The sequence below is a fragment of the Musca vetustissima genome, unplaced genomic scaffold (assembly GCF_032173495.1).
Source record: "Musca vetustissima isolate MV318-11 ecotype Yass unplaced genomic scaffold, APGP_CSIRO_Mvet_v1 utg9424, whole genome shotgun sequence".
Classification (NCBI taxonomy): Eukaryota; Metazoa; Arthropoda; class Insecta; order Diptera; family Muscidae; genus Musca; species Musca vetustissima.
The window spans coordinates 1-114,311 of NW_026887200.1; the positions used below are offsets into that span (position 1 = coordinate 1).

The 114,311-nt window shown below is 35.5% G+C and overlaps 2 protein-coding genes across 2 annotated transcripts; one reads left to right on the forward strand and one right to left on the reverse strand.

Moving 5' to 3' along the window:
- The first annotated feature begins 31,342 nt into the window (after positions 1-31,342).
- Positions 31,343-108,529, forward strand: LOC133334798 (octopamine receptor beta-1R). Its single transcript, XM_061543116.1, has 6 exons — positions 31,343-31,510; positions 52,352-52,549; positions 52,665-52,836; positions 103,934-104,070; positions 107,887-108,069; positions 108,346-108,529. The coding sequence occupies exons 1-6, from the start codon at positions 31,470-31,472 to the stop codon at positions 108,527-108,529; spliced, it is 915 nt and encodes a 304-aa protein (XP_061399100.1). The 5' UTR covers positions 31,343-31,469.
- Positions 86,757-92,231, reverse strand: LOC133334799 (peptide methionine sulfoxide reductase-like). The gene is made up of 4 exons (XM_061543117.1): positions 92,177-92,231; positions 87,484-87,680; positions 87,055-87,318; positions 86,757-86,992 (listed from the first exon to the last, which is right to left on the reverse strand). Exons 1-4 carry the CDS (start codon positions 92,228-92,230, stop codon positions 86,758-86,760), a joined length of 750 nt encoding a protein of 249 aa, XP_061399101.1. The 5' UTR covers position 92,231; the 3' UTR covers position 86,757.
- Positions 108,530-114,311: the final 5,782 nt, after the last annotated feature.

Genomic DNA, 114,311 nt, shown 5'->3' on the forward strand with positions numbered 1-114,311 from the left:
CGATGCTTGGTATATATCATCCCCTAAGTCTGATAAAAAAAATACGCGTCAATTTATGATTTTTCAAAAAGTTCTCTTTACAATTTTCACCATTAAATAAAATACTGATATGCCAGAATTTTTTTTTTTTTTTTTGCAATCTTTGAAGCACTTGTACACTTTGTTATATATCAAATAGCTCCAGTTTTTATATTCCATATCCTCAATCGTAGCAAAACTGTTTTCTTTCATCGGTACCTTCAAAGGAAACAGTCAGTCCTCTTAATATGCTGATTTTGGTGCTAAATCCATGATTGGCTTTTTAATTAAAAAACATTTTTGTATGTAAGTGTGGTGCTAACGAAAAAACATAAATTCTGCATAAATATAAATCCTTTGTCCTAATTCTTCGAAGCCATTTAAATAATTATATTTTTTGACAACACAGTCAATTTCGTCAGGATAATAAGAAATTCAAATAATCCCAAAATAAGTACAACATATTAATTTATTTCTTCGTTTTTTGCTTGCCAGACAAAATTATTCTTAATGAACTGTAAGGATTCAAATTTTTATTAAAATTCTTGCCTTTTGTTTGAAATATAAATCAAGCGCAAAATGTATTTATGCATCTACAATAACAACGTCTATACTACAACAAACCGATTACAGGCTTATGTTGTACATTTGTGTTTTAAAGAGAACAGAAAAAGTAAAGAAAAAGAACTGTGTCTTAAGGACACAACACAAACAATGAATATTTTATATTTACAGTAAACATTTGGAGAAAAAAATGTGCAGGACAACAATTTACATTAATATCATTTTACAATTGTGGTAAAGTTAAAAAGGAAAATAGTGAAGAAGACGTAAATTTCGGCCGAGTCGAATATCTTATACCCTCCACCGTGAGATGGACATTCAAAATGCATAAATTAAGTACGATTTATTTCTAGGAGGATAATGCGAAACTATACAAATATTTTTTTCCGGGCTATCATGAGGCGTGGATTTTTAAAAGAATATTTTTTAGAGGGTCTGCCAAAGGCGAGGCGTGGATTTTTTAAAAGAATATTTTTGAGAGGGTCTACCAAAGGCGAGGCGTGGATTTTTTAAAAGAATATTTTTGAGAGGGTCTACCAAAGGCGAGGCGTGGATTTTTTAAAAGAATATTTTTGAGGGGATCTACCAAAGGCGAGGCGTGGATTTTTTAAAAGAATATTTTTGAGGGGGTCTACCAAAGGCGAGGCGTGGATTTTTTAAAAGAATATTTTTAAGAAGGTTTACCAAAGGCGAGGAGTGGATTTTTCATGAGGCGTGGGCTATCCCAAGGCGTGGATTTTTTCTTTCAGGGCTATCATGAGGCGTGGGCTATCCCAAGGCGTGGATTTTTTCTTTCAGGGCTATCATGAGGCGTTGGCTATCCCAAGGCGTGGATTTTTTCTTTCAGGGCTATCATGAGGCGTGGGCTATCCCAAGGCGTGGATTTTTTCTTTCAGGGCTATCATGAGGCGTGGGTTTTTTCTTTCAGGGCTATCATAAGGCGTGGATTTTTTCTTTCAGGGCTATCATGAGGCGTGGGCTATCCCAAGGCGTGGATTTTTTCTTTCAGGGCTATCATGAGGCGTGGGCTATCCCAAGGCGTGGATTTTTTCTTTCAGGGCTATGTGAAATCAAGAGAGCTTCCGTCCGCTTGCTTTTGTCAATAGGGGTTGGGGCATATGACACAGAGGAAGAAAAGTTGTAAAGGACATCTACGAAGAGCACGGAGTCTTGTGACTACTGCCGATTGGCTTCTAATATTCCAGTTGTTCACAGTTTTATAAAAATATTCAACAAATGTAAAATTGTACATCTTTTTCAATTTTATTTCGGTTACTTGGACAATTGAAAAGGGCTTGTCAGAGCTACAATGTAAACGCACCAGCCAACGAACCAAAACAACAACAAATTGTATAAATTAAAATAATGGAAAACCACTGCAATCCACAAAATGTGTATGCCACCAACCACAAAACTGAAGCCAAGCAGACATCCAGCCATACACACAATCAAATCAAAGCAGATCCGACCAAGTAAAGTCAAACAATCCATCCATCCGACCGACGGACGGACGACCGACCATTCACTTAATAAAACATTCAAATGTAATTCAATTTTTATTTGGGGGTTTTCAAATTTTTTGTTCCTTTACATATTTTCAATGGAGTCCTTTCGTGGTCGGCCATCATTGGAAGAACGCACAACGTCATCCCAAAAACAAAAAAAACGACACACGACCTTTAAGAATTTCTATTTCCTTAGGACGGACGTCGTCGTACTTACGTACGTACGTTGGATACTTGGCTTGGTTAGATGACTGGCTGGCTGGTTACTTGGTATTGGTCTTTCAAAACAAAACCACAGAAGACCAGTCCACAATGTTCGTTATTAGAGGTCTAGGTCAAAACTTGTTTGCAGTTTTAGTTAGTGGTGAAGGTGGCAAGCGCTGGCTGGCTGACATACTTACAAGTCCGTTTTTTGTGACGTTGACAGAACAAAGCCAAGGACCACCCGACCAGCCAATTGAAGTATTACAAAATGACCTTGTAAATTTTTGTTCGCATTTGGTTAGACAAAACGAATAAACGAAAGAAAATCATTGTTAGAAACACACATTTCAAATACAGGAAGGACAGAAAATATGAACACTTGTAGTTAAGAATTAGGATAATAGTACTGTTGTTAACTGCAAAGAGATCTGTGGGATTTTGTAATATTTAAGTTGTGGATATTTAAAAATGAACTATTTAGAAAGTCTATGATATATGTAGAATACCAGATCAAAAGTTTAGAATCCAACACATGTTTAATAAAAATGTTTGGAAGTGAAATGTTTAGATGTAATCGGACATTCCGCTGACATATTATAGATTCGCATTATCCTTTCATAGGAGAGGTCCTAGAGAGGTCTTCCAACATGACTCGAGTATGGAAGAAATATTACGATGTAAGTCAAAAATGCATAACCAAGTTTTAACATATTTCTCTGTGATTCTATCCTGTTGACCTAAGATAAATCCAATCTTAACCTAGATCTTCCTTATTTTCAACTTAATTTGTGATAAAAATAGGCGATTTTCAAAAAATCTAATATTTGGCATTTTGTTTATTTTTGTGCGAAGTCAATGATCCTAGTTCATACGAGAGCCAAACTACATATTATAAGTAATTTTTCTTCTCTTTTAAATCTTGAAATATGTGTATAAAAGCTGTCGTTCTTGTACATTCATAACTATTTTTTACTCCTGATTTATAGCCAAACTAATGCAAGAGTTTTCAAAAAAAAGGTTCCCACACACCATAGGGCATGCATCACAGCATTTGAAGTTGTATTAGTAATTTTATATCAGTTTGAGAATGTATGTGTGAGAATTTCATTCTGTACGAAAAATGAAATAAATGAAAATGAACACCTTCATTCAGATGAATTTCGAAAATTTTCAAAATTGTCAGAAACAAATTTGGAATAGAAAAACAAATAGTTGTGATGGAATGAAATAGAATCAATTTTAATTCGAAAATAAAATTTTATGAAGGAAAAAATAATGTTTTTTTTAATTTTGATTGAAGAGTCGCCTACACACTCTTCAATCACACATGTATACAGGGGTTCACCGGCAGTAGCAGTACGTCAATATAGTGTGTGGGGCCATTAGAGTTTATTATGAAACGAATTAGTTTGACAACACAAACATGAAAAAGAATGATAATTTGGGATTTTTGATTTTTTTTCTTATGCTGACGAAATTGACTGTGTTGTCAAAAAATAATTATTTAAATGACTTCACAGAATTAGGACAAAGGATTTGTGTTTATTATTTTTGTTTCAGAAAATGTGAAGTGCAAAGGACGGAACTGACAGAAAATCTTTAAAAAAAAAAAAAAAAAAAAAAAAATAAAATAACAATTTTTTTCAAAAAAAAAAAATACGGCTCCTATAGTGCTGTTAAACTATGAAAACATTTCGAGCAATGATCAATTTTTATAGAATTTATAAAGTTTTTTGCTTCTCCTGTCAAATTAGTAAAAGTGTACTTACGTCCGTTTTCATTTATGATGACGATATAATCTATACTGGCTTTCAAAACTCTGAAAAGAGTAAGGCCCCTTTATTTCATGAAATCTATACCAGCTTTGACGAAAATGATAACAGCTTTTAAATGAAATTGGGGACTTATTTAAATTTATACTAATTTTGAAATTTACAGAGGATATTTCAGGCCGAAAATGTAGCTATTTAAGTTTCTGCTTTTTTTAGAAAATTCGTTTTAAGTTTTGGATTTACTCACACCTTCGATTTACTTACACCTTTTGAAATATAAATAATTGTACATACAGGTGGATTTCGGCATTTACAGTGCTCTATAATTTTGTTGAGGGAACCCCATTTCGGTTTCCAAAAATTAGACCAGTATACCAATCGTCACATATCGACTAGCTGAGTCCATCCAAAGTCCATCGTGTTCCAATTCAGCCGTCTGTCCATTATAATAAAAGTACAGGTCACAGTTTCGGACCAATCGGTTTGGGCCAAAGACACAAACCCCTATTGTTTTTGGTAATAATCCGTTAATATTTTGGGGATCAAATGGACAAAAAACTTTATTTTTGTATGTTTTTTTCTTGTGGCTATCCGGAAGGAGTGTCGGTCCTCTAAGATGATGGGATTTCTTACTTTTGTAAAAAACTTAGGATGTATAAATGCTGGATCAAATTCGTTTCACAAAATATTAAACAGCTTTGGTAAACACTTTTATTGTGCCAAGTTTGGACCAAATCATATACTTCGATCCCATCATAGAATGTATATTGACAGAATTGGGTGAAATTTGATACCAAATCTGCCTACAATATTGGTCCATATTTTGGGGTAGTCATCATATAAAGGCAGTATCAGTATTTTAGGGAAAACGGTTGTAATGTGGAATTTTGTATTCTCATTTGGTAGGAAATCTCTACTAACATTACCAAAATCGTGCCATATTTTCGCTCTAAAATATACCTATTGTTTTTGGTATAGATCCGTTATTATTTAGGTGATCAAAAACTGAATTTTGTCTACTTTTCTGTTCGCTCTAAAGGCTACAATTATGACCAGAATATCTGGAAATTTTACACGAAGAATGGGATATAACAATTGAACAAGCATTGCTACGTTCGTAGTAATCGGTTTATATTTAGAGGGTCAAATGAACCACGACTTTGGTGTGTAATGTAAGATAATTTGAAAGTAATGATTCGGAAAAGGTACCAGGGTTAGATGCTATCGAGCTCTAATTGGCCAAGAGGGAATATATATACATATATCCGGAAAAATTTACAACTGCTTGCTGGTTTTAAAATGAGCCAGCTTAATGCAATCGTATTGACTGTATTTCGACGTAGAGTAAAGAAGTTTTGTGGAAAATATTGATATTAAGATAAGTATTTTGAAAGTCATATCTTTGTTTTCCAAACGAAGTGAATGTTGCTTAGCGTTTCGTGTTCTCAGTGTGTAGAAAATTTCTTTTATATTTCAATTATGGCCCAAATAAAGATCGGACAATATTTAGCGGGTCTAATGACTTTTATGTGAAAAATTACAAAAATTGTATTCTATAGCGTATATATTCACTCCTGAAGGACATAGAGGCGAGAAGTTGATAGTATAACGAAGAGGGGTGGTTGGTTGATACCAATTATATTGTCGTATGTACTCGGATGTGGGAGTTACATGTAAATATTTGCAGGTGCTTAGATACTGAGATATTATTTTGTACCATTACCACACTGGAAAACGGAAATATATCGCGAATCGCTTTGAAATGTTTCATGAGGTTCCAGTTATGGTCAGGGACAACGCCTATAATTTTCAGTGATGATCAAATAATAATTTTAGGATGCAGTGGACCGAAAACTTATTTTTGTGTTTTTTTTTTCGATTCCATCTATAGGCTACAATTATAAGCCGAACATCACAACACAACCCACGGTGAAGGGAGTATGGACAAGTAATTAGAAGGGATGTACTGAATACCGATTATACTCGGAAAATATTTCAGTGTAAGGAAGAGGTGTTGCTGAGCTCTAATCGGGCAACAGGGTGCAACTATCACGAAGTATTACCCAGGCTCGGAATAAAAATCCGCAGAAAGATAGAGTTATGTGGTAGTTGTGTAGGGTATCGTATGGTCGGCCCCGTCCGACTATACTGCTCCGCTCACTGGTTTTCATATTGTATTATGTAAGAAATTACCACGTATTCTCTAAACAATTATTTAAAGTGTATCAAAGTTCTTAAGAAAATTTTGAGTTCCTTGTAAATGAATACGATTTATTAATGAGCTAATGTGTATTCTACAAATATATTCCCTTATCATCTTCCACAGAATAAAGGTTAGCTTTGTGCAAAATATACTTTAAAATATTCAAAGAATTCATATGACAAATTGAATTCAGTTCCTGGAATTGTATTCGACTTAATTCATCCTAAAAGGGTAAATATCACTCCTACACAATACATGAACAAATATTTAATTTAAAACTTCAACGGATGTTTAAAACAGTGTTATGACAAAATATAGTAACATCAAAACAATACTTTTTACCATAAAATAAATTTATAAGAAACTTAGGAGGTGTCTTGGCAATTCTAAAATTTTTGAAAACATGTATTTAAAACCCTCTTCATTTTAACACAATGCTTTAAAGTATACATACATATACATTGACTTTATGATGTGCTATATTTATAGAGTCAAACGATATGATATTCCAAATTTCCATGAATTTTGATATAATTTTGTATGTGTAAAATTCGGAGAAATTGCTTAAATATGCTTTGTTAACAAACTGTTGCCACAAAAATAGCCTGCAATTCTTTGGCATTGAATGATAGCAGTAGCTGCCTTGTGTAGAATCACCTAAAAAAATATACCGGGAATCAAAAGACATGCATTTATTTCCTTGAATTCTATTTTATAGATTTGAAAGGGATTTTTTATAGAATATTCCTTAAAGGGCAAATATAAATAGATTTTAATATCCACAAAATAAATTTTTGTATGATCAAGGACCATTACAAGGCGTGGATTTTTCAAAAGAATATTTTTAAGGACCAACACAAGGGGTGGAGTTTTAACAGAATATTTTTCAGGACCATTACAGGGTGTGGATTTTTAAAAGAATAGTTTAAAGGACCAACTCAGGACGTGGATTTTTAAGATAATATGTTTTCAAGGACCAACAAAATTTTCAAGGTCTATAAAGGCGTGGATTTCTTAAAGAATATTTTTTGAAGGTCTATAAAGGCGTGGATTTTAAAAAAATATTTTTTGAAGATCTATAAAGGCGTGCATTGTTAAAAGAATATTTTCTCGAGGTCTATAAAAAGCGAGCATTTTTAAAAGAATATTTTTCAAGGTCTATAAAAGGCATGGATTTTTAAAATGATATTTTTTCGTGGATTTCTAAAAGAATATTTTTTGAGTATAGCTTTGATGGTAGCATTGGTATGATGTGGCGTATTTGTTGAATCTAATTAGTTCAGCAAACTGAAGAGTCAATAATTCAATGTGTTACAACTTGTTATGCCAACACACAGAAATCATCTTATCCAAACCATAATGATGATAATAACGAAAGCTATCAGGTAGCCAAGATAATCAATTACAGAAAAAAGTTAATGCCAATAACTTCATCGACGATATGAAGATAAATGGCGGTGAAATGTTTCGTCGATGTAATAATTAATTAACAACATTTTAATGAAATCATCACAACAACTGTTGAACTTTTTTATTGGCACACCATCACCATCACCACCAACACACATACACAAATATCATATAACACTCATTTATTATATAAAATATAGATATACATCATATAGCTCTTCATTACAACTGTTCTTGATAATTATAAAATATTTCCAGGTTATGTTGGCGGTGAAAAATGAAACCGAGAATAAAAGGAATTGTAAAATATGATATGATATATATGATATAATTACAATTTCCATGAAATTTTGTTTTCTTTTTTTACAACTCTCAGCGAATGACCCATTTTGATAAGCTGTTATTTACTGGGAGATTTGTGGCAATTTACAGATAATACTTACACCATTTGCCACCATTTTTTTCTTCTGTTCGATTATCCCTTAATTTTTGGTGACATTTGACATTAACGATAGACTGAAATTGAGCAACAATGTGACAACATAAAGACCCATCACCTAATCCAAACAGCCATTCAACCAATTACTCTCCTCAGTACATCTGTGTGTTTTTGTATTTGTCCTATAAAACCCGATTATTGCCGATTGTTTGATTTTGCTGACACTTTTTTCATTTCAAAATCATTCAGTGATTCAATATCTAGCAGTTATCACCAATTTCTGTTACACTTGCGAACACTCATATCGCCTCGTACAGTTCTTATGACACCATTCATTATAGCTCGGCAATATGCACTCCTACTCCAACTCGGGGTACAATTTCACTTAAGCTGATTTCAAGTGGATTACTCGGGATTTGTGTTAAACAAAAAAAAAATCTACAAAAAGAATATTTCGTTTTGAGTAAAGGTTATATGTGAGCTTGTGAAGTACTTTTGCCATCTGTTAGAAGTGCACTCAGGTTTTGCCAATGATGTCGACTCAGTCAGTTCAGTGTTCATTGGAATTGTAAATTATTTGCCAACGCTGCCAGAATTTGTCAGAAAGTCAGTCGAACCAAGGTAGGAAGGATATACATAAAAAGGGTATAATTTACAAAATGGAAAATATCAGTGAATGATGTAGCACTTCTGTTATTGATTTTAGCATTGATTTCATTTGCATAAGACAATATGGAATAGTTTGTCACGAATTTCCTAAGTAAAAGAAGTAGAACGATAATGGCAAATGTGTGCAAAAATGAATTTACTTTCTTATTTTTTTTTTTTTGTAAATCCACGCCTTTCATAGACCTTGAAAAAATATTCTTTAAAAAATCCACGCGTTTCATAGACCTTGAAAAAATATTCTTTAAAAAATCCGCGCCTTTCATAGACCTTGAAAAAATATTCTTTAAAAAATCCACGCCTTTCATAGACCTTGAAAAAATATTCTTTAAAAAATCCGCGCCTTTCATAGACCTTGAAAAAATATTCTTTAAAAAATCCACGCCTTTCATAGACCTTGAAAAAATATTCTTTTAAAAATCCACGCCTTTCATAGACCTTGAGAAAATATTCTTTAAAAAATCCACGCCTTTCATGGACCTTGAAAAAATATTCTTTAAAAAATCCACGCCTTTCATGGACCTTGAAAAAATATTCTTTAAAAAATCCACGCCTTTCATAGACCTTAAAAAAATATTTTTTAAAGAATCCACGCCTTTCATAGACCTTGAAAAAATATTCTTTAAAATATCCACGCCTTTCATAGACCTTGAAAAAATATTCTTTAAAAAATCCACGCCTTTCGTAGACCTTGAAAAAATATTCTTTAAAATATCCACGCCTTTCATAGACCTTGAAAAAATATTCTTTAAAAAATCCACGCCGTTCATAGACCTTGAAAAAATATTCTTTAAAAAATCCACGCCTTTCGTAGACCTTGAAAAAATATTCTTTAAAAAAATCCATGCCCTTGGAAAAAATTATTTAAAAATCCACGCCCTTAAAAAACATTCTTTAAAAATATCCACACCCTTGAAAGAGATTTTTAAAAAAATCCACGCCCTTGAAAAACATTCTTTAAAAAATCCATGCCTTTGATAAACATTCTTTAAAAAATCCACGCCCTTTAAAACCATTCTTTAAAAATCCACGCCCTTAAAAAACATTCTTTAAAAATATCCACACCCTTGAAAGAGATTTTTAAAAAAATTCACGCTCTTGAAAAACACTCTTTAAAAAATCCACGCCCTTAAAAACATTCTTTAAAAAATCCACGCCTTTAAAAACATTCTTTAGAAAATCCACGCCCTTGAAAAACATTCTTTAAAAATCCACGCTCTTGGAAACATTCTTTAAAAAATCCACGCCCTTGAAAAACATTTTTTAAAAAATCCACGGCCTTGAAAACATTCTTTAAAAAATCCACGCCTTCTAATAATCCTTGAAAGACGTTCCTTAAAAAATTCACGCCTTTTATAGACCTTGAAAAATATTCTTTTCTCATTCTCGGTTTCAAACAATTTAATTTTGTATTTTGATTTAAATCGAATCTGCACTGATTCGAGAATGTCCAACAATTTTTGAAGATATAGCCAAGTTATTGCGTTAGCATCAAGTGACAGCAAGAGCGCTTCTCACTTTAAACGCGTTTTTCTCCAAACATCTTTTTGCTAATGGCGGGCACGATAACTCAAGAAATAATAACCCAATCGATTTCAAATTTTGTGACGTTTCTCTGTGAGTGTATAGCTATCGCATGAACTAGGATAAACTCAATGGTGAAGATCTTCCTTATTTTTTAACTTTTAACTCCACGCCTAGTTTCGATCCTTTTAAAAAAAATATATTGGAATTACATGCATATAATTAAATTTTATATATTTGGAAACTTAATTATTTTTTTACTTTACTTTCAGGTATGTATAACGGATTTTTGATATATATTTTGTAAGTATATTTTTCATATTAGAAATTTTTATTATTATATTTTTTTGCATATTTTTCTTTTTTGTATTTCTTCTATTTTGATTTATTTTTATGGTGTGCTATGAAGGTCCCATGCTGTAATGTATTAATTAAATATTTTAAATTCATGAACTTCATGTTGTCCCGTCCATATGATTAGGGTGGTGAGTCTTCATCTCGTTTTGTAATAATCGAAACGAAAATTGTTTGCATTCCTTGCGATATTAAATATTCCACGATTTTTTTTCATTTATTAATGTTCTCAGCAAATCAACAACAACCACCACATAACAACATGTTGTATGGAAGCTAATTGATGAGACCTTAACAATTTTTGGGTCAAATATTTTTTTCTTTATTAAATATTTATAAGAAAAAAATATCTTCAATATTTAATGAAATTCTTTGTAAAATGTATATGTTCAAAATTTAAAATCTAAACAATGTATAGCTATTTATATTATTGTTCCATTACAACAACAAACAATACAATAGAAAAACATCACTCACTGTGCTGGGAAATTACAATGATTGTCGCGCAAATGGTTCGCTCGTTCCTCTATGCCCTTGAGAAATTATGCTTAGAATTTTGAGGGATAAAAGGAACAACAGCACCGACATCCATATGTGAAAATAATACCCCCTGGGATATGTGTAGGGAGAGGAAGCCACACATTCCGCAGATACCGTCAATTTATACAATAGTTTTCAATTTTCGGTTATTCTCGACAATACATCCATCAGCCAGCAGATCTACATCTACAAAAAATAACACATTTCGTATAACATTTTATTGCATTTGTGTGTTATTGTTGGTGTAGTTGTTGCTATTCGGATGGGATATGCCTCTGTGTTATCCACATGAATCGATGCATGAGCAGTTGAATGCCAGCGTGGATGGATGGCTGACTCTTTGAATAGCATCATCAGAAGCATTGTATTTTTTTCTTTTTTTTCGATGCATGAATGAATGATGAAGCCAACCGAACGCTACAGGAGAATACGAAGTGGGTGGATGGAGGTATAGGAGGGCAGGAAAAAAGCTCTGTATACACGTCATACTGTGATTGTTTAGTAGCATCACAAAAATTGGAACTAACCCAGAGAACATATGGTCAACACCCAGCAAAAGGTGAATTTTTAAAGAAAAATGTTTAAAGACCAACACAAGGCGTGGATTTTTTAAAGAATATTTTTTCAATTGCTATAAGAGGAGTGGATTTAAAGCATATCTTTTTAAGGGCTATAAGAGGCGTGGATTTTTTAAAGCATATCTTTTCAAGGGCTATAAGGGGCGTGGATTTTTTAAAGCATATCTTTTCAAGGGCTATAAGAGGCGTGGATTTTTTAAAGCATGTCTTTTCAAGGGCTATAAGGGGCGTGGATTTTTTAAAGCATATATTTTCAAGATATCCTATAAGAGGGTAGGATATGTTTCTTGGGTTATTAACATATTTCAACCTTGCATATGTTTTTTACCTTATATGTATGAGTGTATAATAATAATAAAAAGAGAATAAAAACATAACAAACACATCCACACACTCACTCCCCTGCCATTCAGTCAAATGAATTCATGTTTTTGTTGTTGTAATTCCAGTTACCACCACAATCAGCAAAAGCAACAAGACAAGAACACAACAATTACAACAGCAACATCCAAAAAGAACACACACACGCACACATCAAGCCATGCCAATCCGAGCCAAGCCAAAGCAATGACAATGGCACAACATGGCTTGGAGTGATTTTCTTTCACATGGAAGTACCATTGTGGGATTTCTTAAAAAGGTTTTCATTGTATAAAATAAAAGAAATGAGAATGTTTCATTCCATTTGTATATATGTGTGAGTGCTTATACGGTTTCGGAATTAATATAAAGACATTCATCGTGGGTCCGGTGAGGGAACTTTGATAGTCCCAAATTTTTAAAAATCTGAATATTTTCAAATACATGGGATAGAACAGAATCATTATATGGAGGCTATACAAGAAGGGGAACAGATATACAATTTCAAATTGTAGCTGGATGTAGATGGGTCATTGCGTTATGTTTGTGTTTGTTCCTTCACCAAGGAACCAAAAAATCCAAATACTGTGTTTTCAGTTTTTACCGAAATGAAAATAAATTATATTCCTTGAGCGAGATGCGTGGCGTATACGTTATATTCACTTAACAATTTTATGGTTAGTTAAGTATACGCCGTAGTTCCCCGATGTACAAATGGTGAAGTGAAGAGGCACAGCTCGGCAGTTGAATAGGTGTAACGTTTTGTGTGGTCCTAGTCCACATGGTGGCCATTTGTTAGGTATTTGGCAGTCACTTTGTGCCCAGTATAAGTTAAGGCGTTTGTACCATTCTGGTCTTAACTTTGCTAAGTCTACTCGTGTCTGTCGAGACACATGCTTCTCTTCTGTTATTATGGTTAGTATCCCATAAAGCATATGTATTGTTCTACTGCTTATACGACTGTATCTGTATGCATGCTATTCATGCTGTTGACCTAGAGTTTCATGCTTGTACCTTTGGGCCTCTCTCTAGATCATGAAGATCTCTCTTGACATGCTTGTGCTTAAGGAGGAATCCTGTACATAAAGCTACGACAGTGGTGTATCCGCCGATAATACTAAGGCAGGTACTGCATCGACAACATTTACTTTTCCGAAGAACGGGTACAATTTTCATCTTATCTTGAAGATAACACTAGTGTCTACACTGGCATCGCCTCTGTGAAACTTCCTGTTTCACTCTACGAGTCTCGACTTACTGCTTTTGACTGAAATCCACAACGTTTCGAACACGATGTACTCGAACAATTTGGCATGGTTGCCCATATCGAAGGACTTTGATAGGCCCAGAGCCACCATTACTGTTCGGTTGCACGTTCTGTTCTGGTTCAGTCCTCTACTAATATGTGTGTTGGTGTTCAGCTACTGAAAAAATTGCTTTTAATGTCTTCGCTACTCGCGGCAGATATGAAATCGTAGAGGCGGATTTCAGTTCTGTCATTTCACCACTGCTAGCATCATTTTTAGGCTTCAGGAACTAAGGAGGTGGCTATGGACTGATTTAGCGTTCTTGATGAAATCTGCAACATCTTCCTTCGAAACTTCTATTGTTACCTCATCGACTGGGAGCGCTTTTATCCGATATATCATCATTTCCCTTGTCGCTCCCGAGGTGCTTAATAAAAATAACATCCGCATTTCATCCAGTCTTTCACACTGACGTCGTTTAATGTGACAACCCAACTGTCGTCCTTCCAGGATTCGAGAGTGACTTAACGGCTGGTCTTACTTCGGATATTCATCCCTCAGGTATATAGCGTGCGACAGTAGTAGTGACGATTTTCCTAAAATTCCTCTCAGCTAACCTAGGATCTGAGAAGAATTTTCTTTGCCAGCGCTGTACCCCTGGCCCTGTTTGTAGTTCTACTGGTAATAGATTCGGTTATGAACCTGACCGAAGTGTCAAGGGCAGACCTGTGGTGGATGTGGTTTTGAAACCCACACCACAGAACCATGAAAGTCGTCGAAATTGTTTGATATGGTATTATATTGTCGACACACTTTAGATCTTTCCTCGATAGCTTTCCTTGTTCTTTAAATATTATTTACAAGTACACAAAAGTAGGGATCCTTTCGATCCGCTAAATATACGCTATGTCAAATTTCGTAACGATTGGTCCATAACTAATAGACAGACTTATGAGCAGACGGACGGACACACATGGCTAGATCGACTCAGCTAGTCGAGATATGACGATTGGTATACGTAAAGGTTAGGTCTAGGACCAATATTTTGCGTTACAAACTCTTGGTACCTCACAAAGTAATAATACCCTGACAGCATAGTTGTGTAGGGTATAATAAAAATTTTACTTTTTTCAAACCCTAAATTGCAATGCAATTCACTTTACCATAAAACCATGTTTTATTTCAAAGTAATTAAAAAACAGAAATCTCAAAACTTTTACATTCACCTACGGATAATTAGTACCTTACGTACGCACACAAGCCAGCCAACAAGCTATTATTACCGGCAACATGATTCCATGAAGATCCATCCTAAGTAGCAGCAGCATTGTAGTTCTCTCTCTCAACAACTTTGTATTGTTTGTAGTGGTCTCGAATAATCACTGAGGATGGATGTCTCAGGGTTGTGAGGCGTCCTTTGTTCGCCATGACAACTAAACTAGTATTTATGTGCGTTTTTGTTTTAAATGCCAACAAAAAACACAAACAAACCAAAGAAAAATAAATCCTTTAAAGGTAAAGATTTAAAGTTAACATTTAAAGATAAGTATTCAATGTTGTTGTTTTTGTTGGTTTTAGTTGTTGTAACAACACATCTTCCGCTACGTTGCGTTTCAAATGTAAATATTGATTTTGTGGTTTCAGAGGAGAGGACCAGGACCATCAGGAGCAGCATCATCATCAACACCCAAGACATTGTCATTCAAAATGTCAAGATTGGTTGGCAATTGGCGAAGAAGAAGAGCCACCAAGAAAATAAATGAAATGGAAATGAAAGGAAAAAACAACTTTGGATATCGAGCAGCTATCTATCTATCTTTTGTTGGAAGTTTGATATTTCCACTTGTGTGTGTGTTAGTTACCCAACACTACAAATATACACACAAAAATACACTTCGTATCCCTTAGCTGAAACCCAAGGAATGGTGTTAAATAACATTAAGTCAATGAAGGATATCATCTTCATTTGAGTTGTGTTTCATCTTCAAGTCTCTACTTTTGGGTTTCCTTTTCTTTTCCTTATTTTCGCTTTTTTCAAAAATCATTCGAAAATGTTGATTGTGTGGCAGGGCGGCTGCCTTTAACCGACAATGATAATGACAATGAAAGGTTATGGCAAAGGTAGGGAAGAGTGATGAAACCCGTAGGACGAAGACAAGTTGATGAGTTTCACAGGTGTTTGACAATGTTGTATTATAGTATACATATTAATGTATATTTGTGTGTGGTTGATGTTTGGTGAAGAAATAAATAAAAGAAAAAATCGAACCGAAATCACTTTACAAAGGTAAATAATTTATTTTATTTGCTGTGATTTCTGTGAATTGTGTTCTTACACTGACTTGACTCCTGTGTAATTTGTATCCATGTCCTGAAATAATTTTGCATGGAATGCAAAAGAAAATTGTGGTTATATAAACAAATTGTGTGTCAATCCATAAAAACGTATTAATCTCCAGAAAACGTGTACCGTATATATTCTGCAGAAGCAATTGATAGAATACATTAATTTTATTCGCCAAAAGGAGTTTACGAAGACGACCTTAAATCGCCCATAAAATGCTTGTATGCTAAGGTGAAATGGACACTAAAAAATACAGAGGAAAAAACACGAATTATAATTAAGGGGACCCCCCCCCCCATTCTCGGGGTCAAAAATTTTTTTGATTTAATTCGAATATACACTAATTCAAGAATGTCCCTACAAAATTTCAAGTGAAAATCTCAAGAACTCTTGAAGATATAGCCGATTTATTGTGTCAACATCAAGTGACGACTAAAGGGCTTCTCAAACTTTAAACGCGTTTTTCTCTTTAGCGAATGGCGGGCACGATAACTCAAAAACTAATAACCCAATCGATTTAAAATTTTGACACGTTTCTCTGTGAGTGTATCGCTATCGTATGAACTAGGATAAAGCCAATCGGTGAAGATCTTCCTTATTTTTTACCTTGGTTTTTGGTCAAAAATCGGCGATTTTCCAAAAATATTTTTTCAAAGGTCCGCCATTTTGTTAATTTTAGAGCGAAGTCTATAATCCTAGTTCATACGAGAGCCAGACATGTACTCTTTGTAATACCGTTGGAATTTTCGGATTCCGATGTTCCAGTGAGGAGTTATCATGCCCGCCATCAAAAATAAGGACTTTTCTTTAATCACAAAAAACAACAACAAGACAACAACAAAAATTTTTTGTAAATTATTTTTCTTCCTCTTTAAATCTTCAAATATATATGTGCAAAGTTACAAACCTTAACAAGCATTGGTATTCATGTACCAGCCCATTTAAAATCTTAAAAATAAAAAATTGAGAATGGGGGGGTTCCCTTAAATGAAATATAGTAAGAACTGTTAAGGTGTCTACTATTCCTGTATCATATTTTATTAAAATGTACCTAAGATTAGATAAAATCTAAAGATAAGTCGATATAGAACCTCAGGAACAAATCATTTGACGTGATAGAAGGGCGCGAACGTTTGCAGATGTTTGGTATATTCTTGAACTCTACCAAAGGGTCTCACTCCTCTCAATTAGAAGGCAGAATGCACGAGTAAGTTTGGAGAGAAATCTCATGTCATCTCCTCCACCCACCTGATCCCAAATATAATTTTTACCATACCCAAGAGGTAGTTAACGGAAAAATATAGGTTTGTATATAAAGGGGTGGCTACCATAATAGAACCCAAAGGAGATTTGTACATAAATGTTTAAGATTTGTTTGTTCCTTACGGTAATCATAAACCTTTTGTATCTTTTTTTAATTGTGAAAATCGTAAAAAGAGTCAGCGCTTCCCTTACAAAGAAATAAGCTCAATTCAAAACAAGTTAAAATGTCTTTAAGTTCGGCCGGCCCTCCAGCAAGTGATGTGGGTTCAAAATTTCTTAAATAGGTCCGGAACTTCATATGGCGACGGTGGCATTGAAAATTGTCTGCTAGGTCGGAAAACTTGATCTTTTAGGAGCCAAACACAGACCTATGTAGAAAATTTTCTGCATTCATGTGTTGTCAAGTGGATAATGCGTTTGAAACATTTAAATAACTTCGAAAACTTTGGCCGATAAACCCGAAATTACAGATACTTTTTTTTTGGAAATTTGGTTGAAACCGGATATGGTGTGGTGCCGTTATATGGGTAACCAAAGTGCGAACCCGTGATAACTCAAAATTTAAAATTAAAGACAATTAAAAGGTGAAAAACTTCCCAAAGTTCCCAAAACAATGTTCGAAATTGCCCGGAAACATGAACCAATTATGATAATTATTGGTAGGGTGATGTGTTCTACCTAATGAGAACCCAAAATTCACACATCCTGAAAACACCGAATATTGGAAGAAACTGTTATATTTGGGATTTTCTACCCATTTTCTTCCGTTCCTTCCTTCCAAACATCCTATAAGTACTAGAAATGTATGTGCATGTGGTAACGTCTATCAGAAGAATACGAAATAACAAACCACTGGTAATTTGGTTAGACAATTTGACTAGGACCTTGATAGGTCCCGAAATGCTAATTAACAGTCACTTCGTAATGCTAATATCTAATATATTCACTTGAACGGTGCTGACTTCATAAATTTTATCCAACTCGATTGAAAAACAAGTCTGAAAACGTTTGTTCAGATGTGGCACATAATCCAAAAAATACAAAAAAATTGTGGTACCTTACTATGAGGGACCTTTACCACAGTATGATATTCATATTTTTTCATATTTTTGGTATATGAATATTTTGGTATATGTTTTGAATAATATTAAAAATGTATTTTGGAGGCTTAAACACTGTCTATCAGTGTATTGGAAGGAATTTTTAATTTTTTTTCAATACTTCATTTTGTTTTCTGCCTTTAAATTATGTTTGCATTTGCTCCTCCTGTTCGCTAGCTCGCCTTGCAAATTTTCAACAAAAGGTAGTAAGACGTTTGCCCTGCCCATTCAAGAGCAGCATAATAAACACTTTTAATTGAAATTTTGATTTACAAGAAAAGTAAGATAATTAACAACGATTTGTTATGCAAAAATTTGAAGGTTACCAATTAATTATCCGAATTAGCGAGATTTTAATGTATATGTTTTTATCTAAGAGTGTATCATCTGTGATGATTTCCGTTAAGAAGTGACCCTGTAGACCCCTCAATTTTCAAAAGCCATCGTTTTACCAACAATGACCTAATACCAATTTTCAATATTTTTGCTTTATTTAATTCACCCAATTCTGAGACACCACATTTAGTACTTTTTAGTACTTCAGTACGATTTTTTTCAAAACTGTCTTTTTAATTTAAATATACACGGAAATACTGAATCAAACCAGAAATATCATTTGTACTAAATTTAGTACAATTTAGAGCTTCGTTCACAAATATTTACTATTTCCTAAACCTGCTCTTTAAACTCTCTCCTTCAAAAGATACTTTTAGCTTACAGAACTAATTTACAAATTCAACTCTTAACCTCAACCCTCCAACTCTATTTGATCACTCATTACAAACTAACATATTAATTTGAGCACAGTTTAGTACTTTTCGAACACAAAAACCGCCTCATTTTCGTAATACTAAACAGCAACAACGTTCTTGCAAGATTCTAGATTTATTCGTTCGTTTGGTAGAAATTTGGTACACTTTTAGTACGAGTTTCCAAAAACACTTTAGTACATCACAGTACTATACGCTCCATTTAGAAATCACACTCAAAATTTAAAAGTTATAAACCTATCCGTTCACTTAATAATTATCAGTGCTACCATTTTTAGTACTTTCAGTACTATTTTCATACAGTTGTAGTACGAATATGTACAAACCAAGCTTTATCACACACATTTGAACCTATGACAATACCCACATACAAAATGTCAAGATTCTAGCTTCAATCGTTTCTTCTTGGCGTTGATTATCGGAAGTAGTCCTATTTTAGAACCTATCTAATTTCAAAAAACTCGGGCTTATAACACACCTATGTGCCAATACTGTCTCTCGCACAAAATTTCAGGATTCTGGCTTCAGTCGTTTCGCCAGGGTGTTGATAGTTAGTACCTTTTAGTACTTTTCGTACCCTTATAGCGCGAATTTCCCCAAATCCAGCTTTAATGTCCATCTACGCACCAATACTGACCTAATAGATTCCAGCTTCTGCCGTTTCCTCTGGGCCTTGTTTATAGGCCCTAAAAATTTCGTAAGTTACTTCTTATATAACATATAAGTCCAACATAGTCCCCATACAAATGTCCACATAATTTTCGGTACATTAACGTTGTAGCCCAATTTGTCAACATCAGTGGCTGTGCTTGGGTATTTTTTGAATGAAATTTTCAATGGAATATGCCACAAGTTTAGCTCTTAAACTTTAGGTGCGCAAAAAGTCGCTCGCGAATGAATTAAATACATTCTTTGCGTTTTGTGCGCATTTTACGAATGAATTTATGGCGATCAATTCAATACCAAACGAGCATTCGCCAAAGAATGTTCGGACAACCATTACAAACGAGTGAGAGCACACAAAAACGATCGTTCGTTTGATGGTTGAAATTCTTTCTAACATTCTCTCACGAATGACGAATTCCCGAATTCTCGCGAATGCTCAAAACAGCAACATGAACACCAACAACAAACGTTTGTGAACTCAGTAGTTGTTGGACATGTGTTTTGTTATTCCAAAACACGCACGGGCTCGGGAGCGTAAAAAATCGGTTCTCACGTATTTGTCTTAGTGTATGTCAGGGATGCACGGCCTTGCACTCTAGCGGTCAGCTCAACTCACACGGATTCTTACGCTCATTTATTTAGTCGTCGTTGAGACTTCAACGAGTCAACATGTCTATGGTGGTGTGAATCATTTTACGACTACGCTTAAGCGGCCCACACACGTCAAACATGTACGCATGATTGATGTGAAGATCCTGGGCCAGAAACGAATCAAAAAAACTTCATTTCAAATTTAGTTTTTAAAGATTGAAGTTGGAAAGCGATAGTGACAACGTAAAAAAGACCGGACTTTGTTATTTAATTAAATTCTTTTAATTTCATTCTCACCGATGGATCGCACATGTTTGACGTGTGTGGGCCGCTTTAGCTTTGTGTACTAGTCTCACACATACATATACAAATTGCCATCCTCTCACCGTGTGCATCACTGGTGTATGTGTCAATGGTTTTTCAGTTGGTTCAGTTTAATGTGTGTGAGAGAATAGTGATATTTGCTCTCGAGAGAGAGCACACGTGCGGAGGTTCGCCGATACTTTTCATTCGTTGTGTGTTTTTACTTTTTTATTATATTTTGAGTTTGTTTTTTGAGTTTTTCAAAAGAATGTTCTTCAGCAACAAATGATCGGGAAAGAATGAATTGACGACGCTTGCAGTGAAGTTTTGGTAATTCATTGTAACTTTATCATTCGCTATAAATGGAAAATGTCGATTTCTCGCGCGTGAACATTCGTGAGAAAGAGCGTATTTTAATCATTCTTCGCACCCTGCTTTAGAGTAGTATAACTCAAAAACTTGACCTATGACAAATACTCGCCAAGGACTTTTATCGTCATATGGAATTTTACATCTCCCCCAGACCGTGTGCGCGATTTTTTCGATAGTATTATATTTTTGATGTCCACTTTATGTGGGAGGGTTTAAAAATGTCGTTTCACTAGTTTTAAATTAAAGAACTCAACATTACATTATTGAACATCGTCTCCGTTACTATCAAAAAGTTCTATAGTCTCAGTAGCATATTTTTAATTTTTTATAATTTATTAAAAACCTCATCATTATTGCAAAATATAAAATTATATTGAATGAAATCATGAACAATAAGCGTTTATTAAGTTTTAATTAAATTTTTCCTTTTTTGACGTACGTACGTACCAACAAAATAGCGAAACAATTGTCCGATCGAATTAATCCACAAAGAATCCTTTTTTTCACATTCAATTGACTTCCATGGCAACAATCGGCAAAGGATGAATGGATGGTAGGATAATGCATTTAATTCAACTGATGAAGGGTAAAAAACACACAAACAGCTCTTATTTGGGTCATTTATTTTTGAATGTTTATTTGGAGCCGGCTATAAATATGCCATCGTCGAGGAAGAAGAGGAAATACAAATAAAAATACGAAATAGTGAATAGCCAATATACGTACATACGTCACAATGGGAAGTCCTGGCGGCAGAAACGGCCTAATAAACATTGAAGTTTTATTCTTCTTCGGGTTTTTTGTTATGGTAGGTTGTTGCTGACTGCCCGCCTGTTTGAGATTAAATTTAATCAAATTTCTTCTTCAAAACGTGTTTGGAATTTATTCCGGTTTTTTTGGAGACCTTTTTTCTTCTCCGGCAAGAGTTCCTTTTTTGGTTTGTTGTCAAAGTTTTTTTTCGTTAATGGTTTGTTTGTGTTGGTCGGTTAGTTCTTTCAGATGCTATTGAATTAAGTTACCTCATCTTTGGTATTTGATTCCTCTGTTGTTTTTTGTTTTTTCTTCTACCTAATGTAAAAGTTAATAAAAACAAAATTTTTCAGCAGGGTTTCTGAAAATATAAATTTACAAATTTTCTTTTCATATTATTATTTTTGTTGTTGTTGCTATAGAGAGCTTTAAAGGCATTTCCTTCCTTTTACTTAATATTCATCTTAATGAAGAATAATCATAATACGTTCTGTCCGCAATTGGAAGATTCAAACAAAAAGGAAGTTAATTTCCAAAAACTAGTGCCAAATTGAAATCTGTTAGCCATGTTATTCTATCTCCCTCACACACCCTGTATTCCTCCAATTGACAAAAGCAAAAATTTATCACTGCATTCGCATTCGAGGTAAGGCATGGTACCATTCGCCTGGCAAGGCATGGTAAACCAATTTTTAAAAACAACTCAAGTAGATTGAAATTTGCCATGCAACATTTACGAGAAAATGCCACAGAATTCAAAAAGGTCATAGCTAAAAATTTTCATTTTCTTCTCTTTTTGATTTATAATACTTTTCCTAGAATGAATTTCGGGGCGGCACAGTGGGGGCCATTTAAATAATTGCAAATAAAAAATTAATAAAATTTATTTGCTCTGCAATTTCTTATAAATAAATCGAATTTCCACATTTCGATTTCCAAATTAAATTTACAATTAAATGAAAGTCAATACAAAATTACAATTTGGCCTTGTATTTTTTCTATAACTCAGGGGCTGTTACCTGCATTGAAGCGAAATGTTGAAAATGTATTAAAATTGGGTTCTTATGTTCTGTTGTTGTGGGTGGTATTTTGTTGCACTGGAAATCTTTTGGCAAAATGCCTGCCAAACAAATTAGCAACAACTGGCTTGAAATTCAAGCCGATCAATATACTTATGTACACGGTTTCAACACAAATGCCAAAAATACTGCATAATGTGCATTAAGAAGGGCAAATTTATGAATGAATTGAATTGCTTTGTTGTATTTAATAATAAAATTACAATTTCAATGCAGAGTTGCTAAGTGGAAGTATTTTTGCAAGTCTTCTATTCTAGAGGCCTGTGTTACTGCTGAAGATATATGAGAATGTAATGAATTCGAAATATAACTTTAAAGACGATTTATGCATGTCCCTCCATTCATGTATTATTTTAAACAAGTTACATCCCACCATTATGATCCGAACGGGATGAAATTTGCAAAAAATCCATCCAATTGGGATGAAATTTTATTTGCACATAGACGAGTCCTATTGACATTGGTCAAAATCGGTTCAGATTTATATATAGATCCCATATATGTTTCTTTATTTACACTTTATTTTGCATTAAGTATTGATTAGATTCTAGAATGATGTATCCTCTTCTTGTCCGGTCATGTTTTTTTTTTAATTTCTAAAAAAATGTTCAAACGCTTCAGTCGTCAACAAAAATTATGACGAAAAAATCTTCGACATCGTCGTCGTCATCCATTGTTACGGAATACCAAAAATGTTTCAATAGTTATCGATAAATGTCGACAACGACATAGGGAATACCAATTTGCAAAAGACGACTCTCTTCGACGTCGTTTCGTGTCGACGACGACATACGGAATATGGGTGATTAGTTCTTTAGTCCACTTCGCCTATAGTCCATTTTCGTTTAAAGTCCAAATTTTCTGTGCATGCAAAACTAACATTTCACATATAGTAAAATCGGCCGAAACTGTATATAGGAGCTATATTATTGTCTGATGGCTCCAGAGGACGCAATCATGACCCGACCATCAATAAATTTTACGCAGGAAAGGGGATCTGTCCAAAGAATGAGCATGACTGTTTTGATAAAGATCAGTCAATATTTAGCGGGTCAAATGAGCTCAGACTTTTGTGTTAAAAATTACAAAATGTGTATTCTATGGCATATATATATATATATATATATTTGCTCCTGAATGACATAGATCATAGAAGTTGACTATATATACAAGAAACGTGGATGATCTTTAAATTGATACCAATTATATGTATGTTGTATGTTCTCGAATTTGGAAGTTATAACTAAATATTTACAGGGAACTACATATTCTGATATTGCTTGTATTAATATTATCACAGTAGAGGGCGTATATTTCGCGCCGATCGCTATGAAACTTAACCTTAACCAGGGATGGTCCATGTGAGGAATTTTTAGGTTTTCGACTGTCAAAAAGGTGTAAACGTCGAAAACGTCATATACCTGTATAAAATGTAATAAATGTAGTAAACGTCATTTATTTCAATATTATCAGCATATACAGTTTTTTCAAAAATATATATTTTATTTTTACATATATCTGACTATTCCATACTAGAACTGATACAAATTTCTAAATTTTTTTTGAAAAGAAAATTTTGAAATTTTATACTAATTTGAGTAAAGCATGCGTAATTTCCAAATTGATTAAGGGACCCCCCATTCTCGGGGTCAAAATTTTTGTTGATTTAATTCCAATCTACACTAATTCAAGAATGTCCCTGCAAAATTTCAAGTAAAAATCTCAAGAACTCTTGAAGATATAGCCGATTTATTGTGTCAGCATCAAGTGACGACTGAAGGGTTTCCTAAACTTTAAACGCGTTTTTCTCTAAACATTTTTATGCGAATGGAGGGCACGATAACTCATAAACTAATAACCCAATCGATTTCAAATTGTTACACGTTTCTCTGTGAGTGTATAGCTATCGTATGAACTAGGATAAAGCCAATCGGTGAAGATCTTCCTTATTTTTTAACTTGGTTTTTGGTAAAAAATCGGCGATTTTCCAAAAATATTTTTTCAAAGGTCCGCCATTTTGTTAATTTTAGAGAGAAAGTCAATAAAATAATAATTTTCGGATTCCGATGTTCCAGTGAGGAGTTATCATGCCCGCCATCAAAAATAAGGACTTTTCTTTGATCACAAAAACAACAACAAAACAACAACAACAGGGTTTAAAATGCAGCATCAAAAAATATTAGCATTAGTCTTACAGAGCTACTGCTAAAAAATATTGACATTATGACTAAATCAGCAAACGGCTAGCTTTTTTAGTTCGTAGCATCCGTGCTAAGCACGTATTGCACATGCGAGCTTTTTTTGTTATGACTAATCGGCAGTACGACTACATATTCATATTTCGCTGCCGACGAATAATCAGCCGAGGGTTGTTTTTATGTTTGTGTGTTGCCAACGCAGAATTAGAAAAACGGCATTTCATTTTGTGCGTTTTTATTTAACCCTGCTACTACGTTGGGGTCTTTTGATGACCCAAATCGTATTAATCATCATGTTACTTCATACTGGTGGATTATAATTAAAAGTTCTTACTACTCAGTGCATGAATTGTCGAGATGCACTTAATTCGTTTATTTTTATTAACATTTTATGTTTAGAAGACTTTTTATTGCAAGTAGCTACACATAACATGTTGGGGTCATTTTATGACCCCGTATATAAAATTATGCGTAAGTAATAAAATATGTTCAAAAAATTTGTTTTTTTTTGCGTTTGCCTTACACTATTTTCGTTATTTACATGATAGCGAAACAAACCAAAAGACGATTGGCAATTACAGTTATATTTATGACATTCAATAATGACAAATCAGTCGTGTTGAAGTTATTTTTTAGTTCTATGCTAAATTTTATAGTGATCAGTTACATTTGTAAGTCTAATATTGAAAAATCATTGGGGTAAAACATGGAGTCTAGTCATACCGTAAGTATATTATACATTTTCCAAATTCATAATTTATGTACGACAATTTTTATTTCGTGAATATAATGCCAGAGAGAACAAATGAGTGAGCATGAAATGGAAGAACTCTTGAGTGGCATTGAAGATGAAGCAAGTGATGACTTCGATCCTAACTATGTAATTGAGGAAGAGGAATGTTTATCTTCAGAGCAATCAATTTCGAGTGATATAGGATCCAGCAGTTCATCAGCCGTAAATAATGGCACTGAATTTTTTGACAAGGATAGGAAGATAAAGTGGAGTACAGTTCCTCCATCACAACGTCTAAGTCGTGCACCCAGTGAAAATATTCTTCACACAAAACCTGGAGTGACTGCTTATGCTATTCATCGAATTTCTAAAATTCGTGATGCCTTTGATTTATGTCTAACCGAAGCTATGAAAAGGGAAATAATTCACTATAGTAACTTGGAAGGAAATTCTATTTTCGAACATTTTGAAGATATAGATGATTTTGAGTTCGATGCTTACTTGGGACTTCTTATACTCATTGGTATTTGTGTTCAATTTGTGTTGTCTATTATAATTGTATAATGGATATATTATTCTTTTAGGAGTCTACAGGTCATACGGAGAAAGTTTGAACTCTCTGTGGGATGAATTTCATGGGCGCCCTTTTTTGAGAGCAATCATGTCTTTGGAACGATTTAGCAATATTTCACGCGTTCTTGCATTTGACGATAGACAAAGAAGAAGATCAGCACAAAGAGGAGATAAACTTGCGCCTATTCGAAACTTTTATGAACAATGGACTCAAAACTTGCAACTGCTTTACGTTCCAAACGCTAATATAACGGTTGATGAACAGCTTATTCCTTTCAGAGGTAGATGCCCATTCAATGTATATATTCCAAGTAAGCCCGGGAAATATGGCATGAAAGCCTGGATAGCAGCCGATTCTGATACTGCATTTTGCTTACAATTCCAAATTTACTTGGGCAAATTGGGAGACAATGCTGAAAGGAATCAAGGAGAACGCGTTGTTCTAGACTTGGTTACCCAATATCGTGGACGCAATGTGACAACCGACAATTTTTTTACAAGTCATAAACTTGCAATAGAACTGCTAAAGCATAAAATTACTATTGTTGGCACAGTCAGAAAAAATAAACGCTTTTTACCGGATCATGCTACAACACAACAATTGCGTAAGCTTCCAGTACATTCAAGTAAATTTTTTTTCCATGAAAAAGAAACGATTGTTTTGTATATACCTAAAAAATACAAAATGGTTTATTTGCTTAGCACTCTTCACCATAACAGCAAAATTTTGGAAAATCATCCAAAAAAAAAAATACCGGAAATAATTGAATATTACAACTCGACAAAAGGAGGAGTCGACACTTTGGACCAAATGGTTCGTACATACTCATGCAAAAGAAAAACCAATCGGTGGCCAGTTGCTCTGTTCTCTAATTTAGTAGATATTTCTGCTCTCAACGCATTTATAATGTGGACCGAAATAAATCCTGAATGGCAAAGAAATAAATTGCACAAAAGGCGCCTATTTTTAGAGCAACTTGGTGAAGCTTTAGCTCATGACCACATCAAAAGACGTTGTCGACTTCCCCGCGCAGAAGCCTCTGCAACTATAGTACAAAGAATTCGAGAAGAATCACCATCTACGAGTTCGCCTTCTCCAGAACGACAACGCCTTAGTAACCGGAAAAGGTGTAAATTTTGTCCATCGAGGAAGGAACGAAAAACGTTCACTGAGTGCATAACTTGCAAAAAACCAGTATGTCCGTCTCACCGACAAACAATTACTGCAACAAAGACATATTGCAAAAATCACAAGCCTTAAAAAAACTTTTTTAAATTAACATATTTAAATTTTATCAATAAAAAAGTGGGGGTCAAAATATGACCCCAACGCAAACTGTCAATAATAGTACTAAAAACTAAATAATATATTAAATTAAACTCTTTAGCAAGTATTACTAATTGTCTTTGTTCGAAAAAATGAAATTATCATAATCGCCATTTTTAATTATCTCATTTAATTTATAAAATTTCAATGGGCAACACTGAACTCGAAAAATGCTCGGGTTTTGTTTGCTAAAAATCTTGCTAAGCAGCCACAGTCAAGGTGCTTAGTCTTCATTGTAAGCTTTGGTTGTTAGTCGCGTTGACAATTATGTTGTAGTTGTTCATTGCTATTTTGTAGCTGCTGACAAGATCAAGAAGCTTTAGTTTTGCTTGCTAAAATTATTCGTAATGTATTGCTATTTGTTGCAGTTGTGCTTGGCTGTGCTGCATAGTTTGAGGATGAATTTAGTTAGCAGTGCGCCAATTTTCTGTGTTTTTGCTATTTTGGCGTTAGCATTTTAAACCCTGAACAACAATAATTTTTTGTAAATTATTTTTCTTCCTTTTTAAATCTTCAAATATATATGAGCAAAGTTACAAACCTTAACAAGCATTGGTATTCATTTACCAGCCCATTTAAAATCTTAAAAATAAAAAATCGAGAATGGGGTGTTCCCTTAATGGAAATAGCTATTTTGTCAAAACCCGAATGGATTTGGGTAGGTTTCCGACGTATGTATTATACGTCGGAAATGTATGTCATTTACGTCACTGTTTCTGACAGGCCATCTCTGACCTTAACCTGTTAAATACCAAAATTATAAACCGAACATCACACATTTTGTACGGGAAAAGGGATCTGGCGAATTAAATAGAATTACTGTTTTGATAATGAACGTTATTTTCCAGGTTTGCCAAAGCGACTATTTTCTGTTATTAGATCTCAAAAGAATATTCTTTGGAAAATTTTTCGATTTTCAGTTTCAAACAAATTAATTTTGTTTTTACTGGAATTTGGTGGTTTGGGTTCTTATTGGGTAACAAATCTACCAATTACAAACTATAAATATAGCACCACTTTTTCTTGTAGCCCCACAAAACGGTTTCAGTATTTTAGGGATTCTGAGAGCATTTTCGACCGAATTATGTGTTGTTATTTATAAATGAATAAATGAACCTATACATTTTGTCGGGTAACCCCTATTGGTACCCCCATTTTGGGGTTTTTGAGAGCGTTTCCCAACCCAATTTCCTGTTATTTGTAGCATTGGGTTCTTCCACTAAGAATTATAAATATAGGTCCACTTTTTTCGGTAGCCCTCACATAAAGGTACCCCAAAATGTCGGTATTTTGAGCGCGTTGTTAACCGAATTCGCTGTCATTTGGTGAAGAAAAATATTGAGATATAAAACTATATTTTAATATAAGGTTTGAAATTAAGCTATATCGGTCTTTAATTATGCAAATCCTCTCATGTAATGAAAACATCAAATATTCGCTAATTTCTACACAATGTAATCAATATTAATCCCGCTTTAGGTATAGCCTCAAGTAACATTGCCCTCTACCACCACCACCCACCCTACTATGCGTTATCAATATCGGTCCAAGTTTTTGGGTTTGGGGATTTTTTGAAAATCCCCATTAAAATTGCTGAAATATGTATTAGTGTACATTATGGTTTACAATAATCGATTGGTACAATTGTCGATAAAAGTCCACTTTTTGGTATGTTCCCTATATTTACATTTCAAGTAACTGTCAGTATTCCTATTTTGGAGGGTATCCAAAATTCGGCCCGGTCGCACTCAACGCTTTTTCACTTTTTTACAAAATGTTCCTCTAACTTTTTTATTTCTGCAAAGTGCATATTGAGGAATATATTCCAGACTGGTTTCCTCTTTTTATATTTAGGAGGATCGGGTACACAAATGGACTGATATTTTTAATTATTCGATTTTATTATAATTTTAACTCTATTTTTTATTTTTAAGATTTTAAATGAGCTGGTAAATAAATACCAATGCATGTTAAGGTTTTTAACTTTGCACATATATTTCCAGGTTTAAAAAGGAAGAAAAACAATTTACAAAAAATGTTTGTTGTTGTTTTTTGTTATCAAAGAAATGTCCTTATTTTTGATGGCGGGCATGATAACACCTCACTGGAACATCGGAATCCGAAAATTCCAACGGCGTTAGAAAGAGTGCATGTCTGGCTCTCGTATGAACTAGGATTATTGACTTCGTTCTAAAATTAACGGAAAATTAATGGCGGATCAAAATAAAAAATTAATTTTTTTGAAACCGAGAATGGGTGGGGTCCCCTTAAACAATCGTATATTTTTAAATTAAATCTAACAAAAATATAATTTCCTTATCGAATTGTTAAACTTAATTAATTTTATTATAAGGTATTCATGTTCTCACCAAACACACAAATTAATTCCAATTCTTCATCTTTTTTCCTATTTTCATGTCATTCACTCAGCCATGTGGCAATCAATGGAAATCCACTTGCCATGTTGTCGACGCCGTTTTCCCAAACAGCTCAAATCTAATGGTACAAAACAACGACACCACGGTGTAAATAACAAGGATAACAACAACCACATCAGTGATTTAAAAAATCATCAGGCAAAACATTATCACCACAATCGATGCCAAATTTCGAATTACTGTTCTGCTGATTATCATTTAAAATGTGGTTTCTGTTGTCGTCGTCCTTGTATCATTAAGTGTTTAAAATCTCAAACGTCAATACCGCAGACGAAGCTCCCATTAGACGTTTTCGAGCAACAGCTAATGCCCAGGTGGCATATTGGTGGTGGCCACCACAAATCCCTTATGAGCAGCATCGAGGGTAGTGATAGCGTGGATAATAGCATAAACACCGCCACAGCTGCCAATAACAGAATCAGCATTGATAAGAAGTACAAGAACAAGCGCCAATTTTGGCTCCCGCTGGCACCCGAAATAAGCTCGCCTTCGAATAATTCGCAAAACACCACAACAACCACCATAGCAGCTTGCTAAACAGCAGTATCAATTAGGACATTAGCCTTGATAGCGTATTTTTAATGAATTCTGGTGTTTAGTTTGTGAGAAAAAAATAAATCTGCAGGATAAGAGAAAAAGAGACTTCCAAAAAATCCCATAAAACCAGAGGGGAGATACAAACAAGCTCCCTTGGTTGGAAAACAAGTCACAAAATATTTTGTTTGTGAATGATTAAACAGTTTTTTTTAACTCAAATCGACAAATCGTTTGGAATAACTCAATTTGTGTTGGAAAACCACTGAGTTTCCCCGCAAAAAAAAAAAAAACAACAACAACCAAAATCCAACCCTACCCCCCACATCTAAGAGACTGAGGGTGTTGTTGAGTTTTTGTTCGACCACCGAAATGATGACACCCACAACACCACCTCCATCGTCGTTGATGACAACAACCCTGGCAACAGCCAGCAACACTTTGTTAACATCCTTAATAAACATGGCAAATATAACAAGTTCCTCCTCACCCGATTCCGCCGCCATGCAGACTGGCCTCAATTCCAGTGGCAGTAATGTCGTCTTCAGTAGTGGTGGCAGTAGCGCCAGCATCCTTCGACGCCATAGTGGGAGCGGGAGTTACCACCATCAGCAGCAGCAACAGCATCACAAACATCTGCCGCCACATCAGTCTTCGTCGCCCCACCACAATCTCATACACATTGCCGAGGATACCAATTCGAAATATTTAAATTTTGTGGCCAATGGTCTGTTGGATAGCAGAGGTGTTGTTCCGGCTGCTGCCGCCATCGGTGGCGGCTCTGGCAGTGCCCTGGAAATTGGCCACATGGACGACCCATTTAGTATAAGTAATTTTGGCAATATCGGTGGTCCGAGCGATGGCGGCGGTGTCGTTAGTCCAGTTTTTGTGGCCAGCCTTGGCACCGACATCACCGGCAGCGGTAGTGGCGGTGGCAGCAGTTCAGTAGTTCCTATCGATGCCCTCAGCGAGTCGCATTTAACATTTGTCATCGTCAAATGTTTTATTATCGGTTTCATCATACTCGCTGCCATACTTGGCAACATGCTGGTTATTGTATCCGTCATGCGACACAGGAAATTGCGGTAAGTTGTCATGGTGCACCAGCACCACTACAGTTTCGCTTGTTACCAAAAAATATATATTTGTATCTTTATGTAGTTTCTTTTTTTATTTTCTTGTTTATGATTCCATTTCATTGTTTGTGTCATACGTCTGTGTGTGTGTCTGCATGTGGCAATGAATGTTTTTAATGATATGTCAAGTTTTGTGGGAGAATTTTGTTTGTAACCACTGGAAACATTATTTCTGAAAAATAATAGAATTTTGAAGGGAAATTAAAAAAAACGGTAGATTTCGTTAGGAAATTATTTTTCTTACGAAAATATGATTATCTTGCTCTAAGGATATATCTACCACAGTAATCAGCTTACGATTTGTTTCCCTTGGGTTGTAGTTAGATGCACTATAGGTCGTATAAGTGTTCGCATTGAATAATTCTAATACGTATACGCAACATGTGCGAATTGAGTTATGAACAGAGTTCAGTTGTTTAGTCTTGTATGTGTGTATGTATTGCATGTATTATCTTCAGATTCGCTTCAGATTTAGGTATCGCTCGTCGTCCGTTTGACTTAAATGGTGCACAAAGCTTCAAAGGTTTGCTCAATAGAGACCACATTTTGCATATCGTAATGAACTGTATTTACACAAGTTTGGTTGAAATCGGTTCAGATTTAGATATAGCTCCTGCTAGTTTTAAATGACATCTCCAAATAAAGATATGTTTTCACCCAAAATTCCCAAAAACGTTTTTATCATCCCCAAGTAAGCCCCTATAATAACAAATACTGTTATATTAATTGTCTTTGAATTTTTTCCAAGAGTATTTTTTCATCTTACTCGGCCAGTTGCTGTTGCTTGTGCATCTTCCCGTGTGAGATTAGTGGTATGAGCATTCCATAAATTATATGGTCGTATTTCTTTTTTGAAAAAACAAAAAATTATCTTTTTTTTATGGTTTATTGTCAGTTACGTCTTTTTAACATAATTTTTTATACCCTTAGTTTTATGCCTCATCAAAGTATTTACAATAGACTCGATGTTTCTTTGGACCAAAAATGTCCGACGGTCTATCTGGTCGGCTGTGCGCACGATAACTCTCGAAGGGAGTATCCGATTTTACCCAAACTTTGCACATCGTAATATTTCTAACAAAACTTAGTTCTCCAAATGGTAAAAATTGTGCTAAAAACTAATTTTATAATATCATGCGAACGGACTATTCGAGTTGAACCAATTTTACCAAGACTACATCAAGTTCCAATATGATCCACTGCTTTTGATACCTCCCCCACAAAGTATAAAACTTTTCAATATATATAAATCCAATATCAGGCCAAAGGAATGTCCGATTTGAACCAAAATTTGCATAATCTATTTTTTACCAGGCTTAGGTCATATCCGAAGAAGGTCACAAATAAAATGGTCACAAATAAAAAAAAATAGCTGGCTTGTGACAGAACTTTCGTTCCATAAGCCGAGCTTAAAAAACGCTTTCAAGGCGCGTCGGTCTTTTGCGCAGTTTTTCCAATATTAAAGACCATATTCGCAATGTTGTCTTCCACATGGCTTTTCCATCTTATTCGTGGCTTTTCCCTTCTGCGTTAACCATCTGCTGGTTCGCTTTTATATGCCTTCTGGGCTGGGGCATCTTCATCCATTTTCACCTAGCCAACGTAGTCGCTGCAGCTCAATACGTCTAACAATGTCGATGTCCGAGAATAGCAGGAACAACTCATGGTACATTCGACGTCGATATTCACCGTCAACGCAGATCGGCCCATAGATCTTTCGGAGAATTTTTTCTCCAACACTCCAAGAGCTGCCTCACCTGCTTGCGTAAGTACCCATGCTTTAGATCCATATAACAGCACGGGTAGTATAAAGCGTTTTGTAGAGTGTGAGTTTGGTCTGGCGGGATGTGGCCTTGCTTTTCAGTAGCTTGCTCAGACCATAGTAACATCTATTGGCCAACACTATCCTTCTCTGAATTTCAAAACTGATGTCATTCGTTTTATTTATGGCGGTACCAAGGTATATAACATTTTTGACTACCTCGAAACTGTACTTCTCAAGTTCCACAGATCCACTTTGGCACACTGATTGTTCGAAAGCCTGTACTAGGCGATTAGAATGTCTTTACCAAGCCTAGATCAAGTCGGATGGTGGGACCGGTCGGTCCTCTTCTTTTGGAACCTACCCCACAAAGGGTAAATATTTTATAATTTTGTAAATTTTATTTGAAGCGAATTGAATAACCGATTTAATCGACATTAAATCCGAAACCTCTGTGATAAAAATGTATAAATGTGTAATAAAAGCTGTGTATAATTCCGAAGACCTCCGCAAGCCATATATAGGGTATATATCTGTCGGCAACACCGACTGACACTTTTTACTTGTTCTGAAACAAAAAGACGTAACTACAATACTTTTTGGACGCCAAAGTGCACCAGTAATTATCCGATTGAAACGAAATTTTGTGAAATTTTAATTCTGTAGGGATGATATGAACAACGCCGAAAGGTTTGTGTCAAGTTGTATTCAAATCGGTGCAAATTTATTTCTATATTTCTCATACATACTTTTTTTCGATTTCAGCTTCGGCGCTTTTTAGAGCTCTATATCTCAGTAGTTATTCAAGAGATACAAACATTTTCTGAGACTAAATTCATATTTTTCTGAGACTTTCACAGCCAAAGGCGTGGATGTTTTGAAATATTTTTCTGAGACTATCAGAGCCAAAGCCGTGGATGTTTTAAAATATTTTTATGAGACTATCTGAGCCAAAGGCGTGGATATTTTAAAATATTTTTATGAGACTATCAGATCCAAAAAATGTGTTTAGAGACAACAAAGCCTAATTTTTTAAGTAGCATTTAAATTTCATGACCTAATGTCTTGAAAACTTTAGCATCACTTTTCTATATACCGTTGGAAAGAGCATTGAATGGGCTTTCTGATGTATCAGTTTTGACCCTAAATATATTGAAAATATCAATATATGGTCCCTAACGACAGAACCTACTGTACGAAAACGGGTGGGAGTATGCCACATTTCATATACCGTTGGAAAGAGCATTGAAAGGGATTTCCAACGGTGTATGTACATTTAGGGCCATAACCGATATTCTTTATGGTACTCTTTGCGACTACCAAACATCGTTCCCCATTATTCTCTAAAAAATCCAAGTCCATTAAAGTTGGATTTTCCTTAGTTTTATGGGTCGATTACGGATGGTAACCATAGTTTAGTGGCGTTTCCAGTTGCCAAATTTGAATTATGAAGGGCAACTGTTGTCAACTTCAATTGCTTCAAATAGAATTTTTCGGCAACCATTTATTTCTGGTTGCTGTTTATAATAACTGAACTTTGTAGGCTTCCCATAATGACTAATATTACTACAAAAGAAAAATTTGAGGTCCTTATTGCCCGGATGGAAGCTCACCCAAATGTAGCACGCGGCGTGCGGACTTTTGCTCAAACCAAATCCACTATTGATGATGTGTGGAAGACCTTAACTACTATGGCCCACCAACGCGCATTCCAAATGAATGGCAGAAAGTGGCGAACATCTTCTTTTAGGTTCATGATATGTAGGTGTGTTCATCAATACATCCGACAACACCCTGGAACTTTGTTTTCGAATAAAAAAATTTATTCTTCCCTTTTTCCTCCTCCGTTAATTTGGATACAATCCAAATTTTACCAAATCCATGCCAAGGTTGAAGTCATTCCTATGGGACTTTTGAAAACTTCCCTCCACAAAAAGCATCAGAGCTGCACACATTGTTAAGAGTGGAGGAATTGCTGTTGACCGCCAGTCTTTTCGGAAATCAGGGTTTAAGGCTTCATCTATGTACACAACACATCTTTTGGTAGTCGAAAATACGCCTTGAAGCTATTATGAGCAGTTGATTGAACATTTCTCTAAACGTCAGCATCTACTCTCTCTTAAATGCCTTCTAATAAATTACACACCTTGAACATAATTTTCATCATCAAAAAATAGTTCCACTGAACTTATCATCACATATAATTAGTTTTTCTGAAATATTTTATTCATTTTTTTTTTTGTTTGTTTACAATATTTCTAGTTGTAGAAATGTCAAAACAGTATTATCGACAGCAACTGGGAAAAGTTGGTATTCATAATGTTAAGTTTTATTTCAATTGCGTTGCCAGTTAAACTCGCAACTGGAGTTTGGTTGCTTTCCATAATGGACCCATTAATGTTTTCAATGTATATAAATTCAATATCTTGCAAAACCTTTTATCTTTACCAAGTCTACATAAAGTCCGATGATGGGAGCCATCAGCCCTCTCCTTCTGGTACCTCCCTCACAAATGGTAAATATTTTATATACTTGTAAATTTAATTTGGAGCCAATTTTATAGCTGATTTGATAAACATTAAAACCGAAACCAAAACCAAGCAAAGACAACCTAATATGTTAACAAAACATGTATACAGAGTCGGATCATCGGTCCGCTCCTGTGTTATATATTTGTGACATATATTTTTTCTTAATTCAATATCAAAAAATTAAATGTCCGATTTGATTTAAGCTTTGTAAATCGTAATATTATCTACTACTTCTATTGGTCAATTTGGTGTGGTCTAAACATGGCAGACCTTAATATTTATCATAAATATAGATTACGTGTAATTATCGGATTTATAGGTTCATGATATGTGGTAACTCCCAAACAAACTACTACTACTTTTAAAGAATTATAAGTTTTACCACAAATTCTCCAACATGGCACTATTTTTTAATTCCCTAGATCCCTGCAAACCATGAGCTGAGGGTATATATTTGTTGACAACACCAAACAGTAAAATGGTGTGTGGGCATAATATGATGTCTTCTACCTCAAAAACACTAGTTTCAGTATAGCCCCATATAACGGTACTACCCAATACTCGAAATGAATTGACTGTAATTTGGTATTTTGGATTCTCATTGTGTGGTACGTCTCCTTCCAAAAAATGATTAATATTGACCCATGTTTCAGGGTGTCCCCCCATAAAACGGGATCTTCCAGTGTTGCATATTTTGGAGACAGAATATGAAACGTTTTCCAACCAATTTGGCTGTAATTTTGTATTTTGTGTTTTCATTGTATATCACATTTCCGTACTAAAAATTTTTAACATTGACCCATGTTTAAAGGTACCCCCTAATTTGGAGATTTTTATGACGTTTTTCAGTCAAATTGGCTCTGAATTATAATTTTGGATTATAATAGCGGTACCACCACATCTCCGCACTAATATTTGCTAATATTGACCCAAGTCGGTATTTAAAAAAAATTACACGTTTTTTAACCGAATTGGTTGTAATTTGGTATTTTTTATTCTCATTGGCTGTTAAATCTCAATAAAAATATCAATATTCATATCCGTTTTATTATAGCCCCATATAACGGTAGCTCCACCATTAGATATTTAGAGAATTTCAATTATCTTTTTCTTACGCATGTTTAGGTCCTATCATAACATGAATTTTTGCCTAGAAGCCCCCTTTTTTTGGGGGGAGGGGTGTGTTTTCACGTCACGCCCACATCTTCCAATATTTTTGTTGGTTAGTTGGATTTTGTTGGTTTCTTTTCATAGAAAATTTCCCAATTTCAGAATAAACTTACTAGAAAAGGTTGTTCTACATTATCTATGCAAACGCGGGTTCTTAGATGCAAAAAGGTTTTCTCGATGAAATATAAATCCATGTATTTATATAGTACACTCCCCACATTTTTAATCAATGTGACGATTTTTTTTTCCAATTTAAGGATGAAATACCTCTTGATAAAAGATATAAAGGTCCCATTCGATATTCAGTACATAGAAGCTCCTATCCTAATTTAATTTAAATATTTTATTACCAAAACTGGGCAAGCATTTCGCTAATAAACTTTGAAAACTAATTTCAATTACAAATTATTCTAAATTCATTTTCTTGCAATCAATTGAAACATTTGTTTGTCATGCCTTCCAAGGCTTCATTATCATTGAATTGGAAAAGTCGACTTTGTCAAATTTCAATTAAAAAACTTTGATATTACAATGAGAAAAATAAATTTCATTTTTGACATTGACAACAAGTTATTCATAATTGCTATACAAAATATTGTATGACATAAATTTAAAATATAGATAATTCGGAGGGAGGAAGCATTGAGTATTTTCTATTTTAAAAAAACAAATACCAAAATATGCAGCAATATCATTAATAACAATTCCAACAGGATTATATACTCGCAATTTAAATATTTTCGGAAATAAAATCCCTTGATAGTCGTTCATTATTTGAACGACCATAGGCAATTTTGTGTGAAAATTGAGGAGCATCAATTTGTATGTCTCCTATCGATTACATGCAAACCTTCATCACTTAACTACCTACCTGCCTGCCAGAAGTGATAAGTTGGTGATGTCCCAAAAAAAATGTTACATTATAGCACTTCAATGATGATGATGATGCCTTGGGTGGTTACACACGTTCAATTCTAATCAATCATTAGGTATTGCAATGTAGCAAAATGCCCTTCGGCCCTCTTGAATTATAATGACATTATTTTTGCGAAAATATTTTAAAATACCTTATTTTGAAAAATTACATAAAAAGAATTTAAAAAAGGACCACCATCATTTGATTGTAATAATGTGACAAGTGGGCACACAAGAATCGCTTTAATAAATTACTTTAATTTTTGCACCCAAAACCCAAAAAAGTATATATAAATATATATATAGCATGTCATTTTTATTCTAGTGATAAACATTTAACAAGGCATCGCCCAATTCCCCCTCCCTCTCATCAGATTTTGTGTTAGTGAAACTAAAACACAAAACAGCAACAAATCTCTTGAAGACAACTGAAATGGAATGAATTTGTCAAATGTTATTCATGTCGCAAAAAAGGTTCATTCGTTCGTTCGTTCAGTCAGTCAGTCTAACATGTAAACAAATAGTCAGACAGACAGAGAAACAGAAAAACAAACAACTAAATGAACAACCAAAATTAACATATCTATTTTTATTCGTGACATTTACGGACATAATTAATTGCTTAAATATACCTTAAGGGTACTTTGTTTGTTGTTGCCCCTGCTGCTTTGAGACCACTTGTGTATGGCCGTATTTTCACTTTAAATATTACTTCTTTAATGGAAATGCTTATCAAGTCCGTATTTTTGGGTTATTTAATGAGATTTTCACTACATTAAACTGATTAAATTTTGTAATCAATTATTTAACCTTTTAACGAGGACAAATGTGATATTTTATACATTTTATATTTTTAGTAGTTCGAGAAGCAGGATTCTATACGTGGTTCTATATAAATTTTGTTCTGCATAGAAGTTTTTATCCATGTAAGAACCCCTACATACTTCACTTAGCTGGCTTGTTACAGAACGGTTGTTCCATAAGAAGAGCTTAAAAAAAGATTTCCAAGCGCGTCGGTCTTGTGCGCATCTCCTCCAATTTGAAAGACCACGTTCCAAGATTTTTTTTTCTACTCGGCCTTTCCATTTGATTCGTGGCCTTCCCCTTCTACGGGAACCATCAGTAGACTCGCTTTTATATGCCTTTTGAGCTGGGGCATTATCATTCATTCGCTCAATATGGCCTAGCCATCGTAGTCGCTGCAGTTCAATACGTCTAACAATGTCGATGTGCGCAAATAAATTGTAAAGCTCGTGGTTCATTCGAAGCCGATATTCACCGTCGGCCCGTATATCTTTCGGAGTACTTTTCTTTCAAACACCCCAAAAGCTGTCTCATCTGCTTGCGCAAGTACCCATGCCTCAGATCCCTATAACAGCATGGGTAGTATCAGCGTCTTGTAAAGTGTGAGTTTGGTCTGGCGGGAGTTGGCCTTGTTTCTAAACAGCTTTCTTAGACCATAGTAGCATATGCAGGCCATCACAATCCTTCTCCGAATTTCAAAACTGATATCATTTTATTTTTGGTGTTTTACTCATTGGTAATATTTCCGGACTTCATTCTGACTCCTGTACATCTCGATTTGCTCACGCTCACTTTTTTCTTGTTCATTCTTCTTTTTTCTGAAAACACGTTTCTCCTCTCTCTCTCTCTCTCTCTCGTTTTCTCCCGATAATTCTCCATCACATTACGTGTTGCTACTGTCTGCAGGGTTGCCCTATACGCTGCGTTTTTCACATCAGTAGCATTACGACACTCCTGATCGTACCATGGGTTTCATGTAAGAACCCAGAATTCTAAAATACAGCCTCTTCGAAGGGAAAATGGGGTTAAAATCTTCAAAATGTCGTGAAAACCTGGAGCTATACCGAAATCGTCTAGAGAGTTGTTGTTGCTCATCTTCCCAAATCCCGAAATATTCACTTACCGATCTTTCAGTTGGAAAATGCAGCCGAAACGCATTGAAAATACGGAAAGTGGGCGGAACTTATATAGAGGCCATACTAAAACACGGTCCTATATTAATCATTTTCTGCATAGTTCCATGTCAGTCTTCAAAAACTCGAAATTTCAAATCGCAGACACTATGGCGAGAAAATGGAGAATGATTTTTTAATGGGGGCTATGTCAAAACATACACATATGTTGTTCACTTTCTGCTTAGATATATCCCAGTAATGTCAAATTAAAGATTTTCCATTGGATAAGTGGATCCGGTATAACCCATTTCCAATACCAAAAAAACCTAAATCGACGCAGATTTTTATTCAGCTTATTCATCATTTATAGATGTGGTCTCCGACATCTTCGAGTCGATTTTAAAATGTCGAAGGGAGTAACGGATTTGATTCGTAACATTTCTTCACAACAGTAATCACGTTAGATACCTCATTCTGGTATATCCCCCATTCGCTTCAATTTCTCTAAATTCCAAATGGGTTAATCAGACTACGACTACCCATTGCCGCAACTCTCTGCACCAAAACCAATGAGCGGAGCAGTATAGTCGGACGGGGCCGACCATATGATACCCTACACAACTTCCACGAAAATCTAATTTTCTATGGTTCGGTATTCTGAGCTTGGGCAATATTTAGCGATATTTGCACCCCTAGCTCTTCTAATTACTTGTCCAGACCCCCCTATAGTGGCCTATAGTATACAAGTAGCATTTTTTTTATTTGATGCTTTGGGATATGTTATTGCTAATGGTACTTATATATATTTATTTTAGTAACACCTATAATGTAAATAAAGGCTGGGAAGACAACTCAATTCAATTCGAATTAAGATTTTAGAATTAAAATTCAGGTTATGTTTTGCAATGTAATATATTATGTTTGGCCATGAAGGCTTTGTATTACAATATGAATAAATAAATAAATAAAATAAATAAATCGACTCATAAAAAGTTTCCGGGTCACTTCATCCCAATATCATTATCTGATCATCACCGAAAATTATATGCGTTGTCCATGACCATACCTGGATCCTCATGGAGAATTTCAAAGCGATCCGCGATATATTTCCGCCCTCTAGTGTGGTAATGGGTTACTAAATAATATATGAATACGTAAGGACCTGTAAATATTTAAGTGTAACTCCCACATCCGAGTACACACGACAATGCAATTGGTATCAATTTAATGTTAAACCACTCCTCTTGGATATACTATCAACTTCTCGGTTCTATGTCCCTCAGAAGTAAGTATATACGCCATAGAATACAAATTTTGTCATTTTCAACACAAAAGTCTGGGTCCATTTGACCCGTTAAATATTGACCAATCTTTATCAAAACAGGCATGCTTATTCTTTGGCCTGATCCCCTTCTCCATGCAAAAATTCGCGGTGTTTGGGCCATAATTGCGGCCTCTGGAGCAACCAGAAAAACCGACAAAAATAAAGTTTTTGGTCCATTTCATCACCAAAATATTAACCGATCTTTTCCAAAAACAATAGGGGTCTTCATTAGCCAGAACCCGTCCTACATGCAAATTTTCTATCAATTTTAAATCGGTTTGATAACAGAAATCCGGAAATAGGGTGTATTGTAGTGTTGTATCAGTGATTCAATATAGTAAATACACATAATTATTTACCCAATTACCCGAGTATTTACCCACTGTCCATCTCTAATCATGGCGCATAATTACTTTGCTCAAATGGCGCGTTACTTCATTATTGATTTCCCTTTTTAAGGACAATCCCACACGGCCGCCTGGCTTTCTCCCAATCAAAACAGGATAAATCTAATTGATTATGTGGTGATAGACGAAGGCATTCATCCAATGTTTTTGACGTTCGACCGATCCGAACAGCGAATATCGATTCGGATCATTACCTTGTAGCAGCTAAGGTTGGTACTAGTCTTAATGTAGCAGCAAGCGAAAAGATGTAAATTCAACAGTAGCAGAAACATAGTCCGCTCAACTTACCCACCTGTTTGAAGAAAACACTCCTTATTCCGATAATAACATAGAAAAACAATTGCACAGAATTGCTCAAAGCAACACTTGGTTACCAAAGACCACCATCAAAAAACCCATGGTACGATCGGGAGTGTCGTAATGGTACAGATGTGAAAACAGCAGGTCAATCCGTAGCAACATGCGATGAAGCTACCGGGAGAAAAAGAAGAGAGGAGAAACGTATTTTCAGAAAAAATAAGAAGAATGACGTGAGAACAAGATGAACTTAAACAAACATCAAACCGAAGGCACATCCTCCTGTGGAGATAAAGATGGAAACCTGGTGACCTGTATCTGTCACCAGAGAGTGTTGAAAACCTTTAATAAACATTTTGCAAAGCTTCTGGTATCAAATAGTAACGGTGAAGAAAATACCCCAGAACCAAAAAGGGATGACGGTATAGATTGCATACCACATAGTCAAGATGTAGTCAGAAGATGAGACTGAAGAGTAATAAAGCAGCAGGTGAACAGAAATGACACTCTGTACACCAAACAACACATGTTGCTCGCCTACGCTGATGGCATGGACATAATGGGTCGGACATTGCGAGCGGTAACAGCCACCTTTTAACAAATTGAGAAGGAGTCAGCCAAAGTGGGTCTGGCAGTAAACGGCGAGAGGACCTAGTATCAACGCGCAAGACGTCCAGTAGACTCGGACCAACTGTGTCACTTGAGAACTACAGCTTCGAGGTAGTTAACTATTTTATACACCTCGGTAGCGCTATAAATAAAACTAATAACATCAGCTTTGAAATCCTGAGAAAAATAGAGTTTCCCAACAGATCCTACTTTAGAAACAACGCCACCTACCGCTAGACCAAAAACACGCTCCACAAGACGCTGACACTACCCGTGCTGTTATGTGGACCTGAAGCATGGGTGCTTGCGCAAGTAGATGAGGCAGCTCTTGGAGTGTTCGAGAGAAAAGTTCGCCGAAACATCTATGGGCCGATCTGCGTTGACGGTGAATATCGCCGTCGAAGGAACAGGAATTGTACCATCTATTCTCGCACATCGACATTGTTAGACGTATTCTGCTGCAGGGACTACGTTGACTATGTCATGTTGTGACCACATGCCCCAGTGCAATAGGTATATAAAAGTGAATTCGATGGAAAGATCATGTGAAGGCAACATATCCGAACATGGCCCTTCAAAAGAGAAGAGTTGCGCAAAAGACCGACGCGTCTAGAAATATTTTTTTTTTTAAATTCGGCTTATGGAACAAATGTCACAAGCCAGCTAAGTAAAAAACATAATGTGCATCAAATTGTCCAAACGCTTCGAAGGCATTAAATCGCACGATCTAGGCAGTCAATTGACCGGGTCCCAACGTGATATCAAATATTGACCAAATTCGGCTCTCAATATGTCTATTATTAGAAGTACTGCGAGACAGGTGGCAACGTCTTGTTGAAAACGCATGTCATAGATGTTAAGCTCTTGCAGGTTGTATAAAAAATCTATCTGGTAAGTGCTACTACCATTCACAGTTAAGTTACGATTCGCTACTTATTTGAAGATGAATGGCGGCCTCGCACTTTGACTATTTCTGGATGCATTTGTAGCTTTTGCAATGCGTTTGGCTGATCTTTACTCCAAAATCGACATTTTTGCTTATTGAGTGAATTTTCTCCCATTCACAAGAAATTCTGCGTTGCGGTAGGTCGATTTCTGCTTCATTTATTGCACCAGCTGTATTTTTAAATGATTTCCACCTAAAAAAATGTCCACGTTTTTTAGTAACAGAGGGTCAATTACTGCGAACGGCGACGCCCAATTTTTGCGAAATGTATAGCCGCTTCGGTGGATGGATTTAAACTGCTAATGCCATAAAAAAATGAAAGCTGAAAGGCAAAAATTAATATATTAAGAAAAAAGGATACAAATCAAATTTTTGAATTTCTTGGAAAGTTTTTTCCCACAATTGAAAAAATAATTACAGCACTATTCGGGGTAACACAAATGTAGAGGGAATTTGACTTATATACTGCCTTTATGCACTGCAATGCTCCCAGAGACAACATTTTAGGAATCTAAGACCAATTACAGGCGATGCATTCTCTTCATGGGTTGGTATGAAATCTATAGCTTATCGGCTTTATATTGATCCTGGTACATTCGTCTGTATGTGTCAACCAGTGTTAAAACCAATATAATTAATTTTTGGTGGATATTTTCTGCCCAATATAAATTCAAAATATAAAATTTAAGCCACTTGGGCTGAAAACTTGCCTAATGTCACCAAAACAACGAGTAATGGAGGGATTACCTCGAAACATGGTCCCATATTCATAATTTTTGGTGGTAATTACAACGAATTCGGTTGTAAAACTTAATTGGACTTCCCTAAAAAGTTACCCAATATCGAAAATTTTTAGTAGGAAAAAGATTCAGGCAGAACCCAAAATACCAAATTTCAGTCAATAAGGTTCATAAACTTTCCCAAAGCCTCAAAATGTCATATATTGTGGGGTACCATTATATGGGCCCATCCTAAAAAGGATCAATATATCCCATTTCCTATACCGAAAAACTTAGCAATCTATGTGCAAAACTTCAAAGCTCTGTGTTCAATATTGCGAGCTGTATCGTTAATCAGGCTGACCTGACGGACATAGCTAAATCGACATAGAATTTTGTTCTGATAAATAACAATTGGAGTCTATAAAGCATTTTTAAGAAATACAGATTCTTTATTACCTATAATCAAAGTTATTTTTATACATTTATTAGCACTTTTAAACATGTTTAGCACTTTCTAGCATTTTTATCAACAACGTTTTCTTATATTTTTCACATTTTCACAGACATAATTTTCAAATATTATTTTCTCCTCAAATGTATAATTGTATGTATCCAATGAATTCCAAATACATTAACCAGCTCACAATTGTATAAAATCTTGAAAACAGCCTGCTGGAAATCTCTCTTCCACAAACAGAAAAACTTTAATTACTTTGTTTGGGTCATTAGCAGAGACAAAACCTTTAATGCCAATTTATGTTTCAGTCATAACTTGTTGTTTTTGCTAAGTATGTGGGCCTACCTTTTACCAAAATGAGATACATGACATATCATGCTGTGAATTTATATAATAATCGCAGCATGTCCATATGGTTGGTTTGTTATGTGGCTGTGTGTGTGACTGCCAACCTGCCTGTGGTAAAGGAAATATGTTTAGGTTAAAAGCTTTTGGTTTGGCCAAACAAAACTTTTTCCAAAAATCGGTTTATCACATGCTTGCTTGTGTGTGTTCGTAAATGTGTGTCTGTTGTTCGTATGTGTGAATAAGTACCATAATGAATATGCTTTAATAGACTTTATGGCTTTGCTTTGTTTCTGTGCTGTTGTTTTGGCTTTATTAATAATATTGTGGTTAATTTTGATTTATGGCCATTTTATGATAATTTAAATTCTGTTGTTGTCGTCGTTGTTGTTATCGTTCGGTTCGGTTCTGGTGGTTACTGTTATGTTTAGTGGTTGTCATCGTTGTTTTAGCTGGCCTTTTGTGTAGTGGTGCTTTTTGCAGGTTTGGTTGGTTATATTGCGGGTCTTTGAATAACTTTATTTGTTGTTATCACATGTTTGTTGGGTGTGCGTATGTGTGTTTTGGTATCTGGCTGATGATGTATTGATATTAAATTTTTACTGGACAGTTGTCTTTTTTTTTTTTTTTTTTGCTTTGGTCTTTGGCGCCTCTTTATCTACCAGCCATGCATGACAACATGTTTTTGGTTTTTCGTCCTTTACAAAAAGCCACGCAAGCAATTTCGTGTAGGACATTAATTAAAACTGTTGATTTTGTTGTGATTTATGTAAATTACTTCAAGAAAATGAATTGCCTACATTGAACTGAGGGGTAGTAGGTAGATGGCTTTAAGTTATTTTATGTGTTTATTTGTTGATGACACTTTGCTGATAGCTGCAAAAGACGACAATATTTATTTTCGAATGATTAATAATTTAATTTATAAATATTTTAGTTTTGTAGGGAAGTTAAAGACATTTTTATAGTTGATAAATTAATGCAGTCAATAAGACTAAGCCAAATGCACATTCAACACACAATGCGACGAAATACAATGTTTTTGTGTGAGAATTTTTGTTCCTGTTCTTCATACAGAAGCACTTAAATCATTTATCATAGAAGCACTTAAATCATTCTTATTTTTAAAAAATAAAAAATTTCCCAATTTAACATTCACAGCAAAACTAGTGATGCAACTATGATAGATATGCTAAAAATGTTGAAATATACCGATTTTTTCCAGACAAAGTCCTTAAAATACCTTAACTTGAACCAAAAATTCGAAAGGATAACTGTTCATAAATACCGAAAATATGGGGTAGCGTTTTGAATGTACATCTCATGAAGGAATTCAAAAGGTACCATGATATAGGAGATATATAAAAACTATACGATTACATGTACTTTTTATACCCTCAGCTTTATGGCTAATGAGGGTTATACACTTTGCTATGGTAAAAATATTGGATTTAGACTCCATGTTTCTTTGGACAAAATCATTATCGCACAGTTTACAGTCGTTTTACAAATGTCCGCCCGTCTCTCCAGCTGCCTGGTGCGCACAATAACTCTCAGAGGACATAACAGTTTTTATCCAAATTTGCACATTGTAATATTTCTTCCAAAATTTAATACAGTTAGAAGATAGGAAATATCAGTCCACTTCTTCTGGTACTTTTTCCATAAAATGGTCAAATTTTTTTTTTTTCAAATATCATGCGAACGGACTATCCAAACTTCACATAACCAATTATGTATAGAAAGCCTGGATCAAGTTTGAAAATTGTACCCATTTTTCCACAACTTCTGGTTGCCTTCAACAGAGGGGGTAAACATTTTCAATTATTATAAATCCAATATTATATATCGGACATCCCGATTTGATTCAAACTCTGCACATCGTAATATTTCTTTCAATCACAAATCAAGTTTGAAGTTGGGGATAATGTGTCTACTCCTCGTACCTCCCCACAAAAAAGGGCAACATTTTGCTGACAATTAATTTTATTAAATCATGCGAACAAAGAAATCGATTTAAACCAAACCTTGCACAGCATCGGAATATTTCTTTCAACCACAAATCAAGTTTGAAGTTGTTAATAATGTGTCTACTCCTCGTACCTTCCCCACAAAAAAGGGCCAAATTGTGCTGAAAATTAATTGTATTATATTATGCGAACAAAGAAATAGATTTAAACCAAACATTGCACAACCTAATACTTTAACCCAACATGTATTATTTTTGATGGGACTTATCGGTCCACTGTTTCTAGTAGCTCTCCTCAAAGGGTATACATTTTTAAAACTTACTAATTTTATATGAGTCTAGCAGAATATCCACAACTTTTCCCATTTTAATATGTTTACTTTACATAGATCAATTTCGGATCCCTCCTTCTGTTACCTCCCCATAAAGTGTCAAAATTTTCAAAATTTGTAAATTTAATTCGATTTAACCCATTGTTTGCACATCGTAGTAGTTTACCAAACCTACATTAAATCCGAAGATAGAGTCTATAGAACAACCTCTTCCACATAAGGTTAATTCTTTCATAAACACATTTGGGAAATTACAAAAATCTTTTAAATTCCTTGAAGCTGAGGTTTGCAAGGTTATAACTCGCGAAATATGAAGATATTGCATATAATTTAAATTAATTTCTATAAAATGAAGTGTTCTTGTCAAAATCTTAAAATATTGGTAAAAAATAATAAGTTTGGTGGAAGCTGTGATGGTGGTAATGTAAAAAAATGGGTGAAAATGTTTTGAAGCCAACGAGTTTTTTGTGTTCGTTCCTGATTTGTGGCTAAACTACACAACGCACGCACATGTGATCAGTGACTAAGTTGCAGAATATGGTTCTAATGTATGATTTTTCGATATAATCACTGCATTCAACCAAACAGGATGTTGACAATTTGAAGCCGGATTTTCGGTGTTTTTTGAATTTTTCTTATAATTAGGATGCGAATCCAGATAATGGACTAAACTAATTATAGGATTGTAGAACTCGTGATTTTGCTTCGTTTAGTGTATATCTAATGAATGTGCTTACTGTAGCATCTTTGGAATTGGGTTCCAAAGACGAAAAATTGGTGCGTAAATTTTTATAAAAAACATATTTTTTGAGTCTAAAATTAAGAAAGTCCATTCAAATTCCGTGGAACCACGCATTTTTTACGTGCCGGATCTAATGAGTCCATCCATGTTCAATTCCGCCCAATAAAACGGCGGATATAGGTATTTTGAATGTGGGAAAAACTGCAAAAACTTATTTTGACAAATTCGCGTAAATAATCGCGGTTTTCTTCGAATTAAGTTTACATGCATTTACGCTTGTATTGTCAAATTCGCGAATCTGTGTGGAAATAGGTCAAAAAAACCTTCGATACGCGAATAATATGCGCATTTTATCCAAAATTGATTGTGGAGGCACATCCGCGGTTCTTAACCGATCCTTTTAAAATAGGTGTCCTTTTGTGTATTTTCATAGGAGATTACTGAAATCGGATGCGCATAAAAATCGTATGCACGTTGCGTGGTTTTTAGACATTTTAGAGTTTTTGCATAGTAAAGTGCATCGAGCGGCACACTTTGACCGCTAAATTAAACATTGACAAATTAATAATTATTGAAAGACATTAATTCGGTTTATACGAAAACCGCATGCGCAACCACTGATTTCCACGAACACGCGAATTGCATGCTTTTCAATATTGATCATTTTTATGTATTGTAAGTGCAATATATTTAGCCATTAATGACGCTGAAACTCTTATCAGATGAATCTACCGATATTTAACAATCATCTAAAAGAATTTGCAGAAGAAAGCGTCGTATATTTTAGAAGATTAAGGCAAAAACGTATCCTCTTAACCATACTAAAAAATCGAAAATTCAAAAAAAAATTGTTTTATTAAATTCGCGAATTACAACGAATAGGAATCCATTTAATTTATATTTGAAATACAAGATTTAAAACCCCTATAACTTTTGTGCGCAGCATCCGAATTTGTGAACGCAGAACAGATTTCTAATCAGCATAATTTTCTTAACCTATATACCAAAAATCATAAATGTGCTCGCCAAAAAATTTTTCAAATTTTTTTTAATGAAATTTTAAAAGAATTTTGTAATTTCTCATATATTCTTGATCAGAATAAAATTCTATATCGATTTACGCAAGTCCGTCTGTCAATCCGTCTGTTTTGGATTCGTTTTTCAACCGAATTGTCTGTAATTTGGTATTTGGTTTTGGTATTTTTTGACACGCTTTTCAATACAATTGACTGTCCGCACTAAAACTTATTACCGACATCTAGTCCACTAACGCTAGTCCCACTATTAGATATTTTGAGAATTTCAATCGCCTTTTTCTCACGTATTTTTAGGTAAGTCCAAGGCTCTATCATAAACATGAGTTTTCTCCTAGGAACCCTCATTAATTTTGGATATTTTGATTGTCATCCTCATGGTGGAGGGTATAAAAAGTAATATCGTTTTTTATTTGTTATATTTATATTTCAATACGACAAAAATTCTGCTCGTCATAATATTGATTTTAGACCCCAAGTTTATTAGGACAAATCAATTTCAGACAATTTGGATGATAGTCTGTACGATCCGTTAAATGCAATATAACATTTTCACAAACCAGGATCGATATATAATATGGGACTCATCGGTCCACTCCTTCTGGTAACTTCCTAGCACAGGCTCAACGTTTTGAAAACTTAAATTTTACCTAAAGCGAATGGAGTATGCGATTTGATATTTGTTGTCTGAACCTATCAGACCTTAATATTTTCTAGCTTTTTGTGTAGTGCAATTATCGTAAATATATCCATCATATCTGGTATCTTCCCCACAAAAGTCGTTATTAGTATATAATACATACGATATCTCATAGGGTATATATGAGGGTATACCTTTACCACTTATTTCCTTGTTAGATATAAATTCCATTTAACGACACCGCTAATTTCTACCAGAATAGGTAAACAGTTTCCTGCCAAATGAGTAATTCCCCTCAGATATAACAATCGTATGTCAGCGTTATTCCAATCTTCGAAACAATTCCCAAAGACGGACTATTCGATTCGAACCAAACTTTGCCAAGCCTAGATCAAGTTCGAAGATGGGATATATTGGTCTCCACTCCTTCTGGTATCTTCCCCACAAATGATCATAATGTTCAATACTTATAAATCCAATATTATGCGATTTGAACCAAACATTGCACAAGCTATTATTACACCTAGATCAAGTTCGGAAATGGGATCCGTTGATACTCTCCTTCTAAGACCTCCCCCACAAATGGGGGAGATAAATTTAAATTTAATTTGAAGTCAATTGAATTGCTGATTTAACAACAATAAATCCGAAACCTCTTAGATAAAAACGTATACGTAACGTTGATACTCTCCTTCTAAGACCTCCCCCACAAATGGGGGAGATAAATTTAAATTTAATTTGAAGTCAATTGAATTGCTGATTTAACAACAATAAATCCGAAACCTCTTATATAAAAAGCGAATAATTAAAACGGTTTGAAGACCTCCGCAAACCATAGGCTGAAGGCAAACCGACAGACACTTGTTTTTAATTACATTGAATTTATATACAAGTTTTCTACTTAGAATTATATTGGGTTTTAGTAGTACTATTTATTGTCCTTGGGAGCTTTATATTTCAATCTTTACTGTAATACCTTCTTATTTGTGGTCGGCTGGTATGAAGGTAATGGGTTAGCTCGTTAGTATTTTGCTAGTCACTGTCGGTTCGAAAAAGGATCTGTATGGAAAAAGTGAAACATATATGCGAACCAATATGAAGTGAATGAGAATTATTGTGTACTTCAAGAAAGGTAGTTGCTTATAAATGCATTGACTTTGAAGAACACAAGTAATTATGCATGGCTTTAGGTCAACTATTAGTTTTCAATTGCTATTAAACGATGTTGCAGGTTGTCTTTAATTGGAGTAATGAAAAAATGTGAAACGGCAAGGTTACAATATTTTCGGCATACCAAACGTTTACACGATCTAAAATGGATTGTAATTGGTGTTTTCGAAATTTACAAACATAAAGAATCTTTAGAGCCAAATCATTGTAGTTTCACATAAACACATTTATTATTATTCCTCCTCGTAAAAAATATTGCTTTCAATGAAATGACAACTGAAATTTATATTTGGATTTGTATAAAATACTCGTTACATCGAGATTCTACTGCCTGCATAAATAACATTGTGCATGGAGGTGGACTTGTATATTTTGAACCCAGAGGAGCAAATTCGCCCAGTGTCTCTGATTTATGGCGAGATGCATTTTTTGTTATTCATGAAGAAAAATCTCCGGGCTATTGCAGTTAATTTTTGCGATGATATATCTTCAGTTAAATAAAATTAATACTGCTTCTATCTCTACTCTTTGTGCGTCATATTTGTCCTTATAAGATTTTAAAATTCGAATATAACAGATCGATGCTGGTATTTTTTCAGCGTCTTTGTCCAAATTTTCCAATTTTTGCTCAAAATTTTTCCAAACCTAATATATTTCGAATTAAATATTTTAATATTTATATAGGTATTTTAATGTAACTTCACATAAAAGTAATTATGCCCAAAATGAACCCATTGTAAGAATTATTTGTACGATTTAAAGAACTCTCGGATTATTCTGAAATATTTACCATAAACATATGTCATTATTTCAGACGCCTTAATACAATTTATGCCGAAATTAAATAAAAAAATCTGAACACAAATCTTAAAAGTTATTACTATTTTATGCATTATATGCAGTTCGAAGAGTTTTCTGTTCGACGTTGCGTATACGCGTTGCCTATATTCATGGGTAACACGTATACGACCTATACAAACTTAAGCTATTTTGAAAAATTAGGGGTATTCTATGTAATATGTAATATTAATTGCTAGTATTAATCGTTAGTAATTCATTCATACTTCATACTTAAAAGTCTTTAAGTATTTAAATTTCCTTTATCCTGTATTGAACATTTAAATTCTCTCTCATACTTTAAGAAATCAATTATCCATATGCCACACACAGTAATTTTTCCCCACTGCACACACACACTCACACAATACAACCTCCATTTACCTCATCGGAATACAACGATAATCCCCCTGACTTACACATACACAAAACAATTTGTCACTTGACTGTCGTTTTTTGTAATTTTCTGAGGCTTGCAAAAATCCCTTGTTACTTCTCCCTAGACCTCTCACTCTCTTACTCCCTACATCTCCTGCCTCATCACACCACCCACCACAATTCTGACTTTATGAACTTGCATGCCTCGCCAACATTTGCGTGTTTGCCAAACATTTTCGCCGACATTTTCACGTGACTTCTTCATATTTTTGACTATTTTACAGGATTATCACCAATTATTTTGTGGTCTCACTGGCGGTGGCGGATATGCTGGTGGCTTTGTGTGCCATGACCTTTAATGCTTCCGTTGAAATATCCGGTAAATGGATGTTCGGCTCAATCATGTGTGATATGTGGAACAGTTTCGATGTCTACTTTTCGACGGCGAGTATAATGCACCTGTGCTGCATATCGGTGGATAGGTAAGTTGAGTAGTGGACTTTAAACAAGATTACATGGCATTGGATTCTCGTTGCACCCGCCTTAACACTAACACTTCATCACTTTGGTTTGGTTTTTTCTCTCTCGCCCTCACAGATACTATGCCATTGTCCAGCCATTGGATTATCCTTTAATTATGACACACCGGCGAGTGTTCATCATGCTGGTGATTGTGTGGCTGGCGCCGGCTTTACTCTCATTTCTGCCCATTTGTTCCGGTTGGTATACGACCAGTGAAAATTGGCGTTACTTAAAGTCAAATCCTCATGTAAGTGTGATAACCTTGAATTTTGAACAGCCTTTAAAGTAGTCGTTGTAGTTGTTGTTGTTATTGATATAATGAAGAGTGTGAAGTTCGCTGCCTTATGGGTTATTTCGTATCGGTAAAGCAAATTATTTATAAATATGTTCGGGATTGGTTAAGCGATATGGTAAAGCCTTTAGTAGCATGTGGAAGATATGCACTCCACATGACCTTGTTATCAATTCACAGTGTAGTGCATCTGGTTGTGTAATATTTGAGATTTTCAATAGAATTTTTGGAATCCAAGCGAAGGACCTCGGTTAAAAAAAAAAATAAAATTGCGGATACAAAATATCCGTAGAAGTTTTCATTACATAAAATTCGATGTTCCCATTGAAAAGGGAGGACTGTATAAAACTTTTTAAAATAAATATATGTATGTTTCATGACACTGTGCAGTTAGTTTCGACTATGCCTCATCAGTGTAATGGCGAACCGTACTGAGTGGCGGTATTATTTACATGCCGGTGTGGTTTTACATGTAATTACTGAACTAATTTAATCAAGCCACAAGCATGAGAGGCTTGACGATGTCATCTCTCTCTGGTGGCAATTAACCAGGAATGGCCTACTTTTTAAAATTTGCATAATAACGCTTCAATTTAAAATCTGATTACAGGGATGATGATGGGTGATATTGGAGATACATGCACAGGGAGAAATATTATTTTCGTCGTTTCGTGGGTTCGATGTTCGTATTGTTTATAACCTTCAGCAAACTTTTTTATAAATTTCATCAATGGGTCCCATCTTCAGGAAGTATCTATGCTTGGTAAAGATAATAAGTTTCGCAAGGTTTGGTTGAAATCGGATAGCCCGTTGTCATGATTAATTAAATTTGAGCAACATTTTCATCATTTTTTAAGGAGGTATCAAGGAGAGGATCGATATTCTCCTTCTCCCCTTCTTTGAACTTAAACTATATTTGGGAGAAATGTTATGTAGTGCAAAGTTTGGTAGAAATCGGTTACTCCCAACGAATGTTATCATGCGCTTTAGCCAGACAGACGGACATCTGTAACTCTCCAAATTGCCAGAAACGGATTTGGTCCAAAGAAACATGGCGTCTAAAACAAATATTTCGATGACGTAAATTATTGCCATAGCAAAGTGTATATACCCACATTTTCCATAATGCTGAGGGTATACACATATTTTTCGACGCGTCGATATTTTTCATAGTTTTTTTTTTTTTTTTTGTTTCCAGTTTGAAAGCCCGTGTTCCCCTTTATCTTTCCATGGAATTCTTCTACTTTTGCGTGAGCCATCAATAGACTCCCTTTTATACGCCTTTTAAGATGGGGTATCCACATCAATTCGCACAAAATGACCTAGCCACCGATGCAGTTCCATGCGTCTAACTATAGGTCCATAGATTTTTCGGAGAATTTTTCTCTCAAACACTCCAAGAACTTCGTCATCTGTTTCATATACCAGCACGGGTAGTATCAGCATCTTGTAGAGTGCGACATTGGTCTGGGTAGTGTCCTTGTTTTTGAATTACTTACTCAGATCATAGTAGCATCGTTGGCCAACACTATCCTTCTCCGAACTGATAAAATCTCTAAAAACCTCAAAGCTGTAGTTCTCATTTTCCACAGTTGGTCCAAATCTACTGGACATTGGCAGATAGAAATGAGTCTGCACATTGGCAGACTCATTTCTATCTTGTCAAATGTGGCACGAACCGTTCGAAATGTTCGCTCCATTATGTCCATGTCATGGCTGCCATTTCTGTTTACCTTTGCCATCTCGTAAGACCTTTTCGAACAGGATGTTAAAAAAGTTACATGATAAACTGCCTCCTTGTTTAACCTCGTTTTGAAGAGCTTCAAGAGTTAAAGTTATTCTGCATAGCTGCATAATTTTCGCAGGAATGCCGAACGTAGACATGGCTTTAAGCACCGCTGAGCGAATTGGGCTGTCGAATGTGGTTTTGTAGTCGACGAATAAGTGGAATGTGTCGATGTATTTTTCGTGTGATTTTTCCAGGATTTGGCGCTGTGTGAAAATCTGGTAAATGATGGATTTGCCAGGTCTGAAGCCACATTAGTACGGTCCAATAATGTCATGGATCATCGGCTTTAGTCGCTCATACAGCACGCTGGTTAGCACTTTATATACGAATGAATGGCGAGTTATTTTTCTGTTGGCACATATCGTCTGATCTCCTTTTTTGTGCACTATTCTAGCCAGATTGTAATAATCACCTTTTGCCTATTACTGATCAGCATTCGTCCACCTGTCTTGAATAATTCGGCTGGTCAGCCTTCCGCACCTGCAGCTTTATTATTCTTCACCAGATGTATTGCTATTCTGACCCCTTCTTGGCTAGGTGGTATACAATGGATACCATCATCTTTTTGCAAAATCTCCTTCCAGATCCTCAACGCAGCTTTACATCTTCTATTCTAGAGGAGAATGTGCTTGCACAAAAGCCTTCGGTTTGGTGTTTTACTCGTTGGTAAAATGTACGGACTTCGTTCTGACTCCTGTACATCTCGATTTGCACCCGCTCACGGTTTTGTTATTATTTCTTTTTTTAATACAATTTTCCTCTTTCCGTTTCTCCCTCGTGTGTTCTTGCTACTGTTTGCAGGGTTACCCTATAAGCAGCTTTTTTTATCATAGTAGCATTACGACACCATGAGTTTCTTAATGGTGATTTTTGGTACTCAAATTTTGCTTTTGCTGTAGTTTGTAGGGAGTGGGCAATTCTTTGTCATTGTGCTTCTATAATATTACTATCGGAACAAGGACTGATTTCGACTAGCAAGTAGGTAAGTTGAGCGGATTAGTCTTCTCCATTGCTGCTACAAGGTAATGGTCCGAATCGATATTCGCTCCTCTGATCTATCGAACGCATAAAACACTGGATGAAAGCCTTACGTCTATCACAGGGAGCCTTGTGTATATCGAGATGCTTGATTCGGTGCCGCCGCGAAGTAAATAAACCTCAAACCGTGGTCTGATGTTTCTTCATGGAGGCTGACTTTTCCGACGGTGGGGTCAAACATATTTTCCCATTTCGATTTTTTGCATTAAAATCTCCTAGCATAATTTTAATGTTCATCAGTGTAATGGCGAACCGTACTGAGTGGTAGTATTATTTACATGCCGGTGTGGTTTTACATGTAATTACCGAACTAATTTAATCAAGCCACAAGCATGAGAAGCTTGACGATGTCATCTCTCTCGTGTGACAATTAACCAGGAATGGCCCATGACCAGGGCAGCGGTCTGCTCATCTCTGTCTTCCGTCGGAGCATGGAAACAAGTAAGACTGATGTAGAAGAACTTCGCTTTTATACGGATTATGTCAATTCACATCTACTGGAATGAATCTAGGGACGAGGTTTTATATTCTCCTGTTAACCATAAATCCGCAGCCTCGTTTTATAACAACTATAATACAGTACGTTATTTCCTGTTTTATTAACACCAATCCCTTTCCGTCGCATTTGCTGTAAGGCAATACTATCGGCTTTGTACTTCTTGAGTACATCCGCCAAAGCGAAAACTTCGTCTGTTCTATGCAACGTGCGCACATTCCAATTTCAGATTCGCAGATCATTTTGGGGATTTGGTTTTCTTTTTCGTTGCTTTTTCATAGTATGTGGTGTTTTCCGTGTGTGTGCAACCTATGGATGAACTCGCGGCTCATATCAGCTCAACTACGTCAACGGATGTCTGGACTTGACTTGGTAGTCGGAGACTTTACATGGTATCTACCATGCCCTACGGCACCCAAAACTAGATAACATAAATCTTTCCAAACTGAACAGAACTTATCAGATGTTACTGCAAGGTTCCATGGTTCCAAGAGTTCTTCATATATCGACTAGCTGAGTGGATCCGAAACTCATTAGTATGCATTATGAAGTTTTTTGAAAAAAATACGAATATCAATGTTTGTCTTGGAGGACACTATTTAAAATCGTATAAGCGATTGGACTTGTAATCCCAAAAACGAGCCACAAGCAAGGAACTATAGAGTCAACAAATTGACCAAGGGTTTTCATCTCCAAAAGGAAAAAATCTAGTGGCACAGCGTTTTCAAAACTTAAGTTTTCCTCATTCACTCATAACAAAGGTACCAAATTTAGTAACATTTATTACCTTTTTTATGCCTTCCCGAAAGCCCTACCAAATTTCGAGATACTAGAATCGTGCAAACACGATAGCACGAGTTGCAACAAACACATTAATATCTCAACTTTACGCTCCGTCAGGAATCTTCAGTCCACTTCGAAATTCAACGATTATCCAATATCAAAAATAATATTTGTACTACATTTTACTGGTACTATAGTTGTCTGTAGTGTATTCATATCTCGTATAGCATATCTCATAACAAGGAGAACACTCCGCCTAGTCATTATAGGTGCTCTTCATTTTAATTAAATTCCAAATCGATTAAGTATCAGTAAAGTCAAACACACTGCCTGCCGCATTGTCGTCTACAACTCTGTTCTACACTCAAGCACCTTCTCTTGACATTGAATTAATTCCATACATATTCTGACTTGACTACAGGTATGGTGTGGCAGGAAAAAGGCATCTGTGAATTGGAATTGGAACAGGAGTAGAACACATGATCATCTATAGCAGCAACAGCAGCTATAAATTACCATACAAATATTTGCGTAAAAATTGAACTCGGACACTTTGTCCATGTGTACATGGACTATGTGTGTGTGTACATTCAATTGAGAGAAAAAGAAAAAAATATTCTCACCACTTAATAAAAAGTAAAACAAAAAAAGAGTAAAACCATTATCACACAGCACACGCACACACACAAGAAAACAGCTCTACAGGTTGGCCATACCGGTTGGTCATTGAAGTCGTTTTGCATTCGTCGTTTATTAAATGTTTACTTCGAACAGTAATTGCTGCCGGTAGGTTGATGTTGTTGTTGCTCGTTGTTGTTAAAGTGGTTGTTTGGTTTCTTTGCAGCATTTTAATTTAATGTCCTTAACAAACAAATAAAATCACAACAACGGCGGCAGCAACAAAAACAAACCACAAAAAGCAGCACAATATCCACCACTACTCCTGCTACATGCCATGAAGCACCGCATATCCTTGCTGGCTATGAAATAAAGTGAACAACAATTACAATAACAACAACAGAAATAAGCACCACAACTACGTGGAAATAAGTAGGTACCCCCCAAACGACAAATGCTTGTAAGAAAATTCCAATGTAAACGACTACGCGACAACGACACTGCCAACAACTGTGACAACTGCCTCCTTTAAAAGGAAATTCTAATTTAGTTAAGCTTTATTGTTTTCCTTTTAGCTGCTTCTTTCGCTGGCTGGCTGGCTGCTAGCTTCCTCAACAGTTGTTTTACGGGACGACGACGGACATTTATGCTCAGAGCCATTTGAAATTCTTAAAGAGGGCGCGACGGGTTGGCATTCTGCCGTCTGTTTATGAGCATTTGTCGTTTTGTTCTTTAATATTTATAAGCAAATGTTGTCAAATTGCAGAAACATGTTGTTTTAATTGTTGTTGATACTTTAAAGTTAATTAATGTGTGTTGGTGTTTTTTTATTAACAAACAAAGCCTATTTGTTTTTTCTAATTAACTAGGAAATATGGGAGTTCTGTAAACTACTTAGAAACTGTATTAAACTTTGTTCTTAAATCTTAAGACTAATATTACAATGGGTCAGGGGGAATTTTTTGAAGGTAGATATCGAGTTGTGTCTTTGCTTTATTTCTCAACGTTTAATAAATTATTTATATGAATTCGAAGACGTTTAAGCTATCATTCTTAGCCTCTAAGAATTGATTTTTAAATTGTCATGACTAATCTTTCGATTCTTGAAAATTAATTTCACCTTTTTTAAGGATTGAATCCTTACCATTCTTGCTTTGCTGCAGTAGTTTGTAGGGAGTAGTGGCAATTCTTTTCCATTGTGCTTCTATATTATTATCTTGGCCAATAGTGCTTTCGCCACTTTGCTGATACATTAAGACGAGTGCGAACCTTGGCTACTTCAAGATAATGGAATAGATCGAACGTCTCAAACACTGGACGAATGCCTTCCGTCTATCACAACATTATCGATTTGTTTTGTCGTTGCTTGGTCTGGAGAAATCCAGGTGGCCGTGTGTATATCGAAATGCTTGAATCTGGTGCCTCGATGTCAATCGACCTCATGCCGTTGTCGGATGTTTCTTCATGGAGGCTGAATTTTCTGACTGTGGTATGTTTGTCTTTGACTTCCGTCGGAGCATGGGCGCAAATAAGACTGATGTAGAAGAACTTTACAGATTTACAGGGTTGCCCATATTCGACGGACCCATCTGGCAACGCTACAACTTTTGACAGAGATGTCACATCGCTTAATGACATACCGCGTTTGAAGCGTCAGTCCAAGCAGATTTTTACCATGGACCAATACACGCCACGCGAGCGCTCTGAAATAGTTGAAATTTACATTCAACAGAAGAAGTCAATTGTGAAAACTCAACGTGCTCTTAAAACATTAAAAAATGTGAGAAGCGTGCCTTCTAAGAACACCATTAAGCGTTTACACGAAAAATTTTCGACTGGTAAGACTCTTTCTAATCCGAAGAGGCCATATAAAAGTCGACCAAGGCGATCGGCCGAGAATATCGCTGCCGTACGAGCCAGTGTTGAGAGGTCCCCAAGAACATCCCAAAAACGCTCTCAGCAGTTGGGCATGGCTCGGTCCACTTTACAACGGATTATTCGCATTGATTTGCATTTGTTCCCGTACAAAATTAAATTGACGCTAAGAATGTTGCCTGCGGACAAGCCTCGTCGATTGGAATGGGCCCAAAGAGTCAACGAAATGGCCGAAGATGACGAGCAATTTTGGAACAAAATTATCATGACCGATGGAGCCCATTTCACATTGAATGGGACCGTAGTAAATAAGCAAAATTGCCGTTTTTACGCCACTGAAAATCCTCAGGAGATTGAAGAAGTGCCTCTTCATGACGAAAAAGTCACAGTTTGGTGCGGCGTTAGTGCGAAAACGGTCATTGAGACGTTTTTCTTCCAAAATGAAAATGGCCATGCTGTTACCATCAATCAGGAGCGTTATCGCGACATGATGACCGATTTTGTGATGCCAATTATTCGTCGAAAGCGTATGAGGCAGTTCTGGTTTCAACAAGACGGCGCTCCACCGCACACAAGTCGCATAACAATCGATTTTCTGAAGAATTTGTTTCTGGGCCGTTTGATGTCGAAAAGTGGTGATTTGGACTGGCCGATTTGACGCCGCCTGACTTCTTCTTGTGGGGATATTTGAAGTCAAATGTTTACGTAAACAAACCAAGGACCGTAGAAGAGCTCAAGGACAAGATTCGTGAAGAAATAGCCGCTATTCCGGCCGAAATGTTGGCAAAAACGATGGAAAATGCAGCAAAAAGGGGCCCAATACGTCATCAACGCCAGAGGCGGCCATTTGAGAGATATCATATTCAAAAATTGATGTACTTCATGAGTACATCTTCCGAAGCGAAGGCTGTGTCTGTTCTGTACAACGTGCGTGCCAAGTGCAAATTCGCAGATAGTGGTCCTTTATACGTTTGCGGGGCCGTCAAGATTATGACACCGCGGGGAAGTCAGTGTTCACAATTAAGATGAAATAGGGACAAAGATAAGCCTGTGATTTGCCATGTTGAAGCTAGTCAGTGCCGTTGCTTTACATTTGCTAAGTTAAAATTACTTTTCTACGTGGGAGTGCTACCAAGTTCCCAATTTTTTTTAAAATAAGAGTGGAAGTAAAAATGTTCGAAATAGAGTTCGGGTCCATTCTAGGAGTTAAACACTCAAAATGACTTAGTCAATTTAGTAGTAAATGCTCAAATTCGGTACCAGTTAGTACACATAAGTAGTAATTTATAAAATTTTCCGCATACCCCAATCGAATACTCCAATAGTAATCTTAAATCTAAATTTCAAGATTTCAGTTCTGTCGGTTTTCCTAAATCCAAATTGTATCAAACTTAGTACCATTTAGTAACCATACAAATTTCCAAAACTACATTCATAAACACATCCTACATTCCGACACTACTTTTAGTTTCAAATTTGATCAAATTTAGTACCATTTAGTACGCATACGCACATTTCCATTACTAGTAATTCAATAGTCAAGATTCCAGCACTATTGGTTTACCCTAAATCCAAGTTGTACCAAATTTAGTGCCATTTTGTACACATAAGTACGAATTTACAGAAATACCTTTATACGACAATTCCACACTCCAACAGTAATCTAAATTTCAAATTTTTAGTATTCCAGCTCTATTGGTCCGCCTTTAAACCAAATTTCATGTATAGTAATATTAGTACTCAAAAATACAAATTTTCAAACCTACATCCATACCCCAATTCTACGCTGTAACAGTCCTGCACTCTAACAGTGATGCTAACATCAAATTTTATCGGTGCACATTAAAATAAATTTCCAATACTTTCTACATAGCCCAATCTTGCACCCCAACAATGATCCTAACTCCAAATGATCGGTTCACCCATATATACATTTTTGTACCATTTTGTACACATTTGTACAAATTTCCAAAATTTTCTACATATCCCAATCCAAAACCCCAACAGTAACTCTAACTACCAATTTCAGAATTTCAGTTGTATTGGTTCGTCCAAAATTTAGTACACATTTGTACGAATTTCCAAAACATTCTACAAAGCGCAATCCTACACCCCAACATTGATCCTAACATCAAATTTTAAGATTCCAGCTCTATCGGTACACATTCGTAGGAATTTCCAATACATTCTACATAATCCAATCCTTCACCCCAACAATGATCCTAACTCCAAATTTCAGGATTTCAGCTCTATCGGTTCACCCAAATATACATTTTTGTACCATTTTATACACATTAGTACAAATTTCCAAAATTTTCTACATATCCCAATCCAACACCCCATCAGTAATTAACTACCAATTTAGGAATTTCAGCGGTATTGGTTCACCCAAAATTTAAATTGTACAAAATTTAGTACACATTTGTACGAGTTTCCAAAACTTTCTACAAAGCGCAATTCTAACATCAAATTTTAAGATTCCAGCTCTATCGGTACACATTCGTACGAATTTCCAATGCATTCTACATAGTCCAATCCTACACCCCAGCAATGATCCTAACTCCAAATTTCACGATTCCAGCTATATCTGTTCACCAAAATTTCAAATTGAACCAAAGTTAGTACCAATAAGTACGAACTTCCAAAACTACATCCATACCCTACTCCTGCACTCCAACAGTAATCTTATTTCTAAATTTCTGTGTTCCAGCTCTATCGGTTCATACAAATCCAAATTGTACCAAATATGGTAGCATTTAGTACTTTTCGTACTCATAAGTACACATTTCCAAAACTACCTACAAATCGCAATCCTACATTCTGACGGTAGAGTTAATTTTCCAGCTCCATCCCTTCCTCCAAATTCAAATTGTACAAATTATAGTACAGTTTTGAACTTTTCGAATACATGAGAAGACACTTTCAAAACGATCTCCTTACAACGACCCTACTTCTCACGACCCTTGATTCGCATTCCAAATTTCAAGTTTTTTTTTTTTTTTTTTGAAATTCTACCAAATGTAGTACATTTTAGTACTTTTCAGATACTTATAATTCGAATGTTCAAAAAGCCCTATGGCACATCTATTCTACATTCCATCAGTAACCCTCATTTCAAATTTAACAGTTCTCTCTCTCTACCAGTTCGCCAAATACAAATGGCACCACATTTAGTACTTTTTAGTATTTTTCGTGCCGTTCTAATACGAATTTCCAAAAACCCAGCCTTACCTGACACCTTTGGACCAAAAGTGACACTCATCCCGTAATTGAAGATCCTTCAGCTTCAGCCGTGTCGTCTGGGCGTTGATGAATCGTTAAGTCAATCAATCAGTCAGTCAATTACTATACTCTTTTATTAGTATAGACTTTGAGGCAAAGAATTTGTTCTTGAATAAATAGACTCTAGAAGCCATCTCTTGGCTTCTAGAGTTAGCAGTAAAACATTAATTAAACCATAATTCAAAAATTTGAGATCTGGTAAATTTATCCTTCATCAGGGTTCTTAATATACTATCGAAGAGCTTTCATCGCAAAAACGAATTTAGAACCCTATTGTTTGTGGTAAAGATCGGTTAATATTTGGGGGATGAAATGGACCAAATGTTTAATTTTTGTCGACTTTTCTGGTCGCTTCAGATGCTGCAGTTATGGTCCGAACATCGTGAAATTTTACATGGAGAAGAGGATCGGGTCTAAGAATAAGCATGCCAGTTTTTATAAAGATCGGTCAATATTTAGCGGGTAAATGGACCCTGACTTTTGTGTGAAAAATTACAAAAATTGTATTCTGTAGCGTACATATTTACTCATAGACCCGAGAAGTTGATAATGTATTCAAGAAGAGAGGTTGGCCTTTAAATTGACACCAATTATATTGTCGTATGTATTCGGATGTGGGCGTTACGCCATTACTATTTAGTAAACCATAACCACACTGGATGGCGGAAATATAGCGCTGATTGCTTTGAAATGTCCCTCTTATGGTCAAGGACAACGCCTATAACACTGTGCGACACGAACATTTTTCAGGGGTTCTAATGTACCAATTCTGTTTAGTTGGAGTCCCTGGACCACGAAAATACCTTTGGTTTTTCTGGGTCACTTCGAAAATTAATTTTATATTTATATAAAAGTAAATAAGTTATTCGAGTTTCAAATTGAAAATCCATGAAACCACGTTTTTCTCTATATTTACCGTTATAAAATTAATTTTCGAAGTGACCCAGAAAAACCAAAGGTATTTTCGTGGTCCAGAGACTCTAACCAAACAGAATTGGTACATTAGAACCCCTGAAAAAAAATGTTTTTATATTTTGTAGCACAGTGTAATTTTCGATCATGATCAGATAATAATTTTGGGATGAAGTGGACCGAAAACTTATTTTTATTTTGTGTTTTTTTCGAGTCGATCTATAGGCCACAATTATAAGACGAACATCACAACACAACCCACGGTGAAGGGGATATGGACAAGTAATTAGAGGGACTGCACAGAATATTAGTAATATTCGGAAAATATGTCAGTGTAAGGAAGAGGTGCTGTTGACCTCTAATCGGGCAAGAGGGTGCAACTATCACGAAATATTGCCCAGGCTCGAAAAAAAAATTCGAAGAATGTTCCGTGGTTTATCGTATGGTCGGCCCCGTCCGACTATACTGCTCCGCTCACGGTTTATTTAAACATCTATTAAATCTGGGAATCAAATGAGAAATTAACGATTTTTAAATTATTGTTTCTTAGTATATTCAATTTGTGGGGTTTTGGCCAACGAAATTGACTTCTACACCAATATGCGTCCTTAAACTCCAATTATAACCTTCGTGCACATTACCGATATTTTATTTTTTATAACGTGGAAACAAATTAAATTATCATACTAAATTCTTTCCAATACTGCACCTCTAATAAGATTATTTGTTTGAGAAATTTTATCAAGGATGTAAATATTAAAACTTTTACAAATGTCATTATGATGACGATGTGTTTTGTATGCAATATGATAATGAATCTGCGGTTTTTTATGATGCCTCTATGTATGCATGTGTGTGTGTGCATTATTGTTATGGCACCTCATCTTTTTATTGCAATTCTTTAGCCTTGATGTTTGGCGTATTTGTTCGTTGTGTGCAATGAAAGGTTTCGTGCCGTAGAATAAATTTTACGCAGATAATAGACTTATGGAAATACTAAAAATTCCTGAACACAACACACAGAATATTCGCACAAAGCCTCACTATATTCGTATGCCTCCCCCGAAGAGCCGGAGCGTATACAAAAGGTATGTTTTGCTGGTAAAAATTGATTTATACACTCTCACTTCCACTGCTCCGATGATAAAAGAAGAAAAATTGAAATATGTAAAATACGCACAAACACACACACGCACAAACACATACGCATAAATAAGTGCTGCTACTTCGTGTGTGTGTGAGTGTTTGAGCCTTTGAATCTTTAGTGTAATAGTTGTGCTGTTACTGCGTGTATATCATCCATTATCTATTTAGCTTTTCCGTTATTTATTCGCATAGCTCACAACAGCAGCAAACTGTCTGCCTGCTCCTCATTTTCTACGCCAGCTGTCGTGCCAACAACACGAAGAAATATAATTTACCCATATTCCAAGTAAATGAGATATAAACTTCCTTCCGTTCTTCTTTTTTGTGTGTTTGTGTGGTGATTTCCTCCTTTATACAGCTGCTCGTATACAGGCAACCAAGTGTTTGCCAAGGCATTTGTGCAAAAGTCAATCTATAAACGTTAAAATGTAATGTGGTAGGGATAGATAGGGATCTGCTCTTGGTTGGTTGGTACCTTATGTCGTCTCTATCGTTATTACGACATTAATGCTGCTACTGCTGATGTTGTTTATAATAATTATGTTGTGTTCTTGGAGTTGGTTTCTTTTTTCCTCCTTTTTTTCATTGCCAAGAATCAGCTGAAGCTAGGGGGGAATTTGTTTATTACATTGCAAAGCTTTCAATAGTTGAAGGAAAACATCTATAATGTGCTTTAAGGATATAATGGATTTTCATATATGTTTATGCAAATGTAGTTTGAGTATTTGTAGTTTTAAAAAGGTATAATGGTTGTCCATACTAGCACAGTAGTTTGGATTTTATTGTGAATATTTATATAACTCAATATTGGAAATTTCAAAATTCATCAGTGCACTTTGATTCCAAATACAGGTTTTTTGATTTGGAAATACAGGTTTTAAATTCCATATTTCTGGGACGAAATCAAGTTCACACAATTTGAAGACGATTTAGAAATGCTCATCTGCAAAGAAAGGCTATATGTACACCTCGTAAACTGATTCACTGACTGACTTAACGATTCATCAACGCTCAGACGAAACGGCTGAATCTAGAATCTTGAAGTTTGGGATGAGGGACAGTCTTGGTCCAAAGGTGTCATATATGGAAGTGTTTTTGATAATTCGTTCTAGAAGGGCACGAATTGTACTAATAACAAGTAACAAAATGTCAGTAGGTTTTGCAAACAGATATATACCCTCATCCTATAGTTTGCGGAGAAGGTCTTCGCAGTTACACACAGGTTTTATTATTCGTTTTATAGAACTAATATATTTTTATAAAAGATGTTTCAGATTTAATTTGATTAATTTCCAAGATTATATAATATTGACCCCTTTTGGAGGAGATACCAGAGGAGAGGGCAGAGCGCAGGCTTCCTAAAGGTAATAGGATGTGCAATGTTTAGTTCAAATCGGACATTCCATTCTCCTGATATTGGATTTATAAATACTGAAAATGTTTAACCCTTTGTGGTGGAGGTACCAGAAGGAGTGGACCAATGTGTCCCATCTTCCTACTTGATCTAGGGTTGTACAAAGTTTGGTTCAAATAATATAGTCCGGTCGCATGCTAGTATACAATTATTTGTAAATCGACTCCAAATTTTCTGAAACGCATTTGGTTCAAAGAAACATGGGGTCCATGGGGTATATACCCTCATTAGCCATAAGGCTGAGGGTAATTACTAAATATGGTACCATTTGTATTTGCCGAACCAGAAGATCTAGAACTCCTAAATTTGAAATGAGGGTTACTGATGGAGTGGAAATTCAAACTATAAGTATCCGCGAAGTACTAAAATGTACTAAATTGTGTACAATTTAGTAGCATGTGGGTGGATAGAGCTAAAAACTTAAAATTTGAAATGCGAATTAATGTTGAGAAATAGGGTCGATATAAGGAGGTAGTTTCGAAAGTGTGTAGTTATGTTTACGAAAAGTACTAAATTTGGTACAATTTGAATTTTGGGTGAACCGATAAAACTGGAATCCTGGAATTTGATGTTAGGTTCCCTGTTAAGGTGTAGGATTGGTGTATGTAGGACGTTTTGGAAATTCGTACTAATGTGTACTAAATAGTACCAAATGTGTATTTGGGTGAACTGATAGAGCTAGAACACTGAAATTTGGAAATAAGGTTACTGTTGGAGTGTAGGATTGGTATATGAATGTAGTTTTGGAAATGTATACTTATGGGTACTAAATGGTACTATGTTTTATACAATTTAAAATTTGGGTGAACCGATAGTGCTCAGATCATGAAATTTTGAGTTAGGATCATTGGGGTGTAGGATTGGGGTATGTAGGAAGTTTAGGAAATTTGGACTAATGTGTATTAATGTGAATTTAAGTGAACCGATAGTACTGGAACACTAAAACCTGGAAATAAGGTTACTGTTGGAGTGTAGGATTGGGGTATTGAGTTTTGGAAATTAATACTTATGGGTACTAAATTTGGTGCAATTTAAATTTAGGGTGAACCGATAGAGCTGGAAACCTAAAATTTGGAGTTAGGATCATTGTTAGGGTGTGTGTATGTTTTCGAATGTGGACTAATGTGTACTAAATGGTACCAAATGTGAATTTGGGTAAACCGATAGTACTGGAACACTGAAATTTGTTGGAGTGTAGGATTGGGGTATTGATGTAGTTTTGGAAATACACACTTATGTGTACTAAATGGTACTAAATTTGTACAATTTAAATTTTGGGCGAACCGATAGAGCTGGAATTTTGAAATTTGAAGTTAGGACCATTGTAGGGGTGCATGATTGGGCTATGCAGGAATTTTAGAAATTCACACTAATGTGTACTAAATGGTACCAAATGTGGATTTAGGAAGTTAGGATCACTGTTGGAGTGTATGATTGGACTATGTAAGAAGTTTTTGAAATTGATATTTATGTGTTTTAAATGGTACTAAATTTGGTATAATTTGTATTATGGATGAAGATATCGGGCTGGAATTCTGGAATTGGGAAATATGATTTCTATTGGATTTATATTAATGTGCTCTATTTTACCAAATTGAGACCATAACTTTGAGATTTGGGTGAACCTATAGGGCTCGAATCATTATATTAGGGAATATTTTTGGAAATAAGTTCTTCAAGATTACAAAAAGTTGTAAATTGTAAAATGGCTATATTTGTGTGGAGATTTGGAGGTAATAGGTAATACAACAAATGAAACCAAATGGTACTACAATTTTAATTATGGTCAATATTGGTGTGTGTGTGTGTGTGTTGATTAGCTCTTCTGACATATACAGTTCTTTGTGCGAACAAAGTAAAATATTTAGACATGTTTAAATAATTCCTACATCCGCTAATAAAGTACCGTACATTTCATGAAAAGAATTTACAACGTAGATTCATGATTTGAAGGTAATGCATTTTACTATACGTCATTTTTGAAATTACACCCGAGATTTGGAGATGTATACCATAAGAAGAATGTCTTACCTCTAGTCATCTTCTTTTTATTGAGATAAATGATCGGATGTTTATTTAAAAATAAAGAGCAAGGACCATTGTTGTTGACCTGTTCTTGTTCTCTGTTATGAGTTCTGATCGCCACTTCAAGAAATAACACGGTACGATCACTTTTAGCGTAAAAGAGTAAATCGTTGTATTGTTGTCCTACTATAAAAATTATTATTCATATGCAAGGAACAAGGAATTTGCATTAATTTTGCAAGGACCCACGTTTTGATGATCGGACTGTTTGAGTTTTTCTATGAAATAACCAATATATATATATATATATATATAACATTCGCCCATGTGACATGTTCCGAGAGTTTTTGAATTCCCATACATACGAAATTGAGCACACCATTTTGTGAAAAATGGTGTGCTCAATTTCGATCGAAAGTGCGGCTCTAAACATTGGCTTTGTTCAATATGTTACAAACTGTGTTCACTAACTACCTCACAAAATTCTAGCAATCTTTACGTCGGCGGGGGTGGCGGCAGTATAATACGTATGAATAGCAATGCCTTTGGCAACAATCTGTTATCGAAATCTCCCCACTAAAATAACAGCCAGTACAGCATACATGACCATTTTGTCGGCCTCACCATCCAAGTCTGCTACGGGCTCATCGTCAAAGATAAAATCCACAACATCCTCATCGACGTTAGTATCTCCTCGTTAAATGCGACAGTGCCGAGAAATGAATGCCTATTTATTTTCTTTAATTTTACTAGAAAATCTAATTTGAAAACTAGTTTTTTTAATTAAATGTTGTAAAAACACGTTAAATATTAAATCTGAATTCTTTTTAAATTTGTATGTGTTCAGAAAAGCACATACAATCTCATTTCTTTTTCGATTCACAAGGCTACATGTGGTCGAATTATATTCCTAATATATATATATATATATTTTTTTTTTTTGGTATTCGGAATGGAGCACACCAAATGTGGGAAAATGTTTCACATTCGAGCAAACTCGAAATGCAGCACATGGGCGATTGTGATAGTCTCATCTACAGATATCCGAGAGATTTATCTAAAAATTAGAAGAATTCTAATGTGGTCAGTTGCGTTCTCCATTGTCTTGATTTTTTTCGAATGCATCAATAATTCTATGTAATAGTTGACATCCGCTTATCGCAACATCCAACTTTGTTTTCCCACACGTTCGATCAGCTTCAAGAAAAAGTGCTCTAATATGAATTTTATTCTCGCAACGACGTCTACCAGACTGGGAGGCTTTAGTTGACCTTTACGGAACAACTTGGACATTTAACAAACTACATATTTCATTATCTGTTGTCATATTGTAAAATATTTATTTTTCTTTTAACCCTTTCAGTGTCAAAAAAAACTGTTTGTCGTAATAAAAATCTAAAATTTTGTATTTAAGATCATATAAAGGCACAGAGTTTAGAAAAAAAAAACAATTTTTATTTTAACCCTCGGACAGTTTTGTCTGATTTTCAGCAAAAACAACAAACTGGGATTCAGCCTGACTATTTTGCTAAAACAAAAACATCAATTGCGACGGTACATAGGATAACCGAAAAACCACAAAGAAAGAGAGAAATTTTAAATGTCGAATATATTCGACAAAAACACTGAAAGGGTTAATATTTTGTTACACAATTTGTAAATATTAGTGTTTCATAAATTAGTTATTCATAAATAATCATTAAATATAAATGTTCATGAATTCTCTCTTATCTTCCAACAACAACTACATACATACAGTAAAATCACATTTGTCCTGTCATTCTGTCCGATTATTTTGTGTACAACTAATTAACGAAGTGTTGTACAAACAACAAAACCAACAGCAACTCATTCGCATACAACGAACAGCAAACACATGAAATAAACAAAAAAACAGCACTTGAATGGGAGGAATTAACCAGCATTTCACCTGGTTTTGATGTCTATCCACCACATCATAACAACTACACCATTCTCAATCTCCCCTCACCATTCCCATGGATTGTAAATTAGGTTTTTGTGTTAATTTATTTTTTATGGCATGTAAACGCAGCAACTTTTAATAACTTTAATTAGATTCTTTAAACAAAACAAATCTGTGTCTGCTCCCGTACCATCACCATCACACATATACATTATACAAAGATAAATATGTTTGAGATTTATGTGTGCCGTGTGCAGCGAAAGGATTTAAGTGGAATTTTTACACAGACAGCAGCAGACTAATTTCATGCGAGTAAAATTGATTGAAGATTAGTAGCATAGACATGTATATGCTTCTGTTTGATGGCGACTTACACAGATACATTCCACCTTGATGTTTGTTTGTTCGCTTGTGTGTGTAGCATATGTTTAAATAAATCATCAGAAATGTGAAAAAGTTTTAATGTGGTTTATTATGTTTTGCTTTGATGTTAAGCTATTTTTAATATGCAGTTAATGTGAGTCATTAGGAAAGGTGCCCATGAGATTTAGGGAAAGGGGTTGATATGACAGCCTTGGGAAAAATAGATTATAATAAATATTAATTAAAAATATTGTTGTAGCAACAAAAATTAAATTAATATTAGGTGTTCGGATTATGATAGCATTCGGCAATAATATTTTGGTAGCTGTAAGATTTTTCCATTTTGATGTGTTCGCCATAGGTCAAGTTTTTGAGTTGTGGCGTCTGCAGTTATTGCATTTAATTATACTCAACACAACTATGTTGTCAGGGTATTATAGCTTTGTGTAGCCCCAAGAGTTTGTAACGCCGCGAAATGTTGGTGCTAGACCCACCTTTAAGTATACCAATCGTGTGTGTCCGTCCGTCCGTCTGTCCATTATAATTTGTAAACACGATACAGGCCAGTTATGGACCAATCTTCACGAAATTTTGCATGTAGGATGGGTTCTGGCCAATGAAGACCCCTATTGTTTTTGGTAAAGATAGATTAATGTTTAGGGGATGAAATGGACCAAAAACTTTATTTTTGCCTGATTTTCTGGTCGCTCCAGAGGCCGCAATTATGCCCCAAACATCGCGAATTTCACATGGAGAAGGGATTCGGACCAAAGAATAAGCATGATAAAGATCGGTCAATATTTAGCGGGTGTGTGACTAAATTTGTATTCTATAGCGTATATATTTACCCCTAAAAGACATAGACCCGAAAAATTTATAGTATATCCAAGAGGAGTGGTTGACCTTTAAATTGATACCAATCATATTGTTGTATGTACTCGGATGTGGGAGTTACACGTAAATATTTAAGTATTGGTCCATGAAGTTCCAGTTTTTTTGTGTTTATTATTTTTATATTCTTTATTGATTTATAAAAAAATTACAATTCATGTGTCCTGCGAAGCTTTAGGCTTGTCTGTTGCCAAGGACCACGCCTATAATTTTCGGTGATGATCAGATCTGTATTGTGGGATACAGTAGGCCGAAAACTTAATTTTTTGTGTTTTTTCGAGTTGATCTATAGGCCACAATTAAAAACCGAACATCAAAACACAGCCCACGGTGAAGGTAATCTGGACAAGCTATTAAAAGGGCTGTACTGAGGGTTCAAATATCGCGAAATATTGTCCAAGCTCAGAATATAGAACCACAAAAAGATAAATTTTCGAGGAAGTTGTGTAGGGTATCATACGGTCGGCCCCTCCGACTATACTGCTCCGCTCACTGGTTTGTTGTTATTATTTTCTTAAACCAGTTTATTTTTATTACCTGAAAATTCGGTTCAAATATTTAGGTATCTCGATCTGTCTCCAGCGAAGAAATACTAATAATGTGAAGCACGTAATAAGATCCTATTTAGTGAATATTTCATACAAATCCGACACATATTCATAATCTACAACTTATAGATGGGAAAGGACGATGAAAACATAGGTATATCGATTTCTTGTCTTTGAGGAGCTTATCTAAAATCTTATGAGCGACATTTGTGTAGAGTATTTGGAGACAAAAAAATTACAACATGTGGTATTTAGTTTACGGTTCAGGAAAGAGATTCAATTTGACTGCATACATGTGTGAAAGCCAAAGAATTTTTCTACTCCCAGATTACGAACTCCCGATAAGAAGCACAATGGCAAATAATTGCCCACTCCGTAAAGACGGCAGAAAAAGAGCACTTGGGTAACAAAAACCACTATCCATGGTACAATTAGGAGTGTCGGAATGCTACTGATGTTAAAAACGTAGCGTATAGGGCAACCCTGCCGAGAGAGATTTATCTGGAGAAAATGAGATAGGAGGAATGTATTTTCAGAAACAAAGAAGAAAGAACAAGAACCACGTGAGCGGGATCACATCGAGATGTACAGGAGTCAGGTCGAAGTTCGGAAAATTGACTAACGAGTAAAACATCAAACCTACGGTGTTGGTGTGGGCACATCTACCTGTAGGGATGAGTATGAAAACCTGGGGGGTTACTCTGTATTGCGTTGCGAAAGCCAGTGCGATGCGAAAGCTAAATGCGTTAAGAGTGCAATTTGGTACTCTGTATCGCTCACGCAAACGCATTCGCAAAATAAATCGAAAATAGGGCAACACTGGCACCACAAAGTAAACAATAACGAAAAATGACAAAAGGAAACGTCAAAAAATTGTAAATAAAAACATATTTTTATGTGGTACGAGTGTTTTTTTTTTAAACATTAAACATTTAAAACATATTTTTATGTGGTACGAGTGTTTTTTTTAAACAAAAATGATGAACCAACTAAAAAAAAGAATTTTAAGAGATCGATCAAATATACTCTACCTAAGTGAACACGGGTATGAAAATAGAAGTACGAATAATGTGACAAACGTTTTCAAATATTTAATTTTTATAAATTTGTACAAAATGACCTCGTCGTTCCAAATAGATCCACAGCAATTCCAAATCCAATAAAAGTGGACGCTGCTTTGAAATTGCTTGGACAAGGTGGTTATCAACACCAACCTGTAAATATGCACACATAGTTTCACATTTTATATATAAAATATAAAACATTACTTTTTTCCAACCAGCGACATCTCTTACAGGAGGTCCATCTGAATTAAGGTCATCATCCAGTTTTCTCTACAATTTTTTGGCGCGTCGTTTCGCATTTGAACTCTACAACTGGCCCCTTGCCAAATCGCTGTGTTGCACCATAAAATCTACTAAAGTTTGGAACTGACGGTGCTGAGTCGTCAACTGTAACTTTTTTTGGCTTTCACCCAAAATAATTATCAATTTAGATGTAAATAAAAACTTTAATTGTGCTTATTTACATGTTTCGCTTCATTTGCGTTTGCTATTTTGTTAACGCAAGATATTTGCGTTTAACGAACGAGTTTGACATGCGTTTTCGTATTACAGATTGCGGTGATGCCACATTTGCGTAAAGTAGATGCGAAAGGAGATACGAAAACGAATTAGAGAGTACCAATTACGCGATGCGATACAATTTTTCTTACGCATCGCAATACAGAGTAACCCCCCTGGTGATCTGGATACAGATAACGTGTTGAGGATCCTGGAAAGAGTATTTTGCAAAGCTTCTAGTATCAAATAGTTGCGGTGAAGAAGATACTCCAGAACCAATAAGATATGACGGTATATAGTGTATACCACCTAGCCAAGATTTGGTCAGAATAGCAATTAATCGGCTGAAGAATAATAAAGCAGCAGGTGTCAATGGATTGGCACCCGAACTATTCAAGGCCGGTGTTCAGATGCTGGTCAGGAGCATGCACCAGCTGATTAGTATAATATGCATCCTGTGTCCCTCTGAGCAAAAAAGGAGACAAGGCGATATGCGCCAACTATAAAGGAATAAGTCTCATTTCCATCGCATATAAAGTGTTATCCAGTGTGCTGTGTGAAAAACTGAAGCCAATGGTCAATGAGATTATTGGATCATACCAATGCGACTTCAGACCGCAAATCCAACATTGACCAGATTTTCACTCTCCCCCAAATCCTGTAAGAAAACCCACGAATACAGCGACATATTTCAACTATACGTCAATTATAAAGCTGCATTCGACAGCCCTATCCGCTTTAAAGCCATGTCTGCATTCGAAATTTCTGCAAAATTAATACGGCTATGCAGTATAACTTTGAGTGGCACAAGGTTAGCAGTTAAAGTTGGAAAGGACCTCTCGGAGCCCTTTAATATCGAACAAGTTGATAGTTTGTTGTGTGACCATTTTAAGATCCTGCTAGAAAGGTCATACGAGAGATAAATGTGAAAAGAAATGGCACACCTGTTGCTCGCCTAAGACGACGACATCGACATAATGGGTCGAATACTGGGAGCGGTAACAGCCACCTTTGAACGAATTGAGGAGTCTATCAAAGTGGAACTGACAGTAAATGACGAGTAGACCAAATTGTCCAATAGACTCGGACCAACTGTGGAACCTGAAATCTACAGCTTTGCGGTAGTCAAGGACTTTATGTACCTCGGTACCGTTATAAATAAAACTAATGACATCAGTTAGGAAATTCGGAGAATGATAGTGTTAGCCAAAATATGCTACTATGGTCTGAGTAAGGAATTCAAAAACAAGGCCACATCTCGCCAGAGCAAACTCACACCCTACAAGACGCTGAAATTATCCGTGTTGTTGTATGAACCTCCGGAAGATCTATGGGGCGATCTGTGTCGATGGTGAATATCAGCGCCGAATGAACCATGAGCTATACCATATATTCCCGGACATCGACATAGTCAGACGATCGAGCTCTAGCGACTACGTTGGCTAGGCCATCTTGTGAAAATGGATGAATATGCCCCAGCTCAAAAGGCATATAAAGCGAGAAAATGATGCAGAAGGGAAAGGCCACGAATTCAATGGAAAGGTCAATTGGAAGACAACATTTCACCAAAGGATGGATCGAAGTAGGGAAACCCTAGTCTACTACTGATGGTTTACGCAGAATTTGAATGAGAATTATTTTGTCTGTGTAGATATATCATCGGTGTGTCGGTGATGGAATTTTTTAAGTGTCGTTTTGTCGGACAAAAAACATTTAGGTGATCATTTACAATGTAGATCCATATTTTGGCATATCCATCATCCTTATTAGAGTCCCGACATAGTTTGACATTAGGAATTCAAAAGTTTTATCTTTATTATCTATAAAACGTATACAGTGAATCAAATAATCTCTATATGTTAAATATTTTTATTCTCGGAACAATATATTTCTATTTCGATACGACGACGATGGCACGTTTTGTTTGTTTTTTTTTCTATTAACATCATGAATATATTGTTATTGAGAAATTCAAAAATATCTCAATAAACATTCTTTGTAAATGAATTTATTTGTATTGCTGCATACATACTCGTACATGTATGTCACAGATGAGCATGGATGGATATTCAATTTCCTGAAAAAGAAATTTAATTAATCATGAAAATAAGTGCATGTTTTTGTATTTCTATTTTTTGCTTAGGAAATTCAATATTTGAATAATTCCCAGAAAAAAATTCAAAAGAATATTTAATATCAGAAATAAAATTGAAAGGGAGTACATACTATTATTATGAATGTCACACACAAACTACCAACAAATATTTCCAATACTTTTAGGATCATGATAATACAATTGCAATTATTATGTAATAATAATAAAAATAATAAAACTTATATTTATTTGTAAAATTTCATTACAATTTAATAGAAATCTTCCAAGAAATTCAATTCAATAAGACAATCAATGTTTGAAGCTATAAAATACCTACACACATCCGAACCCATACACACGCAGAGCCGAATGAAGGAATTATTGTAAAAGTAATTTGTGCCCTTTGCACAAATACATATCTAATAATCCACAAACCCCAGAAATCAATCAAAATGAAATAATGTTAATTCTATTCTCCCTTCGTCCTTCGCTCATGCAATCACAGGACGTCTTCGTTCGTAGTTGTGTCGAGGCAAATGTTTGTTTTTCATTTGTTGTCTTCCTTCAATCATAAAATTGCTAACGTTTGTCTTGCCTTACAGGCAAATAAATACAGCAATCCAATCACAAGAGTTCCTTATTCGGTATTTTGCTATGTAACGCCTCATTTAAGTACACACAATATAGTGGTGATGGTTATACACAATATAGGGATAGTAGGGGAATGAATTAGTGATGTCAGCAAGATTTTAGGGATTTGAACGAAACAACATTTTTAACATTAAATTCGGACATTTTATAGCCTCCGCTATACGAGATTGCATCGAAATACAAATTACAAACACTTAGGTTCCAAAATTTTGGCTAGAACATTCAACGTACCGATGGGAATTTGGGAATTTGGATCTAAGTAGAATAGGTTAAAAATTGACCCCATATTGTATTTTTTGTGCAAAAACATGTTTTATTCCCCCCTAAACCCAGAAAGCCGAATTACAAGCACATCGGCTAAAAAATTCGTCTTTGACCTTGAGATTGGATCAAATGGGGGACTTTATAAGTAGGATATTTGAAAACATGGATTCTTTTTTCGAAGGACTTCCTCAGTTGGAAACTGTGTCTAAGATCTAAAACTATTTTTAGCTATCAAGAATTTTGAAAAAAATCTTCTATAACCTAAACTAGTGAGCGGAGCAGTATAGTCGGGCGAGGTCAATCATATGATACCCTGCACAATTACATCTAAACTCTAACTTTCTGCGGATCTGTATTCCGAGCATGGACAATATTTCGCGATAAAGGTCAACAGACCAACTTTTTTACACTGACAACTTTTCCCGGAATTAATGTATACTCCCGGAATTAATGTATACTCTATAAAATTAAGATTTATTCACATAAAAGTCTTGGTCCGCTAAATATTGACTGATCATCATGAAAACTGTACTTACTTAGCTGGCTTGTTACAGAACGGCTGTTCCATAAGTCGAGCTTAAAAAATATTTCCAAGCGCATCGGTCTTGTGCGCAAGTCCACCAATTTGGAAGTCCATGTTCCAAGATGTTGTTTTCTACTTTGTCTTTCCATATAATACGTGGCCTTCCCCTTCTACGGGAACCATCAGTAGGCTCGTTTTTATATGCCTTTTGAGCTGGGCATTTTCATTCATCCGCACAACATGGCCTAGCCACCGTAGTCGCTGCAGCTCAATACGATTGACTATGTCGATGTCCCCGTATAAATTGTAAAGTTCGTTCATTCGACGCCGTTATTCACCGTCGACGCAGATCGGCGGTAGATCTTTCGGAGGTTTTTTTTCAAACACCCCGAGAGCTGCCTCATCTGCTTACGCAAGTACCCATGCTTCTGATCCATATAATAGCATGGGTAGTATCAGCGTCTTGTAAAGTGTGAGTTTGGTCTGGCAAGAGGTGGCCTTGTTTCTAAACTGCTTACTTAGACCATAGTAGCATCTGTTGGCCATCACAATCGTTCTCCGAATTTCAAAACTGATGTCATTCGTTTTATTTATGGCGGTACCAAGGTATATAAAATCTTTAGCTACCACGAAGCTGTAGTTCTCAAGTTCCACAGTGGGTCCGAATATGGTCCGATGATGTCATTGACCATTGGCTTCAATCGTTCACACAGCACACTGGATAGCACTTTATATGCGATGGGAAGGAGACTTATTCCTCTATAGTTGGCACATATCGTCATATCTCCTTTTTTTGTGCACGGAACACAGGATGATGAGCTTCCAATCATTGCTCATGCATTCATCTAGCCAAATTGTGCTAATCAGCTGGTGCATGCTCCTGACCACCAGTCTTGAATAGTTCGGCTGGTAACCTGCTGTTTGTTGTTCTTGAGCCGATTAATTGCTTTTATGACCTCATCTTGGCTAAGTGGTATACACTCTATACCTATTGGTTCTGGGGTATCTTCCGCCGACCCTATTTGATCAACACACTATCTGGCTCTGTAACCAGGTTTCCTTCTTCATCTCTACAGGAGGATGCCTGCACCAAAGCCTTCGGTTTGGTGTTTTACCTGTTGGTAGAATTTCCGGACTTCATTCTGACTCCAGTACATCTCGATTTGTTCACGCTCACGTTTTTCTTGTTCTTTATTCTTTTTCTGAAAACACGTTTCTCGTCTCTCCTTTTCTCCCGATAATTCTCCATCACGTTACGATCATCAGTAGCATTACGACACTCCTGATCGTACCATGGGTTTCTTGGTGGTGGTCTTTGTTACACAAGTGTTCCTTTTGTTCCAGTTTGTAGGGAGTGGGCAATTCTTTGCCATTGTGCTTCTATACTATTATCGGGACAAGAATTGCTTTCTTCAAACAGATAGATAAATTGAGCGGTGTAGGCCTCGGCTACCTGTTGCGTTTGCAGCTTTTAGACGTCGAATTTCCGTGTTGTATTAGATCGCACCTTGGCTGCAACATTAAGACGGGTGCGTACCTTGGCTCCCACAAGGTAATGGTCCGAATCGATATTCGCTCCTCGGATCGATCGGACGTCTAAAACAATGGATGAATGCCTTCCATCTATCACAACATGATCAATTTGATTTCTCGTTACTTGATCAGGAGAGATCCAGGAAAACAGATATAATTATTTGTTGGCCAGATTCCCTTCCTCGTGCCTTTCAGGATTATATGTATATATATACACGCCGCAGAATGCAAATTTAACAATTTATCACACAAAAGTCGGTGTCCATTTGACCCGCTAAATATTATTCCTTGCCCAGATTATCTTCCTAATGTAAAATTTCGCGGTGATTAGGTGCCCTAAATCATTACTAAAAACAATTTGACCGATATTTCGAGGCGTTATAAAGTCTTGAGGTCATACAAAAAAAGCTTTAATACCCAGACAACATAGTTGTGTAGGGAATAAAAACTAGTCGGAACCTTTCCATGGGCGGCACTTTTCCTATAAGGAAAATTTTTTGCGAATATATTTTTCTTAAAGGCACTCTGTGAGAGAATGGTTTACTCTCCATGAACCCAAATTTTTAATAAATTATTTGGTTCAACGTCAAAAACAAAATGTTCAAAGGTATGGTCCTATATCGAACAATTTCTGTAAGAAAGTTTTTTATTCTCCAGGATTGCCAAATACATAGCATATCGATGGAAAAAAGTCAGCTAAAATATAAGATCACATTGAGCCGAAGCTGTACATAAACAACAACCACCCGCGAGAGGTTAACACTAAACTGCCAGGCTAGATACCCGAAACCCGGAACGGAACACATTTTCATATCAGCTTCAATCCCGAATCTAGTACCGTTAACATTAATACAGACTCTCTATACTAGGTATACTAGAATGACATTACCTGTCTTACACCCCTCCAACGATCGTTCTACGGATATTTTCACCATGAATACCACTTAGACTAATGGATGAAGGCTCTCTAATAACTGGAACTCAACAACTGCATTGCACGTAATTTCAATAATATTAGTAGAGGTCAAAAAAGACCATGCAACGAAAGAGTCATGGTGGCCCAAGAGGACATCGATTAGACCAACCTCTGGTCGATGAACAGCAGATTCCGAACACCATCTACACCAAGGTGTACCGTTCGACAGCCTTTTCAAGTGGTCCACGTAAGCGACTGATATCTGTCATAAGATGAGAAGTAGAAACGAGGTCTCAAGTCGCTGGCCGTCAGCATTTTTGGATATAAAGCAATAGATGATCTGCTAATGTAAGTGACACGCAATGGAAGAATATATACCTAGCGGGATACCGCTCTAAGAACTCCAATAGGTAGACATCCTCATGACACCAGTGGATCATTATTATGAGAAGACGAATATCATAGCATCGCCACATGGTACATATGTTTTCGATACAGTACCCTATTGGGTGTTATCATCGGGACCATCATTATGAGAAGGCGAATATCATAGCATCGCCACATGACACATTTGTTTTCGATGCAGTACCCTATTGAGTGTTATCATCGGGAACACGCCTGCCCTAAGGACGCTAAGGATAGATGTTTATGATATAGAGTGAGGTACATATGTGAACCCCTAGATCGCTCATGCACAAAACAGTACATTATCGTCGATGATTTTGAGAATAAGCGTGTGAGATCGTAACTGAGAATTCATCATCAAAAACGACTGACGAAAAAAGAAAAAAAAGGGTTTTTAACCAGCTACTACGTTCAGTTACGGTAGCGTATATGACTGAGCATGACTGATCAAGATCAACAAGCCTAGATCAAGGCATGATTGGCATCCATTCAGTCGATTTACTCGGAAAAAATACACCATCCATAGGAGCTTAGGAGAAGTAGCTGCCTGAATATATATGAGTTGTCTTAGCACATATAAGATCAGGATAGTGGGATACACCTCTCATATGCCCATCATACGGACTAGGACCACACGACACGTTGCACCGTTTCAACTGCCTATATAAGCCTATTCGCCTGTATCAGAATTTTCTTTAGAAGCAGTCCATACAGGATTTAACCGTCCTGAATATGAACTCAGAGGAGTAAGAACCGGACAACGCATATTGGAATCTCTTTCTTGTATTTCAGTGGATACAACATCAACAGGAACAAAGTATAAAGTTATATCCGTGAGGAGCGAACGCTCAGGGCAGTGACTAGACAGTCTTATAAATATTCACATTTGGGTGAAAAGTTTGCTTAAAAAGGCAAAATTCGTTGTAATGTTTTTATAAAACTTGGGAACAATTTGAGTTCTTCATGAGCAACATAGACTGGTTTTATACATACATACAGCTCGAATTTCACTACAATCCTAAAATTGCGAACTGCAATTGCAAGATATTCACCATTCTTGCTGGGATTTTAATGTGTCGTTGAAAAAAATCTGTCAATCCATTTTAGTAGTGACCTAGTTTATCTTCCAAATGTCAACGAATAAAAGTCTATACTGTAACATCTATCCAAAAATTACGGAAAATTTTAAATAATATCTCTTGATGGTAAATACTTTAATTGACTTTGAATCGGACAGATTTAAAAAAAAAAATTAACAAAATACCTCCTGATTTAAATATTCCCATATCGTCATCCCTACCACCCTATGCTACATTCAATATTTATCCAACATTGTAATAAATTTAACATACAAGCGCCAACACAATTGCAATTCAAGTATCTTATAATGTACATATGTAGTATTTGTAGTTGTATTTGTGTAATGTGGTTGGTATTAACTTAATTCAATTAAAAATGCCTGAATTGTTCTCTACGCATTTGTGCTTGGTTGCTGCAAAATTTGTTAATCACTTTAATGTTGTTATCATATAATTAATTAAAATCACCGTCGTGTGTGTGTGTGTTTGTGAATGTTTGCTGAAATGCTATGTCAGAAATAGATTTAATTATAATTATTATTATAGCGATTAAACATATATAATACGAACAACAAAAATTAAATCAAATATTGAAGATCTCATTTGCTAATTACCCGAATGTACTTAAGTTGGATTAACGATGTCCACCTGACGCTCCAATTGTAATTATATAGAGATTGGAATATTTATTGTGGAACTTTGACATGTTGCACATATGTTGGAATTACTCCCAGAGAAGGATGTTTTGAACTCTAGGATCTTCCTTAAGGGACACCCCCCCCCCCATTCTCGGGGTCAAAAATTGTTTTGATTCAATTCGAATCTACACTAATTCAAAAATGTCCCTACAAAATGTCAAGAGAAAATCTGAAGAACTCTTGTAGATATAACCGATTTATTGTGTCAGCATCAAGTGACGGCTAAAGGGCTTCTCAAACTTTAAATGCGTTTTTTTTTTCTTTTGTAAATGGCGGGCACGATAACTCAAAAACTAATGACCCAATCGATTCCAAACTTTTTCACGTTTCACTGTGAATGTATAGCTATCGTATGAAGTCTTCCTTATTTTTTAATTTGGTCTTTGGTTAAAAATGCGCGATTTTCCAAAAATATTTTTTCAAAGGTCCGCAATTTTGTTAATTTTAGAGCGAAGTCAATAATCCTAGTTCATACGAGAGCCAGACATGTACTCTTTCTAACACCGTTGGAATTTTCGGATTCCGATGTTCCAGTGGGGAGTTATCATACCCGCCATCAAAAATAAGGACTTTTCTTTAATTACAAGAAACAATAACAAAAATTTTTTGTAAATTATTTTTCTTCCTTTTTAAATCTTCAAATATATATGTGCAAAGTTACAAATCATAACAAGCATTGGTATTGATTGATACCAGCCCATTGAAAATCTTGAAAAATTAAAATCGGGAATGGTAGGGTTCCTTTAAGCCAGAAGAGTGAATCTAACTTTAAATGACAAATGTGCTTTTTTTTAAGGAAAAATAAAGCTTTTGCCCAAACTAGAGGATTTAGCCTAAGAGCAGACAAATGTAAATTAAAATTGTATTCAATTTAATTTACAATATCCATTTATAATTAGACGTGTATGTGTGTAAATTCGCAAGCACAGGTGTGCAAATGTGTCTAAATGTCATTATCCGAATGTGTAAATAATGATATTGTCACTTTGACCTGTTTATCTTACACAGCATCCATTACAGCCAATTTAATACACACACATGTTCCCTTGTATGGCAACAATGAATTGTATTAAATTGAATATTTAATTGAAGTGACAAATTAATTAAACATCATTAGATTGCATTAAATTATGAAAGTAATTTGAAATATTCTATATATTAAGTTGGGGAAAAATAAATAAATTATTTTTATATGAACTATAGGGGACTTTATTTAACATGCTTCGGAATGTCCGATTTGTCTGATATGCACCGTTTTGTTGTCATCTTTTTTTAACTTCATAATGCCTCTCTCATAGAAGCCCTACTCTCTATTTGCAACAAACTCTAGTAGTCGATTATCACAATCCTCCCTAGATACAAATTTTTTACCATTAAAAAAATTTAGCATTGCAAAAAAAAGATGATAATCGCTTGATGCCTAGTCCAGACTGAATGGCGGATGCATTAAAACTTCCCAGCCAATCTCCTGAAGATTCTGGTGGAACACGACACCTTTCGTGTTTGCGAATTCTTGCCGTTTCTGGTCAATTGCTATTTTCAAACGGTCCAGTTGTTGACTGTAGAGATCAGAATTTATAGTTTGGCCATATAGAAGCAACTCATAATAAATAATCCCCTTCCAGTCCCACCAAATGCATAGCAGAACCTTCCTGGCCGTTAGTCCTGGTTTGGCCACCGTTTGAGGTGCTTCACCGCTCTTTGACCCTAATCGTTTTCGCACAGGGTTATCGTATGTGATCCATTACTCATCTCCAGCCACCATCCGTTTTAAGATATGGGTCGATCTCATTCCGTTTGGCCAAGCAGATGGAAATTCGATCCATCCTATTTTTTTTTCTGTTAATTGGTGTGGCACCACCCAAACATCGAACTTCTTTTTGAATCCAGCTTTGTGTTTGTAGTTTAAAACAGTGTTATTGTCGATTTTTAGCTCCTGGACGATGTTACGAATGCCAACAACTTCGATCATTTCTCTGATTTTATCGCCATTTTCCACGAAAAAATAATGGATTTCTTTTTTTTTCCAATCTAATATAGGTTTAATTAACAACTCAAATAAAATTACCCCAAACAATTAGCCAACCATATTTTTGGCAAAATCACTGGTAGTGATAATGGAGATCCATCCTTCACATTTTTATAGTACTACTAGCATATGCCCGCAACTTAGCGAATGTAGGAAATATTTAAAAATGTGTTATTTTTTTTTTTTAATTTTCAGAGAAAACTGCATATGTCAGAAAAAACAATCCATACATTAATATCGACTATAAATTAAATTTGTGTGCCATTTAGTACCAAATTTTATGATTCGAGCTCTAAAGGTTCACCCAAATCCAAATTTTCCATTTAGCACACATTATTTCCATAAGTACCCTCCTCAACCATCTAGCCAAACTTCCTGCATACGCCGATCATATACTACAATGATTCCAAATTCAAATTTCAGGATTCCAACTCTATCGGTTCACCCACAATTAAAATTGTACCGAATTTAGTAGTAGAGTTTCCAAAACTTTCTACTTAACCCAAACCAAAACCCCCACAGTGATCCTAAATCTAATTATCAGGATTCGAACTCTATCGGTTCAAATTGTACCAACTTTAGTACACAGTAGTATGAATTTCCAAAACCTTTTACTTCCCCCAAACCTACACCACCACAGTGAACCTAAATATAAGTTTAAGGATTCCAACTCGATTGGTTCACCCACAATTCAAATTGTACCAAATTTAGTAAATAGTTGTACCAATTTCCAAAAAATACTACATACCCCAATCCTACCCCCCTAAATTTAACTTTCAGGATTTCAACTCTATCTGTTCACCCACAATCAATTTCCAAACCCTCCTACATACCCCAATCCTACACCTCCACAGGGATCCCAAAATTAAAATTTCAGGATTCCAACTCTATCGATTCACTCACAATTTAAATTGTACCAAATGTAGTACACTTAGTAAAATTTCTAAAACATCCTACATACCCCAACCCTACACCTCCACACTGATCCTAAATCAAAATTTCATGATTTCAACTTTATCGGTTCATCCACAATTTAAATTGTACCAAATTTAGTACACATTAGTACAAATTTCTAAAACTTCCTACATATTTCAATCTTACACCTCAACAGTGATCCTGACTCCAAATTTCATGATTCTAGCTCTATTGGTTCACCTAAAATTCAAATTGTACCAAATTTAGTACCATTTAGTACCCATAAGTATTATTTTATTAAACTGTATCCTGGCCCTAATCCTACATCCCTACAATGATCCTAACTCCAAACTTCATTGTTCCAGCTCTATCGGTTCACCCAAATCCAAATTGTACCAATTATAGTACGATTTAGTACTTTTTGTACACATAAGTAAAAATTTCCAAAACTACGTACATATCCCAATCCTACACTCCGACGGTTTTTCAGAATTTTCAGGATTCCAGCTCGATTTGTCTTCCAAATCAAATTTGTACCAATTATAGTACCATATAGTACTTTTCGTACACATGAGTACACGCTTTCCAAACTCTCCCCATATCGACCCTACTTTACATTCCAAATTTCAAGTTTTTAACTCACTCCATTCACATGCTACGAAATTGTACCAAATTTAGTACATTTTCGTACTTTTCGGATAGTTATAGTTCGAATTTCCAAAAACCCTTTAGTACATCTATCCTACATTCAATCAACGACCACCAACCCAAATTTCAGAGTTCTAGTTCCACCGGTTCGCCAAATACAAATGGTATCACATTTAGTACTTTTCGTAGCGTTGTAGTACAAATTTCCAAAAACCCAGCCTTATCTGTCCCCTTTGGACCAAGAGTGACACTCACCCAAAATTTCAAGATTCTATCTTCAGCCGTTTCGTCTGGGCGTTGATGAATCGTTAAATCAGTCAGGCAGTCGGTCGGTCAATCATTTTACTCTTTTATTAGTATAGATTAAATTTGTACCAAATATAGTACCATATAGTATTTTTCGTACACATGAGTAAGCGCATTCAAAACCATTTCCTTAAATGGACCCTACATCTCAGCCTTAATTCACACTCCAAACTTCAAGTGTTTAACGCTATCCGTTCACATGCTACAGAATTTTACCAAATTTAGTACATTTTCGTACTTTTCGGATAGTTATAGTGAATTTCCAAAAACCCTTTGGTACATCTATCCTACACTCCATCAACGACCACCAAACAAAATTTCAGAGTTCTAGCTCCACCGGTTCGCCAAATACAAATGGTATAACATTTAGTACTTTTCGTACAGTTCTAGTACCAAGGGTGTCGTACATTGATCCGGCTGGAAGGACCAATGTTTGAGCACAAATCAAATATTGATTGATACTAATTTATCAATTTATTTAATTTGTTCTTAGGTTTATACAATTCAAATTCAATTCAATATCTTAATTAATTAATACATACATTCTGCCAGCTATATTAATATAATATTTGGTAATATCAATATCTATGCTAGGTGAATGTACTCAAGTCCATATATATCAGCATTGCTGCAGTCAGTCAATTCATTGACTTCAGAAATTTGATACACTCACTCACGCTAGTGGCTTATAAATTTTTTGCTGCTATTACTGATTAACCTGCACTAACAGCAGGTATTCTCTATCATTATAAGTGAATGTTTGTTTAATTTCTACCCCACACTTTTATGGTAACTGATAGGGAACCAATTCCAACATTCAAATCGTATAAATTACATTGTCAAGCAATAAACCATTTAGTCGCAGCGTGTGTAACTAATAACCATAAATAAATGTAAAGCCCTATTTGTCTCGGTTTTATATACCTTTAATAGCAATCAAAATATAACACAGTATTAATCATAATAATACTATAATCACAAAATCGTATATAATTGGAGAACAAAAGAAAATACATGGTATGATCTTGAACTTATATCTAATCTACATTCACATGACATTGAACCCTATACAATTTTAGGACGTATGCACTTTTTTAACTTAATATCTAGCTTGTGGGAAGCTAACGTTCCGCCAGACATTCTATCTGTCAGCAATAGAGTCCTTGGCCTTCGTTCTTTTCCACATAGTAATTGCAGTATTGCTTTTGGGTCGGCGTCAGCCCCATGGTATCCACTTCTGATTTGAATTGTTCAAAGCCTCCAACGCCTGCCATATAACCGTTAAGTTTCGTAGCAACATAGGAGCTTTGTAAAAGTTTTGACTTTAAATTTAGCGTGTCACATAAATCACGATGACCTTGCAGGCGATATTTCTGGTGATAACTGCAAAAGAAAAAGTTATGCAATACAATCGCCTATTTCAAAAAATTAGTATCAAAACCTACTCTTCAGCAGGATAGAAATTAGTTTTAGCCCGAATTTCCGTAATTATAACCTCTGGAGCCCGTTTGATTTGTTCTTCCTGTTTCGATTGTTCAGCAATTGCCTTCTGCTCTTCGTCGTGGTATAAGATCAGTGACATATATTGTCTTTTAATGGGGGTGGTGGTTAGGCCGTATTCATGGTTGTTCCAGAATAAATCAAGGAGATCTTTGAAGGAAATGATGTTTGGATCGTAGTCAATTTCCAAAACTTCAGTATGGTCACCCCTAAATAATGATATCATGTTAGAATGCATTTTTTGAAAGGTTGTTAGTAAAGCAAGCAGAATAGGTAGAGAAAGCAACAGATCACAGTGGGAGTGGAAATGAGAAAGGGAGTAGGAAAAACGAAAACGAAGATTAATTACAATTTGTTATTTTACATAAACTTACAAATTACGGTACTTTGGGCCTTCTTTGGTGCCGCCGGCATAGCCTACAGTTGTGCGCAATACTCCTCTTGTGGCTCCATATAACGATTCTGCGCCCCAAAAACATCCCATGCCAAATGTGGCCGTTTTGATGAATGGCACACCAAGCGAATGCACCGGGCTGAGGTTTAACTCTTTTTGTTCATTGCGCACAATACTCTGGAATATTCAAAATAAACATCGATTAACTCAATTCTTGTTTTGTCCATAAAATTAAAACGAAAATAAATTACAAATAATTTTAAAGAACTTGTATTGCAGTTGTTAAATTCGTTGAAAATGCCATTCGAACGGTTAATAACGTAAATAACCATAGTCAACAACAGGATAAATTTCATATTGTCTGAGAGAATTGATAGCCTGTGACGAAAGCTCTTTAAATACTGAATTGCAGCGTCATTGCATTATTTTTTGATTATTGAGAAACCAGGTTCAATGCACGTATGCTTACCTACATACATACAATCAAACAAAAAAACACACAACAACAATGGCTGTCGAAGAGCCAGCCAAGCAAACTGGCCGAGAAACATGTGTTTGCATTTACACTGAGAACAATAACAATCTCTTATTACAGAGAGTGAATGCAGCGTAGAATCTCTTACTAGATCACACATGCATTTTATAAAGGCCAAGGTCAGTTTCGATACACGTTTCGTTGAAGTATTCCTGTTTTTTGTTACGATTTGATTTAGGGCCAAAAATATTCGAAACGAGAAATAATGGAATATTTTCAGTATATATATTCTATATTTGCATATAAATATTTATATTTACATTTGTAACCTTAAAATGTTTACCATCGAACCGAATAACATTTCTGACCATTTTCTAATTAGTTAATTTTGACACTTGGTGACAAACTTATGTAATCAAAGAACACACTCGAATAGAAGAGGAACAATACCCTACACAACTATGTTGTCGGGGTATTATAGGTTTGTGCAACCTGAAGAGGAGATGAAAACTTTATTTTTGTCTGAGGCCGTAAATATGGCCCAAACTTCGCGAATTTTTACATGGAGAAGAGAATCGGACAACTTTTGTGTGAAAAATTACAAAAATTTGTATTCTATAACTATATATTTACCCGAGAAGTTCATAAATTGATACCATTAGTAACCCTTTGAAAATTGCCACTATAACGGTGATGATCAGATAATTATTTTGGGATGATGTGGACCGGAAACAACGTGACTAATAATTATTCCCCACAGTTCTTTGGATTTTTACGAAGTTTGGCATAGCGTACTGAATTGAGACTATAATTATGCGTGCTAAGTTTCGTGAAAATCGGTTCAGATTTCAATATAGCTCCCATATACATTTTCGACCGATTTTATGTAAATGCTGCACTAAAGACATAAAATATTAGATTGGTGAAAATAAAGATAAAATCGTAGAAATGATCACAGTTGGAGCTAAAAATCGACCATAAAACTATTTTAAACCATTTGCACAAAGCTGGATTCAAAAAGAAACTCGATGTTTGAGTGCCACACCAATTAGCAGAAAAAAACGGAATGAGATAGACCCATTTCTTAAACGGATGGTGACTGGAGATGAGAAATGGATCACATACGATAATCCTGTGTGAAAACGATCGAATGACCAGGACTAACGGCCAGGAAGGATCTGCTATGAATTTCATGAGACTGGAAGAGGATTATTTATTATGAGTTGTTTTCATATGACCAAACGCTAAATTCTGATCTCCACTGTCAGCGACTGCACCGTTTGAAGATCGCAATTGACCAGAATTGGCCAACAGGAGAGGTATCGTGTTCCACCCGGACAACGCTATGGCCACACACACTTCTACAGTGACTCCCCAGAGACTTCGGGAGCTTGGTTGGGAAGTTTTAATGCATCCGCCATACAGTCCGATTATCATATTTTTCTTGTTGATTGCATTGCAAAATTTCTTTAATGATACAAATTTTGTATCTAGGGAGGATTGTGAGAACCGACAAATAGAGAGCAGGACTTCTATGAAAGAGGCATTATGAAGTTACCTTTAACATGCCAACAAATCATACAACAAAACGGTGCATATGTAGCCCAAATCGGAAGCACATTAAATAAATTCCGAAGCACATTAAATAAAGTTCTATTATAGTTCATATAAAAATATTGGATTTATTTTTTCCCAACCTAATATTTTCGTCAGATTTTATTTTAATGATGCATTAAGATCCTATATTTCTTTAGATTTGCACGAAATTTTGCATAGCGAACTGGATTGAGTCTAGAGTGGTGTGTGTTAAGTTTCGTGAAAATCGGTTCAGATTTAGACATAGTTCCCACACATATTTTCGTCCGATTTTGGGTAAATGCTGCACTTAAGACATACAATATTTCTCCGATAGCGACAGAACTTTGCTATCGGAGTCTAGAATGACGAGTATTGAGTGTTTTAAAATTGATTTAGATACATCTGATATATTTTCTGCTATTTGTATCTAAAAGTTGCATCAAATACTTATCAACTATCCAATTGAGCCTAGAATGATGCTATTTTCACAGAGAATCAGATTTAAATATAGCTATTATGTATATAAATAAACAAAGTTTGTCCGATTGTGAGATGAAAACTTGAACAACGCGCTGTGCTCCAGGATACCAAGTTTTATTCAAATCGGTTTAGATTTATTCGTATAACTGTCATAAATACTTTTTTTCGATTTCATACAAATAGTACACCTAAGAACCTAAGCCTGTTTGCTTTGAATGGATTTTAAGATATCGATTCCAACAATATATCCCTATTGATACATTTCAAGCTTCCAGCAGCATATGCTTTGTTATGCTTGGTTTAAATCGGTACATATAACGATCATAAGAGCCTTTATTGTATGTACCCAAAGTGGGCCAATAATGATCATTGTATCCAATGATTACCCAAAGAGTAAAATTACAGCCGATTTTGGTTAAAATACGTGGCAGAACTTCTCAAAATATATATCTTTGGGATGTACCGCTATAGTGGGGCAACCCTAAAAACTGTACTAATATTGATAATTTTAGCAGGAAGAGTTTCCACCCAGTGGGAAACAAAAATACCTAATTATAGCTGATTAGTTAAAAAAAATGAAGAAACGCCTTTAAAATACATTCCACCAAACGACAATATTCTTATTTCATCTGTTTTCATTAATTTCAAATTATAATTTAATTTCTATTTTAATCTAATATATTTTCCTTTGAGCCACTTTTTTCTAAGCCTAATACCTCACAACCTTATAACAGTTAAATAATAGTTCTATCAATGTTAATTATTATTCAACTAACATTTGATGAGAGAAACATGTACAATTTATTCTCTCACATCTCTTCATTTGCATATTCCATAATTTCCAACACTCTTTATGTTTAATGAGTGCAGCCACAAACACTGCTTGAGGTGTTTTGTTGTGGCCGTCGGCTGATCTCCATATGTCAGCACTTCGCCGCCGGCTACAGTTATTCCTGTCCGCACACGACAATGTTTGCTTGAAATCATTTACATTACGTATTAGTTGTGTGTGCAGGCTTCACTGTAGTTGTTATTTATGGAATTTATCGAATGAGTATGCAATAATTAATGGAAGTATGAAGAGGTTCATGTAAAATAAATTCTCAATACTCTGTCTTATTACATTTGGATTTGGTCAACAGCACAACAACTCGATAAGTATTGAAAACCCATAACCAGTCAATGTTGTCTTGCTTTGCTGTTAACATATATTGAATTGAATTCTTGCTCTTAAATAAAATAATTAAATATTTTCTATTACACTTATTTTTATATATTTTCAACTTTTTTACGGTAGTGCCTGTACCGTAAAAATTTGCCTTCAATACCAATACCAAGAAGTAACATTAATATAAGTTCAGAATTTCCATCTTCAATATTGCGAGCTTTAGTTTTTTTACAGGAGTGTAGTTACGTATGTTTTGCATTAAGGGAACCATTCTCGATTTTAATTTTAATGGTTCCCTTAATTTTTAATTTTAATTTAATTTACAAAATCTTATATATATATATATATATTTTTTTCTTTTTTTCCGTATTGAAACATCGGTATCCGAAAATTCCAACGGTGTTAGAAAGAGTACATGTCTGGTTGTCGGATTATTGACTTCGCTCAAAAGTTAACAAAATGGCGGACCTTTGAACACATATTTTTGACCACAAAGTTACTTAAAAAATAAGGAAGGTCTTCGATTGGATTTATCCTAGTTCATACAATAACTATACACTCACGGAGAAACGTCCCAAAATTTGGAACCGATTGAATTATTAGTTTTTTAGTTATCGTGGCCACCATTCGTAAAAACACTGCTTCGAAAAAAAATGCGTTTAAAGATTGAGAATCACTCTTGCTGTCACTTGATGCTAACGCAATAAATCGGCTATATTTTCAAGAGTTCTTGAGATTTTTACTTGAAAATTTGGGACATAATTGAATTACTGTCGATTTGAATTAAATAAAAAAAAAATTGACACCACCGAGTATTGAATATTAGTTGGGAATAGGGGTTGGGGTTAGTAAACTTTTCCCAATAGGCCTTCAGACAACAGGAAGTGGCAATTGATTGAGTAGTACTGCAATTTCATTTACTAATTTAGTGCGGAATAATATTGAATATGATATTTTTGTATATATTCTTACCACATCCTTAAGGATTGGTGCCTTGATGTCTTCTGGATTGATAGCGATCGACATTTTCACACACAAAATTCACTCAAAGAACTTTAATCTCTGTTCAGCTGTACGTTTTCAATTAAACTGTTGGACAAATTCCGTAATCACCGGCATTTATACTCGCCGTTTAGTGTTTCTTCGATTATAATGTAAGTGCTCTTAATCAACTTAAGCGTCGATTGAGAGAGAGAGGAAGACCGACCTCTAATCGAGCGGACAAGATTACGTTGTTGTAGCTAGAATAGGTCGTATCGAAGATTTGTTTTTCTTGTCCTAAAAGTTCGCCGTTCTGATTGTCAAACTGTCTGATAATTAATAATTTCACAATATATAATAGTTGTTAATAGGTAAAATTCGGATGAATTCTGTTCGGGAAAGAAGTGATACCCTTGATGACGAAAAAGTATTCTCTAGGTACAATAAGTGCGTAAACGGCCGACACTTTTATACTACCTTTTAATAATTCCTAATATCTTCAATACATCCTGATATACGTACATACATACATACGAGTCGAGTATACATGTCTGTCCGTTCATACAGTATAGTTTTTACAAATCTGATCATTGTCTAGTTTAATGATATTCCTCTAAAATGTAAATATTGATTAGGAGAATCAAATGCGCTACATATAATACACCTATCCATAATTGTCGTTATATATTTCTGTAGGATCTTCGTAGTTTTCGTTTCTCTCCAACTAATCTGTTTCCAAGCATTATGACAATGACACTGTCAAAATTAAATACTTTGAGGTTCGTTGAGAGAGAACAAAAGCTTTGTATCTCCAAGTCTTTTGTTGTGTTTCAAATATGTATGCATGCAGTTTGTTTGTGTCGATCAGCTTTAGACGAGAAAGAGATCATTTTGTGTGTGTGAGAGAGAAAGATGGAAAGTTGCCTAACCAGCATGTGCTGATACGGCTCTCCGCAATCAACAATTCGGACCGCTAGCTTGGTTTTGTTAATGTTTTGCAATTTGATTTGATTGTTTATAAACAATGCAAATTTAAAAGATTTTTGTCAAAAATAATTCTGTATGAAAATGACGTCAGTTTCAGGTGACATCTTGACCAATCGATTGGTGGACGTGCATAGAATCGGATTTCGTTTGAATTACAAAAATCGCTTTAGAATTGAGGGAGAGGCAGAAAATTCCGAAATTCTCAGAATCTAAAGTGGATATACCCTCCAATTTTTGTATACATCGAGAATAGGATATTCTCAAATGGTATGCCTAATTTCAACCGATTCCGAAAGGTATCTTCGGAGCTACAATTTTTTAAAAAACTTTTGTTATACGAAATTGTATGTAAACACTGATTGTTGTTGGTATGGCGAGCGAGCGAGTGGACCATGAATACGATAGATATGATCACCTGTGGACGCTACATATATATTTGTTGTGCACAGCAAATATTAAGTATTTCGTCTGGATTTTTTTTTTCAAAGTTGAATGAGTATATGTTTATACGAATGTGTGTTTTTATTGGTAGGTATTCAGATCAGTGCGAATCGTAACAAAGGTGGCAATGCCCTGAACGATGTTTTATTTCCTCTTTGATTATATTTTATGGGTGCTAATAGTAAAGCCTCATATAACAGTTCTATCCACGCTTACCAAAATATTTGTAATATATTAATGATTATAGAAAAATCTTGAAACATTTTTAAAAACGGTTTTTTAAATCCCGAATATGAACGTTAATCACTTTCTGAATCGTGAACAAAGTACCAGGTCGCATTTATGATCCGATTTGGATGAAATTTGGCATAGCGTACAGAATTAGGCCTAGAATGATGTACGTGAAGTTTCGTGGAAATCGGTCCAGATTTAGATATAGCTCCCATATATTTTTTCGTCCGATTTAATGTAAATGGTGTACCAAAGTGTCCATATATATCTTTCGATTTGCACGAAATTTAGCATAGCGTACTGAATTAAGTCTAGAATGATGTGTGTTAAGTTTCGTGTAAATCGGTTCAGATATAACTCCCATATATATTTTTCGTCCGATTTTATATAAATGGTGTACCAAAGCCTCTACTTTTCTTTCGATTTGCACGAAATTTGACATAGCGCACTGACTTAAGTCTAGAATGGTGTGTGTTAATTTTCCAGAAAATCGATTCAGATTTAGATATAGCTCCCATATATAATTTCGTCCGATTTAAGGTAAATGATGCGCCAATGTTCCCAAATATTCGATTTGCACGAAATTTGGCATAGCGTACTAAATTAAGTCTACAATGATGTGAATTAAGTCTAGAATGACGTGTGTTAAGTGTCGTGAAAATCAGTTCCGATTTTAATTATCCCCCATATATATTTTCGTCCGATTTAATGCAAATAGTGAAATAAAGTCCCTATATATCTTTCGATTTGCACGAAATTTGGTATAACGTACTGAGTTACGTCTGGAATGATGTGTGCTAAGTTTCGTGGAACACCAAAGTCCCTATATATCTTTCGATTTGCACGAAATTTCCCAAAAATCGTTTCAGATTTAGATATTGCTCCCATATATATTTTTTTCCGATTTAAGGTAAATGGTGCACCAAAGTACCTATATATCTTTCGATTTTCACGAAATTTTGCAAAACATACTGAATTAAGTCTAGAACGATGCGTATTAAATTTCATGAAAATCGGTTCAGATTTAGATATTGCTCCCATATATATTTTCGTCCGATTTAATTTAAATGGTGATCTAAAGTTCCTATATATCTTTCGATTTGCACGAAATTTGGCATAGCGTACTAAATTTAGTCTAGAATGATGTGTGCTAAGTTTCGTGGAAATCATTCATGTGATTGATATTACCGAATGGTGTGCATCAAGTGTGCTATAAATCGATTTACACAAATTTGTCTCATTGAAATGTGAGCATAGGTTGCAGAAAAGCATGTGTATGGATTGATGTTATTCGGTTCATTTATTCATAAATATCAAATCAATTGTTTTAATGAAATTTTAAAAGACAATTGAGGATTCCCATATGTAGAATATATTCGAAGTGGTGAAGGGGGTATCATATAGTCGGCCCAGTCCGACTTTACTACTTTCCTTACTGGTTATTAATACAAAAGGACGTAAGTACACTCCTGTTAAAAAACTAAAGCTCGCAATATGGAAGATATAAATTCTGAACTTATATTAATTCTACGATGTTTGGTATTGAAAATGTGACATATCGGTCAATTTTTTACGGTAGCCCCTGTACGTAAAGTTCGAAAACATAAAAAAGTATTTTTAATAGAAAATATTTAATTATTTTATTAAAGAAAAATAATAAAATGTATTAAACACTATTCAATACAGTTAACAGCAATGCAACAAAGCAAGACAACATTGACTGACTATGGGTTTTCAATACTTATCTAGTTGTTATGCTGTTGACGATCCAAATGTAATAAGACAGAATATAGAGATTTAAGCCAACCCTACAGTGAAGCCTGCACGCACAACCAATACATAATGTATTGTAGCATTGTCGTGTGCGAATAGGTATAACTGTAGCCGGCTGACGGCAACAACAAAACACCTTAAGCAAGACTTAAGCCGTGGTTGTGGCTGCACTCATTAAACATAAAGAGTGTTGGAAATTATGGAATATGCAAATGATGTGAGTGAATCACTAAACACGAATTCTCTTTTTGTCTCGTTTCGTCAGTCATTTTTGATGACTGTTAAGCTTCCACATACTTACTCTCAATTTAGTTCTGTTCAACTCTGGAGTAAATATATTTTACATGTTTCTCTCATCAAATGTTAGTTGAATAATTATTAGCATTGATAGAAATATTATTTAACTGTTATAATGCTGTAAGGTATTAGGCTTAAAAAACAGTGGCTCAAAGGAAAATATATTAGATTAAATACAAAAATAAATTCTAATTTGAAATTAATGAAACTAGTTTAAATAAGGATATTGTCAGTTGGTGGAATGACATTTTCGCCAACAGCCCCCATATAGTGGTACCACAAAATTCGGTATTTTAAAGTCTTTCTTCATTTTTTGTAGCTAATTAGCAATAATTAGGTGGAAAATCTCCTGCTGAAATTATCAATATTAGTCCACTTTTTAGGGTTGTCCCACTATAAAGGTACATCTCAAACGTCAATATTTTGAGAAGTTCTATTTTTATCAAATGACCTGTAATTTTACACCTTGGTTATTCATTGAGTACAATGATCATTATTGGCCCATGTTGCAGAGGTCGGACGGGAGCGACTATATTCACTCTCCACTTTGGGTGCATACAATAAAGGCTGATCAGATCGTTATATGTACCGATTTAAACCAAGCATAACAACTGGCATTTTAATATGCTGCTGAAAGCTTGGAATTTAATATGTGATCAATATAGATATATGAATCGATCTCTTAAATCCATTGAATTCAAATAAGCTTAACATCGTAGGTGTGCCATTTTGTACGAAGTCGAAGAATGAGAGTTATACGAATAAATCTAGATCGTTATACGAATAAAACTGCGTTCTGGTATCCTAGAGCATAGCGCGTTGTTCAAATTTTCATTTCACAAATGGTCAATCTTTGCTAATTTAGTGCACAATATACATAATAGCTATATTAAAACCTGATTCTCTGTGAACAGAGCATCATTCTAGGCTCAATTGGATACGTTGATAAGTATTTGGTGCAACTTTTATATACAAATGGCAGAAAATATATGAGACATATCTAAATCAGTTTAAAAAAACTCGTCATTCTAGACTCCATGAAGTACCCTGTTCAAAGTTCTATCGCTATCAGAGAAATATTTTTTGTGTCTTTAGTGCAGCATTTACATAAAATCGGTCGAAAAATTTTATGGGAGTTATATCGAAATCTGAACCCCGATTTTCACGAAACTTAACACACATCATTGTAGACTCAATCTAGTACGCTAATTCAAACTTCGAGCAAATCAAGAGAAATATAGGGATTTTAATGGGATTTTAATGCAATATTTAATGGAAAATCGGACGAAAATATGTGTGAAAGCTATGTATAAATCTAAACCGAACTACCCACAAGGCTTTCAACTACCATTCTTCCGAAGAATTTTTCCTTTCAAACATTCCAAGAGCTGCCTCATCTGCTTGCGCAACTACCCCAATGTTTCAGATGCATCGCACGGGTAATATCTGCGTCTTGTAGAGTTTGGTCCGGCGAGAGTCGGCCTTGCTTTTGAGTTGCTTACTGAGACCATAGTAGCATCTCTGGATTTCTTCTGCTGATGTTATTTGTTTTGTTTATGGCGATACCGAGGTATATAAAATCGTTCACTACCTCGGAGTTTTCAAGTTCCACCGTTGGTCCGAGTCTACTGAACATCTTGGCGTTTATACCATTAGCTTGTGGTCTCACAATTTACGTCCAGTCTCACTTTGGCAGACTCCTTCTCAATTCGTTCAAAGGTGGTTGTTACCGCTTGCAATGTTCGACCCATTGTATCAATGTCATCGGCGTAGCCGAATGTGTTGTTTGGTATATAGAGTCCCATTTCTGTTCACCTTTGCATCTCGTTCCAGCAGGATGTTAAATAGGTCACACGACAAACTGTCACATTGTCTGAATCCTCGTTCGGTATTGAAGTCCTCCGACTTTAACTGCTGGCCTTGTGCTACTCAAAGTTATCCTGCATAACCGTGTTATTTTTGCAGGAATGCCGAACTGTCGTATTCGGCTTTATAGTCGGCGAATAGGTGAAATCAGTCGATGTGTTTTTCGTGCGTCTCTTCCAGTTTTGGGGCAGATTGAAAATCTGGTCAATGAAATCCAGGTCCGAAACCGCATTGGTATGGTCGAATAATATCATTGACCATTGTCTTCAGTTGTTCACACAGCGCGCTGGATATTACTTTATATGTGATGGGAAGTAGACTTATTCCTATATAGTTGGCATATATCGTCTTGTCTCCTTTTTATATGCACGGGGCAATGAGGTTCTCATCATGCATGCATTCCTCTAGCCATATTGTACTAATTAGCTGGTACATGCCCCTAACCAGCATGGGCTAGTAACCTATCGAAACTTCCTGTTTTATTGTTCTTGAACCGATTAATTGCTTTTTATTAAATTTCGGGACTTCATTCTAACTCCTTTACATCTAGATTTGCTCATGCTCATGGTTTTCTTGTTCTTCTTTTTTATGAAAATACATTTCTCCTCTCTCCTTTTCACTCAATAATACTCCATCGCATTACGTTTTGCTACTTTTTGCAGGGTTGCCCTATTCGTTTGTAGGGCAATTCCGTGCTATTGTGCTTCTATATTACTATCGGGACTATTGGGTGCGAACCTTGACTGGTCCGAATGGTCCGAATTAATATTCGCTCCTCATATCGATCGAACCTCTAAAACACTGGAGGAATGCCTTCCGACTATCACAAAATGATCAATATGATTTCTCGTTGCTTGATGTTGCTTTGATGTCTCTTGAGTAGGGCAGCCGTCATATGATGTTTCTAGACGATCTTTAAAAATGTGTTTGGTCTGTTCATCTTTGCAATAAGACTTCGCTTTTACACGTTTTATAAACGAACTGGTAAAATGCAAAATTCCGGCATTAAAAACCTTCCCAAATAGTGTACTAGGATTGTAATGACTTCATTCTTCCCTACATTCATTTCTATTTTTACAATTTCAAACTTTTGTAATTGATTAGTTAGTACCAACAATTGAACATGCGTCGCTCACACACACGCATACCATCAATTCCATTATTGCCATTTCTAACAGCTATACATCAAATGTCAAGAAGATATTCCTACATAAACATTTTTCAATTTTAATTTCAATCGAAAGATTCAAAAAGTCAAGTTGAAATACTTTCTCTCCCTTATTTGCCACTCTTTTCATTGCCATACAAATAATCCCTGGCAAAAGGGCAAAAGTACAGCATTCAAACAATTCATTAAGGTGAAGATAAAAAGAACTTCTTGAACTCCAGCAAAGGAAACAAAAGTTTTACATCCTTCATTGAGTATTTTCTGTGTGTTTACCTTTGTTTTGTCTTCTTACACTCGTTTAAAATAGAAAACGAAATCGAATCGAAGAAAGAAATCTGGGGAGAAAAACAAGAAACCTCAAATGAACTTTCCATGTACAAATATTGCAAAAGTTAAATTAAAACAGATGAACGAACGAGAGAAGAACGAGAACTGGTCATATGGCTGCTATAAACTTTGGCATTGTGGTATAGTAAATAAATAAATAAAAAGAAAAAGATAAAAACAAAAGCATATAATGAAATAAAAATAGCTGCAGCAGCAAATCAGTATCGATAAAGTTAAAATGCACAAACAAACCACCCACCCACTCACACACACACACAATGTTAAAAATAATACACTCGCACACAGATGACATTACCTGCTGTTCTGTTGTTGCTGTTGTGCTCCGGTCTATTTTCAGTAATTTTATATCGACATTGAAAGTTAATTTTAAAATTAGAAATGCAATCGATGCATAGAAAGAGATGGACTGAAGGACTGACCCCAAAAACCTAGGAGTTTTGTTTCTGTGTGTTGGTCGTTGCATCCATCCATACATTCATACATCTATAAACATGGTGGTGGATTCGATGAAAAGGTGCATTGTTGCGGTTGAGTGATATTTATGTTATTATAAATCTATTTATATTAAGTATACGTTCATAGTTAATGGAATTCAATTAGGTTGAACAAACACACACCCATCTGAAGTGTTGTTGTTGTGGCAAATGGTAATGGATGGGATGGGACAATGCAAATATTTTTGTTCTTGACCACTACCACCAACGATTTACTACATTATTTTGGATGGTCAACATCGATTCGTTTTTTTATATAAATTTTTAATTTTTTTAAAAATAGATTAATAAATACTATGCAACAAAATGGTAGGTTGAAAACCTTTAGCGAGTATATTTAGAACCCATAAGGGCCAATTCGCCATAGCTCATGTTTCGGAATATATATTACTTCGAAGGGGACTACATATTTTTATAAATACTTTTTGAAAAATTACGATAAAGGTCACATGATTTAAGATAGATCTTAAATCTACACTCTACTCCTATTATTGGGATGGCCGAAGGGGACTACATATTTTTATAAATACTTTTTGAAAAATTACGCTAAAGGTCACAATATTTAAAATATAACTTAAAACTACACTCCTATGATTGGGATGACCGCATTATACCCTCCGCTTTTTGGAGGGGTAAAACACATATTTGGTGAAATAGAATCCCATATATAAAGATCCCTACCTTTTCAAGTATGTTGACGGTTCTACGAGCATTTCAGCCGAAAAGCTGTATAATTTGGAATTCTAGTTTCTCAGTGGCGGTACTACATATATAAAAAAGTTTCCAGGTAGGTCACTTTTGATCTATTTTTTTTATTTTGATGGTCCTAGGACGAAGGTGCTGTAGTTCGGTATTCCTGGTCCTTGATGATAAAAAAACTTATCTGTGAAAATGTTAAATATGGGTCCATCTTCTGACATAGCCTAAATATTTTGATGCACCCAAATTTAGCAAACTACATGAGCATAAATTTTTGTTATTGACTTGAAAATCAAATAGCAAAAAACAGTAAGTGGAGCAGTATAGTCGGACGAGGCCGACCATATGATACCCAACACAACTACCACGGTTCTATATTCTGAGCCTGGTCAATGCCTCTTGGTCGATTATAGGTCAACAGCTCCACTCTCTAACTCTGGCATATTTTCCAAATCTTGTTTTCGTGAGGTGAATATTTACGCCATAAAATCAGTGTTTAAAATGCAGCAACAAAAAAATATTAGCATTCGCTTTACACAGCTACTGCTAAAACTATTGACATTATGACTAAATCATCAATGACTAACATATTTTAAACTCTTTCACTCTGTCTCTTTCGTTGATTTGACTCTCGGAATATTGACCGATCATCATCTAAACAGCCGTTCTAAGTATTTGGTCAGATCCCCTTCACCATGTAAAATATGTGATGTTCTGCATCACATAGGGAGACTAGAGAATCCCCCTAATCCCCCCAATTTGACAATTATTTTTTAAATATACGATCGCAGTGCTTCAATTTTTGTTTTCATGAAGCGTGTGAACATAAAAAAACATCAACCGATCGTGTGAGTATTCAAAACGAGCCAATTGCAACGAATGTTGTTCAAGTTCGACAACATAGAATATCAGTCTACTCCTTTAAAATTGTCAAAATGTAGCTATAAATAAATGATATTTTTATGAAACCTAGATTAGGTCTGAGAGTGGGTCAATTCCTTCCTTGTTTCAATGTTTATAAATCCAATATTATGAGAATGGAATGACCGAACTTTACACATCAATGAATTTTTAGTCCAAAGATGGTATTCATCAGTCAACTCCTTCTACCACCCTCACAAAAGGTCAACATTTTGAAAAATTGTAAACCGAATTTCAAATGTAAGGAGTGTCAGATTTGGTGCAAACTGTGCACATGTACGATTTAAAAACCATAGATTTAATTTGAAGTGAATTTGAGCTTTTGATTGCAAATCGTCATAATTTACCAAACATTACATTAAATCCGAAGATGAGATCTAAGATAACATCTTCTGGTATATTTCGAAAGTTTAAATCACGCAATATTTTTGATAGAGCTTCGACATTTTGCGCTGATATTTCTATTATTCCTAGCATGTTTGGTATTGCAAAATCGGTCCAGGTTCAGTCGCATTTTCCAACCGCAAAGGCTCTTATTTTTAGGTTCAGATATATAGACACAATTTTGTATAGCGTACTTAATTAAGTCCAGTTTGTTGTGTGCGATATATTTCGTCCGATTTCAGGTAAACGGTGCACCAAACTCCCAAGCTTTATCCGATTAAGACAAAATTTTGCGTACTGTTTTAGGTCCATATAGACGTATGCGAAGTTTTGTTGAAATCAGTTAAGAATTAGATATAGCTCCCATAAATATTTTCGTCCGATTTTATGTAAATGGTGAACTAAACTGCCAAGGTTTGCCCGATTAAGACAAAATTTTGCACAGTGTACTGAATTAAGTCATGTTTGATGTCTGTGAAGTTCTGTTGAAATCGATTCAGATTTTCATATAGCTCTCATACATAACTTTGCTCTATTTCATAAAAATGGTTGACAAAAAATCCAAGTCTACCCGATTGACATGTAATTTTTTATAGATTTCAGAATGTAATGTGTATGGTTTTTAAAGGTTCAAATATCTGTGTAGATTACACATTTACTTTCGCCCGATTTAATTTTAATGGTCTTCCCAAGATGATATGTCTCTTCTACGAGTATCTACAGGATATTGTACATATTATCATCTCATCTCTTGTATGTACCCAAAGTGGTGAAGGGTATAATATAGTCGGTCCCGTCCGACTGATCTTTCCTTACTGGTTTCCATAAAAATAGTAAAATATTATAAAATTTTAAAAAATGTGCTTATTGGATTGACTACTTTGTAAATTCCTAATATTTAGTAGGTGTACGAATTTTGCATACAGTATCGTTAGAGAAATTTAGGATTTCAGTCCCATTTTCCAACCGAAAAGGCGGTAATTTGTCTTTGGTAAAGAAATTACTTCTTCCCAGAAAATTTTCAAGATAAGGCAACGTTTGTAAATACATACAGAAGTCCCCCTTTATTTTTGCTGAAGTTCCTAGTCTAGTTTTCCAAACTTAGTATCAGTAATTATCCGACTAGCAGAAAATTTTCAATGAAATTTAAAATGGCGAAGATTATAGAAACTAATTCCGGGTCGTACTTATCTACGCTTTCACTTCTTTAGAATATTTTTGATAAACGTTTGTAGCTGGAATCTTGGGTTTTTAAAGGACATGTAGAAGGAATTAATTTCGTTTAACCAATCCTTTATTTAGTTTATCAACTATTGATATATTAACATGTTTATTTTCAACAACAACTGGCTACACGATTTATAGTTCGCCTAATAAATGACATTAGTCTAGATTTGAGGTTAAAGGCTTCTTTTCATCGTCCCCCCCCCCACCACCACCACTCACTTCACATGGTGTATTGACGTTGCGTGTGATTTGAACTCATGTTTGAACTTGACTATTTATCCTTTTGCTGCTGATAAATCTCTTGATAATTTATGAGAAACGATTTGTTCAAATGTTTTCTTCGTCGTTGTTAATTACCTCATTAATTTAATGTTAATTTTTATGAATTTATCGGGCGATTTTTTTTTTAGCCAGGCGATTAGCTCTTGCGTCTGTCTGGTTGGTTGCCAGCAGTGAGGCATTTAAAATTCCATGAAATAATTAAACTGTCATTAGCTAATAGTTGAAAGTCTTTTTTTCGGTTTGGTTAAAGAAAAATTTTCCTGCCGCAACTGCTGCTCACATTTGTCGGCATTGGGATTTTTTGTTTTTTGTGGCGTGTACTGTTCGATGAACATTTAATTGCTTATTTTCCACAAGAGCGACATCGACAACAGAGCGCCTCTTGTTTCAAACACCAAATGTTTGGTTAGTTAAGGCATAAATGGCAAAATATTAACATTTTAATAATGACTTTTTTAAAAAACGACAATCTTTTCTTTAAAGAGAAAATCTTTTGGGGAAAAACCTTAAACTTGTGTTTAATTTAATTGTGTTTAATTTAAGTTTCTTAATTTTGTTTTCTTCTTTTTCGAATAAATTTGTTATAAATTCTTTTGTTTCATTTGTTCTCTTTTCCTTTCTCTTTTCCAGATTTGTGAATTTAAAGTCAATAAAGCGTATGCCATTGTCAGTTCATCGGTAAGCTTTTGGATACCTGGCATTGTCATGCTTTCAATGTATTATCGCATTTATCAGGAAGCAGATAGGCAAGAGCGACTGGTTTACAGGTGAGTTGGAAAACAAAACAAAAAAAGAAACTATTTTTATCTTCAATTGAACACACAGAAGAACTAAAGAACGGAAACTTGCAACACTTGAGTGCTTCAGAAAGGTTTTTTTTCTTTGCAAGGTTATTATAAATTTAACAAATATTAATGGCAAGTTTCAATTTGAAAAGGAAGGAAAATTTTAAGAGGAAAGAAAATCGAAAGTGGCTCTAACCATGAAATATTGAATTTTTGATATAAAACTAAAACATATTGCTTTCAAAACAAACAAAAGAAAACGAGATAGACCCATGGGTCCTTTTGAGAATAGAATCATAGAATCACTATCTAAGTCGATTTATGTATGTCCTGTCTGTCCATGTTAATATGAAAACAGATTCAAAGAAATATTAACAAAGATATTACGATCTGCAGAGTTTGTGCTCAGTAGGATACTCTGTATAGGGAAGATCTTCACTAATTGAATTTAACCTTGTTCATAAGATAGCTGTAACTATATAGCAATAACTTTTGATATTTGGAACCGATTAATGGATTAATAGTGTTTGAGTTATCGTTCACGCCAATCGTATAAACACTTACTTACATAGCTGGCTTGTGACAGAAAAATCCAGGCGCGTCGGTCTTTTGCGCAGTTTTTGAAAGACCATGTTCGGCAATGTTGTCTTCCACTTGATCTTTCCATCTAATTTTTGGCCTTCCCCTTCTGCGTGAGCCATAACCTGGCTCGCTTTTATATGTCTATTATTTTGAGCGCATGTACCCTTGCTTCGGATTCATATAAAAGCACTGGTAGTATCAGCGTCCTGTAGAGTGTGAGTTTGGTCTACCTGGAGATGGTCCTGTTTCTAAACTGCTTACTTAGGCCATAGTAGCATATGTAGGCCAACACTATATTCAAAACTGATGTCCTTAGTTTTATTTATGGCGGTACTAAGGTATATAAAATCTTTGACTACCTCGAAGCTGTAGTTCTCAAGTACCACAGTTGGTCCGAGTCTACTGGACGTATTTGCCCGTTGATACTATCAACTTGATCGTCTCTCCATATACTGCCAGACCCACTTGGGCAGACTCCTCAATTTGTTCAAATGTGGCTGTTACTGCTCGCAATGTTCGACCCATGATGTCGATGTCATCGACGTATGCGAGTATTATTGGTTCTGGAGTATCTTCTTCATTGCCGTTACTATTTGATTCCAGAAGCATTGCAAAATGTTCCCTTCATATTCTCAACACGGTTTCCTTCCACATCTCAACAGAAGGATGTGCCTGCACCAAAGCCTTCGGTTTGGCGTTTTACTGTCTGCAGGGTTGCCCTATACGCTGCGAATTTCACCTCAGTAGCATTACGACACTCCTGTTCGTACCATGGGTTTCTTGATGGTGGCCTTTGGTACCCAAGTGTTGCTTTTGCTGCAGTTTGTAGGGAGTAGGCAATTCTTTGCCATTGTGCTTCTATACTATTATCGGGACAAGGAGTACTTTCGTCAAGCAGGGGAGTAAGTTGAGCGGAGTAGGCTTCTGCTATCTGGTGTGTTTGTAGCTTTTCGACGTCGAGTTTCCGTGTTGTCTTAGATCGCACCTTTGCTGCTACATTAAGACGAGTGCGAACCTTGGCTGCTACAAGGTAATGGTCTGAACCGATATTCACTCTTCGGATCGATCGAACGTCTAAAATACTGGATGAATACCTTCCTCAACACTATCGATTTGATTTCTCGAGATGCTGATAACTACTTGCTGCAACGTTGCCGTTTTCATAGCTTTCTTCATGGAGGCTGAATTTTCCGACGTGGGCCCAAAAATGTTTTCTCTTCCGATTTTTGCATTAAAATCTCCTAGCAGAAATTTAATTGCAGGGCCAGGGCAGCGGTCATATGCTGTTTCTAGGCGCTCGTAAGATATATCTGTTTTCTCTTCCGATTTTTGCATTAAAATCTCCAAGCAGAATTTTAATTGCAGGGCCAGGGCAGCGGTCATATGCTGTTTCTAGGCGGCTCATCTTAGTTTTCCGTCGGAGCATGGACTCAAATAAGACTGATGTGGAAGAACTTCGCTTACGGATTAAAGCAATTCGCTCATCTACTGAAGTGAATCTGGAGACGAGGTCTTTTATTCTCCTATTAACCATAAATCTGCAACCAAATTCATGTTTCGTTTCATGGCAGCTATAATACAGGGCATAATCATCTGATTTACTTGCGCCAGTCCCTTTCCATCGCATTTCCTGTAAGGTAATAATATCGGCTTTGTACTTCTTGGAGATTCGCAGATCTTGGTCCTTTATACGTTTGCGAGGGTCGTAAAAATTTCGAAAGTTTGATTTTCTTTTTCTTTTCTGTTTCATATTATTGTCTTTTATTCAACTATCCTGACGCAACAGCCCATTTTTATAGTTCTTATGGGTGAAAATAGCTACCACCAGGTGACACCGCGGGGAGGTCAGTGTCTACAATGGAGGTAAAAGAGGGACCAAGATAAGCCACCCTTATGGTTCTGATACTCCTTTAAAAATAGGTCATAAGAAACACTATTTTTATACTGATAGCCTTTTCAAAATATCCACGCCGTCGGAGCATGTCTCTGTCTCTATTTGTTTTCTAATAAATATGGTCTATAAGCTCGTCTATAAAGTCTCCCTATAGCTCGTATATAAAGCCTCCCTTCAGTTCGTCAATAAATGCTCCATTCAGCTCCTCTAGAAAGACTGCCTTCAGCTCGTCTATAAGAGTCCCTTCAGCTCGTCTATAAAGTCTCTGTTCATTTCGTCAATAAATACTCCCTTCACCTCTTCTAGAATGACTGCCTTCGGCTAGTCTATAAAACTCAATTCAGTTGAGCTATAAAGACTTCCTTCAGCTCGTCTTTAGAGACTCACTTCAGTTCGTCTTAGAGACTCATTTCAGTTCGGGTGTAGAGAGTCTTTTCAGCTGACAAAATCACGCCATAAAGATATCTCTTCGGTTCGTCTATAAAGGCTATGTCCAACTTGCCAATACTCTCCTTTGCTCGCATATAAGGATATTTTCTTTTATAAAACCTGAACGAGTATAATGACTACTCTCTTCCGAACTCTCTCATATTACTTCTTATGATATTATGATTTCTTAAAGTCGACCAAACAAAATTGACCCCTTACTCCCAATAAACCTATGAAATATTACACTTATAGAGAATCCGATGAATATTACTGTGAATACCCTATTAAATGTTACCAAGTAACTTATGTTAGAGTAAACCCCCATAACCTCTTATTTTCAGTTAAGTGTCGTATTTATTACCCGGAAACCCCATATCCATGGTCATTACCAAAGTGATACCGAATAATTTGAAATTCATGAAGGTTTCATTGGAATAACATGACAACATTCTATGTGACTACTATATGCATACAATTCTCGTTTAGAAACACCTTGTTGCTACTATTTCCATCTCTTCTAAGGGCTTTGCAGCATCTGCCCTTAATAGATTACATTTCATGGAATCAAAATCTAAAAAAGAGAACTGAATAAAATATAAGTTCTAAGTTCATTTCCTGGCGAATAACAAAAAATGTAATCAACTAAAAAAACAATGAAGCAAGTTTCCTACGAAAGAAAAAACTATAAGAACTTCTAACACACCAGAAATCTTTACAATTTAAGCTAATAAATTTTTTTTTTTCTTTTTTTTTGCCTTTTTTCTCTGTATTTTATATTCAACCATTCATCCATGTCCCCACAATGGATTCACCAAAACAAAAATCGCTACAACAAAAAACCTGAAATTGACTGACAACACCAACATCCATCCACCCACACGCACACATTAAAGGTCGAAAGTTGCTGCTCTGCTGCTGGAGAAACATTTACAGATAAGTCAAATACCCAAACCCCGTCCTAGCATACAGGTGGAACCCTCAACCATATCGACGATGCGAAGAGAACGCAAAGCAGCACGCACACTGGGCATTATTATGAGCGCCTTTCTGCTGTGTTGGCTGCCCTTCTTTCTATGGTAAGTATTTTGATGGAGGAGATATCCCATTTTTTGTGTGTGTGTCTATGTGTTAATGGAGTAGACATTTTTTGTCGGGATATATGGCTACTACGTGTGCGTCCGGTTCATTCTTATGCAAATTATTTTTTATTTCCGGGTTCCTTTACCGGTTTCCGTTGGTGCTGATGATGATAGCTACCTGTAATTTATAATCTTCAACTTTTTTCATCACACCTTTGTTCCTTATCTTCTTCTTTTTCATTTTTATTCGTTTCGTTTTTTTCTTTTTTCTAGGTACATCACCTCAACACTGTGTGACAGTTGTACCACACCTCGCATCGTTGTGGGCATTCTCTTTTGGATTGGTTATTTCAATTCGGCCCTGAATCCCATTATCTATGCCTACTTCAATCGAGATTTTCGCGGAGCATTTAAGAAAACATTGAAGGTAAGTTGTCCGCATGTTTCCGAATCTTAGAAGATGAAGTGATGATTGTCTATCATTTTGGCTTTATTGCTATCCACCCCTCCTCTTCTCTCTACCCCAAGTGAAAACAAACAACACCACCAACAAAAATTGTGATAAAACTTTGTTGATAATTTGTTTCCGTAGTAACACAATTTGATGAGTTTAATTTCACCCAGGTGTCATTTCCATGGAAAGAAATTATCTACCATTTTGTTGACCAATCCCCTTATAAATGTTTGTAATAAAATATAATTCTCGAAATTTGTTTCAAAATTTAAAATGTAGTGAATTTTTAGAGGAATGAGACGAATATAATTGGAATACCAAAACAGTGTAGTCGGACATGGCAGACTTACCAAAAATGACCTCAGGTCTTTAATTTTCTACAGAGCTATATACCGAGGTGAGCAAAATTGCGGAAAATTGTCCCATATTTGCATCCTCTAAATAATAGTAGTTAGACCCCTGTAAATATATAAAAATACCTCCTATATCCGACTGCATACATCCATATAATCGATATCAGTACAAAGGTCAACAGCTCAGCTGTACATTCACATAAACGCACAGACTACACTAGAATATTGAAGTTTTGCACGTGGATCGGTATAGTGTAATAGGCACAGAGCTCCGATTTGCTCGATTTTACTCGCGAGTGAAAAATACTCCCGAGTGGGAGTAAGTAAAGAGTACGAGTTTTTTAGGGAGTATACTCTCCACTCTTTTATTTTGTTTGGGAGTGCTCGCGAGTACTCCTTGTTGAAGAAAAAGAGTGTGAGTCAAACTGTTCGAAATAGAGTAAGAGTTCACTCCAAGAGTGAAATCGAGTGGACAAATACATTTGGTTGTTTGGTTATTTGTGTGTGTGTGTGTAGTACCAATTTTTTTTTTTTTTTTTTTTTGATGTTGATCTTTTGTTTGCTGTGGGGAGATAGATCTTTACAAAAAACATAAAATGACATTGATTATTTTGTTTATTGAAAATGTTTACACATATGAGGAACAAATAAAAATCTTATATGAAATGACTTACATAAAGAGAACGCAGAAAACGAGCTTGTTGATGCATGCTTTCCCAGCAGTACTGCAAACCAAACATCACAAAACAAACAAACAATGCACACAAACAACATCAAGTAAAACAACGGTATCACAAAAAAATAAAAATAAAAGAGTACTCGGCAAGAGTGTAATCTGATCGATTTCGAGCGTATTTCACTCCCACTCGAAAACGAGCGAAGCACTTCCGCTCTTATTTGAGTGGCAGAGAAAAATAGAGTATACTCTATTCACTTTTTCTACTCGCAGGAGTACTCCCGCTCGAATTCGAGTGAGTTTCACTCTTTACTCGAATTCGAGCGAGCATTTCGTAGCTCTGAATAGGCATGTTAGTTCGCACCAAAAAAATAGAAATTGAACATATACAATACTGTGTCCCAATTCTGGAGGGTTGCAACCCCTACGGAGTTTGTCCACTGTTGCCAGTTTTCGATTTGCAAAAACCTCTACTGCTATAGATAGTGTACGATTATAGCTATAGACCTGTTGTCTGAAATTGGCCTGTTGTTCTAAAGGTTCACGCATGTACCTTTGGGCCTCTCTGTAGATTATGAAGATTTCACGTGACGTGAAAGGGCGGAGAAACCCTGTCCATTAGGATATGGCAAGGCTATTGCCGATGATAACACAAAAGCAGCAGATATTGCATTGACAATATTCGATTGTGCCAATGGACGGATATGATCTTTATCTCCCCATGATTATTATTGCAGTTCCCAGACTGGTATTCGAACAGGTTTGGGGCTGCATAAGATAACCACTGGCCGGCCTATTATTGTTTTATACGAGGTCAACTAAGTCTCCTTGATGGCATAGGGGATGTTAGACACCAAACAACGGCTCTGACTGGCTTTAACATGGCAAAGCCTAGGCTTATCTTGGTCCCTCTTTCATCTCAATTGTGGACACTGACCTTCCCGCGGTGTCACCTGGGGTAGCTATTTTCATTAATCCGTTTAAATAATGAGCTGATATGTGGCAAACCAAATCCCCTAATGTTGACGACCCCCGCAAACGTATTAAGGCCCACGATCTGCGAATCTGCACTTGGAATGTGCGCAAGTTGTACAGAACAGGCGCAGTTTTTGCTTTAACAAAGCCGATATTATTGCCTTACAGGACATGCGATGGAAAGGGACTGGTGTAAATAAAACATATAATTACGCCCTGTATTATAGCTGTCATGAAACGAGACGTGAATTTGGCTGCGGATTTATGGTTAAAATGAGAATGCGACAATACGGCTTCAAGCCTGGCAAATCCACCACTGAGTAGATTTTCACTCTGCCACAAATCCCGGAAAATACCCACGAAAAACACATCGACACTCCACCTATTCGTCGGCTAGAAAGCCGTATTCGACAGCCCTATCCGTTCAGAGGTGTATAAAGCCATGTCTGCGTTTGGCATTCTTTCAAAATTAATACGGCTATGCAGGTTAATTTTAACTGGCACAAGATCCGATTTAATACCGATCGAGGATTCAGACAAGGTGACAGTTTGTCGTGTGGCATTTTTAACATCCTGTTGGAAAAGGTCATACGAGATGCAAATGTGAACAGAAATAGCTCTCTGTACACCAAACAACAGATGTTACTCGCCTACGCCGATGACATCGACATAATGGGTCGAACATTGAGAGCTGTAACAGCCATCTTTGAACAAATTGAGAAGGAGTCTGCCAAAGTGGCTAGCGGTAGGAGTCTGCAATAAACGGCGAGAAGACCAAGCAGATAGTATCAACGCGCAAGACGTTCAGTAGACTCGGACCAACTGTGGAACTTGAGAACTACAGCTTCGAGGTAGTCAAAGATATTATGTACCTTGGTACAGCCATAAATAAAACTAATGACATCCATTTTGAAATTCCGAGAAGTATGGTGTTGGCCAACAGATGCAAGCAAGGCCACCTCCCGCCAGACCAAATTCACACTCTACAAGATGCTGATACTACGCGTGCTGATATGTGGATCAGAAGCATGGCTACTTGCTCAAGCAGATGAGGCAGCTCTTGAAATGTTTGAAAGAAAAATTCTCCGAAAGATCTACGGGCCGATCTGCGTCGAAGGTGAATATCGAAGTCGATTGAACATAGTCAGACGTATCGAGCTGCAGCGACTACGTGGCTAGGCCATGTTGTGCGAATGGATGAGGATGCCCAGGCTGAAAAAGCATATAAAATCGAGCCAACTGATGTTCACGTAAAAGGAAAAGGCCACGAATCCGATGGAAAGATCAAGTGGAAGACAATATCTGGGAACATGGTATTACATATTGGAAGACCTGCGCACAAGACAGACGCCCCTGGAAATATTTTATAAGCTCGGCTTATTGAACAAATGTTGTGTCACAAGCTACGTAATGGCCATTTATAATGTCTGAAGATGGGGTCATCCGGTCCACCCCTTCTGATACCTCCTTCACAAAGTGACAACATTTAGAAAATGTAGTAAATCTAATTTAAACGTGAGCCATCGTTTCAATCATTCTTTAACCTGCCCCACAAAGTGTCAAAACTAGAAAAATTTCATATGAAGCTAATTGAGTATACGATTTGATCCGACAAATGGACATCATAATAAGATTACCATACACCTAGCTCAGAACCGAAGGCGCATCATCTCTATCCATTTTTTTGATATTTAAGTTTAGTAATCAAGTCTTATATAATTTTGTAAAAATCATTTCCCTGTAAATGACACCTGCGAAATGAAGCTCAACAATTTACACATAAAATACTTATTTATATCCTCCACAATACACCCAACCACCAACAAACAGTATTATCTAATTTGTTTTAAAAAAACTTCCTGTAAAAACTGACATTTATTTTTATGTCCTTCAAAAGTAACAATCACTAACCATAGTCAAATTTTATTTCTTTCCATTTTCCCATTTGCGCAATTGTATTTTCTTTTCTTCGCCACTAATGCCGCACTTTGAATTGAATTGCATTTTTTCTCCATCGTTAACAACTTTTCTATATCAACAAAAATATCTTTCAAATCATTCGTTCGCTCATTCATCTTCTTTTCATATCATTTCTATAGATGGCGTTTTCATATCTGATAAGGTGTCTAACACCGACCACTTGTTAAGAAAAAAAAACTCAAATCTCATCAAAAATACAAAAAAGTATAACGAATAACACAATAAACCAAAATATTTTGTTAGCCAATAAAAGAAAGAAAACGAAAAAAAAAATTAAAAAAAAAAAAAAACAATAACACAACGCATAACAATATCCTAGAATCCTCAAAATGAATGAAAGAAACAACAAAAATACGAATCATAACGAAAAAACAAACTTCTATTGGTATGCAAATTCAATTTCATTTCTTTTCCTCAACTACTGTCTACTGTGTCTTGTGAAAAGAGCTGTGGTGGTAGAGAATTGTATTGTGAAGAAGTGTAGTATTCAATGTTAGATGAATGCAATATCTAGATATTCAACCAGTATATAGATTTGTAAATGTGTAAATAGATTTATATTATATTCTAGCCATGGACAAACATTTGAATATTCCTTTTTATCTGGTTATATCGATTTTATTTACTCCAAAATTCGTAAGAAAAAAAATTAAATCAATCAAATGTTTGTTCATTGTCAGCAACAGTAGACGAAATAGGATTAGCTTTTTATCAATTCCTGTATTTTATTTTACTATTACTCTTTTAAAAAATTATTTCAGCTTTATATTCGTAAAATCCACGCCTTGTAATAACGCTCTCGAAAATATTCTTTAAAAAATCCACGCCTTGTAATAACCATTGAAAAAATATTCTTTAAAAATCCACGCCTTGTAATAACGCTCTCGAAAATATTCTTTAAAAAATCCACGCCTTGTAATAACCCTTGAAAAAATCCACGCCTTGTAATAACCCCTGAAAAAATATTCCTTAAAAAATCCACGCCTTGTAATAAGCCCTGAAAAAATATTCCTTAAAAAATCCACGCCTTGTAATAAACCCTAAAAAAATATTCCTTAAAAAATCCACGCCTTTTAATAACCCTCTCGAAAATATTCTTTAAAAAATCCACGCCTTTTAATAACCCTCTCGAAAATATTCTTTAAAAAATCCACGCCTTTTAATAACCCTCTCGAAAATATTCTTTAATAACCCTCTCGAAAATATTCTTTAAAAAATCCACGCCTTGTGATAACCCTCTCGAAAATATTCTTTAAAAAATCCACGCCTTGTAATAACCCTCTCGAAAATATTCTTTAAAAAATCCACGCCTTGTAATAACCCTCTCGAAAATATTCTTTAAAAAATCCACGCCTTGTAATAACCCTCTCGAAAATATTCTTTAAAAAATCCACGCCTTGTAATAACCCTCTCGAAAATATTCTTTAAAAAATCCACGCCGTGTGTAATAACCCTCTCGAAAATATTCTTTAAAAAATCCACGCCTTGTAATAACCCTCTCGAAAATATTCTTTAAAAAATCCACGCCTTGTAATAACCCTCTCGAAAATATTCTTTAAAAAATCCACGCCTTGTAATAACCCTCTCGAAAATATTCTTTAAAAAATCCACGCCTTGTAATAACCCTCTCGAAAATATTCTTTAAAAAATCCACGCCTTGTAATAACCCTCTCGAAAATATTCTTTAAAAAATCCACGCCTTGTAATAACCCTCTCGAAAATATTCTTTAAAAAATCCACGCCTTGTAATAACCCTCTCGAAAATATTCTTTAAAAAATCCACGCCTTGTAATAACCCTCT

Excerpts from the sequence above, each read along its gene's own strand:
- LOC133334798 (XM_061543116.1), top strand. The coding sequence starts at position 31,470 with ATGCTGGTTATTGTATCCGTCATGCGACACAGGAAATTGCG. Across the intron at positions 52,837-103,933 it reads ACTTAAAGTCAAATCCTCAT|ATTTGTGAATTTAAAGTCAA; the intron begins GTAAGTGTGATA and ends TCTCTTTTCCAG. Across the intron at positions 108,070-108,345 it reads TGGCTGCCCTTCTTTCTATG|GTACATCACCTCAACACTGT; the intron begins GTAAGTATTTTG and ends TCTTTTTTCTAG.
- LOC133334799 (XM_061543117.1), bottom strand. The coding sequence starts at position 92,230 with ATGTCGATCGCTATCAATCCAGAAGACATCAAGGCACCAATCCTTAAG. Across the intron at positions 87,319-87,483 it reads GGCCCAAAGTACCGTAATTT|GGGTGACCATACTGAAGTTT; the intron begins GTAAGTTTATGT and ends ATCATTATTTAG. Across the intron at positions 86,993-87,054 it reads AATTTCTATCCTGCTGAAGA|TTATCACCAGAAATATCGCC; the intron begins GTAGGTTTTGAT and ends TTTCTTTTGCAG.